This window comes from Aotus nancymaae, unplaced genomic scaffold (assembly GCF_030222135.1).
Source record: "Aotus nancymaae isolate 86718 unplaced genomic scaffold, 86718_ANA_hifiasm-v0.15.2.pri h1tg000014l, whole genome shotgun sequence".
NCBI classification, from domain to species: Eukaryota; Metazoa; Chordata; class Mammalia; order Primates; family Aotidae; genus Aotus; species Aotus nancymaae.
The window spans coordinates 94,657,375-94,801,553 of NW_026988425.1; the positions used below are offsets into that span (position 1 = coordinate 94,657,375).

The 144,179-nt window shown below is 36.1% G+C and overlaps 1 protein-coding gene across 1 annotated transcript; it reads right to left on the reverse strand.

The window, feature by feature from the left end:
- Positions 1 to 11,906: 11,906 nt before the first annotated feature.
- SLCO6A1 (solute carrier organic anion transporter family member 6A1) lies at positions 11,907 to 118,413 on the reverse strand. Its single transcript, XM_064375813.1, has 13 exons — positions 118,068 to 118,413; positions 107,394 to 107,651; positions 104,952 to 105,134; positions 102,961 to 103,057; positions 87,687 to 87,805; positions 86,090 to 86,199; positions 70,562 to 70,706; positions 51,235 to 51,430; positions 44,621 to 44,774; positions 42,390 to 42,577; positions 31,506 to 31,570; positions 28,697 to 28,834; positions 11,907 to 13,726 (listed from the first exon to the last, which is right to left on the reverse strand). Exons 1-13 carry the CDS (start codon positions 118,411 to 118,413, stop codon positions 13,587 to 13,589), a joined length of 2,139 nt encoding a protein of 712 aa, XP_064231883.1. The 3' UTR covers positions 11,907 to 13,586.
- Positions 118,414 to 144,179: the final 25,766 nt, after the last annotated feature.

Below are 144,179 nucleotides of genomic sequence, written 5' to 3' on the forward strand. Positions count from 1 at the left end.
GGCCTAGTTTACAGATGGCTCTGCACAACAGGCAGGCACCACCTGAAAGTGGACAGCTGCAGCACTACAACACCTTTCTAGGACTTCCTTGAAGGAGAGTAGCAAAGAGAAATCTTCCCCATGGGCAGAACTTTGAGCAGTGCTACTCGATTATATACTGATTCATGGGCTGTAGCCAATGGTTTGGCTGGGTGGTCAGGGACTTGGAGGAAGCATGATCAGAAAATTGGTGACAAGAAATTTGGGAAAGAGGTATGTGGATGGACCTCTCTGAGTGGTCAAAAACAGTGAAGATATTTGTATCTCATGTGAGTGCTCACCAAAAGGTGAGGATTTTAATAATCTTCACTTTGCTGAGTGTTCAGCAAAGGAGGATTTTAATAGTCAAGTGAATAGGATGATTCGTTCTGTGGACACCACTCAGCCTCTTTCCTCAGTCACCCCTGTCATCACCCAGTAGGCTTATGAACAAAAAGCCATGGGCTCTGCAACATGAGCTTTCAGTCACCAAGGCTAACCTGGCTACGGCCACCACTGAGTGACCAATTAGCCAGCAGCAGAGACTAACACTGAGCCCTTGATATGGCACTATTTCTCAGAGTGATCAACCAGCTACTTGTTGGAAGGTTGATTATATTGGACCTCTTCCATCATGAAAAGAGCAGTGATTTGTCCTCACTGGAATAGATACTTACTCTGAATATGGGTCTGTCTATTCTGCACAGAGTGCTTCTGCCAAGACTACCATCCATGGACTCACAGAATGCCTTAACCATCGTCATGGTATTCCACACAGCATCACCTCTGACCAGCACTCACTTTACAGCTAAAGAAGTGTGGCAGTGGGCTCATGCTCATGGAATTCACTGGTCTTACCATGTTGCTCATCATTCTGAAGCAGCTGGATTGATAGAACGGTGGAATAGCCTTTTGAAATCACAATTACAATGATACTAGGTGACAATACTTTGGAGCAAGGTATACACAGAAGGCTGTGTATACTCTGACTCAGTGCCCAATATATGTTACTGTTTCTCCCATAGCCAGGATTCATGGGTCCGGGAATTGTGGGATGGAAGTAGAAGTCACATCACTTGTCATCACCCCCAGTGACCCACTAGCAAAATGTTTGCTTCCTGTTCCTGTGACATTATGTTCCATTCTGCTGGCCTAGAGGTCTTAGTTGCAGATGGAGGAATGCTGCCACCATGGGGAGGAAAGCTGCCACCAGGAGACACAACAATTATTCCATTAAACCTGGCCACTTTGGAGTCCTCCTACCTCTAAGACAACAGGCTAAGAAGGGAGTTACACTGTTGGCTGGGGTAATCGGCCCAGACTATCAAGGTAAAATCAGTCTACTACTCCACAGTGGAGGTAAGGAATAGTATGCATGGAATACAGGGAATCCTTTAGGGTGTCTCTTGGTATTACTGAGCCCTGTGTAAAGGTAAATGGGAAACTAAAACAACCCAATCCAGCCAGGACTACAAATGGTCCAAATCCTTCAGGAATGAAGGTTTGGGTCACTCCCCCAGGTAATAAACCATGACCTGCTGAGGGGCTTTCTGAAAGCAAAGGGAATACAGAATGGGTAGTAGAAGGAGGTAGTTATCAATACCACCTACTACTATATAACCAGTTACAGAAATAAGGATGTAATTGTTGTGAATTTTTTTAAGAATATCTTTGTGCATGTATACACTTGTATTAAGAAAATGTATTTCACTTTATTTTCTTTCTCTTTTCTTTATCATGTGACATGAGATTTATTAACGTCATATTACCATCTGAAGTGTTGTTAGCTTTATGTAAAAGCATTTAGGTTCAGATTAGTGCACTTGCAATTGTACATGGGATAACTGTATTATGTTAGGCACAATTATGATATTATTATATTTATTTGGAGATTATGTATGATTTCAGGAGATGTGTATGGGTTCAAGTTGACAAGGAGTGGACTTGTGATGGTTAAAATTGTCAACTTGATTGGATTAAAGGATGCAAAGTATTGTTCCTGGCTCTGTCTGTGCAGGTGTTGCCAAAGGAGATTAACATTTGTCTGTGGCCTTGGGAGAGACAGACCCACCATCTCTGTGGGTGGGCACCAATGAACCAACTGCCAACATGAGGAGAATGATGCAGATTTTCTATGTCTTCCAACCATCATTTTTATCCATGCTGGATGCTTCTTGTCCTCAAACATTAGACTCCAAGTTCTTCAGTTTTTGAACTTCTGACTTATACCAGTGATTTGCTAAGGACTCTCTGGCCTTTGGCCACAGACTGACATCTAAACTGTGGGTGTCCCTGCTTTGAGGTTTTGGGACTAGGATTAGCTTCCTTGCTCCTCAGCTTGCAGAGGCCTATTGTGGGACTTCACCTTGTGATCATGCGAATCAATATTCCTTAATAAACTCCCCTTCACATACACATCTCTCCTCTTAGTTCTGTCCTTCTAGAGAACCCTGACTAATATACAAACTTTTAGTTAATTGCATCATTCTTCTAATTTAAAAATTTCACATTACACATGATACATGTAAATTATGTATTTGACATTTTTTGATATCTATAAAACAGGTAATAGTTCAAGCTCTGAAAGGGTGACAATTTTCACAATCTAAATCTCCAATCGTGAAAATGAGAGGAGTGTCTCAGGTACATAACAATCTGAGTGATGTAAACAAAGTGCAAAAAGCTCTGATGTAAATGACTGCAGCAGCCCCAGATAGGTTCATAAGTTTCTGTTTTTACTTCTTAGATACTGATGACCACAAAAGAATAATATAGCTTGTAGTACTCTGAGTGACTTATTTAATTTTGGAAATCCAGATTTTTTTAGAAGAATAGATAAGAAGCCGGGCACTGTGGCTCACACCTGTAATCCCAGCACTTTGGGAGGCCAAGGCAGGTGGATCATGAGGTTAAATGATCGAGACCATTGTGGCCAACATGGTGAAACCCTGTCTCTACTAAAACTACAAAAAATAGCTGGGCATGGTGGTTCATGCCTGTAATCCCAGCACTTTGGGAGGCCAAGGCAGGGAGATCACGAGGTTAGGATATTGAGACCATCCTGGCCAACATGATAAAACCCCATCTCTACTAAAAATACAAAAATTAGCTGGGCGTGATGGTGTGTGCCTGTAATCCCAGCCACTCGGGAGGCTGAGGCAGGAGAATTGCTTGAACTAGGGAGTCGGAGATTGCAGTGAGCCAAGATCTCGCCACTGCACTCCAGCCTGGCAACAGAGTGAGCTCCATCTCAAGAAAAAAAATAATAGTAGATAAGAACATTTAATTAGTGACCAAATTCTTAGGCTATATCAAAACAGTGTTTTTAGCCCTTAGTCAACCTGAATTTTAGAAAGACTAATAAAAACTGCATATTTGGCCCCAGCAAAATTATGTAATATTTTCTTTAACAAATGAAGTCTATTTTTTGAATAAAAAATCTTCCATAACAACAGATCACACAAGAAAAAATAAAAAATTATTGCCTAGCACTTGAATGTTCTAGGAAGAAGACTATTGAAAGCTCTGCTCATATAAACAATTATTAAATTCAGCCGGTGTCATCAAAGATACTGCTAATTCATAAATTACATATCTAGATGGGCTTGAGATGGATTTTTTATTATAATCTGGGAAAATATTATTTATTTCTTCTAAGAGTGAAAATCTTGTTTAAATTCTAATAGGTTGTTCATAAGCATACATATTTTGAATTTGCAGTCATTATTTATTTCAAGTGTGTTTCTAAATGTAAATAGAGTTACATCAATATTTTTAAATGATAACATGTGCCAAAGAACCATATTCAACAATTAACTAAATAAAAATTGTATAAAAGGGCTAGAGAATGCTGACAGATACACACTTGCAAGCAAAAAACATGATTGCAACCAATATCCTTGTAATAGATAAAATAGTTCTGTTGTCTTTTTGATGGCAAATGACAAATTTTAGACCACACAGACCTAAGGACGTAACACTTGCCTTTCCTCTTCTGCCCTACTCATCACCTCTCCATGAAAGAAAAAAAATTCTCTATGGTTTATGTGGGGAAGGAATGTACAGCCAGAAGTGACTACCAAAATCTGCAAATCTTGCACAAAGAATTAACTGCTGGCATTCTCTTTCTCTCTCTCTTGTACTCCTGAGCTAAGTAAACAAAAAAGCTATTTTCCTTAAACAACTGGAAATATTTGGGCCTGAACTTGCTTAGACAAGGCAAAATCACATGTTAAAAATAGTAATATATTCTTGAGCATAAGCAAAAAAAAGTAATATAAGAATAATCACTTTAGATAACTTATAATCATATAACAAATCTATCACATATAAAAAAGAAATTAACCTGTTGCAATATTTCATAGGAAATGAAATATGGAAACTATATCTCATATTTATTTTTTTACTTTCACTTGTCTTGGTTCATATTACATGATGAACTAAACAGTAGTGTCATCTATCAGATCATGACATAAAAATTAAATTTACATACACATTTTTGAAACACTTTTGCATAAATTGAGATAAATGTACCTATCACACTCTAATATAACACTGTATTTTTTTAACTCTAATATCATTCCAAATGTTTACTGCTAAAAAATGATTTAAATTTTCACTGACTTTAAGATGATAAAACATGTTTGAAGAAATACTTAGTTGTCTTTTTGCTATCTCCAGGTTCAACAAAGAGTAAAAAGAGTTATACCTGTATATTTTGAAAACAAACTCCCATGTGAGCTTATTTTTTCTATTTTTATATTTTATCAATTGTGATGCAGTTTTAGAACTGAAATATTTTAGTGTTTACTCTTTGATGATCTTCCAGAAATCATTTAGCATAAAGATTTTTCTCCTGTGAAATTCTTATTTGAAGTATTTAACTGGTGCCAAATCCGTCCTACCACCTACTTAGGTTTTGTTGTCTCCTAAGTATTATTCATGGAAACTTCAACAGATTAATGTCACTTAAGATCTTTCCTCTTAGTCGAACAATATTGAAGTTAAAAAGAAAAACTAAAAGTCACAGAGGAAATTTAAAAAAATACAAGAGTACGTGCATGTTTGTTCTAAAGATCATAAGATAAGGGCAAGATTACTGTATAAATTGCACATGATAATTGGAAAAAGTAATTTGCTGGATGAAAGAGTAAAAAACTTTGATAAAAAAGTGAGATTTGTCTAGTTGGAACTTTAATATAACATTCTTGAAATAAATCAAAGCAAGCAAAATCATAATAATAACTAATAATCATATACAATTTCCTAGGGCTGTTTTAACCAAGTAGCACAAACTATGTCATTTAAAACAACATGACTTTATTTTCTCACAGTTCTGGAGGCTAGAGGTACAAAATCAAGGTTTTGGCAGGGCTGTGGCTTCTCTGAATGCTACAGGGAAACCTTTCCTTTCCTCTTCCTAGCTTCAGGGGATTGCCTACAACTCTTGGTGTTCTCTGGTTGATGGACATATTGCTCCAATTTCTGCCTCCATCTTCACATGGTGTTCTTTCTGTTCTATGTATATATTTTTCTCTTCTGAAGGGATACTGGTCATTGAATTAAGGCCCACCCTGATCCAGTATGAACTCAACTTTATCACATCTTCAGAGATTATATTTACATATAAGATCATATTCACTGGAACTAGGGGTTCTAATTTGAATGATCTTTTTGGAAGACATATTTCAATTTACAATTGAACAAACTTTGCTGAAATAGGCCTTTAAAAAGGTGCTATGTAGGTAGGTTAGGGAGGCCAAGATGAGTTGGGAAATGACTTTGAAAAGAAGTCCCAAAGATCTTATTTGTGAATCCTCTAAGATCCACAGAAAAATTTATACCTATATCTAGCAAGCTAAGACTTTGATGCCAGTGGCATTAAAATAAACTCACTAGCCATTAATTTGTTCAATTGATTTTTTAACATTTTTTATGTAAAAAGCAGTGGGAATGGGGTGATGAACAGACTTTCTTTCAAAGTCTCATAACTTAGGAAAAAGCCAGGCAGTTACAACAACTTTCATAACCTGATCAGATAGAAATTTTAAAAAGATTTCTTTCACAGCAGGGAGGAGAGTGAGTTGGAAGAAGAAAAGGTCAGGAGACCAGTTAAAGAGGTATCGTGCTGATTTTATGACAGAAAATAGAGAAGGTTGCAAATATTAGGTCATGATAAAATGATTGTAAGGGCAGAGAGAAGAGACACATTCAGAATATCCTGTGGGTTGAGGAATTCACTCAGGTTCTAGCTACCAAACCTACAAAATCACCTTCAATTGTGCCCACCCTTTTCTTCATGCCCTCTGTGGCAATGAAGGAAATCCTTTCTCTTTACTACACTGACTTTTTCTTCCTGTGTTTTGGACTCCACTTTATCCTCTCTGTCTTTTGAGCAATCTAGTTCTATTAGTTATATTTTTTGTTCCTAAGTAGCAACCTCCTCTTTGATCCCTGACATGCTCAAGGAACCCTTGAACATGCTCAAGCTCATCACAACAGTAATAGCAACAGCCCTCATACCTACCACCCTCTACAGATAGCAGTACTCCAGTCAGTCTTGCATTTTCTTTTGACAGCCACATTTATAGAAGTTGTTTACATTTGATATGTCCAATTGCTCTTCTCAAATGCATTCCTTGATCCACTGCCATTTGGTTTCTGCCCCTACAATTCCTCTAAATTTGCTTTGAATCCTGTTTTCCAACAATCTTTTTGTTCATCATATATCTACTGGGTACTTAGATCACTTATTTCTCCCTGATACTCAGTGAAAAGTGACAATTTCAACTACTCTCACTCTCTTCATATACTGTTTTGCCTTGGCTTGTATTGTATCCATTTTAATCTTTCTTTCTTTCTCTCGCTCTTTCTTTCTTTCTTTCTTTCTTTCCTTTCTTTCTTTCTCTTTCTTTTCTCTTTCTTTCTTTGCCTTTTTCTTTTTTTCCCTTTTCTTTTTTCCTTCATCTTCTTAATATTTCCCTCTGACCATTTCTTATACACTATGTTCCTCAAATCACTAGGCCCTTTTATTTTCTTGGGCAAATGTGTATTTTTTCCATGTCTCAAATTATTATTTTCATACATATGATCCCCAATTATTGCTCCAATTGAGATCTCTCTTGAACTTCACCTATGTGTTTTTAACTGCCAAATGCTACTTGGTTACCTCGAGCTTTGTTCTTTCTGCTTAGGATTGTCTTGGCTATGTGGGCTCTTTCATGGTTACATATGAAATTTAAAGCAGTTTTTCCAATTCTGTGAAGAAAGTCAATGATAGCTTGATGGGAATTACATTGAATCTATAAACTACTTTGGGCAAAGTGGCCAGTTTCACAATACTGATTCTTCCTATCCATGTGTATGAAATGTTTTTCCATTTGTTTGTGTCATCTCTTATTTCCTTGAGCAATCGTTTGTAGTTCTTTTTGAAGAGGTTCTTCGTATCCCTTGCAGGTTGTATTCATAGGTATTTTATTCTCTTTGTAGCAATTGTGAATGGGAGTCCTCTCATGATTTGGCTCTCTGTTTGTCTGTTATTGGTGTACAGAAATGCTTGTAATTTTTGCTCATTGATTTTGTATCCTGAGAGTTTGCTGAAGTTGCTTATCAGCTTAAGGAGATTTTGGGCTGAGATGATGGGGTTTTCTAAATATACAATCATGTCATCTGCAAACAGAGAAAATTTGACTTCCTGTTTTCTTAATTGAACACCCTTTATTTCTTTCTTTTGCCTGATTGACCTGACCAGAATTTCCCATACTATGTTGACTAGGAATGATGAGAGAGGGCATCCTTGTCTTGTGCCAGTTTTCAAAGGGAATGCTTCCAGCTTTTGCCCATTCAGTATGATATTGGCTGTGGGTTTGTCATAAATAGATCTTATTTTGAGATATGTTCCTAGTTTATTGAGTGTTTTTAGCATGAAGGGCTGTTGAATTTTATCAAAGGACTTTTCTGCATCTGTTGAGACAATCATGTGGTTTTTGTCATTGGTTCTGTTTATGTGATTGATTACATTAATTGATTTCTGTATTTTGAACCAGCCTCACATCCCAGGGATGAAGCTGACTTGATCCTGTTGGATAAGCTTTTTGTTGTGCTGCTGAATTGAGTTTGCCAGTATTTTATTGAGGATTTTTGCATCAATGTTCATCAGGGATATTGGCCTGAAATTTTCTTTTGTGTGTGTGTCTCTGCTAGGTTTTGGTTTCAGAATAAATGTTGGTCTCATAAAATGAGTTACGGTGGGGTCCCTCTTTTTATATTGTTTGGAGTAGTTTCAGAATAAATGGTACCAGCTCCTCTTTGTACCTCTGATAGAATTTGACTGTGAATCTGTCTGGTCCTGGACTTTTTTTGGTTGGTAGGCTGTTAATTTCTGCCTCAATTTCAGAACTAGTTATTGGTCTATTCAGGGATTCGGCTTCTTCCTGGTTCAATCTTGGGAAGGTATATGTGTCCAGGAATGTATTCACTTTTTCTAGATATTCTAGTTTATTTACATAGTGGTGTTTATAGTATTCTCTGATGGTAGTTTGTATTTCTGAGGGATCAGTGATGATATCCCCTTTAGCATTTTTTATTGTGCTATTTGAGTCTTCTCTCTTTTCTTCTTTATTAGTCTGGCTAGCAGTCTATATATTTTGTTGATCTTTTCAAAAAACCACCTCCAGGATTTATTGATTTTTTGAAGGGTTGTGCCTCCATCTCCTTCAGTTCTGCTCTGATCTTAGCTATTTCTTGTCTTCTGCTAGTTTTTGAATTTGTTTGCCCTTGCTTCTCTAGTTCTTTTAATTTTGATATTAGGGTGTCAATTTTAGATCTTTCCTGCTTTCTCCTGTGGGCATTTAGTGCTATAAATTTCCCTCTACACACTGCTTTAAATGTGTCACAGATATTCTGGTACATTGTGTCTTTGTTCTCATTGGTTTCAAATAACATCTTTGTTTCTGCCTTAATTTTGTTATTTACCCAGTAGTCAGGGTTGTTGAGTTTGCATGTAGTTGTGCAATTTTGAGTGAGTTTCTTAATCCTGAGTTCTAATTTGATTGCACTGTGGTCTGAGAGACTGTTATAATTTTCATTCTTTGGCATTTGCTGCAGTGTTCTACTGCAAATTATGTGGTAAATTTTAGAAAAAGTGCACTGTGGTGCTGAGAACAATGTATATTCTGTTGATTTGGGTTGGAGAGTTATGTAGATGTCTGTTAGGTCTGTTTAGTCCAGAGCTGAGTTCAAATCCTAAGTATCCTTGTTAATCTTCTGTCTCATTGTTCTGTCTAATGTTGACAGTGGGGTACTAAAGTCTCTCACTATTATTGTGTGGGAGTCTAAGTTTCTTTGTAAGTCTCTAAGAACTTGCTTTTTGAATCTGGGTGCTCCTGTATTGGGTGCATATAGATTTAGGATAGATAGCTCTTGTTGCATTGATCCCTTGACCGTTATGTAATGCCCTTCTTTGTCTCTTTTGATCTTTGTTGGTTTAAAGTCTGTTTTATCAGACACTAGGTTTGCAACCCCTGCTTTTTTTTGCTTTCCATTTGCATGGTAAATATTACTCCATCCCTTTATTTTGATCCTATATGTGTCTTTGCACATGAGATAGATCTGAATTCAGCACACCAATGGGTCTTGAGTCTTTATTCAACTTGCCAGTCTGTGTCTTTCAATTGGGACATTTAGCCTCATTACATTTAAGGTTAATACTGTTATGTGTGAATTTGATCCTGCCATTTTGATGCTAGCTGGTTATTTTGTCCATTAGTTGATGCAGTTTCTTCATAGCAATGATGACCTTTACAATTTGGTATGTTTTTTCAGTGGCTGGCACCAGTTGCTCCTTTCCATGCTTAGTGCTTCCTTCAGAAGCTCTTGTAAGGCAGGCATGGTGGTGACAAAATCTCTCAGGATTTGTTTGTCTGTAAAGGATTTTATTTCTCCTTCTCTTATGATGCTTAGTTTGGCTGAATATGAAATTCTGGATTGGAAATTCTTTTCTTTAAGAATGTGGCCCACACCTTCTTCTGGCTTGTAGGGCTTCTGCAGAAAGATCCACTGTTAGTCTGATGGGCTTCCCTTGGTGGGTAACCCAACCTTTCTCTCTGGCTGCCTTTAATATTTTTTTCCTTCATTTCAGCCTTGGTGAATCTGACACTTATGTGTCTTGGGGTTGCTTTTCTCAAAGAGTATCTTTATGGTGTTCCTGTATTTTCCAAATTTGATTGTTGGCCTGCCTTGCTGGGTTGGAAAAGTTCTCCTGGATAATATCCTGAAGGGTTTTTCAGCTTGGTTTCATTCTCCTCATCATTTTCAGGTACATCAATCAAACGTAGATTTGGTCATTTCACATAGTGTTATATTTCTTGGTGGCTTTGTTCATTTCTTTTCACTCTTTTTTCTATAATCTTGTCTTCTCACTTTAATTGAGTTGATCTTCATTCTTTGATATTTTTTTCCCACTTAATCAATTTGGCTATTGATAGTTGTGAATGCTTCACAAAGTTCTCGTGCTGTGTTTTTCAGCTCCATCAGGTCATTCATGTTCTTCTCTAAACTGGTTATTCTAGTTAGCAATTCATCTAACTGTTTTTCAAGGTTCTTAGCTTCATTGCCTTGGGTTAGAACATGCTCCTTCAGTTCAAAGGAATTTGTTATTACTCACCTTCTGAAACCTACTTCTGTGAATTCATCAAGCTCATTCTTCATCCAGTTTTTTCCATTGCTAGTGAGGAATTGCAACCCTTTGGAGAAGAGGTGTTCTGGTGTTTGGAATTTTTAGCTTTTTAGTGCTAGTTTCTCCCCACATTCATGGATTAATCTAACTTTGGTCTTTGATATTGTTGACCTTTGAATGGGGTCTCTGAGTGGACATCCTTTTTGTTGATGTAGATATTTCGTTCTGTTTGTTAGTTTTCGTTTTTTAACAGTAAGACCCCACTGCTGCAGGTCTACTAGAGTTTGCTGAAGGTCCACTCCAGACCCTGTTTGCTTGGGTATTACCAGCATAGGCTGCAGAACAGCAAAGCCTGCTGCCTGTTCTTTCCTCTGGAAGACTTGTACCAGAGGGGCACCCACCAGATGCCAGCCAGAGCTATCCTGTATGAGGTGTCTGTTGGACCCTACTGGGAGGAGTCTCCTAGTCAGGTTATGTGGGGGTAAGGTACCCACTTGAAGGGGCAGTCTTTCCCTTATCAGAGCTCAAATGCTGTGCTGGGAGATACACTGCTCCATTCAGATCTGTCAGGCAGGGATGTTTAAGTCTGCTGAACCTGTGCCCACAGGTACCCCTCTCCTCAGGTGCTCTGTCCCAGGGAGATAGGGGTTTTATCTGTAAGTCCTTCACAGGGTCTGCTGCCCTTTTTTCAGGGATGCTTTGCCAAGAGAGGAAGAGTCTAGACAGGCAGTCTGGCCGCAGATACCTTGCTGAGCTCTGGTGGGCTCCACCCAGTTTGAACTTCCCCTTGGCTTTGTTTACACTGTAAGAGGAAAACCACCTACCCAGCCTCAGCAATGATGGACACCCCTCCCCCCACCAAGCTTGATTGTTCTCGGGCAACCTCGGATTGCTGTGCTGGTAGCTAGAATTTCAAGCCAGTGGATCTTAGCTTGCTGTGCTCTGTTGTGGTGGGACCCGCAGAGCCAGACCACTTGGCTCCCTGGCTTCACCACCCCTTACAAGGGATTGAGGGGTTTTGTCCGCTGGGATTCCAGGTACCACTGGGGTATAAAAACAAAAAACAAAAAAACTCCTGCCACTAGTTTGGTGTCTGCCCAAATGGCGGCCCAGTTTTGTGCTTGAAACCCAGAGCCCTGGTGGTATAGCCACCAGAGGGAATCTCCTGGTTTTCCAGTTGTGAAGACTGTGGGAAAAGCACAATATCTGGGCCAGAATGCACCATTTTTCCCAGTACAGTCTCTCGGGGATTCCCTTGGCTGGGGAGAGAAATCCCCCATTCCCTTGCACTTCCTGGGTGAGGCAATGCTCTCACCCTGCTTTGACTCACCCTCCATGGGCCGCACCCACTGTCCAATCAGTCCCAATGAGATAATTCAGGTACCTCAATTGGAAATGCAGAAATCACCTGCCTTTTGTGTCGATCTCACTGGGAGCTGCAGACCAAAGCTGTTCTTATTTAGCCATCTTGCCAGCAGCTGCTGAACAGATTATTACTAAAGGTAATGAGACCTAATTCTTCTGAAATTTGGGGCAGCATGCCCCACAGTTTTCTCATCTGAATGAAAACTATATTTTGTGTTTATTCTTCAAGTCCCCAAAACCGTATACTCATGGAGTCACATCATCTAATTTCCTGATATTTTTGGCCTACCTTCATTCACAGGCTGAAAGAAACCCCTTAGGTGGAGAATCACAGGAACTTGTGCTAGGATGCTTTCAACATGTAGTAGAACAGTGAACACTGAGAATATATTGGTAATACATAGACACGTGATAAAGTTTACCCCTTGCACAGCTGATATTCCCTTGTGCTCTATGTTAAGGTTATTTAAGTTAAATTTCATTATTTTATTTATTGTGTGGCTTCCCTATGTGGAAACAGGAACAATCAATTAGGGACGCTGACACTAAAAATAAGTAATTCCGTAAAAAGCAATTAAATGGGCTTGGGGGAAGACTTGGACAGTAAACTGCAGTTAATTTTGTTCAATTTCAATTCTTAGCACAGTAGCAGTAGCCCATCCCTCAATCCCAACCCAGGTCAGGCACCTGTGCGTGTGTTTCTGGAAAAACGTATACTCAGTTACCAGATACCAGGGTGAGAAAAAACACCCATGCCTATAAATATATGGGACCTGTGCTCTTATCCCTCATTGCTGCTTCTAATCACAGAGGTGTAGACAAAAAAGCAGATAATCATGGATATTACACTTCCTGCCATATTGTTTCAAGCTCCTCTTTTTCCAGCTGAAGTGTCTTTTATAAAATTTAAATTATTGGAACCCTTTTTCCTCTTCAGTTTTCTTATTCCCTTTTGGTAGCAAGGCATTCAAGAATAAGACATTCAAAATCAACTGCATAAAAAGAGAAAATTAGAAAGTGGCCACATATATCCAGGGAAAGACATTCCTCAGAAAAGACTTGAGGAGACCTTAAGTTTATACCCCAGTCAGGTTCTTTGCACAGAGAGCCTAAAACATTTTTTACAGCAATAAACAAAAATGACAATCAATAAAACAAAGCTTAGGGTAAGATGGTGAATCTGATCTCCAGTGTTACCACATTATTAAATTGTCCAGTTTTCAACTAAAAAATTACAAATCATACAAAAGAATAGGATATCAAAACCCATTCCAAGGAAAAAACTAGTTTAGTAGAAATTTTCCCTGAAAAAAATTACATGTGTATTGTGTATTTTTAAAAATTTTAAACATAAAGACCATATTATTATATTTGCACTCAAAATATAATAAAATATGTAAAATTATATGAAGCACATTTATTTGTCAAACATGTAATTATATTACTGTTATTTTAAATTTTATTAATATTAATATAATATTTCATTGGTAGATAAACAATATGTAATTCTTACAAAATGATGATCCAGTTACAAGTCAGTTTTTCTTTTCTTAACTTCTGGATTCTTCACAGTTATATCTGGGATGTCAGTGCTGTCCTTTACACGACGTTCGTATATGAAAAATGCAATAGCAGTGAAGATGAGAGTGCAGAGTTTGCAAAGAAAACCTAAATTTAAAAAAGTGCAATGATCAGATATGTCCATTTATTTAGAACAAAAATGTAGGAGAAAAATGCTATTTACCAAGAAAGATAAGTATATTTCACCTATAAAGATGTAAATTCCCCAAGTGTAGAATGTAATTAATGTCATAAAATTATATCAAGTTACTTAAAAAAGGTTTTTAAATGTTTATATTTTAGATTTCTTAGATATATTATGCCCCTCCCAAATGCAAGGTGTGTTATTACCTCATAGAATGTGTTAATTCTGAAGCTTAAAATATAAATTCTGACTTTCAAAACTTAACTATCAATAGGAACTAGAGCTAAGTCATTGCATGCAGCTTTACTCTTTTTGAAATATTCATCATTTTTCAAATACAGTAAATATTACAGAAAGTTAAATAATGTAGGGTTTTTTCATTTTATGTTTCAAGTTGCAGTAAGTTAATACATTACAACATTACAAGCTTTACATAAAAATACTTGAATATTTGATGCAAATGAATCTGTTAATTCTTTTTTTTTTTTTTTGAGACAGGGTATCACTCTGTCACCCAGGCTGGAGTGCAGTGGTGTGATTTTAGGTTACTGAAGGCTTGACCTTCCTGGCTCAAGCGATCCTCCCACTTTAGCCTCCTGAGTAGCTGGGACTACAGCTAATTTTTGTAGTTTTTGTAGAGACGTGGTTTTACCATGTTGTCCAGGCTGCTCTCTTGAACTCCTGGCCACAAGCAATCTGCCTGCTTTCATGTCCCAAAGTGCTGGGATTACAGACATTAGCCACCACTATGCCTGGCCTTTTTTTTTTTAATCCTGAAACAGGGTCTCCCTCTATTTCTCAGAGAGGGGTGCCGCTAGCATAGCTCACTGCAACTGAACTACTGGGCTCAAGTGATTCTCTGGCCTCAGCCTCCTGAGTAGCTGGGACTACAGGTGGTGACACCACACCTGACTAATCTTTTTTTAATGTTGGGAATTGTGCTAGAAATTTTTTCTTTTTTAAAATTATTATTATTATACTTTAAGTTCTGGGATGCATGTGCAGAATGTTCAGGTTTGCTACGCATGCCATGGTGGTTTGCTGCATCCATCCCCCATCATATACATTAGGTATTTCTCCTAATGCTATCCCTCCCCTAGCCTCCCACCCCCGACAGGCCCCAGTGTGTGGTCCCGGTGTATGTTCCCCTCCCTGTGTCCATGTGTTCTCATTATTCAGCATCCACTTATGTGTGAGAATATGCGGTATCTGGTTTTCTGTTCTTGTGTAAGTTTGCTGAGAATGACGGTTTCTAGCTTTATCCATGTCCCTGCAAAGGACATGAACTCATTCTTTTTTTATGGCTGCATAGTATTCCAGATGTATATGTGCCACATTTTCTTTATCCAGTCTATCATTCGTGGGCATTTGGGTTGGTTCCAAGTCTTTGCAATTGTGAACAGTGCAGCAATAAACATATGTGTGCATGTGTCTTTATAATAGAATGATTTGTAATCCTTTGGGTATATATCCAGTAGTGGGATTGCTGGGCCAAATGGTATTTCTAGTCCTAGATCCTTGAGAAATCACCACACTGTCTTCCACAAGGGTTGAACTAATTTACACTCCCACCAACAGTGTAAAAGTGTCCCTATTTCTCTACATCCTTTCCAGCATCTGTTGTCTTCTGATTTTTTTAATGATCACCATTCTAACTGGCCTGAGATGGTACCTCAATGGGGTTTTGATTCACATTTATCTAATGACCAGTGATGATGAGCTTTTTTTCATGTTTGTTGGCTGCATAAATGTCTTCTTTTGAGAAGCGTCTGTTTATATCTTTCACCCACTTTTTGATGACGTTGTTTTTTTCTTATAAATTTGTTTAAGTTCTTTGTAGATTCTGGATATTAGCCCTTTGTCAGATGGGTAGATTGCAAAAATTTTTTCTGTTGATTGCTGGTTCACTCTAATGACAGTTTCTTTGCTGTGCAGAAGCTCTTTCATTAGATCCCATTTGTCTATTTTGGCTTTTATTGCCATTGCTTTTGGTGTTTTAGTCATGAAGTTCTTGCCCAGGCCTATGTCCTGAATGGTATTGCCTAGAGATTTCTTCTAGAGATTTTATGGTGTTAGGTCTTATTTTAAAATCTCTAATCCATCTGGAGTTCATTTTTGTATAAAGTGTAAGGAAGGGATCCAGTTTCAGCTTTCAGCATATGGCTAGCTAGGTTTCCCAACACCATTTATTAAATAGGGAATCCTTTCCACTTTGCTTGTTTTTGTCAGGTTTGTCAAAGATCAGATGGTTGTAAACATGTGACATGATCTTTGAGGCCTCTGGCCTATATCTCTGTTTTGGTACCAGTATCATGCTGTTATTGTTATTGTAGCCTTGTAGTATACCTTGAAGTCAGGTAGCGTGATGCCTCCAGCTTTTTTTTTTTTTTTTTTTTTTTTTTTTTTGCTTAGGATTGTCTTGGCTATACAGGTTCTTTTTTGGTTTCATATGAAATTTAAGATGGTTTTTTCCAGTTCTGTGAAGTCAATGGTAGCTTGATGGGGATAGCATTGAATCTATAGATTACTTTGGGCAGTATGGCCATTTTCAGGATATTGATTTTTCCTAACCATGAGCATGGAATGTTTTTCCATCTGTTTGTGTCCTCTCTTACTTCCTTGAGCAGTGGTTTGTAGTTCTCCTTGAAGAGGTTCTTTACATCTCTGTTAGTTGTATTCCTGGGTATCTTATTCTCTTTGTAGCAATTGTGAATGGGAGTTCACTCATGATTTGGCTCTCTGTAGAAATGGGGTCTTGTTAGGTTGTTTGGGCTCGTCTTGAACTCCTGGCCTCAAATGATGATCTTGCTTTGGCCTCCCAAAGTGTAAAATATTTTACAGTCAGAATATCAACTATTTGTCATAATGGTTTCAAGATGAAAAGGAAGCATTAATGAATCTATGCCATTTATAATGATACAATAAAGTTTCAAACATTTTAAAGGGAAAGAATACTATTTTTAATGATGGTTGTATCTGACGTAGTTGTGACATTATACAGTTGTAACATATAAGTAACACAGTAAATAATGATAGCATATCATTCCTTTGAGGGTACAGCTTGCAAAGAAAAATTGAGCAATTTTGAAAAACAAGCCAGTAATTCTTCCAAGAAAAAGGGAATTGTTGCAGTAGGCAAATAATCTGAAAATGATGGGAAAAGGTAGATTAAAATCTTCTGTTGAAAGAATTGATGAGCAGATGAAGAAATGAGAAATAGATAGATTAATATCCAAGGCAGGGCAGAACTTAAGTGGAGGTGATCCGAATCCTGCAACAGCTTTTTCTTTGTGGTTATTTTCTATATTGGATGGGGGCAAGGGGTAAGATAAAAACCTTTACTCTGGCCGGGCACAGTGGCTCAATCCTGTAATCCCAGCACTTTGGGAGGCTGAGGCGGGTGGATCACCAGGTCAAGAGATCGAGACCATCCTGGCCAACATGGTGAAACCCTGTCTCTACTAAAAATAGAAAAATTAGCTGGATGTGATGGCGTGCGCCTGTAGTCCCAGCTACTCGGGAGGCTGAGGCAGGAGAATTGCTTGAACCCAGGAGGCGGAGGTTGCAGTGAGCCGAGATTGTGCCACTGCACTCCAGCCTGGTGCCTGGCAACAGAGCGAGACTCTGTCTCAAAAAAAAAAAAAAAAAAAAAAAAAAAAAAAAACCCTTTACTCTGGCAAAAGATGCTGCTGAAGAACAAAGTTTTATTTGCCCTAACTGGGCTAAAGTGACAAAGTTGAAGACAGCAAAGATTTGAAACAAATGGCAAGACATATGTTGGATATCAAAAGCCAGCAGAGTCAGAACACTCAAAGATATGTAGCCTCCTTGTGAAGCACAGGCAGGTCTACAAATTTTGCCATTGTCCACAACTAAAGCACTACTGAAAACAAAGGTCTAATCATTTAGCCCTTGAAATTTTGAAGCCAAACTGAAGCTGCAAACCAGTTGAGTTGGAAATTTAATTAACTTATCGTCCACTTAGGTAGACTAACAGAAGAAGGAAAATGTCCCTTTCTGAAGGTAAATGTTTATTATTCTATTATACAAAAGGCCTGAAATGCAATCAAATGTTGCAAGACATATGAAAAAGCAAGGAAATACTATTTCCCATTAAAAGTGGAAGCAGTCAATAAAAGCATACTCAGAGAGGCTCTAGCAGTTGGAATTAACAGGAAGGAACTTTAAAATAATTATGGTGAAACATAAATGTATCTACAGGAAAAGGCAGACAGTATGCATGAAGAAATGAGAAATTTTCAGTATAGAAACTGAAACTACAAATATGAACTTTGTAAAATAACTAGAAAAAAAAAAGAAGGAAAGAGAACAGAGCATCCAAGATACATGAAATAATATCAAGTGGTTGCACATATATTTAAATAGAGCCCCAGAAGGAGAGAGTAGGAAAAATGAGCAGATCAATGTTTTGAATGGTGATGTCCAAATGCTTTCCAAAAATGCAGAAGACATAAACCCATGGATCCAAGAAGCTCAGCATACACAAAAGAGGGAAAAAACAACAACGATACATAGAAAATCATACTTAGAGCACATTGTAGTCAATTTAACAAAAGTCAAACAAAATCAAAGAGAAAATCTTGAAAAAAAATCCAAATAAAAAAGACATATTACATGTTGGAAAGCAACATTACAAATGACAGCTGACTTCTCACCAGAAACAATGTAGACCAGAAAGTGATGTAATGTGTTTAAAGTTCTGAGTTATAGGATTCTATATTAAGCAAAAATATTGTTCAAAAAGTAAACACAGACAAAATACAGTCTCAATAAACAAAAAGGTAAAATAATTCATCTCCTGTATAAAAGGAATGCTTAAAAATATGTTTTTTAGGTACCTATATTATGTAGAGTATTACAGATCTGCAGAAAGGGCACATATTTAGATGAACCTAAAAGAATATATGTACACATACAGCATAGACTTTATGAAAAAGAGCACTAATGGAGGGGGCAAAATGGACATTAAGTAATAATAAAAATAACAACTCATCAAAAAGACATAAAAATCCTATGTGAGTGTGCCAAACAATAGGGCTCCAAAATATCTAAAGAACAAAATTAAAAAATTAAAAATAGAAATGGATTATTAACCTAGTTGCAAATTTTAGCATCCCTCAAGTCACTAATAGAACACAAATACAAAATATGTTAGTAAAGAGATAATCTGAACATGATCTGAATAATACAAAGTGAGCTAACTGATATTATCAAAAGATAATACCAACACTACAAAATATGCATTTCTAGGTGTACATGAACAATTCATGAGATAGAGCATCTGACAGGTCATAAGAGAGGTTTCAATGAATTTCAACTTCTGTGACCCACCAATTCCACTTTTGGGGATTTTTCCAAGAAAAACTAAACGTATGACTATGAAAACATTTGTATAAAAATGTGAGCTGGGCACAGTGGCTAGCACCTGTAATTCCAAAACATTGGGAGGCAGGAGGATCACTTGAGGCAAGGAGTTCAAGATGAGCCTGGGCAACACAGTGAGACTTCCTGTTTTAAAAGTAAACAAACTAACTGGGCATGGTGGCATGGGCCTGCAATTCTAGCTGCTCAGGAGGTTGAGATGGGAGGATTCCTTGAGCACATGAGTTCGAGGTTACAATGAGCCATGATCTCCCACTCCAGCCTGGGTGATAGAGCAAGACATTGTCTCAAAAAAAAAAAAAAAAATGCATAGAAGCTCCATTTGTACTAACCAAACACTGTAAACAATTCAAGTGTTGTTAATTAATAAGAGAACTAATAAACTGTAGCATATTCGTAAAATGAAAATCATACTCAGTAATTTCTTCTTTTTTTTTTTTTGAGACGGAGTTTTGCTCTCGTTACCCAGGCTGGAGTGCAATGGCGCGATCTCGGCTCACCGCAACCTCCGCCTCCTGGGTTCAGGCAATTCTCCTGCCTCAGCCTCCCGAGTAGCTGGGATTACAGGCATGCGCCACCATGCCTAGCTAATTTTTTGTATTTTTAGTAGAGACGGGGTTTCACCATTTTGACCAGGATGGTCTCGATCTCTTGATCTCGTGATCCACCCTCCTCGGCCTCCCAAAGTGCTGGGATTACAGGCGTGAGCCACCGCGCCCGGCAGTAATTTCTATAAAGCACAAACTTCTGCTCTGGAAAGAATATTCATGAATTTTCCTTGCATAAAATTAAGCAAGATAGACACGAAAAAGAGTACAGTCTTCTTCTTATGTAAATTTCTATACCCAATACAACAAATACTTTTTAAAAATCCATGCCGGGCACAGTGGCTCCTGCCTGTAATCCCAGCACTTTGGGAGTCCAAGGCGGGCGGATTGCCTGAGCTCAGGAGTTTGAAATCAGCCTGGGCAACACGGTGAGACCCTGTCTCTACTAAAATACAAAAAATAGCTGGACACGGTGGCGTGTGCCTGTAGTCCCAGATACTCAGGAGGCAGAGGCAGGAGAATTGCTTGAACCCGGGAGACGGAGGTTGCAGTTAGCCCAGACCGTTGCCACTGCACTCCAGTCTTGGCAACAGAGCGAGACACCAAAAAAAAAAAAAAAAAAAAAAAAAAAAATCTGAAAGGACTTCATCTGGAGAGGAGGGAAAGTGACTGAAAAGGTGGTCATGGGAGAAATTTCCATATTTTGTTTTGGGTGTTGTTTCCACAAGGGTACTCAATTATCAAAAGCCATCAAATTGAACTTCTAAAATCTATGTTAGTTGTACTAAATTACACCTCAGGGTTTTTTTTAAATAAAAAGAGTATTGTTTAATATATATATTTATGTAAACAGTCTCACTCTGTCACCCAGGCTGGAGTGCAGGGTCTCAATCTCAGCTCACTGCAACCTCCACCTCCCAGTATCAAGTGATTCTCCTACCTCAGCTTCTCAAGTAGTTGGGATTATAGTCAACAGCCACCACGCCCAGTTAATTTTTTTATATTTTTTTGTACAGACAGGATTTGGTCATGTTGCCCAGACAGATCTTAAACTCTTAAGCTCAAGCTATTCGCCTGCCTCAGGGCTTTAAAAGTGCTGGGATTACAGGCATGAGCCATTAAATCTGGCTAATTTTTGCATAATTTGTATACAGACATGGTTTTGCCATATTGCCCAGACTGGTCTTAAACTCTTGAGCTCAAACTATCTGCCCACATCGGCCCTCCCCAAGTGCTGGGATTACAGGCCTGAGCCACCATGCCTGGCTGTTTGATATATTTTTTACAAACCAAACACAGTGTGACCATCACTTGAATCATGAATGAAATATGGTTAGCACCCTAGCAACCCTACTCATGATTCCTCAAGGTCACTAACTGATAAAAGTTAGTTTTGTTTGCTCTTGAATATATTCATATAGCAAGCCAAAATTATGTAAGTGGATACTCATTTGTGTCTGGTTTTTTCAAGTCAACATAATGTTTGTGTGATTCATCTGTATTTTACGTAGTTGTGTTCTTTACATTTTCATTGTTGTATAGAATTCCATTGTTCAATTTACCACAATTTATTATCCATTCTATTGTTGGTTTTTTATTTGTTTGTGATTTTTTTTGAGATGGAGTTTCCTTCTTGTTACCCAGGCTGGAGTGCAGTGGCGTGACCTTGGCTCACTGCAAACTCTGCCTCCTGGGTTCAAGCGATTCTCCTGCCTCAGCCTGTGGAGTAGCTGGGATTACAGGTACCCACCACCATGCCCAGATAATTTTTGTATTTTTAGTAGAGACGGGGTTTCACCATTTTAGCCAGGTTGATCTCAAACTCATGACCTCAGGAAATCCCCCAGCCTCAACCTATCAAAGTGCTGGTATTACAGGTATGAGGCACTGTCCTGGCCCATTCTATTGTTTATTGGGTATTTGATATCTACTTTTGTGAATAATTTTTTCAAGTCTTCATCTACTTTCTTGTAAGGTTTTCTATCTTTTATTTATTGATTTGTGGGAGTGCTTTATTTATTCTTGTCATTAGTTGTTTTTCATTTTGGTTCCCTGTATTGCAAATTATTTTTTATCTTAATTTTTTTTGGTAATAATTTATCAATTTTACTATAGTCTGATTTATTTTCTAGGTAGTGCTTCATGTGTCCTGTTTATGCTCTTCCTATTCAAAGGTCATGAAAATATTTTCTTATTTTTCTCTAAAGGTTATATTGTTTTATCTTTCGTATTTAGATATGCAATGCATCTGGAACTGATGTTTGTATAAGATGTGAGGTAGGAATCAAAACACATTTTATTAGATATGCATAAATAAAATGACCAATAACTTTTTTTTTAACCACTGTAGTGTCTCCTTCATCATAAATTAGCTGAGTATGCATATGTGGGTTTGCTTCTGAATTTTCTATTCTGTTCCATTAATCAATGTGTTGATGCTTGCACCAATACCACATTGTATTAATTCTTGTAGCTTTATAATAGGTTTTTATATCTGTTTGAACATACTCCTCAATTTTGTTTCATCTTCAGTATTCTCATAGTAATTCTTACCCTTTAGCTTTCCACATGAATTTTAGCTATTTTGTCAATTTCAAAAAAAAAAAAAAAAAGTCTCTTGGGATTTAGTTTGTGATCACATGCTCTAGATTGATTTAGGACAAATAGCATTTATAATGTTCTTATCTGTGAACAGTTTTTCCATTTTTTTATTTTTTTTTTGAGATGGACTTTTGCTCTTGTTGCCCAAGCTGGAGTGCAATGGCATGATCTCAGCTCACTGTAACCTCCGCCTCCTGAGTTCAAGCAATTCTCCTGCTTCAGCCTCCTGCATAGCTGGAATTACAGGCACTATAGGTGCCACCATGCCCAGCTAATTTTTTGTAGTTTTAGTAGAAACGGGGTGTCACTATGTTAGCCAGGTTGGCCTTGAACTCTTGACCTCAGGTGATCCATCCACCTCAGCCTCCCAAAGTGCTGGGATTACAGGCGTGAGCCACCATGCCCAGACTATGTAGATTTTATTTAATTTCTCTCAAATTGATTTTGTAGTTGTCAGTGTAGAGGTTTTGTACAATGTAAATACAGTTTTTATTGGTATTTGATTTTTTGGTGTTATTGTATTTATTATATTGTATTTTAATTTGGTTGCATCTGGTCTTTAGAAACAGTTGATTTTGTACAATGATTATATATTTAGCAAATTTGCTAAATTCATTTATTAATTCTAATACATTGTGTTCCCTTATATGGGTGCTAATTACACGTCTTTTCCATTTTATTAAAAAATGTGTTGAGCCATACATTTATATGTGCTCTTTCTTGTATATGTATATATTATATTTCAATAAAAATTCTACCAAAAACACAAACCATGTGAAGATATAGAATGTTTGCAAAAGGCCTATCTACTCTACTGCAAATGAATTAGAGCTGATGGAATCCTTCATTTGAGGTAAAGGCACTGGATGAGTCATCCTAATTAAAACTTAAGATTTGAAAAAAAAAGATCAGACAGATTTCCTTGCCAACAAAAAGAACTCTTAAACTCCCAATGTATGAACATAGAATATTTCCATATATTTGTGTCTCTTTTTCTTTCACCAATCACTTACGGTTTTCAACATAAAGATCTTTTACCTCAGTTAAATTTATTTCTGTGTATCTTTTTTTGACACTACTGTAAATGTAGTTTTCTTGGTTTTTTTTTTAGATATTTTTTGTTAGTTGTAGAACTACTACTGGTTTTTAAATGCTGATTTTATCCTGAAACCTTGTTGAAATTACTTATAAGTTTTAACAGTGTTTTGGTGGAGTTTCACGTGTGTGTGTGTGTGCGTGTGTGTGTATGAGACATGTATATGTGTGTTTATATATATGAGATTATATACGTGTATATATGAAAAGTCTACTGTATATCTATATGGTGTACATGCATACACATATATGTATATATATGACACTACAGAAAACTATATATACATGTAGGTATATGTGTGTGCGTATATACATAAAGTGTTTTCTACACGTAAATCATGTCATTTGCAAAAAGAAACTATTTTACTTCCTCCTTCATAATTTTTTAGGATGCCATGTTTCCTTTTTCTAGCCTAATTGATCTGTTTAGAACTCCCCACACATAATGAATAGAAGTGGAGAGAGTAGATAGACTCTCTCTCTCTTTCCTGATCATAAAAAGGAAGCTTTCAGCTTTTCACAACCATGATATTAGCTCTGAACAAGTAATATATTTTCTATATTATGTAAAGATACATTCCTCTATATCTATTTTTAAGGATTTTTTTAAATCACAAAATGATGCTACATTTTGTCAAATACTTTTTCTTTACCTACTGAAATTATCATATTATTTTTATCCTTTATTTTGTTAATATGGCATATCACATTAACTGATTTGTATATGTTAAGCCATCCTTGCACCTCAGGAATAAATCCTTCTTGATCATAATATATGATCCTTTTAAATGTAATGTTGAATTCAGTTTGCTAGTATTTTCTAGAGGATTTTGGCATCTGTGTTCATCAGGGATATTGGCCCATAATTTTATTTTCTTGGAGTGTTTTCATCTAACTTTGGTATCAGGGTAATTCTGGTCTCATAAAATGCGTTTAGAAGTGTTTCTTCCTCTTCAATTTTTTTTTTAATTTTGAGAAAAGTTAGTATTTTTTTTTCTTTAAATATTTAGCAGAATTAACCAGTGAAGTAATCAGCTTCTGCAGTTATTTTTAATATTTTTATTGTTTGAGTTTTATGGTACAGTTAAAAAATCTTTTTAACTTTTTTATATTTTAAGCATGTACACCTTATTTTTTACAATGTCTGCTTACCATAGGGGCTTACATAAAATATCTTATAGATATAACTGTTTTATGCTGGTAACCACTTAACTTCCATTGCATATGAAAACTCTACTTCTTTTCATACCACATTTACTTAACATATTACTGTAGCTGCAGTCATTTTAAATATTTTTATTGTTTGAGTTTTATGGTACAATTAAAAATGATTTAATCACCACCATTATAGTATTAGAGTATTCTAAATTTGACTATATATTTGATCACGTATTTACATTTACTACTAAGTTTTATACTCTTACACGTTTTCATGTGGTCAGTTAGCAACCTTTCAATTCAACCTTAAGAACTCCATTTAGCATTTCTTTCTCTTTTTTATTAAACAAACAAACAAAAAAGCAGATATTTATTGAAAATGAAAATACACTCCATATAGGTGAGCAGGCCTGAGCATCAGGGGTAAAGATCCTCTCTAGCATTTCTTGTAAGTCAGGTCTAGTGGTGATGAAATCCCTCAGTTTTTATTGTTCTGGGGAATCCTTCTCCTTTATTTCTGATGTATGGACTTCTCAGGTGTAGTATTCCTGTCTGGCAGTTTCTTGCTTTCAGCACATTAAATATATCATTCTACTGTCTCTTGGCCTGCAAAATTTCTGCTTCTAGTCTTATAGAGTTTCCCTCATATGTGATGAATTGCTTTTCTCTTACTGCTTTCAAAATTCTCTTCTTGTCTTTGACTTTCAAGAATTTGATTATAATGTCTCATTGAAGAGTTCCTTACAGCTTATCTATTTGGTGTTCCTTGTGCTTCATGGATCTGGATATTCATTTCTCTCTCCAAACTTGGAAAGTTTTCTGTCATTTCTTTAAATAGATTTTCCACCACTTTCTCTGTTCCTTTTGGGACTCTCATAAGGCATAGATTGGTTTGCTTCATGGTGTTCCACAATTCCAATAGGCTTTCTTTCATGTTTACATCATTTACTCCTCTGACTTGGTAATTTTGAATGCCCTGCCTCCAAACTCATTGATTCTTTCTTCTGCTTGATCTACTTTGCTGTTGAAGTTCTCTATGAAATTTTTCAATTCAGTTATTGTGTTATTTAGCTCTAGAATTTATTTCTTTTTATGGCTTGTATCTACTATATTTCTTATTTTGTTTGTGTATTATTATTTTTCTGATTTTGTTTGCTTGTCTGTGAACTCTTGTAGCTTACTGAACTTCAAAACGACTGATATGAATTGTGTGTCAGGCAGTTTATAAGTCTCTATTTCTCTCCTGTATTTTTCTTTTATTTCTTTTTTTTCTTTTCTTTTTTTTTTTTTTTTTTTTTTTTTTTTTTGAATGGCATCTGACTATGTTGCCTAGGCTGGTCTTGAATTCCTGGGCTCAAATGATCCTCCTGCCTCAGCTTTTTGCCAAGCCTCTCAAGTAGCTGGAATTACAGATACACAACACCACACCTGGTGAGTCTCCATTCTTTAGAGTCAGTTGCTGGTGCTTTATTTTGTTCCTTTGGTGGTATCATGTTTTCCTGATTATTTGTAATCCTGTGCCCAATGCATTGGAGTCTGTACTTTTGAAGAAGTAGGCAGTTATTCCAGTCTTTACACGCTTGACTGACCCAGTGCCTGGGTCAGCAGACGGGCTGGGCTGATGCATGGGTCTATGGGAGCTGACCTAAAGCCTGGATCCACTGTGATGGGCCTGGCTCCACTGTGATGGGCCTGGATCCACTGTGATGGGCCTGGATCCTGTGTTCACCTTGGCTAGCCTGGTGCCAAGGTCCACCTAGATGAACATTTGACTGAGCCCATGAGGGCAGTCCTGGACCCTGAGTTTGTGAGGGCCAACCTCAAGCCTCATTGGGGTTGAGGTGGTGCTGGGGTAGGCCTTGAGTACCATTGGGGTGGGCCTTTTTTCTGCATCTGCAGAGGTGGTTCTAAAGCCTGGGACTCCAGAGGACAGTACAGCATCAAGGTCTACTGGAGTGAGCCTGGACCCTATATCCATTGGAACCTAGGGCTAGGGGGATCACTCTGAATCCTGGGAACACAGGGAACAGGCCTGGAATCTGTATCTGCTAGGGCTGGCCTGGAAGTTGGGTCTGTGAGTATCAGCCTGGTACCTCAGGCTGCAAGTACCCAGCCCAGTGCCTAGGGCTGCAGATACTGGCTTGAAGCTAAGGTTTTTGTGAGCCAGTCTGTGCAACACAGACTGGGGGCATAGTCTGCAGATGCCAGCCTGAAGTGCAGGGCTGTGGGAGTCAGCCTGTAGTTGAGGCAGGCCTGGAGACTCCTCCACAGGTCTCTGCCTAGAGCCTGGTGGTAAGGGGGTCAGCCTAGAGCTGTATTTTACTGAGGCAGACTTGGTTTCTAGTCAATGGCAAAGTCAGATTCTTATTTAGAGTTCATTCCTTCACATGGAGGGTATCGCTCTGCACTATTCTGCCAGATTTGGGGGAAGGGTGATGCAGGTCACGCATAACTATACCTCCTATCCTCCTCAATGTGTCTTTTCTTATTTCTTTGCTATATCCAGGTGCTGTATTCTCGCAACGTAATTTCTGTAGCTCTTCCAAAGGTATGTTCACACATGGATGGTAAAATAAATGTTTCTGTGAGGAAATACTTGCTGAAAATTCCTATTCCTTAGTCTTGCTAATGTCTTCTAATCCCCGGAATTCTAATTCAGGGCCTCAGAATGTATATTTTTCATAAGAACACCAAGTGATTCTGAGTCATAACCAATTCAATACATTTAAAAATATACTGGCTTACACTAAATTCCCACACATGCATAGTATTGCAGTTTTCTATCTTTGCATGGATTTTCTATCTGACCATAATTATTTATATTCTTTATTATTCATATCTCCTTTCAATAGCGCTTTACTGGAATCTCTTCTAGTTCACCAACTTTGTCAAATACCTACTGTGAAAACAGGTAACCATGTGACAATTATATCTAAAATAAAAATTCAAAGTCTCTGCAAAGTTTTAAGACTTCCTTAAGAACAATTCCTATTTTTGTTGAATTACCGCCGACAAGTTAATTTTGACTTCTCAAATGTCATGTTACTCTTTGATTTTTTAAAATTTTACTCAGTTTTCATTGTAGGTCAAGCTTGCTGAATAATTGACTTCAGAATTAGAAGGCATTGCTCTAATGAAATAGATATTTGTTACTCTTAAATATTAGAGTCTATCATTTTTTTTTTGAATTATTGAATCTACTCAGTGAAACCACAAAACATGTAAACACTTTAAAGTATTTATAACACAAAATGTATTTATACAATACAATCATTTAATGTTCACTCTGATTAAGACTGCAGAAATTATGCAGTACAATATCCTCACTTAACAGATGAATAAATTATGATTCAGGAAGATTTGATAAGTTTTCTCAAGTAATAAAAACATGTCTAGACTTTCCCAACACTTTGACCATGTCTCATACCACCATGGCATCTTGATTCCCTATATCTCTTATGTATTCAGCAAATATTGAATGATTACTGTGTTCTAGGCACTGCTATATTGTTGAACAAAAGAGAAAATACGAAGTGTAGATTTAACTGAAATAAGAGTAGCGTGATGTTCTCCAATGGTGCAAAAATTTTGTTCAAACTTATCCAATCTTTTACTGTGGAGGTAGAAAGGGTTACAATGTCAAGAGATCTGTTTGTATATGGGCGAAATTATTTCCCAAAACTAAAATTCTGCTAATTATCATTCTTTATTTGGGAACGATTATGTATTTAATGCACTGACTCAAACACTTAAATTCTATGGCACTTAGTTTCTAAAATGTTTACTATCTAACTAGATAATCCTCCTTTTTTTATTTTTTGTTTTTGAGAGAGTCTCAGTCTGTCATTCAGGTTGGCACAATAATGACTCACTGTAGCCTCGACTTCAGAAGCTCAAGAGAGCCTCTCACCTCTGAATAGCATGTGACAGTATGCTTGGATATTTTTTTCATTTTTTAAAATTTTATTTGTAGAGATGTGGTCTCACTCTGTTGTGCAGGCTAAGCCTCCTTCACTCATCAAAGTACTTATTTCATTCATAGTTTATTATAATTCTACCTTATTATAAACAACCATAAGTCTTAAAAATAATTTTATTTCTCTACATTTCCTTATACGTATCACTTACATATTCCTACCAATAGGTAAGCCATTTTTGTCTGGTTATATATCCAACATTGTCCTGTGTGTCCACATTTATTAGAGTCTCGAAAAATACAAGAACTTTCTCCTGATGTTTTAAAGAGTAATGGTCCAGGAATAGTCCCTATGAGAAATGCAATGATTAAAATTCTTTTTGAAAACACTATAGGTCAGGATTAAAATTATTTTCTCTTAAACATGTAATGCACACACATATAATATATATGAATGATGAATCATCATTCAAAACATATCACTTAAATTATCTAAAATTTATTTATAGATAGGATTGTTAATCACTGGAAACAATGTGAGTTTTCACAAAAAATCCATATCCCTGTAAGATATGAAACAATTAGTAGTCTTGAATCTATTTAGAATGTTGTACATGTTATTATTTAGATGACATTTCAATTTTTTTTGACTTTTGTGTGAAAAACTTAGGAGAAAGTATTTAAAACAGAGTTACCAAATACCAAATACTGATTTTGTGAAGTTAGTATGTAATCAAAGATCTCTAATTGTGACGTTTTCAACTACTGAAAAAATGAATTTGCAAATGTGTATCTGTTATTTATCAGGACACTGAGAAAAATAACTGAAAATGCAAATACGCTGGTGTGTTTATAGTAGCCCCAGATTCAGATGACCTCAAATCCAGAGGACCAGCTGTGCTGCCTGAGGGAAACCTCCACATAGTCTCAGACAAAATACCCACAGCAACAATGTTACTTTCAGCCAAAAGTGAGTTAAAAGTCACACACACACACACACACACACACACACACACACACACAGAGTTGCCCCAAAACACACCAGATTCAAATTCTCAGAGCTAAAATCTCTGATGATTGATCATCTTTCTCAAGCAAATATCAGAACCTTCTTGCCTAAACGACTCTTGATTCTTGCCAATCCCCATTATCTAGATTCACTCCTTTTGGTGAGTGATAGCACTCTCTTTTATATAATTGCTCAAGGTTAAAAAAATAGACTACTATTCATTTTTTCTATTTTTTACCATTTTTTCCCAATCCATCATACATCTTTGTAACACTAATTCCAAAGATATTTTGGATATACTGTTTTCACTCTATCTCTACTACAAACCCTAGAATCCACTTTAATTCTTTTTTTTTTTTCTTTTGAGACAAAGTCTTGCGCTGTCGCCCAGGCTGGGGTGTAGTGGTAGGATCTCCGCTCACTGCAACCTGTCTACCAGGTTCAAGATATTCTCGTGCCTCAGCCTCCCGAGTGGCTAAGATTACAGATGCCTGCCACCATGCCCATCTAATTTTTCTGTTTTAAGAGAGATGGGGTTTTACCATGTTGGCCAGGCTGGTCTCAAACTCCTGACCTCAGATGATCCACCAGCCTCAGCCTCCCAAAGTGCTGGGGTTACAAGAGTGAGCCACCACACCCGGCCTAATATAATTCTTAGACTTCAGCAAAAGCCTTCCTTTTCTTTTCCTCCACATTTATTTTCTGTAAGTATTTTTTCCTCTATCAGCAGAATTACCTTTTACTTTTTTATTTTTTTAATTATTATTATTATTTTTTTTATTGCATTTTAGGTTTTGGGGTACATGTGAAAAACATGCAAGGTTGTTGCATAGGTGCATACGTGGCATTGTGATTTGCTGCCTTCCTCCCCTTCACCTATATGTGGCATTTCTCCCCATGCTATCTCTCCCCAACTCCCCACCCCCCGCTGTCCCCCTATTATTATTATTATTATTATTATTAGAGACAGAGTCTTGTTATATTGCCAAAGCTGGTCTCCAACTCCTGGCCTCAAGGAATCCTCCCTCCTCAGCATCCCAAAGTGCTGGGATTACAAATGTAAGCACTGTGCCTAGCCAGTGTTATCTTTTAAATGTAAATCAAATAATATCTATCATCTGCTTAAAATTATCTGATAGAAAAACCCTGAAATATCTATAGACCATTTATGTCTACAATATTTAATATCATTTTAATCTACTCTCTCCCATTCAAAAATACATCAGCCTCACTGGCTCCCTTTCTGATGCAAGAAACTTCCTGTGTACTGACTGTTTCCTATGCTACCTCTTCCATTACAAATCTCCGATCTAGTGAATCATTGTCCAAAACAAAAATATTCCCTTTTTCCCAGTTAAAAAAGCTAATTTTAATCAAGCATGTAGATCTAGCTATAGAATGATGTCTTTGATCCCTATCAGAGCCACACTTAGACTTTTCTACATTTTTTTATTATATATCTTTCAGTCTTCAATCCATGAACTTAGTCAATCAGAGGTTCTAAAACTGTCATAATGTGCATTTGAAATCTAGTTTTTGCTATTTAAGAAAGTCAAAGAAAATAGCACATTACCCCCTAACAGTTATTTGTTCTTAGAAGCAAATAAGTCTTTGAAAACATTAGATTCAGTGTCGTCGGTGATGAAAATTTTAAAAAACCCTAGTCTAGGTTAGTGACTTCCCAAACATGCAAAGGATGTAAAGTATTACAAGAGTTTTCTATGAGCTTACCAAACCACACGTCTGAGACGATTAATACATTTCAAATTAAATTTGTTCTCTTCTGATCAAATATAATATGCATATTTTATTTGATAATTTGAGAATTAGGATGAGCTTTGCATTAGGTATTCCTTCTTTACATTGCCTCCTAAATTCTGCAAAGCAGCCTGCCCTTTCACTTGCTTTGTGTCATTTACCACTATTTACTTGTAATACTAAATATACATGTAGACACATATACAAATAAAAAAACCGATTTGATGTAATAAAAGATGGCCAAAAATACATACCAAATATTCTCAAAATCACATAGCTTACACCCAAGGCCAGAGAACGCAGTGTTTCAGGTACAACCCTAAAAGTAAATAGCAATGATATAGTCAGTACATCATTTTTATTAGCACTAAGAATGTATGCTTTATATTTTTTTTCTGGTGCATCAGTTGTACTAAGAATCTTGAGCCAGTTGACAGAGTTTAAACTGGCCTGTTAAAGGACTACAACTCCCCCTCTCTCCATATCCTGCCCCTTGCCAGCCAATTCCAAAGGTCCTTGATCTTCCCAAAGAGGAAGGTTTTTATGGCCCAAACCCTCTGCCCCTGCTCCCTTTCCTTTGCTGGAAAGAGTACTAGATTTTATACTTATCTTTTTTCACTCTGACATGTACACCCATTATTTTAGATTTTTTTTTTTTTTTTTTGTCCCTGTGAGATTCACTCTCTACATTTTTCTACCTTGCTCTCTGCCCTGGGAGGCTGAGGCAAATAGACTATATCAGTGGGCTATCCTGTCTTCTGGCTACTGATTGGGACACTTCTGAGTGAGGGAGGAAAGTGAGGTCAAGATCTGTATTCCAAGGCTCCATCGCAGCAATTACCCAGGCTGATTGTGTCCGATGGGCCAAAGAGTCCTCCCTACAGGACCCCTTTTTCCTTTCCAGCCTTCGTTTCCCTTTGGGCCTGGAGTGGAAGGATACCAGAGATAACGCACTATTTTTTGGAATTCCTTATACCTTACCTATATTTTAAATAGTCACTTTATTCAACCTTACTAAAATTGTTCTAATTTGAGGGTGCCACCTCTTTTGTGTTTGACCTGTGACTACTACACTATTTAAAAGCTAAAATAAATGAAAAATAACTTTTCCAAATATAAAGAATGAAGATTGAAGTATTTCCTACTGATCAAACCAAGTAGTTATTTAAAAAAGAAAAAGATGCACAACAGGACATATTAGGAGTTGGAAAATAAAAATACAATTAAAAATAATCCTTAAACATTTTAGGAAGTTAAAAAATATGGACTATATTATTAATGGGCATTTAAAATAAACTCAATGCTTACTCATTGTTTCTTTGCCTTTAAACTTGGACAATAAACTGTATTATGACCAATATTTCATCCAAAATAATCAATTTATAAAAATATAGCATATACACAGTATTTTGTAATATTTTGCAAAAAGTGAGACAATTCTACCCGTATCAACCGAGTAAAAGTAGATCTCTTCCCCATATATTTACTATTAGAAAAATAAAAACAAATTAACCAATTCTCAAATAACTTAATTTTTAAATAAAAAATAATTTACATTTTTATTATGAGCAGATTCACTATAAGAGAGTTAAAAAAGTGTCATGTTTTCGAATCACACTTTAGTATAGTTTTTGATATAAAGTGGAAATGTTGCCTAACTATAATTCAGTGTTCTCCTTTATTTAGCATAAGTAGTTTTCTTATATGTCATAGGATATTGGAGCTATCTGAAGCACATATATAGTTGACCATTATTCATAAGGAAGCAATATTTATGTATCTTCAATTTGACTGCAACCCTCTAACTAATATAGAAAACAAGATGAAAGATTAATAATTTCCAGGATTTTCCAAAATTAGTTAAGTGAATAGCACAAAAATAACTGAGATATGTACGCAAAATTAAGATTTTAATGAAAAACTATAGTGCTTTAATAAAAAAGTAGCATTAAAAAATTATAATCTATAAAAGAATCATTTAAGAATTTCTTGAAATAAACAAAAAAAAATTGTCAATACTCTCCCAAAATGTAAAAGGAAGCTTTCATCGTCTTTTATATGGCCTCTAATTTTATATTTTTAGGCCATATCTTTCTTATGAACATGGGTTCTAAATGTAGGCTGCTGTCTTGCACAAAAATCTGTTCTTCCCTTAGAACTCCCTGTTTAAAAAAACATAATAAAAATAAAATGGAATCTTCATTTACGCACTTCTCAAGCCCAAATCTTGTAAAAAGGCATTTTTGAAAAGATCTTTTTTCTCATATACCACAGCTAATTAGTAGATTTGATGCTGCCATTAAATTTTTTTTCATGTCTCCCTTTTGATTTTCATTATCTCTAATACCACTGCCGAATTTCAAGCCTATAGCTTCATGAAATAAATGAAACAATTTATCTTTCAACAACCATCCTTATCCCTTCCGTACATTCTCCATATAAGAACTAAAGTGCTTTTTTAAGATGAAATTCTGATTATTCTACTGTCTCACACTGGGATCCTTCAATGTCTTCCCATTGTTCTTAGAATTTAATTTAGAATTGCAAAGAAAATTTGAAATGGTCAGCCTGATCTAATCAGTGTTATTTCCTGCCACCTCCAAACTTTTGCCCCATCACCCTCCTTGCTTACTACATTCTATAATAGAACACTCTTATAAAGCTACTACTCCCACTAGACATTTTGCATCTGTTGTTCCCACTGTGTGAAGTACTTATCTCTCATCCTTCAGGGTTTGGTTCAAATGTAATTTCTTCAGGAATACCCTCCCTGAATCCCCAGAATAAGTTAGACTATCATGTAATTTCTCATTGTGTTTTTCTACATTTTGTTCAGGGTATATTTTAATATTACAATTAAATGTTTATTAGTGAAACTACTTTTCTTTTCTTCTGTCTACCTTGTTACATCCAACATTCATCAGAGAAGCAGAGACCTGGTCGTTTGTGTTCCTCTTTTATTCCACATTTTTCCTTAAAGTGCTCACCCACTCTCTTGTTTGAATCCACAGTGATTACCACAATTAAGGGACATAAATATGTTAAAATTATGAGTACAAAGGGAAAATGTTGAAGAACTAGTTTTTTTAACGAGCCTCTCAATGGAAAGATACAGATAAATCATGATTCTTTTCTGTTTATACTGAAGCCATTCACTGCTTCAGATTTTAGCAAATTTCTCGAGGAAAAATTATTTTGTCATTCTTAGTCCCACGTGATCGCTGTAAACTCTGCCTGTTTGCTTGTCTTCCGGTTGTGACCCCCAGCCTGGGCCTAGTCTAGATTGTCAGCATCTATCCTGCATCAAGAATTTGGCAAATACCTCACGGGCAGCTTTAGATGCCCAGTTCACCTCTGAAAGCTTCTGCTCTCTCTCGAAGTTTGATCCCTTTAGTCCTTGGCTTCGTTTTGACCTTAAATATATGACTTTTATCATTTAAACCAGCCTTTCCAGTTGTCCTCTATATGAGCAATAACCTGTTGCAAATCACTGAAAGGTATCCCATTTCCATGGCTTTAATGATCACTTATTTGACAATAATTTCATATTTAACATCTTTAGCTTTTACTTTTATTGAACTTTTAAAGATTGAACTTTGTTGAATTTGTAATATTATTACATGCTTTGGAAAGCAAAACAATGTAAAGAAGGCACACTGGAGAAATTTGCTTGCTTATACTCCCATCCTCTGTTTATCTGCAAATAGGTAAAATTCTTTCTGTAAGGTTATCTATATCATATTACACATAATATTATATGTAGTATAATATCATACAGATAATGTAATATAGATAATAAAAATCTGAGAAAAAGCTAAGTGCAAAGGAACAGGCTGGTTGAAAAAATGATTGCACTTCTGAGCAATGCAATATTATGCAACCGTAAAAAATAAATAGAGAGGGTCTCTATGTTTATATAAAGAGATATTAAGAATACATTGTTACATTAAAAAATCAAAATAGAGAATGGTGCATATAGTATGCTACCTCCTGTGTTGAAAGGACGAATATTGAGATGTATATTTATAGTTACTTGTATATGTATAAAGAAACACTGAAAGTATAAAAGAAAGTAATTTAAATTGTAACCTTTAGGAAATGGGTAGCAATGGAAATAATTTTGGGAAAAAAAATACATCATGTCACACCAGAGCCATTTTTCAACAGTCCATCTTTGCTGTACTTATTTAAGATTAAAATTCCCATATGAGTTGGGGTTTCCTTCTTTTTTTTTTTAATTATACTTTAAGTTCTGGGGTACATGTGCAGAACATGCAGGTTTGTTACCTAGGTATACACGTGCCATGGTGGTTGGCTGCATCCATCATCCTGTCATCTACATTAGGTATTTCTCCTGATGCTATTCCTCCTCCAGCCTCCCACCCCCTGCTATCCCTCCCCTGGCCCCCCCACCACCCCTCAACAGGCCCTGGTGTGTGATGTTCCCTTCCTGTGTCCATGTGTTCTCATTGCTCAACACCCACTTATGCGTGAGAACATGTGGTTTTGGTTTTCTGTTCTTATGTCAGTTTGCTAAGAATGATGGTCTCCAGTTTAATCTATGTCCCTGCAAATGATGTGAACTCATCCTTTTTTACAGCTGCTTAGTATTCCATGGTGTATATGTGCCACATTTTCTTTATCCAGTCTAACACTGATGGACATTTGGGTTGGTTCCAAGTCTTTGCTATTGTAAACAGTGCTGCAATGAACATATGTGTGCATGTGTCTTCATAATAGAATAATATAACCCTTTGGGTATATACCCAGTAATGGGATTGCTGGGTCAAATGGTATTTCTATTTCTAGATCCTTGTGGAATTGCCACACTGTCTTCCACAATGGTTGAACTAATTTACACTTCCACCAACAGTGTAAAAGTATTCCTATTTCTCTACATCCACTTCAGCATCTGTTGTCTCCTGACTTTTAATGATAGTCATTCTAACTGGAGTGAGATGGTATCTCAATGTGGTTTTAATTTGCATTTCTGTAATGACCAGTGATGATGAGCTTTTTTTCATGTCTGTTGGCTGCATAAATGTTTTCTTTCAAAAGTGTCTGTTCATATCCTTTGCCCACTTTTTGATGTAGTTTTGTTTGTTTGTTTGTAAAGTTGTTTAAGTTCTCTGTAGATTCTGGATAATAGTCTTTTGTCAGACGGGTAGATTGCAAAAAATTTTTTCCCTTTCTGTCAGTTGCTGGTTCACTCTAATGATAGTTTCTTTTGCTGTGCAGAAGCTCTTTAGTTTAGTTAGATCCTATGTGTCTATTTTAGCTTTTGTTGCCATTGCTTTTGGTGTTTTAGTCATGAAGTCCTTGCCTATGCCTATGTCCTGAATGGTATTGCCTAGGTTTTCTTCTAGAGTTTTAATGATGTTAGGTCTTCTATTTAAATAGTTAATCCATCTTATTGAACATCCTTAAAGAAAATAATTTTCAACCCAGAATTTTATATCCAGCAAACTAAGCTTCATAAATGAGGGAGAAATAAAATCCTTTATGGACAAGCAAATGCTGAGAGATTTTGTCACCACCAGGCCTGCCTTACAAGAGCTCCCAAAGGAAGCACTAAACATCGAAAGGAACAATTAGTACCAACCACTGCAAAAACAAACCAAATTGTAAAGATCATCAAACTATGAAGAAACTGCATCAACAAACGGACAAAACTACCAGCTAGCATCAAAATGGCAGGATCAAATTCACACATAACAATATTAACCTTAAATGTAAATGGGCTAAATGCCCCAATTAAAAGACACAGACTGGCAAATTGAATAAAGAGTCAAGACCCATCAGTGTGCTATATTCAGGAGACTTATCTCACATGAAAAAGACACACATAGGCTCAAAATAAAGGGATGGAGGGAGATTTACCAAGAAAATGGAGAGCAAAAAAAAAGGAGGGGTTTCAATCCTAGTCTCTGATAAAACAGACTTCAAGCCAACAAAGATCAAAAGAGACAAGGGCATTACATAATAGTAAAGGGATCAATGCAACAAGAAGAGCTAACTATATTAAATATATATGCACCCAATACAGGAAGACCCATATTCATAAAGTAAGTTCTTTATGACCTACAAAGAGACTTTGACTCCCACACAATCATAGTGGGAGACTTTAACACTCCACTGTCAATATTAGGCAGATCAACGAGAGAGAAAATTAACAATGATATCCAGGACTTCAACTCAGATCTGGACCAAGTGGACCTAATAAACATCTACAGAACCCTTCACCCCAAATCCACAGACTATACATTCTTCTCAGCACCACATCACACTTATTCCAAAATTGAGTACATAATTGGAAGTAAAACACTCCTCAGCAAATGCAAAAGAACGAAAATCATAATGGTCTCTCAGACCACAGTGCAATCAAATTAGAACTCAGGATTAAGAAACTCACTCAAAACTGCACAACTATATGGAAACTGAACAACCTGCTCCTGAGTGACTACTGGATAAACAATGAAATGAAGGCAAAAATAAAGATGTTCTTCAATACCAATGAGAACAAAGATACAGTGTACCAGAATCGCTCAGACACATTTAAAGCAGTGTCTAGAGGAAAATTTATAGCACTAAATCCCCACAAGAGAAACAAGGCAAGATCTAAAATTGACACCCTAACATCACAATTAAAATAACTAGAAGAGTAAGATAAAACAAATTCAAAAGCTAGCAGAAGACAAGAAATAACTAAGATTAGGATGGAACTGAAGGAAATAGAGATACACACACACACAAAAACCCTTCAAAAAAATCAATGAATCTAGGAGTTTATTCTTTGAAAAGATCAATAAAATAGATAGACTGCTAGCCAGACTAACAAAAAGTTGAGGTTTATTTCTATACTCCCTGTTTCTTTATAAGTCACTACTATTTTTTTTTTAATTATTGAGATTTTTTGGTGCCTTTTAGCTTATGATGGTAGGCATCAATTATTGTGTTTCTCTGTTTTAGATTCCCAAGCTACTCTTGCTTGTTATTTTTCCATAAGAACTTTAGAATCAGGTTATATAGTTCCACAATTCTACTGGCATTTTCATTATGTCAAAATTATAAATTAACTTAAGGAGAATTGATATACTTGTGTTGTTGGTTTTCCTATTCAATAACACAAGACACATCTTTTCTGTTTGGTCATGTCAGACTGCTTTTGTGTGATATTTGAGTGTGTGTATATATGTGTGTGTGTGTTTTGTTGTTCACTTTTTTTTTAAGTATTATCTCCACACAGGAAACTGTAAAAATAGTACAAAGCATGCTGTTTATCTTCTCCCAACTTCTCCCAATAGTGACATCTTGTATACATGTAACACAATACACATCTTCTGGCTGGTAGGGACTCTGCAGGATCCTGAGGCAGTACTGGGTAACCTGTGTTCAGGGGGGCTGGCTATACTAGCTCAGGTCTCTCCTTTTCCTCTTACAGAGCCATGAATGCTTCACTCTCATGACCTTATCTAATCCTAACTACCTCCCAAAAGTTCCACCTCTCAAATACAATAGTCAGATTGCCCATTCTCTTAATACTATTACAATGGGGATTGAGTTTCAGAGAGGATAAACACTTAAACCATACTAATCATTTAAGATAACATTTCTTGAGCTCTTCCATATCAAAACTCTTTATACTAGTAGGGCCTTTTGTTGATGTTGAAATAATTAGCTTAAATTTTATTTATTTCCTTGAAAATTGTTTCTCCAGTCTTCTAATGATGAATACTGCAATTCCAAAATCTGACTCCAAACTTTTTTGCTTTCCCTATTCTTAGATGACAACAAGTTTACTTTTTTTTTTACATTTAAATTAACTAATTTTTCTTTGACATATCACAGTACTGATTGTTCTGGATCAATTTCCCTAGACATTTAGTGTGCTATTTCAATATGGACATTCAAATATTATATTATTTTAGTATTTATTCATTATTTTTATTATTTCAGTATTTATTTATATATATCATTATTTCAGTAAAGTTTAAATAAATTCAAGATTTAAATATATATTGTTTGATTGTTTAGGTGTTCTTTTTTAGAAATTCCAATTATATGTATCCTCAATCTTTTTTTTCCTATTGTTTATATTTGTCACTTTAATATTTTATTTTTTTATTTTTATTTTTTTAGATGGAGTTTCGCTTCATGTTACCCAGGCTGGAGTGCAATGGCGCGATCTCGGCTCACCACAACCTCCGCCTCCTGGGTTCAAGCAATTCTCCTGCCTCAGCCTCCTGAGTAGCTGGGATTACAGGCACGTGCCACCATGCCCAGCTAATTTTTGTATTTTTAGTAGAGACGGGGTTTCACCATGTTGACCAGGATGGTCTCAATCTCTTGATCTCATGATCCACCCACCTCGGCCTCCCAAAGTGCTGTGATTACAGGCGTGAGCCACCGCGCTCAGCCATACTTTATTTCTTTATTTTTATTTTATATTCTCAAGATTTTTTTTTCTCTTTTTTTTAATGCCCCTTACTTGATTTCTAGGTTGTCTTTTCCTCATTTTGTGATTTATAATCTAGGTTTTATTTCTGAAATTTTTTCTCTTTTATTTAGTTTCTGAGTTCTGTCCATTCTTATTTCAAGCCTCCTCCATCTAGTTCTTTTCTTCTGTTCTGTGGCCATGATTATTTCATTTTTAAAGTTTAAACTCACATGTACTTACTTTTATATTTTTATCTGATTTGTGGTAACTTTTTTTGGTGAGTTTTGTCTATAGTAAAGTAATATTTGATCATTTTCATTTCATTCATAACAGTTATTTGTAATTTTGTACATAGGCAGAATCTTTTCCTTTTCTACTTACTCAGATTTGAATGAGATATATTTTCTTAAACTAAAGGAAGTTTCAAGGGATGGAGCATGGGCCAAGCTTTGAACCTCCAGGTTATCTCTTCTATTGATATAATAGAGTTAAATAAGACTCCCATGTGTAGTAACACTTCCTCTGCCTCTCCAAATTTGTCCCAGTTCAGAGTTTTTACTGACAGTCCAGGGTTTCTAAAATCGCTTCACATTTCTTACTTTCAGAGGTTGTATGCATTCCTTTGCAGAAAGTGTATTTCCTGGCTGTTTTGAGGTGTGCCATGTCTGGACCTCCTGGGAAATTTTCAAGCTTTTTTCTCATTCTTTCCTGAGAGATTCTTCCTTGACTTATCTACCTAAGTCTTACTCCCAGAAGATCCATATCAAGACCAAACACTCTCCTTCTGAAATACATGTTGGAGATATCTGTGATCTGTCAGCCCTGGGGTCCTGTCTGTATTTTCTGTTCCTCATAACATGTTTCTGAATCTGTAAGCTGGTTTCCAGTCCAGCTTACAGATTCTTAAATTTTGGCAACACTTATATGCAATTTCAACTTTGTCATTTTTTTGGTCTATGTCATAATTGTACTGAAACTATAATGTATGTGTGTGTATTTTATTCTCTTTGCCTAGTTATCAAGAGAAGTGACATTCAGAACTAAACTTCTAAAATATTACTTTTATCTCTCTCATCTCACTGCTGGAAACATTGTTTGGATGTTTCACATGAACATTAACTAATAAATGTTAATGTTTTTATTGATCATCTTCAGTCTGAGCTTTCTCTTCTCCTTGTATTTCCTATGTCAGTTAATGGACTTATCATTCATTCAGTTCCAAACTGCAAGTCTGGATATAATCCTAGATTTCTCCATATTTTATACCAGGTATATCAAATTAATAAGTTTTGCCCTCTTATTTATTTATTTATTTATTTATTTATTTATTTATTTATTCATTTATTTATTTATTGGAGTCTCACTCTATCACCCAGGCTGGAGTGCAATGGCGTGATCTTGGCTCATTGCAGCCTCTGCCCCAGGTTCAAGTGATTCTCCTGCCTCAGCCTTCAGGTAGCTGTGATTACAGGCCCTTGCCACCATACCTGGCTAATTTTTGTATTTTTAGTAGAGACGGGGTTTCACATGTTGGCCAGGCTGGTCTTGGAACCCCTGACCTCAAATGATCCATCCACAACTGCCTTCCAACGTGCTGGGATTACAGGCGTGTGCCACTGTGTCTGGCCACCACTACTAAATTCTAGGAGCGCCTTCCTTTTTTTCCAAGGTTTTCCCTCAGCTCCATCTTTCACAATATTTTCAAAACATTCTATCTAAAATGCCATCTGATCACTTTTGCTCTTAAGGTTTGGTGTTTTCAGTGGTTCCCAGGTGTGTACACAGAATAACATTCACATTAACATGGCAACAAAAGTCATGTTAACGTGAATTAGGCCCTTACCTAGCTCAAATCTCTTGGTCTCATTCATCATCATGTTATTCCTGTCCTAGAAAACTTCTGCCTGGGATATTTCAAACATTTTTTGGCCTCACTTTCACTTCTCACTTTCCCTGCTAAGGCCTTGTCCTGAGTTTGCTTGCATTATGAGAAATCATTTATCTTCATAACTCATTTCATGGAATAGATCCTATAGCACTTCCAAATCAACTCAGATAGAAGTTACCATTTTTCTCACTTTGTTTACTGGTCAGCCTATGCAGGTTTCTCATGTCTTAAAGTGTTTTGTTAGTGTCTTAAAAACAAAATTAAAAATAACAAAAAATTTTTCTATACTATGATACAAATGAATATTAAATTGATTTCATATATTTAGGAAGAACATATTAATAATAAATGTTGGTTTTCTTTAGAATAATAATAAAAATTATGTACTGAAATTCTAAAAGTTATTACACTCCTTTGTTGATGACACTCATGTTTTCTCACAGTCAAATTAACCAAAATTGATGTAAATAGTTAATAAATTCCTATAACCAATTATAATGAGTCAGCATTATAATCAAATTTGTAACATTAATGATTTTTCCCCCCTTTATGATGTTTCTATGTGTGTTAAATTAGGTAAATACATTGTTTTAAATTAAAGTTAAACAATGTGATTTTTACACACTTTATGCAAATAAATTAGCTAAAAGATAAATAATTATATACATGAATTGTGATAATTTAACAATTTTCCCTCTGCATTTGCTACCATGAAACACAGAGCAAATTATTTGCTACAACATTCTAAAATCTTTCTAAAATTACTTTTCTTATATATTCAATAAAAAATAATAATGACTGATATATACATACCGCATGATGGCCAAGGTGATTGGTATACTACAAAAAGAAGAAAATACAAGTGTAGAAAAAATAAAAGCAATGAACAAAGGTAATTTGTAGCACTTAGCATCACATTTCCCACGTCTGGCATCAATAAAATCACCTTCGCCATCTTCAGTTGTTAACCCCTCTTTAATGCAAGAACAATTGTAGTAAGTCTGTAAGTAATGAAAACAGGAAGCAATCTTTCAGAAAAATAGTCATAAACAAAATCTCTTATCATAAAATAAAAATTAAATCAATAACTGCAGGGAGACTCACTAGTTTTATTTCAAAATGTCTTTATATTAAGCCTGCTATGTACTTTTTAGAAATGAAACATTAATGATTTTCCAAGATATTTTACATGGCAGTGAATCTGTGTGTGTGTAATTATAGTTACCTAGGAAAAGTTCTGTTAATTTAAGAAATTTTCTTCAAAATATTTATATTCAAATTCACAAGTAATTATTAGATCTATAAATAAAGGGAAATTAAAAATAATATAACGAATAAAATGAAAATGGAATTTTAGCTGAGATTTATTGCCCAATTGTGAAAGGCTTTGAAATCATACTAAAAAGACTTTATTTTGCATATAATAATGACAGGGCTGTTATCCATTTGGGACAACAAACACAATGCCTAGAATCTCTAATATTACATTCAGGGATACATAAAATATTTTAATTTTAAAGCACTTTAAAATCAAAGAAAAATTAGTATAATAATAAATTATATAAAATGAATATATAATGGTGAATCTGCTTGGATTATATATTTTTTCATACCAATGCATTGTAGATAAAATAATTTATCATTATTAATTTTTTAATGAAGAAAGGGGATCACAAAGGCAAAATGATCAAGAGCCAATAAAATTCATACTGTAACTCTGAATGGAAAAACAATGAGAATTTGAAGTTGTGGTTGTAGGGTGGATAATTCAAAGAAGATGAATTCGTGACATTTTTGAAGGAGAACTAAACAGGGTCAAACATGCAGAGACCAACTCACAATTTATTAATTTATTGAAAATATTCTACACTACAAAATAATCATAAGAAAAAAAACCAATATAACATTTAGCAGAAATATTGAATTAGATTCTACTAGTGGAAAAAATAAGAAATTAAACATGACTTGAATATGAATGATTCAGAAAATTATAATTCAAACAAATTTGTCAGTTTGGTGGGTGAAGTTGCTGAGAGGTTAATAAATATGTTAAATAATATAAATATCTAAATATCAGTTCCTTCATTCCAACAAATTTTTTTTGAGTGCCTATATGCCAAACATCATTCTAGGTTTTGAGATAACACAGTAAACAATACAATAGAAACCACTGCTCCATGCAGAAAACTTTCTATTTGGGGAGATGGGACATTTTTTAATAAAAGGAACCTGAGTATTTAATGACAAGTGCTATGGAGAAAATAAAACAAGGAAAAGTACAGGGAATATTGGGGGACTATAAAAGAATACTTAGCATGATAAGAGAATGTCTCAATGATGAAGAGATATTTGAGCTGAGATCTGATTAGAAGGTATGTGAGTGGGCCACGTGGTTGCCTAAAAGAAATATGTTTCAGGTAGAAAAAAAGAACAGTAATTGAAAAGAATTTGACTCTTTTCACTCACATTTTAATATAGGAATATTTCTTTCACTCTCAGTTTCCATAAGCTCTTTGTATTGTGGCAATATAAAACAAATTTTTGGCCAGGCATGGTGACTCACACCTGTAATCCCAGCAGTGTTGGAGGTGAGGTCAAGATGGGTATATTACTTGAACTCAGGAATTCAAGACCAGCTTGGGCAACATGGCAAAACCCATCTCTATGAAAATTAACTAGGTGTGGTGGTGTGTGCCTGTAATTCCAGCTATTCTGGAGGCTGACGTGGGAGGATGGCTTGAGCTTAAGAGGTGGAGGTTGCAGTGAGCTGGGATCTCACCACTGCACTTCAGCCTGGGTGACAGAGCCAGACCTTGTCTCAAAAATAAACATACACACACAAAACCGAAATTTTATTTTCTTGTCTTTAACACTTAAAAAGGAAAAACAAGAAAAAACAGGTTTTATAGAATTAGAAGAAAAATGTGAATAGCTTCTACTAGTTGGACATTTCACTAAAGAAGAAAAAGCATAAAAAATAATTATTATAATATAGTGAAAATATAAATGTATAACAAAACATAATAATTATAAGAAATAATTACCTTTTTTTGGTTTAGTGTTTTAGAATACATACAGCCTGCAAAGCAGGGAGAAAAATATTCAATATCATCTCTTCCACATATAGAAGAATAAATTGAAGATGAGCATCTACATTTTTCGTTGCAAGGAGCCGTGAGGTTTCCCAACTGCCCTGTTCTATAAAAACAAGATTGAAAGTAATTATATGACCGTTGTTTGATAATTATTGATGTAAATGTCAAGATATCTTGAAATAATTTCTTTTTTTTAACAGCTTTACTGGGGTCTGATTACAATAAACTGCGCATACTTAGACTAAAATTTGAAATTTTTTGATATATGTATACACTTGTGAAATTATCACCAGAATCATGCCAACAAACATAATCACCCCCAAAAGTTTCCTTGTGTCCTTTTGTAATTTACCCACTCCCACTGATCTACTTTCTGTTACTATTCACTCATTTGAATTTCCAAAAGTTTATGAAATAGAATAGTACAATATGTAAGGTTTTCTTGGCTTGTTTCATGCAGCTGGTCTTTATTTGGTCTTTGGTTATATGCTTCCATGTCTCTTGGGTAAATATTAAGATATAGAATGTTAGCATCATGTGGTAGGTGTTCACTTAACTTTTTAAAAAAAAAAACTGTGAGTTTTGCAGAACTGTTGTAATATTTTACATTTCCATCAGCAGTATATAAGAGCGTCATTTGTTCTCCTCACCAATATTTGGCATGGTCTCTTTTTAAAAAAAGTTAGACATTTTAACATGGGTGTAGTAGTTTCATATTTTGGGTTTTAATATGCATTTTGCTAGTGACAAATGATGTTGATCATCTTTCCATATATTTGTTTTTAATCTGTATTTTTTGTTAAATATCTGTTCAAATCATTTGCCCATTTTTGTTGGATTGCTTATTTTTTAATATTTTGGGAGCAAGTTTTTTGTTAGATGTAGGATTTTATGATTTCCCAATATTTTTTCACATTCTATGGCTTGCTTTTTCATATGGTAAACAAGGTCTTTCAAACAATAGATTTTAAATTTTTTACATAGTTCAATTTATCAGTTCATTTCTTTCTGGATCATGTATTTAGTGTTACATCTAAAAGATATTTGTCTAATGCAAGATCAAAAATATTTTCTCTTATATCTTTGGAGTTTTATATTTTATATGTACATCTATAATCATTTTGAACTAATTATTTTATATGGTGTAAGATGTGAATTAAAGTTCATTCATTTGCATATAGCTATTTAATTATCCAGCGTAATTTGTTAAAATTATTAGAGCAAGACAAAATCACCCACTTTAAGCAATCCTATTCAAAAGAGTACTGGAAGTTCTAAACAGAGCAACCAGGCAAAAGAAAGAAAGAAACAGCTTCCAAATTGTAAAAGAGACAGTCAAACTATCCCTGATCATTGATGATACAATCTTAGATCTAGAAAAACCTAAATACTTCATTTAAAAATCTCTTAGATTTGATAAATAAATCTAGTAAAGTTTAAATAAGTCCAATTATCCCTGATAATTGATGATAAAATCTTAGATCTAGAAAAAACTAAAGACTCCATCAAAAATCTCTTAGATGTGATCAATGAATCCTGTAAAATTTCTGTGTAGAAAATTAACATACAAAAAATAGCAGAATTTGTATACACCAATAAAAATATAGCTGAGAACAAAATTAAAAAGGCAAGTGGCTTATGCCTATAATCCTAGAACTTTGGGAGGCTGAGACGGGAGAATTGTCTCAGCTCAGGAGTTTGAGACAGCCTGGGAAACACAGTGAAACCTCGTCTCTACTTAAAATACAAAAAATTAGCCAGGCATGGCAGCATGACCTGTAGTCCTAGCTACTTGGAAAGATGAAGCAGGAGAAGTGCTTGAACCAGGGATGTGGAAGTTGCAGTGAGCTGAGATAGTGCCACTGCACTCCAGCCCAGGAAAAAAGAGTGAAACTTTATCTCAAAATAAAATAAAATAAATAGGCAAGCCCATTTATTATAGGTCCAAAAAGTAAAATACCTAGGAATATATTAAACCAAGAGGTGAAAGATCTCTACAAGGAAATTAAACTATAAGAAAGCAATTGTAGATTATACAAACAAATGAAAAAACTTTCCATGCTCATAAATCAGAAGAATTAATCTTGTTAAAATGATTTTATGGCCCAAAGCACTCTACATATTCAATACAATCCCTGTCAAAATTATCAGCATCATTTTTATAGAGTTTTTAAAAATCCTAACATGCATATACAACCAAAAATAAAAGCCCAAATAGCAAATGTTATCCTAAGCAAAAGGAACAAAGTTGGAGGTGTCACATTATCCAATTTCAAATTACACTTTAAGGCTACAGTAACCAAAAGATCATGATACTGGTATAAAAATAGACACATATATCAATAAAATAGAACAGATAACCCAGAAGAAAAGCTACATATGTACAGCCAACTGATTTTTGACAAAGTCAACAAGGACATTTGGGGAAAGGACACCATTTTGAATATATGATGCTGGGAAAATTAGATTGCCATGCATAAGAGAATGAAAATGGATCCCTGTCTGTCACTATATACAAAATGCACTCAACATGGATTAAAGACTTAAATGCACATCTCCAAACTAAAAATATCAGAAGAAAACCTAGGAAAAATTCTTCCAGACGTTTGTTTAGGCAAAGAATTCATGATTGATACCTCAAAAGCACCGGCAACCAAACAAAAATAGACAAATGGAACTTAATTAAACTAAAAAGCTTTTGCACAGCAAAAGATATACTCAACAGAATGAACAAACAACCTGCAGTTTAGCAGAAAATAATTGCAAGCTATTCATCCAACAGAGACTAATATCCAGAATATATAAGGAACTCAAACAACTAAACAAAATCCCCCACAAATAATTCCACTGAAAAGGGCAAATGATATGAATAGACATTTTTTAAAAGAAATCATACAAATAGCCAACAGGTGAATGATAAATGCTCAACATCACTGACCATCAAGCAAATGAAAATTCAAACCACAATGAAGTATGATCTTACCCTAGTCAGAATGGCTATTTTTAAAAAGTTAAAAAATAACAGATGTTAGCAAAGATGTAGAAAAAAGGGAATATTTATACACTGTTGCTGGGAATGTAAATTAGTACAACTTCTACCAAAAACAGTAAGAAGTTTTCTCAAAAACTAAAAAGTAACTACCATTCAATCCAGTACCTCACTATTGGGTATCTAAATAAAGAAAAATAAAACAATATATCAAAAAGATTATTGCATTTATTAATAGCAGCAATATTCACAATAGAAAGGATACGGAATTATCCTAAATGTTCATCAACAGATGATTGGATTAAAAATGTTATACACACACACACACACACACACATACACACACACATAGAATACTATTTAGTCATTAAAAAAGAATAATGTCTTTTACAGCAACATGGATGAAACTAGGAAGTCATTATCTTAAGTGAAACAAGTCAGACACAGAAAGACAAATATCATATGTTCTCACTCATAAGTGGGAGCTAAAACATGTGTGCCCATAAGTGTAGAGAATGGAATGATGGACCATGGAGACTCAGAAGGGTAAGGAGGTGAGAGGGTGATAATGAGAACTTACTTAACGGGTAAGTTCTAAAAGTCCTGCCTTGACCACTTACATCATCTATGCATGTAACAAAATTGCACTTATACAAATTTATACAAATAAAAAATATATTAAAAATGTACTGAGACTTGTTTTACAACCCATAATGTGTTCTACCTTGGTAACCATTACATGTACACATGAAGAGAATGTATAATGTTATGTGGACCATTTCTAAAAATGTCAATTAGGATAGCTGGCAGTGTCGTTCAAACTGGATTTTTAAAATCTAGTTCTGATCACTGACTTTTTGGTCTGCTTTTTCTATTTATTGTTGAGTTTTCTTCTATTCATTATTGGACTATAGCTGTAAATGTCTTCATTTCTCCTTGCAGTTTACACATTTTTGCTCTACATGCAGTTAATACATATTTAAGATTGTTATGTATTCTTGATGAATGAGTCCTTTTATCATTATGTAATGATATTTATTCCTGCTAATATTCTTTGCTCTCTAAACTACTTGATCTTGTATTATACTCCAGGTTTCTTTTGGTTATTGTTAACAAGATGTATCTTCTTTCATTCTTTTCTGCCTAATATACTACTATCTATATTTGAAATGCATTTATAAAATGCAACATATATAGTTGGGGTTTCTTTTTTTTTTTTCAAAATAAAGATTATCTCCCTTTTAATTGAGATGTTTAATGATGTACATTTAATGCAATTACTAATATGGTTAGGTTTAAATCTACCCTCTTTGTGTTTCCCATTTGTCTTATCTCTCTTTGTTCCCTTTTCCTCTTTTTCTGCCTAATTTAGGATTAAATATCTATTTTTTATAATTTCATTTTAACTCCTATGTTAATTTATTTGTTGTGACTCTTTGTTACTTTGTGGTTTCTTCAGGATTTATAGTATACATTTTTAACTTAACACAGTCTACCAACATATGCTATGATAGCATTTCATGTAAACCCATATTACATGCTATTCTGTTTTAAATAATTATTTTCAATAAGACTTAAAGAATAATTTTTACAATGTATGTTAATCCAAATAGTTAACATTTTTATTGTTCTTCTTTCCTTTATGTAGATTCATATTTATATCTGGTATCATTTAATTTCTGACTGAAAGACTTCCTTTAACATTTTAGGTAGTGTGGGTAAGGAGTTCAAGACAATCCTGGCTAACATTGTGAAACCTCATCTCTACTAAAATAGAAAAGTTAGCTGGGCATGGTGGTGCACAGCTGTAATCCCAGCTACTAAGAGGTAGAGGTGGAGAATAGCTTGAACCCGGAAGGCACGAGTTGCAGTGAGTCGAGATTGTGCCAAGCACTCCAGCCTGGGTGACAAGAAAAAAAATTACTTACATTTTTTTGTCTAAAATTACTTCTCCTTCATTTCTTGACAGATATTCTGGCTTGATATAAAATTATAGGTTTTTTTTTTTAGGACTTTAAAAATATTATTCCACTGTCTTCTTACTTGCATTTGTTTCTAATACAAATAGGCCATTACCCTTATCTCTGGACCTTTATACACATTTTCCTGCCTTTGCTAATTTTAAGATTTTCTTTGTATCACTTATTTTGAATAATTTGATTACGATGTGGTATGGTATAATTTTTTTATGCTTCTCGTACCAAAGTTTTGCTGAGTTTTTGACTCTGTTTATAGTTTATTTTTACATGAAATTTGAAAAATTTTTGTTAATTTTTATTAACTCTATTTTCTGTTTTCTGTTGGATAATTATTGCTACTGATATGAAGTTTACTTATCAGTTATATTTTATAGCTTTGGATCAAATTATCTCTCTATGACACAGCATGTTGGCTGGCCAGACTAACCCAGTTAAACATCAAATTAACCCTTGGCCAGGCCATAGTACTTTAGAAAGGCACCTGCTCCTAGGTCTTAGCATTACACAGATGTTGAGAACCAGGATTTACCAAGATTCTTTTACCTAGCATATTCTATATTCTAGCTTCTATCTATAGAGCATCACAATATTGCTGGAGTTCTTTCCTGATTTTCATGAAATTTCTGCTTGATTTTGGCCTCCTAGCTTCATAATACAGCAAACGTATTGAGGGAAAATCTGGCAGAGTGTTGCATCATTTGTTTACCTCTCTCTTCCCTCTGATACTATGGCATTTCTATGTCCTAATTTTTTTTCTCTTTAGACTCATATGTCTATTGAAATTCTTGTAATCTTACTAGATGCTTTTGCCCAAACTTTTTGCCCAAATTCTCAGCTTCTTGCCAATGTCTAGAATCAGCAAATATCCTCAGGGGAAAAGTAGCTGCAAAACATTGGCCCTCCTCTCCACAGTCTCCCTTTTTCCAGGATTTTGGCCTTTAAATTCCTACTTGCCTAAATAACTCTTTGATTCCTTTAACCAAACCTTTTAAAACAGTATTCAGCTTTTCTAGTTGTTCTCAGTGGGAACATGGGTTTGCCATAAGTTAATCTATTGTTACTAGACATAGAAGTCTTATACTGTTATTTTACTTGTTCAGTCCTTTGGTTTTCAATTCCAGTTTTTTTCTTTAGTATTTAGTATCAAGCTGTGCCCAGTTCTTTGATTTTGGCATGTTTAGCTTTAAGGAGACATTACCCATGCATACCTTCAGGTGAACTTTAGTTCCATTCTTTGATGTCTATAAGAGGCAGACAAACCAATTCAGAAACACAAGGTAAGACTGGGCTTTGCTCAGACAGCTAGTGCTGTCTCCTAGTTGCTATGCACTCAAATATAAAACTTTATTTCTAGGTTCTGACCTCCTCAATGTGCTTTTTATTTATTACTTTATGAATGCATACACAGTCATATCAAAAGATATCATTATAATATTTGTGCCTTACTAAGAATGTCTAAACTATAGTTTATATTTCTTTTATTTGTTCAATAATTCCAATAATGATATGAACATATAAGTGTTAAATTATTAATTGCCTGAGAAATATGCTGTTAGATTTTGATGTAAAAGTCTAATGTATAAGATTACATTTACCCATCATAATCTTCATTGATCCCAGCAAACTGCACTGGATTACAGCGTACAAAAATAATAAACATAAGCAGTATAAGTGATATCACAGATGTAACCATTATAAATCTCATAAGGGCTTTATAAGACATTTCTAATGTGGAAACAATGACACCTCCCAGAAGATGGCCAAGTGCACCTCCTGGAAGTAAAACAAGTCCTAAAAAAAAAAAAAGGAGAAAAAGACAGTTAAAAATAATCAGCTGATCATACAGACAATATATCATTGATAAAATTCCTTTTGCTCTAAACATATAGCAAACATGTATTTAAACTAAAAGACAGAGAGAAATGTACAGTTGTGCTGAACATCTTAACAAACCTGAACCTTAAAAGAAACAAAAACCTGTGAGTAGGGCTGAAGCCATAGCCTACTGACTTTAGGGCAGTGATGGTGAAGTTTTGGTTCTTTATAGTAATGACATCAAGGACAAACCAGGAATTTAGTCCATGCAAATTGGAAGATGAGAGCTGTCTTATTGAGAGCTATTATTAACAGCCTTCCTGTTTTTATAGCTTATCACAAGAGACATGATTATACTGACAAGAGTTCACAGAGTTTTGTTAACAAGAATTGAACAAAGCCATCCATTAGTTCTATAAATGGATGTTCAATATTAACAATCTCACAACAAAGTCGGACTCTAGAAGAACCATTGTAAGATATTATTTTCTATTCAAGAATAAGGAATTAGAAACAGGTAAGCAAAAGAAAAAGAGAAAAAGGAGAAGGAGGCATGGAGAAGAAGAAATATAATCAGAAAGCAATCAGATGAGATAGCACGGTGAATTAATACATTGATGCAATTCCCTCTACTCCAAATATGTAACAATTGTGGATTTAAATATGAATTTAACAAGAAAAACATAAGATAATAACAACAAAAATTCCCATACACTAGATTAAATGTACATAAATGCCTGACAAAGACTTGAAAATTAATAATTTTAGAATGCTTCGAAAGATAAATGATGTAAAAAGCTCCGGTCTGCAGCTCCCAGAGCAACCAATGAAGAAGCTGGGTGATTTTGACATTTCCAACTGAAGTACCCAGTTTTTCTCATTGGGACTCATTAGACAGTGGGTGCAGCCAATGGAAGGTGAGCAGAAGCAGAGAGGGGTGCTGCCTCACCTGAGAAGCACAAGGGGTGGGGGAACTTTCTTCTGTAGCCAAGGGAAGCCATGAGGGAAGATGCTATCCAGCCCAGATACTTTCCTTTTCTCATGGTTTTGGCAACCCACAGACCAGGAGATTCCCTCAGGTGCCTACACCACCAGGGCACTGGGTTTCAAGCACCTAACTGGGTGGCTATGTGGACGGACACTGAGGTAGCTGCAGGAGTATTTTTTCTGTACCCCAGTGGCACCTGGAACCCCAGTGAGACAGAACCATTGATGAAACCAGGGAGCCAAGTGGTCTACCTCAGCGAGTTGCATCCCCATGGAACCCAACAAGCTGAGATCCACTGGCTTGAAATTCTCACTGCCAGCACATCAGTCTGAAGTGACCTAAGACACTCAAGCTTGGAGGGGAAAGGAGCACCCACCATTACTGAGGCTTGAGTAGGTGGTTTTCCCCTTGCAGTGTAAAGAAAGCCACTGGGTAGTTCAAACTGGGTAGAACCCACTGCAAAGCAGCAAAGCCACTGTAGCCAGACTGCCTGTCTAGATTCCTCCTCACTGGGCTCATCCCTGAAAGAAAGGCAGCAACTCCAGTTAGGAACTTATAGATAAAACTCCCATTCCCTGAGGCAGAGCACCTGGGGGAAGGGGTGGCTGTGGGCACAGCTTCAGCAGACTTAAATGTTCCTGCCTGACAGCTCTGAAGAGAGCAGTGGATCTCTCAGTACAGTGTTTAAGCTCTGCTAAGGGACAGACTGCCTCCTCAAGTTGGTGCCTGACTCCAGTGCCTTCTGAGTAGCAGATACCTCCTAGCATGGATTGACAGACCCCTCATACAGGAGAGCTCCAGCTGGAATCTGGTGGGCACCCCTCTGGAACAAAGCTTCCAGAAAAGGTACAGGCAGCAATCTATGCTGCTCTGCAGCCTCCACTGGTGATACCCAGGAAAACAGGGTCTGGAGTGGACAGACCTCCAGCAAACTCCAGCAGACCTGCAGCAGAGGGGACTGTTAGAAGGAAAACTAACAAACAGAAAGCAGTAACATCAACAACAACAAAAAGGATACCCATGCAAAAACCCCATCAAAAGGTCATCAGCATCAATATCAAAGGTAGATAAATCTGGAAGATGAAGAAAAACCAGTGCAAAAAGGCTGAAAATTCCAAAAACCAGAATGTCTCTTCTCCTCTAAAGAATCTCAACTCCTCACTAGCATGGGAACAAAAATGGACAAAGAATGAGTTTGACGAATTTACAAGTAGGCTTCAAAACATGGGCAATAACAAACTCCTCCAAGCTAAAGGAGCATGTTCTAACCCAAGGCAAGGAAGCTAAGAACCTTGATCAAAGGTTACAGGAACTGCTAAGTAGAATAACCAGTTTAGAAAAGAACATAAGTGACCTGATGGAGCTGAAAAACACAGCACGAGAACTTTGTGAAACATACACAAGTATCAGTAGCTGAACTGATCAAGCGTAAGAAAGAGTATCAAAGATTGAAGATCAACTTAATGAAATAAAGTATGAAGACAGGATTAGAGAAATAAGAATGAAAAGGAATGAACAGGGCCTCCAAGAAATATGGGACTGTGTGAAAAAATCAAACCTACAATTGATTGGTGTACCTAAAAGTGATAGGGAGAATGGACCCAAGTTGGAAAATATACTTCAGGATATTATCCAGAAGAAATTCCCCAACCTAGCAAGACAGGTCAACATTAAAATTCAGGAAATACAGAGACCACAAAGATACTCCTCAAGAAGAGCAATCCCAAGACACATAATCATCAGATTCACCAAGGTTGAAACAAAGGAAAAAATGTTAAGTGCAGCCAGAGAGAAAGGTTAAGTTACCTACAAAAAGAAGCCCATCAGACTAACAGCAGATTTCTCCACAGAAACCCTACAAGCCAGAAGAAAGTGGGGCCAATATTCAACATTTGTAAAGAAAAGAATTTTTAACCCAGAATTTCATATATGGTCAAACTAAATTTCATAAGTCAAGCAGAAATAAAATCCTTTACAGATAAGCAAATGCTGAGGGATTTTTATCACCACAAGTCCTTCCTTACAAAAGATCCTGAAAAAAAGCACTCAATATGGGATGGAAAAACTGGCACCAGACACTGCAAAATCATTAAAATATAAAGACCAACAACACTATGAAGACACTGAATCAACTAATGTGCAAAATAACCAGCTATGATCATGATGACAGGATCAAATTTACACATAACAATATTAACCTTAAATGTAAATGGGCTCAATGCCCCAATTAAAAGGCACAGACTGGCAAATTGGATAAAGGGTCAAGACCCATCAGTGTGCTGTATTTAAGAGACCCATCACATGTGCAAAGACACATAGGCTTATAATAAAGGGATGGAGGAATATTTACCAAGTAAATAGAAAGAAAAAAAAATTAGGGGTTGTAATCCTCGTGTCTGATAAAACAGACTTTAAACCAACAAAGATCAAAAAAGACAAAGAAGGGCATTACATATTGATATATAGGGATCAATGAGATAAGAGCTAACTATCATAAATATATATACACCCAATACAGGAGCACCCAGATTCACAGAGCAAGTTCTTAGAGAACTACAAAGAGACTTAGACTCCCACACAATAATAGTGGGATACTTTAACTCCCCACTGTCAATATGAGACAGATCAATGAGACAGAAAATTCACAAGGATATTCAGGACTGGAACTCCGCTCCATATCAAGTGGACCAAATAGACATCTACAGAAGTCTTCACCTCAAATCAACAGAATATAAATTATTCTCAGCACCACATAGCACTTATTCTAAAGTTGACCACATAACTGAAAGTAAAACACTCCTCAGCCAATGCAAAAGAATGAAAATTATAACAAACGGTCTCTCAGACCACAGTACAATCAAAGTAAAACTCAGGGTTAAGAAACTCACTCAAAACCACACAACTACTGAATGGAAACTGAATGACCTGCTCCTGAATTACTACTGGGTAAATTTAAAAATTAAGGCAGAAATAAATTCTTTAAAACCAATGAGAATAAAGATACAATGTACCAGAATTTTTGAGACACAGCAAAATCAGTGTTTAGATGGAAATTTGTAGCACTAAATGCCCACAGGAGAAAATGGGAAAGTTTTAAAATCAACACCCTAAAATCACAATTAAAAGAACTAGAGAAGCAAGAACAAAAAAATTCAAAAGCTAGCAGGAGGCAAGAAATACCTAAGATCAGAGCAGAACTGAAGGAGACAGAGATATAAAAAACCCTTAAAAAAAAATCAATGAGTCAAGGAGTTGGCTTTTTGAAAAGATTGATCAAATAGATAGACCACTAGCCAGAGTAGTAAAGATGAAAAGAGAGAATTAAAGAGACACAATAAAAAGTGATAAAGGAGATTACACCATTGATCCCACAGAAATACAACTACCATCACAGAATACTATAAACACTACTAAACAAATACACTAGAAAATCTAGAAGAAATGAATCAGTCCTGAATACATACACCCTCCCAAGACTAAACCAGGAAGAAGCTGAATCCCTGAACAGACCAATAAGAAGTTTTTAAATCGAGGCATTAATTAATAGCCTACCAACCAAAAAAAAGCCCAAGACCAGAAGGATTCACAGCCAAATTCTACCAGGGGTACAAAGAGGAACTGGTACTATTCCTTCTGAAATTATTCCAAATAAGATAAAAAGAGAGACTCCTCCTGAATTTATTTTATGAGGCCTGCATCATCCTGATGCCAAAACCTGGCAGAGACACACACACACACAATTTCAGGCCAATGTTCCTGATGAATATTGTGCAAAAATCTTCAACAAAATGCTGGCAAACTGAATCAAGCACCACATTAAAAGCTTATCCACCATGATCAAGTCAGCTTCATCCCTAGGATAAAAGAGGGGTTCAACATACATAAATCAATAAATGTAATCCATCACATAAACAGAACCAAAGACAAAAACCACATGATTATCTCAATAGATGCAGAAAAACTCTTCTATAAAATTTAACAACCTTCATGCTAAAAAACACTCAATAAACCAGGTATCAATGGAACATATCTCCAAATAATAAGAGCTCCTTGTGACAAACCCACAGTCAATATTATAGTGAATGATCAAAAGCTGGAAGCACTCTCTTCGAAAACTGGCACAGGACAAGGATGCCCTCTCTCACCATTCCTATTCAACATGGTATTGGAAGTTCTGGCCAAGGCAATCAAGCAAGAAAAGAAATAGAGGTTATTCAAACAGGAAGAAAGGAAATCAAATTGTCTCTGTTTGCAGATGACATGATTGTATGTTTAGAAAACCCCATCATCTCAGTCTAAAATCTCCTTAAGCTGATAAGTAACTTCAGCAAAGTCTCAGGACACAAAATTGATGTGCAAAAATCACAAGCATTCCTATACACCAATAATAGACAAACGGAGAGCCAAATTATGGTGAACTCCAGTTCATAGTTGCTACAAAGAGAATAAAATACCTAGGAATACAACTTAAAAGGAATGTGAAGAATCTATTCAAGGAGAAATACAAACCACTGCTCAAGGAAATAATAGAAGACACAAACAAATGGAAAAACATTCCATGCTCATGGATAGTAAGAATCAATATGAAAATGGCTATACTGCCCAAAGTAATTTATAAATTCAATGCTACTCCCATCAAGCTACAGTTGGCTTTCTTCAGAGAGTTAGAAAAAAACTACTTCAAATTTCATATTAAATCAGAAAGAACCCATATAGCCAAGACAATCCTAAGCAAAATGAACAAAGCTGGAAGCATGATGCTACTCAGCTATACTACAAGGCTATAGTAATAAAAATAGCATGGTACTGGTAACAAAACACATATATAGACAAATGGAACAGAACAGAGGCCTCAGAAACACCACCACACATCTACAGCCATCTGATTTTTGATAAACCTGACAAAAACAAGCAATGGGGAAATGATTCCTTATTTAATAAATGGTGCTGGGAAAACTCGCTAGGCATATGCAGAAAACTGAAACTGGACCTCTTCCTTACACCTTATACAAAACTTAACTCATGATGGATTAAAGACTTAAATGTAAAACCTAAAACCTTAAAAACCCTAGAAGAAAACCAAAGCAATATCATTTAGGAGACAGGCATAAGCAAAGACTTCCTGAATAAAACACCAAAAGCAAAGGCAACAAAAGCCAGAATTGACAAATTGAATCTAATTAAACTAAAGAACTTCTGCACAGCAAAATAACTATCATCAGAGTGAACAGGCAACCTACAGAATGGGAGAAAAATTTTGCTATCTATCCATCTGACAAAGGTCTAAGATCCAGAATCTAGTATTTTTGTCATGGCACTTTTTACAATAGCAAAGACTTGGAAGCAACCCAAATGCCCATCAATTTTCTAAGAAAATTTTGGAAATTTGAACTAAATCAGAAGACTTCAGAATGATGAACAGTGAACCTTCAGGCAATGCAATTAAGCAGAAAACCATATTTTATTACCCTAAAATTTCAAACATTGAGGACATTAGGTACCATTGAAGCAAGGGTGAGGTGGAGTTAAAAACAAAAAGATTTGACGGTACTATATATAAAATGTTTGATCCCCAATTTGTATCCCCACCTACATGCCACATAATTGTCTCTCTGCACCTGCATAGCATATCCTAGTTTATTCAAAGTTTGGATGAGACTATAGGCTCTAAGGCCATGAAGCTATTTCCCTATGCTTTCTTCTAAACCATTCATATCTGTGAGCAGAAAACTGAGAACTCTACCCAACTCAGCTAAGAAAATACTGGCTGTCAGGTTTACTACCCAGGCAGAAGATTGTAGGAATGGTGGCTGAGAAAACTCTGCCTCAAGAGAAAAGGTGCAGAAAATATGGGATAGTGGGGGTTTAACAAATTTGTAGCTTTGTTTCTGAAAGATCACACCAAAAAGAGACAAAAGTGTTCAAAATTCAACAATGCACAAGACTTCCAATTAGCTTTAACGTAATGATGTTAATGATGTACATAAAAGTACACAAATTATAATTGTACACATTGAATTTCCAAAGTGAACACATGTAAAGAACCACTGCTCAGGTAAAAATTGAACATGACCAGAAACCCAGGGGCTCTTTCATGCACTCAGGATTTCATTTAAAAAGGGATCATAAGATATGTGTGCATTGTCCAAATGATGTTTGGACAATACTCATCTTTTTATATAACAAAACATGCAATTGTGCCTTCTTATTGCTTAAAGTATTCCTATAATATATACACCCCACCTTATTTATTCAGTGTGATGTTCTGAATTGTGCTACTACTATAAAAATCTATGTATATGTCTTTTATAAACATTTGCATTTCTGTTGAGTATACTCTTAAGGGTAAAATTTATGTGGAGTAGATAGCTAGGAGTGTAATTTCTGGACCGGGAATATGTATATATTAAGATTTTGTGGTACTGCCCAATAGGTTTACAAAATGGTTAAACTAATTTACACTCTCACCAGCAGTGGATGAAATGCCAATTGCTCCACATCCAAGCCATCACGTTTCGCTCTTTCTCATTTTAGCCATTCTGGGGAATGGGTTGTAGGGTTACACTGTAGCTATAATATGCATTTACCTGAAAACTTATGAAGGTGAGCACATTTTCATATAAATGTTGGCCAATTTATGTCATCTTTGGTAAAGTACCTATTCAAGTCTTTTGTTCATAATAAAATATCTCCCATTTTATTATTGTCAGTGATCTTACATATTCTGGAAAAAAATACTTTGCAGAATAATTCTATTAAAAAGATTGTGTTGCTTCCTTTTTCACACTCATGCTGATGCTTGAAGTTCTTCATTTTAATTTAATACCACTTTTTGTATTTTTCCCTTTTTTTGGCTATGTGATTTGTGTCGTGTTTAAGAAATCTTTGTCTTTTCCAAGGCCATTAAGATGTTCTCCTATGCCTCACTCTAAAAGATATGGTATGTGGTAAGGTAGAAGTAAAACTACTTTTTCATAAGGATACCTAATGAATCCAATATCACTGTACTGCTATGTTACTTTCGTCTCAAATCAGATGACTCTGAATGTGGGACATCCTATTCTGTGCCATTGACCTATTTGTTTATACTTGCACCAATCACACTGTCTTAATTACTATATCTTTATAATACATCTTTTTGCAAATTGTATTTTCCAAAGACAGCTGAAACATTACCTCTTCTCACAGGCATTTGATCTAGGCACTCTTTCTATTGAGTGGTCTATTTCCTTCCCCCTCGAACCACAGTTTCACTTTGGCAGTGAAACTATGTAATAGCTAAGGTCAGGTCATAAAAATGGTACCTACTTTTTCTCTTTTTGGCTACTTAATCTTTTAATCAAGCCACCATGCCATGATGAATCTTAAGCAGCTATAGAGAGGTCCATGTGGAGAGAACTCAGGCCAATAGCCCTGCTTGTTTCCAACCAACATCCAGCATGATTTTCCAGAAATGAGTGTAAATCAACTTGAAAATAAACCCACCAAAATCTAGTTAAACTTTCCCTGCTTGTGCCACATAGAATGAAAAGAAGCTCGCTCTAGTGAGCTCTACCAAAATTTCAATTTAAATTAAATAAATAAGATATCTTTTTTTAAAAAAAAAAAAAACCTCTGTTTTACAGCAATACTTTATAGATACAGTAACTGGAATAGTCTCGATATCCAGTAGTATAAGTCCTGCAACTTTGGTCTTCTCCAAAATGGAGAACAATCATTTTGGGACTTGAATGTCCATATAAATAGTATCAATTATTTTTTTTTTTGAAAACTTTTATTTTAGGTTCAGTGGTACATATGCAGGTTTGTGATACAGGTAAATTCGTGTCACAAGCGTTTGTTATACAGATGATCTCATCATCCAGGTAAAAAGCTTAGTACCCAATAGTTATTTTTTCTGATCCTCTCTATCCCACCACCCACCCGCCTTAGGTAGGCTCCAGTGTTTATTGTTCCCCTCTTTGTGTCTATGGGTTCTTATCACTTAGCTCCCATTTATAAGTGAGAACATGTAGTATTTGGTTTTATGTTTCTGCATTAGTTTGCTAAGGATAATGACCCCCAGTTCCATCTGTGTTCCTGCAAAATACATTAATTCATTTTTTATGGCTGCATACAATTTCATGGTGTGTATGTGCCATTTTTTAAATCTAGTCTACCATTGAGGGGCATTTGGGTTGATTCCACATCTTTGCTATTGTGAATAGTACTGTGATGAATATATGCATGCATGTGTCTTTATGATAGAAAAATTTACATGCCTTTGGGTATATATCCAGTAATAGGATTACTGCATCAAATGCTAGTTCTGTCTTTAGGTCTCTGAAGAATCACCACACTGCTTTCCACAATGGTTGAACTAATTTACACTCCCACCAAAAGTGTATAAGCATTCCCTTTTCTCTGCAACCTCGCCAGCACTTATTTTTTGACTTTTTAGTAATAGCCATTCTGAATGCTGTGAGATAGTATCTCACTGTGGTTTTGATTTGCCTTTGTCTAATGATCAGTGATACTGAGCTTTTTTCATACTGTTGACCACATATATGTCTTCTTTTGAGAAGTATCTGTTTCTGTACTATGCCCATTTTATTATGGGGCTTTTTTTTAATTTATTTTTTTCTTGTAAGTTTAAGTTCCTCATAGATGCTGGATTTTAGACCTTTGCCAGATAGTTGCCTTGGAAATATTTTCTTCCATTCTGTAGACTGTCTGGTATACTCTGTCGATAGTTTCTTTTGCAGTGCAGAAGCTCTTTATTTTAATTAGATCCCATTTGTAAGTTTTTGCTTTTGTTGCAATGGCTTTTGAAGTCTTTGTCCTGAAATCTTTGCCAGTTCCTATGTGCAAAATGACATTGCCTAGGTTTTCTTCTAGGGTTTTTATAGTTTTGAGTTTTGCATTTAAGTCTTTAATCCATATTGAGTTGATTTTTGTATGTGGTATAAAGAGGCAGTCAAGTTTCAACCTTCTGCATATGGCTTGCCAGTTATACCAGCACCATTTATTAATAGGGAGTCCTTTCCTCACGGCTTGTTTTACTCAGGGTTGTTGAGGATCAGATGGTTGTAGGTGTGTGGCCTTATTTCTGGACTCTCTGTTCTGTTCTATTGGTCTATATGTTCATTTTTGTACCAGTATGATGCTGTTTTGGTTACTGTAGCCCTGTAGTATAGTTTGAAGTCTGGTAGTGTGGTGTCTCCAGCTTTGTTCTTTTGCTTAGGATTGTCTTGGCTATTTGAGCTCTTTTTTGGATCCATATAAATTTTAAAATAGTTTTATCTATTTAGTAGTACCTAAACTACTCTGCCACTTGCTACAAGAAGTTGCATAAGAATTTAGTGTGATTCCTATTGCCTTCTGATGCCTAAATCTTTCACTGATAGATGACATTCAGTTGGCTAGAGGATCTCAAGCCTCAGACTCAATGGCTCTAACTTTGGTATTATCACACCTTCACCAGCAAGGGTAACTGATAAATCCCAACAAAATCCAAAAGACTGCACATCAAGTATCTCGGGACTATATAAACAGATTCACAGTGCTCAATTATTCTGGAAGTCAAGGAAAAACACATCTCACTTCCCTCCAACCAAAAGGGAGCCTAATGTCACTTTGGACTCTGGGTATCAGAGATGGTAAATGTCTGTCTTGGGCCTTCTACTTGTCTTTTATATCAACTAACTTATAGTGAGTATAATTCACAAACCTAAATTGAAGTTGATCAGCAAGCTGTGCAATACTCTCTTCTTTGAGGTTCTAGAAATTTAATGATCCCCTTGAGCTACAAATCTCCATGACTAATAATTTTGTGGACTGGAGCCTCTGGATAAAAGAAACAGGTTCCACTCAGAAATCCCCATTGTTGCATAACACTCATTGACTCCTTAAAACGGCTACCATTTGGAAAGCAACTACTAGCTTACTGCTAGCATCTTGTCAAAACCAAAGTCCTAACTTACAGTGATCTTTTGATTTTGTGAGTTGATATTCTCATATTGAGATAAACCAAATCAGGCATACAACTATTTAACAAGCCTTACTTGTCAAATAGAAATGATATACTCAAGAACATAGGGGTGGTCATAAAAGATCATCAAGTGTTTACATCACCACCAGCAGATCATATAGCTCTTTGAATACTGGAAATTTCTCTAGAATGAAGTTACTCTGGGTTACTCATGGGAGCTTCCTGGCAGGATTAGTTGTGTACTATTCATACACAGCCTTAATACAGCTATCCTTATGATGAGAGTAATGCAATTATAAAATGCAGTGCAAAATTTGTCCTTGACTTTACTCGAAATAATCAATAACACCACCTCAGTCCTGGAAAGCACTCTTGGTCAGCCTCACTCACTGATCAATATTATTACAGATGATAAAATTGCCCAAAATTTCATTCTTACCAAGGTAGAATTTGCAATTGCTAATGTATTTTGTTATGTTTGGATTAATACCTCAGGCTAAGTAGAAAGGTCAGTAGAAAAACTTAAAAAGAAAGCCACCTGATTTTTTTAAGATAGACCTTGATGGCTGAAAGATTTGTTCAGCTGGCTAGATCCAGGACCTTGAGGGGATGGTTAAAGTAAATACTGCATGTGGCCTTATACTGATGCTTGGAATCCATTGATAATAACCTTAATTAAATATGATAGGAAACAAATGGAATGGATTTACTCCTCAACTTCTGTTGATTTGATTAATAAGAGTGCCCCAAACCTGGTGTGCTCACGAAAAAAATTGTCATTATGGTCCTTGAAAGCTGATCTGTTTTGGTTTTTTGGACAACTTGCAGTCAGACAAGACTGTGTCTTTTATATATATATATATATATATATATATATATATATATATATATACACACACACACACACACACACACACACACACACACACATACATGTATGTATATATATATAAATATATATATATACATACATATATGTATATATATAAAAATATATGTACTTCATAAAAGGTTTAGGTTTATAGTCAATATTTCTGTACATGTTAAGCTTTGTTTTTTATTTGTCCCACGTTTTTTTTTTGTTTTCTGTCTGTCCTTTCTTTTTTTTTTTTTCCCCTTTCCTTTTTTTTTAATTGTACTTTAGGTTCTGGGGTACATGTACAGATCATGCAGGATTGTTGCATAGGTACACACATGGAAATGTGGTTTGCTGCCTCCATACCCCTGTCACCTATATCTGGCATTTCTCCCCATGTTATCCCTCCCCAACTTCCCTCCCACCACTGTCCCTTGGCCTCCCCACAACAGATCCCAGTGTGTGATGCTCACTTCCCTGTGTCCCTGTGTTCTTATTGGTCAACACCCGACTATGAGTGAGAACATGTGGTGTTTGATTTTCTGTTCTTGTGTCAGTTTGCTAAGAATGATGGTTTCCAGATTCATCTATGTCTCTACAAAGGACACAAACTCATCATTTTTTGTGGCTGCATAGTATTCCATGGTGTATATGTGCCACATTTTCCCTGTCCAGTCTATCGTTGATGGGCATTTGGATTGGTTCCAGGTCTTTGCTATTGTAAACAGTGCCGCAATGAACATACGTGTGCATTTGTCTTTATAATAGAACTATTTATAATCCCTTGGGCATATACCCAGTAATGGGATTGCTGGGTCAAGTAGAATTTCTATTTCTAGGTCTTTGAGGAATGGCCACACTGCCTTCCACAATGGTTGAACTAGTTTACACTCCCACCAACAGTGTAAAAGTGTTCCTATTTCTCCACATCCTCTCCAGCATCTGTTGTATCCAGATTTTTTAATGATTGCCATTCTAACTGGCATGAGAGGGTATCTCAATGTGGATTTGATTGCATTTCTCTAATAATCCGTGATGATGAGGATTTTTTCATATGTTCATTGGCCTCATATATGTCTTCTTTTGAAAAGTGTCTGTTCATATCCTTCACCCACTTTTGGATGGGTTTGCTTGTTTTTTTTTCTGGTAAATCTGTTTTAGTCCTTTGTAGATTCTGGCTATTAGCCCTTTGTCAATGGGTAGATAGCAAAAATTTTTTCCCATTCTGTTGGTTGCCAGTTCACTCTAATGATTGTTTCTTTTGCTGTACAGCTCTGGAGTTTAATTAGGTCCCATTTGTTTATTTTGGCTTTTGTTGCCAATGCTTTTGGTGTTTTAGTCATGAAGTCCTTGCCTATGCCTATGTCCTGAATGGTTTTGCCTAGGTTTTCTTCTGGGGTTTTTATGGTGTTAGGTCTTATGTTTAAATTAAGTCTTTAATTCATCTGGAGTTAATTTTACTGTAAGGTGCCAGGAAAGGGTCCAGTCTCTGCTTTCTGCACACAGCTAGCCAGTTTTCCCAACACCATTTATTAAATGGGGAATCCTTTCCCCATTGCTTGTTTTTGTCAGGTTGTTCAAAGATCAGATGGTTGTAGATGTGTGGTGTTGCCTCCAAGGCCTCTGTTCTGTTCCATTAGTCTATCTCTCTCTTTTGGTACCAGCACTGTGCTGTTTTGATTACTGTAGCCTTGTAGTATAGTTTGAAATCAGGTAGTGTGATGCCTCCGGCTTTGTCCTTTTTGCTTAGGATTGTCTTGGCTATGTGGGCTCTCTTTTGGTTCCATATGAAGCTTAAGGTGGTTTTTTCTAGTTCTATGAAGAAGGTCATTGGTAGCTTGATGAAGATAGCATTGAATTTATAAATTACTTTGCGCAGTATGGCCATTTTCACGATATTGATTCTTCCTAACCATGAGCATGGAATGTTTCTCCATCTGTTTGTGTTCTCCCTTATTTCCTTGAGCAGTGGTTTTTAGTTCTCCTTGAAAAGGTTCTTTACATCCTTTGTTAGTTGTATTCCTAGGTATTTTAATCTCTTTGTAGCAATTGTGAACGGGAGTTCACTCATGATTTGGCTCTCTTTAAGTCTGTTATTTGTGTATAGAAATGCTTGTGATTTTTGCACATTGATTTTGTATCCTGAGACTTTGCTGAAGTTGCTTATTAGTTTAAGGAGATTTTGGACTGAGAGGATAGGGTCTTCTCAATATACAATCATGTCAACTGCAAATAGAAACAACTTGCCTTCCTCCTTTCCTAATTGAATACCCTTTATTTTTTATTTTCTTTCCTAATTGCTCTGGCTAGAACTTACGATACCATACTGAATAGGAGTGGTGAGAGAGGGCATCCTTGTCTAGTGCTGGATTTCAAAGGGAATGCTTCTAGTTTTTGCCCATTCAGTATGATATTGGCTGTAGGTTTGTCATAAATAGTTTTTATTATTTTGAGATATGTTCCTTCAATACCTAGTTGATTGAGAGTTTTTAGCATAAAGGGCTGCTGAATTTTGTCAAAGGCATTCTCTGCATCTATTGATATAATCATGTGGTTTTTGCCTTTGGTTCCATTTGTGTGGTGGATTACGTTTATAGACTTGCATATGTTGAACCAGCCTTGCCTCCCAGGGATGAAGCCTACTTGATCGTGATGGATAAGCTTCTTGATGTGCTGTTGCAAACATTTTGCCAGTATTTTACTGAAGATTTTTGCATTGATGTTCATCATGGATATTGGCTTGACGTTTTCTTTTTTTGTTGAGTCTCTGCTGTGTTTTGGTATCAGGATGATGTTGGTCTCACAAAATGATTTGGGAAGGATTCCCTCTTTTTGTAATGTTTAGAATAGTTTCAGAAGGAACGGTACCAGCTCCTCTTTGTATGTCTGGTAGAATTCAGCTGTGAACCCATCTGGACCTGGGCTTTTTTTGGTTGGTAGGCTATTAATTGCTGCCTCAACTTCAGCCCTTGTTATTGGTCTGTTCAAGGTTTCAACTTCTTCCTGGTTTAGGCTTGGGAGAGTGCAAGTGTCCAGGAATTTATCCATTTCTTCCAGGTTTACTGGTTTATGTGCATAGAGTTGTTTGTAGTAATCTCTGATGGCAGTTTGTATTTCTCTGGAATCGGTGGTAATATCTCCTTTTTCATTTTTCAGTGCATCTATTTGATTCTTCTCCCTTTTCTTTTTTTATTAATCTGGCTAGCATTCTGTCTATTTTGTTGATCTTTTCAAAAAAACAGCTCTAGGATTTATTGATTTTTTTGAAGGGTTATTTGTGTCTCTGTCTCCTTCAGTTCTGCTGTAATGTTAGTTATTTCTTGTCTTCTGCTAGCTTTTGAGTTTTTTGATGTTGGTCCTCTAGCTCTTTCAATTTTGACAATAGGGTGTTGATTTTAGATCTTTCCTTGCTTCTCTGGTGGACATTTATTGCTATAAATTTCCCTCCATACACTGCTTTGAATGTGTCCCAGAGATTCTGGTACATTGTGTCTTCATTCTCATTGGTTTCAAAGAACATCTTTATTTCCGTCTTCATTTCATTGTTTAGCCAGTCGACATTCAGGAGCAGGTTATTCAGTTTCCATGAAGTTGTGTGGTTCTGAGTTAGTTTCTGAATTCTGAGTTCTAATTTGATTGCCCTGTGGTCTGAGAGATTGTTTATTATGATTTGTTCTTTTGCATTTGCTGAGGAGTGATTTACTTCCAATTATGTGCTCAATTTTAGAGTAGGTGCAATGTGGTGCTGAGAAGAAGGTATATTCTGTTGATTTGGGGTGGAGATTTCTGTAGAGGTCCACTTGGTCCAAATCTGAGTTCAAGTCCTGGATATCCTTGTTAATTTTCTGTCTCGTTGATCTGTCTAATATTGACAGTGGAGTGTTAAAGTCTCCCACTATTACTGTGTGGGAATCTAAGTCTCTCTGTAGGTCATTAAGAACTTGCTTTATGTACCTGGGTGTTCCTGTATTGGGTGTGTATATATTTAGGATCATTAGCTCTTCTTGATGCATTGATCCTTTTACCATTATGTAATGTCCTTCTTTGTCTCTTTTGATCTTTGTTGGTTTAAAGTCCATTTTATCAGAGACTAGGATTGCAACTCCTGCTTTTTTTTTTTTTTTGCTCCCCATTTGCTTGATAAATCTTCCTCCATCCCTTTATTTTGAGCCTATGTGTATCCTTGAACATGAGATGGGTTTCCTGAATACAGCATACGGATGGGTCTTGACTTTTTATCTAATTTGCCAGCCTGTGTCTTTTGATTGGGGCATTTAGCCCATTTACATTTACGGTTAATATTGTTATGTGTGAGTTTGATCCTGCCATTTTGATGCTAGCTGATGTTTTGCCCATTAGTTGATGCATTTTCTTCATTGTTTCGATGGTCTTTACCATTTGGTCCATTTTTGGCATGGCTGGTACTGGTTGTTCCTTTCTTTGTTTAGTACTTCTTTCAGGATCTCTTGTAAGGCAGGCCTGGTGGTGATGAAATCTCTCAGCAATTGCTTGTCTGTAAAGGATTTTATTTCTCCTTCACTTATGAAGCTTAGTTTGGCTGGATATGAAATTCTAGGTTGAAAGTTCTTTTCTTTAAGGATGCTGAATATTGGCCGCCACTCTCTTCTGGGTTGTAGGGTTTCTGCTGAGAGATTTGCTGTGAGTCTGATGGGTTTCCCTTTGTGGGTAACCTGATCTTTCTCTCTGGCTGCCCTTAGCATTTTTTCCTTCATTTCAACCCTGATGAATCTGACAATTATGTGCCTTGGGGTTGCTCTCCTTGAGGAATATCTTTGTGGTGTTCTCTGTATTTCCTAGACTTGAATGTTGGCCTACCTTGCTAGGTTGGGGAAGTTTTCCTGGATAATATCCTGAAGAATGTTTTCCATCTTGGATTCATTCTCTCCGTCACATTCAGGTACACCTATCAAACATAGATTAGGTCTTTTCACATAATCCCATATTTCTTGGAGGCTTTGTTCATTTCTTTTCACTCTTTTTTCTCTGTTCTTGGCTTCTTATTTTATTTCATTGCATTGATCTTCAATCTCTGATATCCTTTCTTCTGCTTGGTCGATTCGGCTATTCAAACTTGTGTATACTTCGTGAAGTTCTCGTGCTGTGTTTTTCAGCTCCATCAAGTTGTTTACATTCTTCTCTAAGCTGTTTATTCTAGTTAGCATCTCATCTAATCTTTTTTCTAGGTTCTTAGTTTCTTTGTATTGGGTTAGCATATGTTCTTTTAGCTCTGAGAAGTTTGTTATTACCCACCTTCTGAAGCCTGCTTCTGTCAGTTCATCAGATTCATTCTCCATCCATCTTTGATCCCTAGCTAGTGAGAGTTGTGATCCTTTGGAGGAGGAGAGGCATTCTGGTTTTTGGTGTTTTCATCCTTTTTGCACTGGTTTCTCCCCATCTTCGTGGCTTTATCTACCTGTGGTCTTTGTAGTTGGTTTCTTTCAGATGGGGTCTCTGAGTGGATGTCCTTTTTGTTGATGTTGAAGCTATTTCTTTCTGTTTGTTAGTTTTCCTTCTAACAGTCAGGTCCCTCTGCCGCAGGACTGCTGGAGGTCCACTCCAGACCCTGTTTGCCTGGGGATCACCCATAGGGGCTGCAGAACAGTAAGCGTTGCTACCAGTTTCTTCATCTGTTATCTTCATCCCAGAAGCATATCCACCAGATGTCAGCCTGACTTCTTTATGAGGTGTCTCTTTGGGTATATGGTGGTCAGGGAGCTGCTTGAGGAGACAGTCTGTCCCTTATAGGAGCTCAAGTGCTGTGCTGGGAGCTCCATTGTTCCATGTAGAGTTGCTTGGTAGGTACCTTTAAGTCTTTTTCAGTGGAACTCATAACCGCCTCTTTTCCCAGGTGCTCTGACCTAGGAAGGTCAGTTTTATTTTTAAGTTCCTGATGTGCTGTTGCCTTTTTTCAGAGATGCCCTGCCCTGCACAGAGTAGTCTAGTCACAGTCTGCCAGCAGAGGCATTGCTGAGCTGCCACAGCCTCTGCCCAGCTTCTGTGTGATCTGCCTCGGTAGTGGTGGACTGCTTCATTAGTGGAGGATGGCCTTCCCCCATTGAGCTGGACCATCCTGGGTCCAGCTGCACTTGCTGTGAAACTCTCAATCTAGAGAGTTTCAGATTGCTTGTTTTTGTGAGGGTGGTACCCACCAAGCCAGATCGCCTGGATCCCTCTCTTAGCCCCTCCCTTTCAGTTGAATGGGTGGCTCTGTCTCCCATGTGTTCCAGGCACCAGTTGAAATGGCTGCCCAGATTTGTGTGAGTTTCTGCGCAACAACTCACAGGTCCAGCCATGTTGTGCTTTTCAGCCCAGGAATCTCCTGGTCTGTGGGCAGTGAAAATTTGTTTGGAAATGTGTTGAGCACTCACCCTCTGCATTGTTCTTGCTGGGAACTGTACTCTGGAACTGTTCCTATTCAGCCATCTTGTATCCTCTACTCTGTCCTTTCTTTTTTAATTAATTTTTTTCATATTAATATACTCTCTTACTACTATTTTATTGATTACCCTAAAAGTTACTGTATGCATCCTTGACCTTTTATACCTTAAAATAAATTATTACATTTACAACTCTCCCACTAAACCTTTAAAACATTTAATTCAATTTGCAACCTCTTTTGGAAAGCCAATTCTCAATATCTCATAAAATAGAAAATGTACACAATAGCAATTTCCCTTCAATGTCTAAACTTAGATCAACTCTTACAAATGTACACAAAGAGATATCAACAAGCCAATTCATTACTGCATTAGACAAGTGAAAAAGTGGGAGTCAACAACATATCCATTAATTGGATGATAAATAAACAATGGTATATTCATAAAATAGAATCATAAAATAAAAGCAAACTAAAATGCATTAAATATATATAGACAAACACAAATCTAAAGGACACAATTTTTGATGAAAAAGTAAGTGGTAGAAGAGTATGTATAAAATGATACATAAATTTTAGAAATAGATATGTATAGACAAGCACATAAGCAGTAAAGATATACAAACATGCATGGGAATGATTCACTCTGACTTCAGAAAAGTGATTATCTGTGAAAAAGAATGAAGAGAAATGAGATAAAGGAGAGTACAGAAGTTTTTACAAGGATTTATGTGTTAAAAATATTGATAGAATGATGGCAAAGTGCTGATATTTGTAAAATTTGCACAAAGCATATCTAGATATATAATTCCTTATATTATTTCAAGTATATCATAAGTACATACAATAAGACTGTGCAAAATTTTTGAAATGGTACAATATAAAAGTAAATCTACCTGCAAGTGTAGTTGCCATAGTGGGTGTTAATATAAACTGATTTTCTAAATATATAGGCAAAAATTCAGAAGCTCCAATCATAACCAAAGATTCTGCAGTTTTCGATAGAGCTAGGCATAGGAGCACTGGATTCTTCATCAGAATCTGAAATAAAAATTTTATATATCAATTATTTTATTAGATAAAGAGGAATAGATAAAATAAAATGCTAATGATCTGTCTATAAAAAATACCATTCCCAGTCTAAACTGAAAAGATGATTGATAAGATTGATAGATAGATAGGTAGATAGATAGATAGATAGATGATATGTAGAGATCCAAACAGCAATATATGATGAAACAATATACAAATTCTATAAAAGACAAATAGGTTTTGACGATTTCAATTTTGATTTGCTCTTCATACCACTTATAATTTTTATTTATGAGCTTGGAAGTTTGTTGGACAGATTAGAGAAAAATTGATGTCATTAACCAGCTATCTAGAATTTCTCTTTACTTTGGCTTACCTACTTATTTTTTTAAGCAAGTGTTTCTTATTCAACTAAACCACAGAAAAAAGAAAATTTAAGCAATATTCAAGAAAAAAGAGTAGCACTGCAGAAAATATTTATATTTTACTCCTCAAAACCCATCCATAAAAAGAATGAAGTTATTTAAATTTTGCATTTTAGCAAACTTGTCAAACTTATTTAGAAGGCTTATTAAGATGTGATGGCTCATCATTATCTATTATACCATACAGAGTAATTAACAACATAGTAAAATATTAACTTCCAAATTAGTTCCTGTATTTCCTTGGTTATCCATATCTCATTGAAAATATATTTAGTGCTATTTTATGTTTGCATATTTTTAATTACTTTAAATTTTTTTCTGGCCCTAAACTTCCCCTGTTAGGTGTAATCATATTCTGCAAATTTCAACTAGTTCAGCTTCTGAGTGCTATCTAATTTTACGAAGTGTGATTCTGACATATTTATTCATTCCCATAGGATTTAATACTTGTGTTGCCTTCAAATGCCTATTATCACAAACTAGGCTACATTAAATATCCCTGTGTATGTACCTTAAGGTCCAATGATAGGGTGTCTCTAAGAAGTATATATCCTAGAAAGGAATTCCTAGGGGATAGGGATTTAGCATACTTTATTCCACTATTGCTCTAGATTGTTCATCAGAATGTATCACGTTACTCTACAATGACTACACCAGAACAATGATGGTAGTGTTCCATTTTCTTCATTTAGCTTGTACTTTCTAAAATTTATCAAAGAAATATTTCTGGTTTAGCATGCCCATGCAGACCTATGTCATTTTCCCATAAAAAGTCATTAAACTTGGAAAGGCCTTCTAACTGTCTCAATGAAATGAATAATGCTATATGACTTCTGAGGATGGATCGTAAAATGAAAATACTGCTTCTGCTGGAATTTTTCACACTCTGAGAACTCTTGCCTTGGGACTCAGTTACCATCTTGTAAAAAAGCCCAGGACAGATGCAAAGGATATGTGTAGGTATTCTAGCAAACAGACAGTATCAAAAACGAATATTTGAGCAAACAAGGCTTCAGATGGTTCCATTCTCCAGACTATGATCACTCTAGCTCAAGGATCCCCCAGCCTCCATAGAAACAACAGAGCCCAGTTCATGGCCTGTTAGAAACCAAGCCATACAGCTGGAGGTGAGTGGCAGGTGAGGGGGCCAAACTGTGCTCTGCCTCCTGTTAGATCAGCAGTAGCATTAAATTCTCATAGGAGCACAAGCCCTATTGTGAACTGCACATGTGAGGGATCTAGGTTGCGCAATCCCTACGAGAATTTAACACCTGTTGATCTGTCACTGTCTCCCATCACCCCCAGATGGGATAGTCTAGTTGCAGGAAAACAAGCTCAGGGCTCCTACTGATTCTACATTACGGTGAGTATGTAATAATAATAGAAATAAAGTGCACAATAAATGCCATGTGCTTGAATCATCTTAAAACCAGTGTCCCCACCCAGGAAAATATTTCTTCCATGAAACTGACCCCTAGTGCCAAAAACGTTGATTACCACTGCTCTAGTTGACCCCAAGTATAGTTGAGAAGGACAAGCCCTGTCCAAACTGCATTTTCATGAGCAAAATATATTTTATATTGTTTTAAGTCATAAGTTATGGGATAGTTTATTATGTAGCAGTAGATAACTACAATACCTCACATAATCACAAACACTTGATATTATTAGCTGGCTTTCAAAATGTTGCCATGGTGACCAGTATAAAACAGTACCACAATGCTTTATTTCCTATTTCTCTAATTTCCAATCTAACTGAGGCTTTCTTTCCATCATTCTTAGCTATTTGGGATTCTTTTTGAGTGCATGAACTGGCTCGTTCTATCTCTATTAGGCTTTCTGAAATTTGGGGGTAGATTTTCTAAAAATTCATTGTTTATTCTAAATATTAATCACTTGGATTTAGATATCTGTCACCCATCTATTAATAGGGTCTACAGTTTCTTTCATAGAACACAAATCCTTGATAATACATCTAATCCATAAAGTTTGAATTCATATTTAATACTATTGCAATCTTGTTTAACATTTTCCCACCTCTATGTCACAAAGCTATTTATTTCATTTTTAACATTAACTGTGTTGTTTTATCTAATCACATTTTATTAACCTGGAAATCACCTTTGTACATAATATGAGGTAGAAATCCATCATCATTTTTCACAAATAGCCAAATTGGCTATCACATCTACTGAACTTTACAGTGCCTCTTTTATCACATAACAAGTTCCCATGTATAATATTTAGTCTGTTGCTGAATTCTCAGTTATGTTACATTGATCTATTAACCTATATCATGGAAGTGCTACACTGTTTTTACTACTGTGGTTTTTGTAGTGAGTCTTAATATGAAATAGGTCTGGTGGTCTTTGTTTTAGCTATCCATGCCCTTTTTCTGGCATACAAATTTTATAATCGGTTTGTCATTGACTAAAAAAAAAATATTTGCCACAGTATTGATTATACTTGCATTGGATTCATAGATTATTTAAGAAAAAATTCACCTTGATGAAGATTGTCATTTCAAACATTAACATGGCATATCTTTTAATCTATCCCAGTCATTTTTAATAATGTTGCATAAAATTTTAATTTTTTCATGAAGTTTTATAGCAACTGTTAAGTAAATTTCTGAATTACAGTTTTGTGATTACTTTATACTTTACTTTTACTTTATTATCTAATTTTGATCAATTAGAGAATTACAGCTTTCTTCATAGGTTTTTCTAGTTCACAAATGTTATATATTCATTTATTTTAAAATAATTATTGAGAACTGAATATTAAGCACACAACCCTAATAAGAGTTTATATTCTATGATTTTATATGAAAATATCGGTCTGCATGATTTTGGAGCATCAATAAGCAAATCACAGTTTCTCTGTATCTCATTTTTAGAAAGTATTACATTACAGTAGGCAGATTTCTGGATTTAGAGTCAAATACAACACTCATTCTTATGCTCTTATCCTCAAGCCACCGGTATGGGTGTGTGTATGTGTGTATGTGTGTGTCTGTGTGTGTGTGTGGTGTGTGTGTATATAACATATGCTTTTGTTTTTTGGAAAAAATACTCATTCTTTTTAAATTACTGGTTTGCTATCTGTAAAACAGAAACAATAATGTCTATTTTTCCAAGTGGTTATGAGATTTGAATATATGTAATGGTTTAATACTATTGGCACATAGCAAGTGTCCAGTAAAAATACACATTAATTTCTTAATTTATAAAATTAAAGGATTGCACTTGATTATGAGAATTGTTGTCTGCAAATTTTAGTGTGCCTTGAATTATCTGCATGGTATAAAACACAGATCGAAGCTCCCACTCAGATTTCTGAATCTGGAGTCTGGAGTGGTGCCTGAGAATTTGCATTTCTAATAAATTCACACATGATGCTGATGTTGCTGGTCTGGAAATCACACAGAATCACTGCACTAGATAATTTTCGTGTTTAAGCTCTTTCAGATTAAAAGGAACATACACTCTTAATTCCACTGATGCAATTTATCATAAGGTTACACATGAAAGTAAGAAAACTAATACACTTTCTCAATAGCTAAACAATTCAGCATGCATAAAGAAATGAGACATCATTCACAGTACATCTTAATTGCTTCAAAGACCCAGATATTTAAATTACTTCTGTCTCACTGTATATTCATCTAGGTCTATTTTAGCTAATGACTATTTTTTTCACACTTACTTCTCCTTCTCAATGGCCTTTGTACTTTTATTTTTGCTATGTTAATTTATCAAAGTTGTAGTGCTTGAGTTTCCCCCTCTTCCTATTATTTATGCTTTCCTCCCCAAAAGGAATTGACTAGATTCGTCACTCTTCAACAAGGTGTCCTTACTGGACATTTTTCTCAAATTAGGACATTTTCCAAGTTTAGGGGAAATCTAAAAATTGCTTCCTTGAGCTCAAGTGCTGATGCCAAAAACTGTAATAGTTTTGGCTAAAACATTTGGACTACATTATGCAGAGCATGGTAACCAATGCACAAGGAAATATTTCTGGCCACTGTATTTTGAAAGGTATTGTGAGAATAGTAAATATTAAGAATACCATAGATTCCCTTCCAATAAAATGCCCAGGTTTTCCTGCATTTTAAAAGGTCTATATCTTTCCTTAACTATAAATATGGGAGACAAAAGTGAAAGCCAGATAGATATACAAATAAATATACAAAGAGTTTTATGCAGTAAACTCAGGCTCAGTTCTGACAGATGTTGATATACAAAAGGAGAAGTCAAAATAGTGCTATTCAGTAGCAGATAGTTCTTTTCTACCATCCATATCTCACAGTACTGTGGCTATTAGGTAGCCCTTGTTAATCACAGGATTTGTCTACAACCAAGGTTTTTTCCACACAGGAAGGGATTCATTCTCTTCTAGGATTGCTTTCCAATTAGGCTAGGTACTCCTGCATGTTCTTACTTAGTAAGAGTCTGAAATAAGAGTAGGATCAGCAAATACATAAAGTATAAGGTATAAGGACTGCAGAAAAGTATTTTTAAGTTCAGGATAGTCCTCTAATAGAAGTCGGAAACAAATGATGAGGAGGAAATAAAGGCAGAGGAATGTGCAGAGAGGAAAGTGTTTGTAGAGTCTCAACCAGGGTTCATTGAAGGTGGGACATATAGTGTCCCAACTTTTTCTAGAATTTTATCTTTCAAGCACTGATTTACTCCCTACCCTGTCAAGTTTGCATGGCAGAAGACACTGATCCTGCCAGTAGAAGACATTTCCCTAGAGACAAAAAGGAGGAAAACATAAGTTAAAGAGACCAATAAACCGCTTTGCACTCTTTAAGTGTTTTACATTTTAATTTAGCTTATTTGCCCTGATCTTGATTCTTTATGTTAAATAGCCATAATTTGCCATAGAAAGTAAGTAATGGCTCTCTTCATCAAATATGTCCATCAGAATAAAATATCTCCTCTAGGAAATGCTGCTAATTGCAAATTAAAAAAATTTTTTTTTTGCTGGCTCTGTTGGCATTTCACCTCCTCTGGTTTCAGAAAAATCAGTTTATTTAGAATCATGCCTAGGAGATGATTCAGAGACTAAAACTACTATAAAATGTTCTGACTTAAATACAAGTGATAACTATAATTTTGTTTTCTTTGACTTTATCTTTCAACTTTTATTTAAACTTTGTTACATGGGTAAATTGCATGTTGTGAGGGTGTGGTTTCAGAAAATTTTTTCATCCAGATAATCAGAATAATATTCAATAGGTAGTTTTTCAATGCTCACCCACCTCTCACCCCCTACCTTCAAATATACCCCAGTGGCTATTGTTCACTTCTTTGTGTCCATGTGTACTCAATGTTTAGCTCCCAGTTATAAGTGACAATATAAGGTATTTGATTTTCTGTTTTTGCATCAATTTGCTTACGATAATGGACTCCAGCTCCCTCCATGTTACTGTGAAGACTAAAATCTCATTTTTGCATAGCAGCATAGTATTCCATGATGTATATATACTACATTTTCCTTATCCATTCCACCATTAATGAGCATCTACGTGGATTCCATGTTTTTGCTATTGGGAATAGTGCTGTTATGAACATATGCATGCATGTGTCTTTATGATAGAACAATTTATATTCCTTTGGGTTTATATCCAGATATGGGATTTTAAGATCAAATCGTAGTTCTGTTTTAACTTCTTTGAGGAATTGCCACACCGCTTTCCATAATAAACTAATTTATATTCCCACCAGCCATGCTTTAAGAGTTCCTTTTCTCTGTAACCACACCAGCAACTACTATTTTTTCACTTTTTAAAATAGCCATTATTGCTAGTGTGCAATGGTATCTCATTGTGGTTCTGATTTGATTTTCCCTAATAATGTAATATCAAGCATTTTTCATATGCCTGTTGGCCACATGTATGTTTTATTTTGAAAATTGTCTGTTTATGTCCTTTGCCCATTTTATAGTGGGGTTGTTTTGCTTCCTGATTTGAATTCTTTACAGATTGTGGATATTAGATCATTGTCATATGTATATTGCGAATATTTTATCCTATTCTGTAGGTTTTCTGTATACTCTGCTGATAGTTTCTTTGGCTGTGCAGAATGCTTTAGTTTAATTAAGTCCCACTTGTCAATTTCTGTTTTTGTCGTGATTGCTTTCAGAGTCTCCATCGTGTCTTTGCCTGGGCCAACATCCACAATGCTATTTCCTGATTTTCTTCTATGGTTTTTATACTTTAGATTTTACATTTAAATCTTTGATCTATCTTGGGTTGTATATCGTGAAAGGTAGGGGTCTAGTCTCAATTCTACCTATGGCTACTCAGTAATTTCAGCATCATTTATTGAATAGGGAGCTGTTTTCCTATTGCTTGTTTTTGTTGGCTTTTTTTTGAAGATCAGGTTCTTGTAGGTGTGCATCTTTATTTCTGTGTTCTATATTCTGTTCCATTGGTCTATGTGTTTTTATGTACCAGTACCATGCTGTTTTAAGGAGCCTTGTAGTATAGTCTGAAGTTGGGTAGTGTCATACCTCCAGCTTTGCTCTTTTTGCTTTGGCTCTTCAGGGTTTTTGTTGTTGATAACATTCCAAATGAATTCTAGAATGCTTTTTTTTTCTTTTTTACTAATCCTGTGAAAAATCTCATTGGTAGTTCATTAGGAATAGTATTAAATCTGTAAATAGCTTTGGGCCGAATGGCTATTTTTAACTATATTGAATCTTCCTATTCATGATTATGGAATATTTTTCCATTTGTTCATGTTGTCTTTGATTTCTTTCAGCAGTGTTTTGTAGTTCTCCTTGTACAGATCTTTAAACATTCTTGTTAGTTGTATTCCTGGGTATTTTAGTCTTTTTGTGGCTATTGTGAATGGGACTGCATTCTTGATTTGGCTCTCAGCTTTGATATTATTGGTGTAGAGAAATGCTACTGATTTCTGTACATTGATTTTGTAACCTGAAACTTTGCTGAAGTTGTTTTTGAAATCTAGGAGCCACTGGAAAGATACTATGGGGCTTTCTAGGTATAGTATTATATTGTCTATAAAGAAAAATAGTTTGCAAACTCCACATGTTCTCACTCATAAGTGGGTGTTGAACAATGAGAACACACAAACACAGTGAGGGGAACATCACACACTGGGGCCTGGGAGTTGGGGAGCTAGGGGAGGAATAGCAGGGGGTGGAGAAATTGGGGAGGAATAGCATTAGGAGAAACACCTAATGTAGATGATGGAGCGATGAATGCAGCAAAGCACCACCATGGCACGTGTATACCTACGTAACAAATCTGCACTATCTGCACATGTACCCCAGAACTTAAAGTATAATTTTAAGAAAAGAAAAACAGTTTAACTTCCTCTCTTCCTATTTATATGCCTGTTATTTCTTTCTCTTGTCTGATTGCTCTGGCCAGGACTTTCAATACTATGTTGAAGAGGAATGGTGAGAGAGGGCATCCTTGTCTTGATCCAGTTTTCCAGGGGGAATATTTTCAGATTTTGTTCATTCAGTACGATGTTGGTTATGGGTTTATGACTCTTACTATTTTGAGGTATGGACCTTTGTTGCCTAGTTTGCTGAAAGTTTTGTTTTCTTTTCTGTTCTGTTCTTTTTTTTTTTTTTTTTTTTTTTTTTTTGAGACAGAATCTCAATCTGTTCCCTGGGCTAGAGTGCAGTGGCATGATCTAGGCTCACTGCAACCTCCACCTCTTGAGTTCAAGCTATTCTCCTGCCTCAGCCTCCCAAGTAGCTGGGATTACAGGCACCCACCACAATACCCAGCTAATTTTTTGTATTTTTAGTAGAGATGGGGTTTCATCATATTGGCCAGGTTGGTCTCGAACTCCTGACCTCATGATTTGCCCACATCAACCTCCCAAAGTGCTTGCTTCATTATCCATCTTGACAGTCTGTGCCTTTTAAGTGGGAGCTATAATACATTTCTGTTCAAGGTTAACATTCACATGTGTGGATTTGAACCTATCATTGTGTAGTTAGCTGTTTGTTATGTAGACTGGATTGTGTATTTGCTTTATAGTGTCAATAGTCTATGTACTTGAGGGTGTTTTTGTGGTGGTCAGTAATGGTGTTTCATTTCCATGTTTAGCACCCCCTTAGGAACTTCTTATAAGGCAGGCCTAGTGGTAAGAAATTTCTTTAGCATTTGCTTATCTAAAAGGGATTTTATTTCTCTTTGGCTTAAGAAGCTTAGTTTGGTTGGATATAAAATTCTTGGTTCTAATTTCTTTTCTTTAAAAATGCTGAATATAGGCCCTCAGTCTCTTCTGGTTGTAGAGTTTCTGCTGACAGGTCTACTGTTAGCCTGATGGGGTTCTCTTTCTAGGTGACCTTTTCTGTCACTCTAGCTGCTTTAAGTATTTTTTATTTTGCATTGACCTTGGAGGATCTGATGACTATATCTCTTGGGGATTGTCATCTTGTATAATATCTCACAAGGGTACTCTGAATTCATAATTTGTATATTGACCTCTCTAGTGAGACTGGGAAAAATTTTGTGGACAATATCCTCAAATATGTTTTCCAAATTGCTTACTCTCTCTCCCTGTCTTTCAGGGATGTCAGTGAGTCACAGATTTGGTCTATTAACACAATCTCATGTTTCTTGGAGGTTTTGTTTATTTTGTAAAATTATTTTCTATTTTTGTCTGAGTTAATTCAAACTACTGATCTTCAAGATCTGAGATTCTTCCCTTGACGGTTAATACTCCTAATTATGTTATGAAATTCTCGTAGTGAGTTTTTCAGCTATATCAGCTAGATTTGATTCTTTCTTAAAATGGCTACTTCATCTTTCATCTCTTCCATAATTTTACTGGATTCCTTATACTCTTTGGGATACGTTTCAGCTTCTGAATATCTAAGATCTTCATTTCCATCCAGATTCTGAATTCTGTCATTTCAGCCTTTTCATTCTGGTGAATAAGCATTGCTGGGGAGCTACTGAGGTTGTTTGGAAGTAAAAAGACATTCTGGCTTTTACAGTTACCAGACATTTTGTGCTGGTTCTTACTTATGTGTGTGAGCTGATGTTCCTTTAACCATGGTATAATTTGACTAGAGTCAGTTGATTTCATTTCTGGATGTTTTCAGAGAGCCGAGGCTTTGTGCAGCATCTTTATTTGTGACAGAACTTCTGTGCTTGGTTTCATAGCGAGATACATTAGCCAACTATTTTTGGTGTTGAAGTTTGGGCTGCAATCCAGTAAATGGCACTTAAGCATCATGGCCAGTAGGTGGGCTCTCGCTCAGCCATGCAGCTCCTCTGTATTTCCTTGCATTTGCAGCCATGCTCCCTCTCAGTGACCTGAGAGTGTGAGCTCCTTTCCCACTAGTGTTGGCTGCAGATCTCAGCTTGGCATTTCCAGGCTGTGCACCATAGTCCCAGGGCAAGCTCATGATTTTTCTTCCCTACCTGGCTTGGGGGTGCTAGGGGCAAGGACTTTGGCAGTGGCAATGGCAGAGGGCCTTTCACTTATCTCTTGGGGCTCCACTCCAGAGAAACACAGAGCAGCTGCCAATTGGTATGATTAGCCAGGGTGAAGCAGCTGTGTTGCTGGTCCAATCCAAGGTACCCTGCCTGGTAGTGAGCAGGGGGCACACAGGCAAGAAAGACTTGCCTGTTCCTCCACAGGGTGGCCACGGCATGCTGGAGGTGTGAGTAAAGCCCTCAGACCCTTTGTCTCTTCCTAGCCCAAGAGTAGTAACTGTGGTACTGCTGTAGCAGCAAGGGCAGAGGGGCTGAGGTGTCTCTGATTTTCCTCCCCAGAGAAGTGCAGAGCCATCATCAACTGAAGGCTTCAGGTTGGGGCACGGTGACTGTCCTGGTGACCCAGGTAGAGAGGCCCTGCCCAATGAGGAGTCACAAGGGCAGGATTCCATGTGGAGAACAGTGTGGTGGCTTTTATGTAAGGAAGCTGCACTGTGCAGGAGGCCCGCAATAGTCTTTAAGCTCATTGCTCCCTATCGAGCCTGACAGTAGTAGAGTGGCAAAAATGGCAGGCTGTCTGTTACCTCCGGGAGTCACATTCCAGGGATATACAGAGCTGCTACCAGCCTGAGAGCTCAGGCAGGGATGGGCTGGCTGTACTAGCATCCCACCTCAGCGGGCTTTGTCCGGTGAGGTATAGTGGAGGCAAGGCCCTCAGTCCATCTGCTCAACAGCACTGTGGATATGGCCCCCATCCTGGGGGCATGTGAGAGAGCCTGGCCTCCTTTGTTGGCAGAAACACGGCTGCTGGCGTAGGGTGTTCAAGAGTCCAATACCCCTGGGATTTGGCATGTACCTGAACAGCAGCTCTGCTCAGGCTCCGTGCAGCTCTTCATGTCAGTCTAGAGGCCCTGGATGGAGCAGGTTGGGGAATCTCCTGTGCCCAGGGTTGCAAAGAATTGTGACAAAAATGTGAGACCTTGGGGGGCTCTCACTTACTTGCTGTTTCCCCTCAACGGGGAGCCTACTATGGCTCTACGCCAATCCCAGGTGGGCGGCTGTCCTGTCTCACTCTTCCCTCTTTTCCATGGGCCGTGCTGCTTCCTTGATGAATCCCAACGCGTCCTCCTGGACAAGTCAGTTGATAAGGTAGGTGTTTACTCGCCACTCAATCTCCTCTCCACGAGAGCAGCACACACTAGCTGCTTCTTGTCAGACAACTTGGAACTCTCTAATACAGTTTTGAAAATCATGTTATTTAAATAAGATTTACATTGATTCTTCTAGAATAGCAATTTACTTGCTTTCAAAGGAAATTCATTATTTTAACTACCAATGGGAAGATGACTAAATAATTTGGACACCAGCTTCCTTTATTTTTTTGTCAACAATTAACAGTCACATGGCAATAATACCTCATATTCATTTTGTTTTTCACAGTTCACAAGATTTTTTATATCATAATATTCATTGACACTTCCTTGTTCATCTGAGTCCTAGTATGCAAATATGTAGCTCCTCTGATAAGGCAGAAAACTTACAGGTGAGATGAAGAAAAATGATAAAAGGGTTGAGCTCTCTATTCCATACATTTAGAGGGAGCTTTTTCTCTGTAAAATCTTATTCCTTACCAAATTCATCCCAGATTTTTTTGCTTTTTTCTTTTCCATGTTCTTCCCTAACCTCCAAATTTTATGTTTTTATTCTTTTCTAAATGTTTCTGTTTTATTCTTACATCTATAGAGAGATAGTTTTTGTTTTTATCCTCTGTTCTACTTTCTGATCTTAAAGTCTAATTCCAACTACTTTTATATTTATAACTTGTAACCTTGTGGATACTATAACTTCATTAAAATGTTGAATGTTTTGTCTTTGTTTTAGCCTTTTAAATTTTATTTTACTTGCATGTATTTTATTTACTTTAAAACTATTAAAATTACTGATATTTTCATAAACTCTTTCCTTTTTTAAAAAAGTTTCAAAAAAATATAACAATCAGCGAAACATGGTAATCCATTCTAAAAATAGCTACTTCTCTGTCTCACTTTAATAAAAATTCATTACAAGAAAAGACTATTTTTTAAGATCTGTGCCTAGACACTCAGGAGAAGTATATTTAAACAAGTTCCTAGTCAATAAGTCTTATAATGATGGTGATATATGATTTCTTTGTTGAAATGATTTTCTAGTAGTCCTTGTATCAGAAGTTTCTAAAAGGCCATTGGATTTCAAGAAAATGATCCAAAACAAGTGTCATATGAGGAGCGGTAGAACCATAGAATTAATAAAGACAATTGGCCTTTAGCAAATTAAGCTTCTCTTACTACACTTTTTTAGTTTTCTTATTTTCTAGTCAACTTTCCACTCTTTTTTCAAGGTAAAAGAAAACTTTGGTTACATAGTTTCCCCTAATTTTTTGTACAATTCTTTCCCTAATCTAAAATCAGAGCTATCTCACATAAGCCAAGTTCAAGACCATCCTGGGCAACAATAGTGAGATTTGTCTACATAATATTTAAAAATTAGCTGGGTATGGTGATTTGCACCTACAGTCCCAGCTACTCAGGAGGCTGAGGAAGACTGAGGCTGCAGTGAGCCATGATCATGCTGCTGCATTCCAGCCTGGGTGACAGAGTAAGACCCTGTCTCAAAAAAAAAAAGAAAAAGAAAAAAACAAACATTTTTAAAATTCTTTTGAACATTTATAATAGTTTACATGAAGTTTTTGTTTACTATATCCAACATCTGAGCCACCTCAGAGACAGTTTGTACTGACTTTTTCATTGTATGGGTCACATTTTCTTCTTTCTTTGCATTTTTCCTGAGGTTTTATTGAAAACTGGACACTTTAAATAATACGTTGTAGGTTTTCTGGATTCTGATTTCCCCACCCTCAGGAGTTGTGTTGTTGCTGTTTTCTGTCTTTTGCTTACTGCTTTTCAGGACTAATTAAATAAATTAGTGTGCAGCCATTGAAGTCTATGCTCTACTTTCAATTATTTTCTTCATTTTTAAGCCTGGCTTCCCAGGAGTCACCCTAGGGTCAGTACACCTTGATGTCTACCCAATAATTGGGCTGGGGTGTTACTTAAGTATCTTGGGTCAGTAGGGCTTCCACTTTTTGCTGAGGGTACCTGTACATGGATTTGGATCACATATTCAAACTTCATGCAGTTTACAATCTGCTTTGACTTCCACTTTCTGTTTATGTAGGGACTTGTGGTCAGCCAAGAACCAGCAGATAACTGGGGCCATCTCTGACTTCTCCTGAGCATGTGAACAGATACCCAAGAATGTATTAGAGCTTTCAAAGCCCAGTATCACTGGTCATATATATCTTTTATATTTTCAGCTGGTTTACTGTTTACCCTAACCAGTATTGCTGCCTTTGGTAGCTGTGATGTTGGCCTTTTCCAAAGATTTGCCACCAATATTGTAATTGCTGTCCCAGGACTTTTCTATGGAGCTCCAAATTAGAGCAATCACCTCAAGTGGCAGGAAGACAATTGTCCTTTAGCAAATTAAATTTCTCATACTACTGTTTTTTAGTTTTCTTATTTTCTAGATCAAAGAAAATAGTCTTCTCTGTTACCAAGACTTAGAGGACAGGAAGGGAAGAAAAGACCGTGGATACAGTCCCAAATTTAAATGTCACAGAGTCTACTCTTCTAACCAATGTTCAATAACTCTTGAATAAATGCTTTCAATTTATTGTACGCCTTTGCTTAATTTCTAGACTTTCAAAATAGTTGTTGACAATTCTGCCAGTTTACCACCACCTCTTGGAGGTAAGGATTTTCCATGTTTCTTGCTCTGCAATTCTAAAAGTTCCACCTTCTGATAAACTTTAAGAAGAAATAAGATATCTTCTAGGTATCTACACAAATAGATGTTAGTCAGAAGTCTAAGGTTGTTGCTAGGCATTATATTATTTTATATCCTGTCTAGCAATAATAATAAAATGCTCCATTTCCAAGAGACAAGTATTGGAATTGGCCTTTTTTTTTTCCTTTTCTGGCATTAAACTTAAAAAAAAAACCTTTAAAACATTCATGTTTAAATTTTCTGAAGTGTTTTTAATAATTGTGTGTTAATTTTTATCAATACGAAAGAGATTATAACTAACCGGCTTCTGCATTGTTACAATATATGTACATGTAATCTTTTGATTAAAAAAAATAAAAATCTGAATTAAATGTAACCAATTGGGATGATTGGTTTATGATCTGATTGAAAGATAAACACAGAATAGAAACAAGTAAATATATTTCAGATTTTATACAACATATACATTTGTTTTAGGATTAAACCAGTATAACAAAAGTGTGCGTGTGTGTGTGTGTGTGTATAAAAAATTATACTATAACAAAGATCTATCAAAATATTAAGTCGAGACCATCCTGGTCAACATGGTGAAACCCCGTCTCTACTAATACAAAAAATTAGCTGGGCACGGTGGCGCGTGCCTGTAATCCCAGCTACTCAGGAGGCTGAGGCAGGAGAATTGCCTGAACCCAGGAGGCGGAGATTGCGGTGAGCCGAGATCGCGCCATTGCGCTCCAGCCTGGGTATCAAGAGTGAAACTCCGTCTCAAAAAAAAAAAAAAAAAAAAAAAAAAAAAAAAAAAAAAAAAAATATTAAGGAGGGAGAAACTCATTTTTCCTGGGAATATAAGGTAAGATTTGACAAATAGTATTTTTTATAATAGAGAAGAGAGAGAACGACATTTTAAATAGAGGGATTAGCATTCTACTAAATTACAGGACTATAAAAATTACCTAATGTGTCAGGAAAGACCAAGTGGCTGGAATGTGGGGGAGAGAGGAATAAAATTTTAAGGAAATGGGATAGGAAAATGTAATCAATGCTACTGTGAAGGATCTTGAAAGTCCTATTAAAAAGTATGAAATTCATCTACCAAGTAATCTGAGAAATGACTTGATACAATCTATATATGAGAAATACAATTCTGCAAACAACAGAAAAGATGAAGTTATGAATACAGAAGAGAAAACAAATGGAAAGTCAAATCATTATTTAAAAGTTGGTGTTTTTAAACTCCACAATATCTGTATTATAGACCTTGTTTCAGTTAGAAACACAAAGATTTTCTTCATTTAATATTGAAATCTTTTCCACAAAATATTATGTTTGTGGGACTAGTTTTCAACTTCTAGAGTTCTCTTCTGAGTCACTTAAACATAATAAAAAGATAATGTTGATCCATACATGTCATCCCATTAAATGCTTGATTTATTTCTGCAGAGAAAAAGTAAACATAAAATAATATAAAACTAACAGAAATAGAAGGGAAGTACCTGATGCCAATCTCTGACACCAGTCAAGTTATTAGCAAGGTCAGTCCTGTTTTTTATTATCTGTAAAGTGAATAAGTTAGTTCAAAGACCTCAAAAGTTTCACCCAGATTTAGATTAAACCCTTTACGGGTATTTCTGTAACTTCACTATTAGAAAATTACACAGGTCAACTTAGTTGGTTTGTTCAAGTAAAATATTTTACTTTACCCAAAGACCGGCAAATAAATCCTTGATACTAATTCCAAGTTCCAGATCTTTATGTTTTCTGTCAAACAAATGAAGCAGTTTACGTTTCCCAGCTTTTATCTGTGTTGAACCTATATATTAACAAGTAAAAATACCTTATGACATATTCAAGTAACTAAAACCCATACATAAAACATACCTATATACCCTAATAAATTCAGTTAATCTTGAAATGACAAATGAGTTATTTTTGAACAAGCTAAAGTCAATCTCATTAATTAAAAGACACAGTCTTCTAAAACAGTATTTTCCTGAAGAACATTCTGTGATAATGAAAACTTTCCATATGTGCACAGTCCATTACTGTAGCCACTGGCTACATATGGCTATTACATACTTAAAGTGCAGCTCCTATGACTGAGTAAATAAAATTTTAATTTATTTTAAAATTTAAATAGCCACACTTGGCAAATGGCTACCAATTTGCTCTAAAATATAAGGGAATAATCTTTGATACTATTAAAACTATTTTGTGCCAATGAAGAGTACTATAATCAGAAGAGTATTTGATTTATTTGACTTTACATGTACTTTTCAGTGTTTTCAAGAAAATTTTAACAGTTATTATTGGATCTTACAACAATTCTGAGGTAGTCCATACAGTAAATGCTGCATAAGTAGATTTAAATATACTTCGGTTTACAAGACAATTTATGAACTCTAAATATAAAGCATTTTTAAAGGAAATAATGAGAACCAAAAATATGCACTAATTCTAATGAAATTCTGGGCCAGTTGTAGTAGCTTAGACTTGTAATCTCAACACGTTGTGAGGTTAAGGTGGAAGGATAGCTTGAGGCCAGGAGTTCAAGACTAGCCTGGGCAACATAGCAAGACTCCATCTCTTAAAAAAAAGAAAAAATTTTTAAAACTTGCTGAGCATGGTAGCACGCACCTGTAGTCCAAGTTATTCTGGAGGCCGAGGCAGGAGGATGACTTGAACCCAGAAGTTTGAGGCTGCAGTGATCTGTGATCATACCACTGCATTCAGCCTGAGTGACAAAGAAATAAGCTGGGTGTAGTGGCTCACACCTGTAATCTTGGCACTTTGGGAGGCCGAGGTGGGTGGATCACGAGGTCAAGAGATCGAGACCATCCTGGTCAACATGGTGAAACCCCGTCTCTACTAAAAATACAAAAATTAGCCGGGCATGGTGGCGCATGCCTGTAGTCCCAGCTACTCGGGAGGCTGAGGCAGGAGAATCGCTTGAACCCAGGAGGCGGAGGTTGCGGTGAGCTGAGATCATGCCACTGCACTCCAGCCTGGGTAACAAGAGTGAAACTCCGTCTCAAAAAATAAATATAAACGATAAAAATCAAAATAAAAAAAACTAAAGAAATAGAAATTCTGGCACATAAATCAAATAATATTTGGCTGTAATGCTGCTTTATTTGCTTAAATAACACTAGCACTTGACACTCTATCTCTATGACAAATGACTACAGCAAGAGGCATACTCATTTTTTAAAAAATGTAGTATAGTTATTCTCTGAGAAGAAGAACCATGGAGGAAGAAACTACTATCCTCTAATTTAGTAAATGACATTTTATATTCACCTGGCATAATGTTTGGAAAGCATGACAATGGTATTAATATACACCATGCAACAAGAGCGGTATAAAGAAAACTAATCCACCAAGTCCATATCCATTCTGGACCATCATTGTTTGTAGTGCTTTAATAGAGAAAATGAAAAAAAAATCAACTTTAGGTATTTTATTACAACAAAAACATAATCAGAGTGGAGAACGTGAGAGTGAGAGAGGGAGGGCTGGAGAGTGAGACAGAAATGAAACTTTTTGTTAATTTGTCACTATTGTTTGTTCTGTTGAAAGGGAGTAATTGTGAGTCCCCAATTATATGCTTCTGTTTTGTCTTATAGGATTCTAATTTTTCCGCTTTTCCTTCTTTTCCTTGGTATCACTTGGTACGCACAAAAGTACTCACTCAAATACTCACAAAAGGTACTTGTTTGTTCCTATTAAACTTTTCTTTCTTCACCAGAAGCTATATATTTGGAACACTATCTTTTTAAATCTTATCTCTCCTTTAAAATCATTCTCAAAAATCAAGCACTTAGACCTTTATGGCAAGCCTGGCCCTTTATGTTGCACAACTGAAACTTTTTATGGCATTTAACCCTTTCAATTATAAATACATTGAAATCCCTTTCTTCTAGTCCCTTCTCTGAACTCTCAGATTTAGTGTGAATGTATCCTTCTAGTTATTATTCCAAATTCACCCATAGGACCCTTTGTTAACCTCTCTGTCTTCTGTCTTCTCTGCAATTTTTCTTCATCTGCCTTTGCTCACCATAAAGCCTTGCAGTGGGGAAGGTGATATGGGAAAGTAAAGGATCCTATGCTAGGATTTGTTATTATTCTCTTTTTAGTCATAATTATTTTGCAGTTTAAGCATACTTTGTCTTCAGTTAATACTGAAGCCATGGATTTGTGAGAATTTTCACAATTGTAAAGCTATTCTGTCATTTAGGGAGGATATTAGGGGAAGTTGATTAATACATAGACACCATTGTCTTCCACTCTACACACATTTAAGACCCCCTCCAAACATCCATTGTGGGAAAATGCCTACATCAACAGGAAACATAGTTTTGGAAGTGCTGGGTTTTCATGAGTGTTTCTATTGCCAGCCAAGACCTGGTGAGTAACTTGCTTATAGGCCTTGTTTTTTATAGAATGTACACAGTCTTATTCACTGATGGGACAACTCATTACCCACTGCAAGCATTATTAAGGAATAGAAGTTCCACTTTTCCTAGGGTTGCAGTCTTGATTTCCATTACCCACTTGTCATACATATCTGCATATGCCACACTCAGGGAGTTTCAATTCCAGATTGTCACTAGGGCTGCATGTTTCCTCACTCATTATTATATTCAGTAGTTTTTTTTTCACTTTTGAACCCAGCTATGCATTCTAACTATATACATTATATTACATGTGATCATTACACATGTATATATAATTGTGTACCCAGAAGAGCTAGGGAAATCAACTAAAAAAAACCTATCGATTAGGGAAAACAATATAAAGGTTACATACAAAATATGGAGATTCCACACACAATATTTTAAAAAGTATGAAATGCCTAAGAATAGGTTTAATGAAATATGTTCAGTAAAGGAAATTATAAATCTTTATTGAAAGGTATAAAAGAAGAACAGAAAAAATAGAGTAGCATACCATATGTATGAAAAGATAACAGTCCTAATGTGGTCCATAAATTCAAGTAATTTAAATCAAAATGCTTTGATTAAAACCTGAGATTATAGAATTTAGATGGAAGAGTCATTTTGCAAACAGAGCCCCAATGTTGGATGAAAAACAATAATAAATGGGTACTTCTCCAACTAAATAGCAAACTATACAATAAAGTTTAAATAACTAAAACATTGTAATATTGGCATGGGAATAGAAATGTATATCAAGAAACAGATTACATGAAACAAGAAGAAAATCTATGGATACAGGTAAATTTAATTTATGATGAAGATGGTATTTAATATCAATAAAAAGCACATAATGATACATAAATGTCATCAGTGCAATTAGATATCCTTTTGAAGAAAAAAAGAAGCTTGGCCCATGTGTCTTATATGCAAAAATTAACTGAAATTGAATGTTGAATATAAACATACAAACACATTTACAAAAGTACTGAAGAAAGTATGGTCAAATATTTTGATAATGTTATAGAGCATAAGAACTTCTTTTCCTAGCCAGAGTGATGAAACAAGAAATAAAGGGCATCCAAATCAGTAAACAGGAAGTCATACTGTTACTGTTCACTGATAATATGATTATATACCTAGAAACTGTAAAGACCCATCCAAAAACCTATGAGAATTGATGAATGAATTCAGTAAAGTTTCAGGATAATATATCAATGTACACAAATCAGTAGCACTTCTATACGCTAACACTGACCAACCTGAGAAACAAATCAAGAACTCAATCTCTTTTACAACAGCTGCAAAAAGTAAAATAAAATACTTAGGAACATACCTAACTAAGGAGATGAAAGACCTCTACAAGGAAAACTACAAAACACTGCTGAAAGAAATCATAGATGACACAAACGGAAGCACATTCCATGCTCATGGATGGGTAGAATCAATGTTGTGAAAATGATCATACCAAAAGCAATCTATAGATTCAATGCAATTTCCATCAAAGTGCCAATGTAATTAGTCACAGAACTAGAAAAAACATTCCTAAAATTCATATGGAACCAAAAAAGAGCCTATATAGCCAAAGCAAGACTAAGCAAAAATAACAAATCTAGAGGCATCACATTACCTGATTTCAAACTATACTACAAGGCTATAGTCAGCAAAACATCATGCTACTGATACAAAAATAGATACATAGACCAGTGGGACAGAATACAGGACTCATAAATAAAGCCAAATATTTGCAACCAACTGATCTTTGACAAAGCAAATGAAAACATTAATTGGGGAAAAGACACCCTATTCAACAAATGGTGCTGGGATAATTGGCAAGCAACATGTAGAAGAATGAAACTGGATCCTCATTTCTCACCTTATACAAAAATCAACTCAAGATGGATCAAAGACTTAAATTTAAGACCTGATGTTATAAAAATTCTAGAAGGTAACATTATAAAAACTTTTCTAGATGTTAGCTTAGGCAAAGAGTTCATGAATAAGAATCCCAAAGCAAATCTCAAAAGCAAAATAAAGTAGATGAAATCTAATTAAACAAAATGCTTCTGCACAGCAAAATAAATAATTAGCAAACAAACAACCCGCAGAGTGGGAAAAAATATTTGCAAACCATGCACATGACAAAGGACTATATCTAGAATCAACTAGGAGCTCAAACAAATCAGCAAGCAAAAAAATCCCATCAAAAAGTGGGCAAAGACATCAATAGACCATTCTCAAAAGAAGATATACAAATGGCCAAGAAACATATGAAAAATGCTTAGTATCACTAATTATTAGGCAAATGCAAATTAAAACCACAATGAGATACCACCTTATTCCTGCAAGAATGGCCATAATTAAAAAATAAAAATTAGTAGATGTTGGTGTGGATATGGTGAGAAGGGAACACTTTTACACTGCTGGTGGAAATGTAAATGAGTATGACCACTATTGAAAACAGTATAGAGATTCCTTAAAGAACTAAAAGTAGAACTACCATTTGATCCCACAATCCCACTACTGGGTATCTACCCAGAGAAAAATAAGTCTTTATATGAAAAAGATACCTGCACATGCATGTTTATAGCAGCACAACTTGCAGTTGCAAAAATATGGAACCAGCCTAAATGTCCATCAACCAATGAGTAGATAAAAAAAAATATGGTATATATATACCATGGAATAGTAATCCCCTGTAAAAAGGAACAAAATAATGGCATTTGCAGCAACCTGGATGGAACCGTAGATTATTATTCTAATGAAGTAACTTAGGAATGGAAAACCAAACATCATATGTTCTCAATCCTAAGTGGCAGCTAAGCTATGAGGATGCAAAGGCATAAGAAAAGTGTACTGGACTTTGGGGACTAGCAGAAAAGGGTAGGGTGGGGGTCAGGGACAAAAGACTACACACTGGGTAGAGTGTACACTTCTTAGGTGATGGATGCACCAAAATCTCAGAAATTACCACTAAATAACTTCTTCACATAATAAAAAAAAACCCACCTGTTCCTCAAAAACTATTGAAATTAAAAAAAAAGAACATCTTAAGCAAGAAAGAACATTAAAAGTTTATGAAAAGAAGAATATTGACATATTTGATTATATAAAAACTATTAAAATTTGTATAATAAAAGATACCATATGCAAAGTTTAAGGACAGATTCAGAGAAATTGTTTGTCATAGATCTAGCAAATAATTAACATCCGTAATAAGTGAAGAACTTTTATAAATCTATAAGAAATAATGAACCAATATAAAAATAAGAAAGGAAATAAGCAGCATTCAAACTTAAAAAATACAGAAAGCTAATATACATACTGAGTCCTAACAATACATTCTCTTTGAGTAATTTAATAAAAGGAACTATAAAGTGTAAAGAAATCTGTATAGGAAAAGATGGTATTCTGGGTCTTGCAACAGAAGAGAGCCATTACCACCTGAAAAGATGCCTGAAGAGGCAAGAGGAAACAGAAGTTAAGTGAACTATACAGGTGGTTGTATCTGAGAGTCATAAGACAAATGTAGCCTTTATTAAAGAGACACCACCAAACCATTGAGATCATCAGGAAAGGAGAGGAAAGAATAAATATCCAGATTTAAGTTTCCTCATGCTCTCAGATCTCTTGCCAGTGCTCTTCACAAGCCAAACCTAAAATTAAGCTAGATGATAAAGGAGCCCATTAATATTGTCTATAGTAGGTCAACCTCCTTAGGTACAGAGCAGAGTGGAGAAAAGTAGAGAGTGGAACAATCACAGCAAACTGATGCTATCCAACACAATCTATCACTTTTGTACCTCAAAATCTATTACTGTTCTTTGCTGGAAAAAAAAAATCTTGGGTGAGTAAAGTTCTTGAGATAGATACACCAAATCCTGTTAGCCACTATACAATAATGGGATTATAACAATTCGAAAATACTTACAACTGAAAACTAAAACTTTGTTGTAGAAGATGTTGTTAGTGTCCCATTTGTATTACCTCAGCTAGGCATTCATCACTCCCATGTATAGCAAATGAATAACTTTGAATAGCAGGAACTCTATGCTTGGCCCAGGTCTCAAAGAGCAGATCAGAAATACCTAGGGGTTAATATTAACCCCAGGGGCATCATTTGACCAACAATTTCCAGGAGTTAGTAGATATATATCCAATCTCCTTTAAATGGCTGCTGGGATAACTCGTATCTTACACTGTCCGCCAGAGTCTCCAGTAGGATTGAGTACTAATTGCTTCAAGCAGTAAACTGCTCCATATAACGAACACTTTATTGTCTTCTTTACCTTCCCTTGCTTATTTCCCCACTACCCTATCATGCTTCCTAGTATCATCTCTCAAATTAATAGTGTGTACTCATGTATTTATCTCAAATTCTTTGTCCCAAGTATCTTGAGACAAAGGTATTACATCTAAAATAGTTACCACTACCAGGGCTCATCATATAACCTAGAAGAATAAAAATTAGAAGGAAATTAACACAAACCCTAGTTGCCACTGTTCCTGCATCATCATTAGTGACAAGGTCTAAGTTTACCATCACATCTGCCTTCTTTTACCACCTATTGTATGAATGCCTTACCCTCAGCTAGCACCTTGGTTGGAAGGGATACTTCACCTGGTGAGGTGACCCAACTATTATCCTATTCCTATAGGATCTGAACCTTAGTGATATTTTCTTTAATAAGTTGAGGCAGTTATTTAAAGAGAATTACTGGGCAATGTGAATACTAAGAATCAGGTAAATCCCCTGGATTTCAAACAAAGTTATGACTGTCTCTGTGATATAGCAGAAACCCATTCCTCCCCAACTGGTAACTCAAAATATTCACATTAGTATTGTGATTCTCTTTTTTTAACTTTTATTTTAAGTTCATGGCTACATCTGCAGGATGTGGAGGTTTGTTAAATAAGTAAATGTGTGTCAAAGGGGTTTGTTTTACAGATTATCTCATAAAGCAGGTATTAAGCCTAGTATCAATTGGATACTTTTTTCTCATCCTCTTCCTCCTCCCACCCTCTGCCCTTCAGTAGGCTCCAGTGTCTGTTGTTCCCCTCTATGTATGTTCATCATTTAGCTCCCACTTATAAGTGAGAACATATGGTATTTGGTTTTCTATTTCTACATTAGTTTACTAAGGATGATGGCTTCCAGCTCCATTCATATCCCTGCAAAGGACACTATCTCATTCATTTTTATGGCTGTATAGTATTCCATGGTGTATATGTACCACACTTTCTTTGTCCAGGCTATCATTGATAAGAATTTAGGTTAATTCTATGTCTTTGCTGTTGTGAATAGTGCTGCAATGAACATACATATGCATGTGTCTTTTAAATAGAATGATGTCTATCTTTGGGTATATTCCCAGTAATAGGATTCCTAGGTTGAATGGTATTTCAGTCCCTAGGTCTTTGAGAAATTACCACATTATCTTCCACAATGGGTGAACTAATTTACACTCTCACCAACAGTGTAAAAGAGTTCCTTTTTCATTACAACCTCACCAGCATGTGTTATATTTTGACTTCTTAATAGTCATTGTGACTGATGTGAGATAGGACTTCATTGCGGTTTAGATTTGCATTTCTCTAATTATTAGTAATAATGAGCTTTTTTACATATGTTTGTAGACCACATCTATGTCTTCTTTTGAGAAGTGTCTGTTCCTGTCCTTTGCCCACTTTTTAAGGGGTTGTTTGTTTTTTTCTTGTAAATTTATATTCCTTACAGATGCTGGATATTACACCTTGGTCAGATGCATAGTTTGCCAAAATTTTCTCCTATTCTGTAGGGTGTCTGTTTACTCTGTTAATAGTTTCCTTGGCTGTGCAGAAGCTCTTTCGTTTAATTAGATCTCATTTGTCAATTTTTGCTTATTTTGCAATTGTGTTTGGTGTCTTCATCATGAAATCTTTGCCTGTGCCTATTCTTCAATGATATTGCCTAGGTTTTCTTCTAGGGTTTTTATAGCTTTAGGCTTTACATTTAAGTCTTTAATCCATCTTGAGTTGATTTTTGTATATGGTATATATGAAGTTATAATTTCTTCTTAAATCCCATCTTTACCAAAAATACAAAAACATTGTCCTGGTGTGATGATGCATACCTGTAGTCCCAGCTACTTTAGAGGTGAGAGGATCACCTAAGTCCAGGAATTGAGGCTGCAGTGAGTTGTGATCATACCACTGCACTCCAGTCTGGATGACAGAGTGAGACTCTCTTAAAAAAAAGTAACAAAGCTGGAGGCATCATGATATCCAACTTCAAACTATACTACAGGGCTACATGGAACCAAAAGAGCCCAAATAGCCAAAGCAATCCTAAGGAAAAAGAATGGAGCTGGATGCATCACACTGCCTGACTTCAAACTATACTACAAGGCTATAGTAACCAAAATAACATGATACTGGTACAGAAAGAGACACATAGACCACTGGAACAGAATGATCCCAGAAATAAGGCTGCATACCCACAACTATCTTGAGTTAATTTTTGTCTATGGCATAAGGAAAGGGTCCAGTTTCTGCATATGGCTAGCCAGTTCTCCAAGCACCATTTATTAAATAGGGAATCCTTTCTCCATTGCTTGTTTTTGTCAGGAGTGTCAAAAGTCAGATGGTTGTAGGTATGTGGTCTTATTTCTAGGTTCCCTATTCTGTTCCATTGGTTCATGTGTCTGTTTTTGTATTAATAACATATTTTGGTTACTGTAGCCCTGTAGTATAGTTTGAAGTCAGATTGTGTGATACCTCCAGCTTTGTTCTTTTTGCTTAGGATTGCCTTAGCTATTTGGGCTCTTTTTTGGTTCCATGTGAATTTTAAAATAGTTTTTTTCTAGTTTCATGAAGAACATCACTGGTAGTCCAATGGGAATTGCATTGAATCTGAACATTGCTTTTGTCAGTATGGTCATTTTCTCAATACTGATTCTTCTTCTCTGTGAGCATGAGATGTTTTCCATTTGTTTGTGTCCTCTCTGATTTCTCTGAGCAGTGGTTTGTAGTTCTCCTTGAAGAGATCCTTCACTTCCCTTGTTAGCTGTATTCCTAAGTGTTTTATTCTTCTTGTGGCAATTGTGAATGAGGATCCATTCATGATTTGGCTCTTGGCTTGCCTGTTGGTGACGTATAGGGATCCTAGCAATTTTTGCATGTTGATTTTCTATCCTGAGGCTTTGCTGAAATTGCTTATCTGCTTAAGAAGCTTTGGAGTTGAGACAATAGAGTTGTCTAGCTATAGGATCATGTCATCTGCAAACAAAGATAGTTTGACTTTTTCTCTTTCTATTTGAATATGCTTTGTTTCTTTTCCTTGCCTGATCACCCTGGTCAGAACTTTCAATACTATATTGAATAGAAGTGGTGAGAGAAGGTATCCTTGTATTGTGCTGGTTTTCAAGGGAAATGCATCCAGCTTTTGCCCGTTCAGCAGGATATTGACTGTGGGTTTGTCATATATGGCTCTTATTATTTTGAATTATGTTTCTTTAATATGTAATTTATTGATAATTTTTAATGAAGGGATGGTGAATTTTATGAAAAACGTTTTCTGCATCTATTGAGATAATCATGTCGTTTTTGTCTCTAGTTATGTTTATGTGATGAATCACATTTATCGAGTTGTATATGTTGAACCAACCTTGCATCCCAAAGATGAAGCCTACTTGATTATGGTGGATAAGTTTTTGATGTGTTGCTAGATTTGTTTTGCCAGTATTTGTTGACGATTTTTGCATTGATGTTCATCAAGTATATTGATCTGATGTTTTCTTTTTTGTTGTATCTCTGCCAAGTTTTTGTATCAGGATGATGCTGGCCACATAGAGTGAGTAAGGGAGGAGGCTCTCCTTTTCCATTATTTGGAATAGTTTCAGTAGGAATGGTTCTAGCTCTTCTGTGTACAACTGGGAGAATTTTGCTGTGAATTCACCTGGCCCTGGGCTTCTTTTGATTGATAGGCTACTTATTACTGCCTTTATTTCAGAACTTGTTATTGGTCTGTTCAGGGATTAATTTCTTTCTGAATCAGTGTTGGGAGGACATATGTGTCTAGGAATTAATCCATTTCTTCTAGATTTTCTAGTTCACGTGCATCAAGATGTTTGTAGCAGTCTCTGATTGCTATTTGTACTTCTGTGGGGTCACTGGTAATATCCCCCTTATCATTTCTGATTGTGTTTACTTGAATCTTCTCTCTTTTCTTCATTATCAGTCCAGCTAGCTGTCTGTTTTATTAATTCTTTCAAAAGACCAGCTACAGGATTTTTTAATATTTTTAAGGGTTTTTCATGTCTCTGTCTCCTTTAGTTCAGCTCTGATATTGGTTATTTCTTATCTTCTGCTAGCTTGGGGGTTTGTTTGCTCTTAGTTCTCTAGTTTCTTTAGTTTGATTATTAGGTTGTTAACTTGAGATCTTTCCAGCTTTTTGATGTGGGCTATAAAGTTCCCTCTTAACACTTCCTTAGCTGTGTACCAGAGATTCTGCTTTGCTGTATCTTTGTTCTCATTAGTTTCAAAGAACTTCTTGATTTCTGCCTTTATTCCGTTTTTTACCTAAAAGTTCTTCAGGAGCAGGTTGTTCAATTTCCATGTATTTGTATGGTTTTTAGTGAATTTTGTAGTCTTGAGTTCTATAAATAATTTGATTGTGCTGTGGTCCAATAACCTGTTATGATTTCAGTTCTTTTGCATTTACTGTGAAGTGTTTTATTTCAGATTATGTAATCAATTTTAGTGAAAGTTCCATGTGGCAATGAGAAGAATGTTTATTCTATTGTTTTGGTGTGGAGAGTTATGTAGATATCTATCAAGTCCATTTGATCCAGAGCTGAGTTCATATCCTAAATATCTTTGTTAATTTTCTGTCTCAACGATCTGTATAATATTGTTAGTGGGGTGTTAAAGTCTTCCACTATTATTGTGTCAAAGTCTAAGTCTCTTCAGAGGTTTCTAAGAACTTGCTTTATAAATCTGGGTGCTCCTGTATTGAGTGCATATATATTTAGGATAGTTAAGTCTTCTTGTTGAATTGAATGCTTTATCATTATGCAATGTCCTTCTTTGTCTTTTTTGATCTTGGTTGGCTTAAAGTCTTTTTTGTTAGAAACTAAGATTACAACCCCTGCTTTTTTCTGTTTTCCATTTGCGGGATAGGTTTTTCTCCATCTCTTTATTTTGATCCTTTGTGTGTCTTTGCGTATGAGAAGGGTCTCTTAAAGACAGCATAGCAATAGGTCTTGGTTTTTTACTCAGCCTACCATTCTGTGTCTTTTAATTAGGGCATTTAGCCCATCTATATTTAAGGTTAATATTTTTATTATTACACGTGGTTTTGATTCTGTCATCATGATGATAGCTGGTTATTTTGCAGGCTTATGTAATTGCTTCATAGTGTCACTGGTCTCTGTACTTCAGTGTGTTTTTGTAGTGTCTGTTAATTCCTTTTCCTTTCCATATTGAGTGCTTCCTTTAAAAGCTCTTATAAGGCTGGTTTAGTGTGAACAAATTCTCTCAGCATTTTCTTGTCTGAAAAGGGTCTTACTTCTCTTTCACGTATGAAACTTAGTTGGGCAAGATATGAAATTCTGGGTTAGAATTTATTCTCTTTAAGAATGTTGAATATTGTCCCCCCATAATCTATTTGGGCTTGCAGGGTTTCCACTGAGATGTCCACTGTTAGTCTGATGGGCTTCCCTTTGTAGGTGACCTGGCCTTTCTCTCCGACTGCCCTTAACATTTTTTTTCATCTTGACCTCAGGGAATCCTGTTATTATGTGTCTTGGGGATGATCTTCTGTGGTGTATCTTATTGGGGTTCTCTGCATTGCCTGAATTTGAGTGTTGGCCTCTCTAGCTAAGTTGAGGAAGTTCTCCTGGATGATATCCTGAAACATGTTTTCCAAATTGTTTCAATTCTCCTCATCTCTTTAATGTACCCCAATCAGTCACAGAATCAGTCTCTATATAATCCATATTTCTCAGTGGTTTTGTTCATTTTTTTATTATTTTTTCTCTATTATTGTGCGCCTGACTTATTTCATAAAGATAGTCTTCAAGTTCTAAGATTCTTTCCTCTGCTAGCTCTATTCTGCTATTAATACTTGTGATTGCACTGTGAAGCTTTTGTAGTGTGCTTCTCAGCTCTATCTGATTGGTTATGTTCTTCTCTATGCTGACTACTTTGGTGGTTAGCTCCTGCATTGTTTAATCACGATTTTTAGCTGTTGGTTATGTTCTTCTCTATGCTGGTTACTTTGGCAGTCAGCTCCTGCATTGTTTAATCACGATTTTCAGGTTTCTTGCATTAGGTTACAATGTGCTCCTTTAGCTCAATGAATTTCATTTTTGTCCACATTCTAAAGCCTACTTTTTTTATTTCAGCCATCTCAGCCTCAGCCCAGTTCCAATATCTTGCTGGAGAGGTGTTGCGGTCATTTGAAGAAAAGAAGCACTCTGGCTTTCTAAGTTTTCAGCATTTTTGTGCTAATTTTTTCTCATCTTTGTGAGCTTATCTACCTTCAATCTTTGAGGCTGCTGACCTTTGGATGGGTATTTTGTGTTATGAGTTTTGTGGTTTCTTTTTTTCTTTTAACATTCTGGCAACTTTTCCGTAGGGCTGCTGCCATTTTCTGGGGGTCAATTCACCTTATATTTTCCAGTACCTGGAGGTATCACCAGTAAAAGCTGTTCACAGCAAGGATGGTAGCCTGCTTTTTTCGCTGAGAGCTTTGTCTTAGGTGGGCACAAACCTATTGCTGGCCTGAACACACCTATAGGAGGTGGCTGGAGACCCCAGTTGGGAGGTCTCACCCAGTCAGGAGGAACAGGTACAGGGACCCACTTAAAGAAGCAGTCTGGCTGCATGTTGGTAAAGCAGCTGTGCTAATGTTGGGGAATCCCTTCAGCCCCTGACTGGTTTAAGGTCTCCAAGGCGTACAGGCTGGAATGGCAGAGTGCCCAAACAGCATAGGTAGTGACCTACCACTTCCTCCAGCACTCAATCCCAGGGAGAAATCGGAACTCTACCCGTTGAATGCAGGCAGGGGTGGCTGGAAGCCTCACTGTTAGGTCTCACCCAATGAGGAGGAGTGGATCTAGGTTTCATTTAAAGAAGCTGTCTGGCCACACCTTGGCAAAGCAGTTGTGTTGTACTGGGATAACATCTCCAACCTGCTCAGCTTGGACTCTGCAAAGCCCTCAGCTTGGAATAGCTGAGTTGTCTGAACAACCAAGATGATGGCCTACCCCCTCACCCAGGAGCTCCTTCCCATCTCAGCCAGGTACTACCCTGTTTCCAGTGGCTGGCTGGAATTCCAGCCCAGTGGGTCTTGTCTTGTGAGGTGCTGTGAAAGTGGGGACTGCAGAATAACCCTGTTCAGCCCCTGGATTTGACCCCCTTCCTAGGGGTATGTACTGACCTCCCTTTTTGCCTGAGTTGCAGTCATCTTTGCTGGGGATCCTGGAGCCAGAGTAGGTAAATCTCCCAGGTTTCTGTGCATGCCTAAGCAGTTGCTCTGCCAAGACTCCACACAACTTTGTATGTCAGACCCAAAGCTCTGGTGGAGTGGGTACAGGAGGAAATCACCTGATCCAATGGTTGCAAAGATCCATAGGAAAAGCATCGTTTTCCAGGGTCACATGTTTACTCACCACTTCCCTAGGCTGAGGGTGGGAGTTCCCTTGGCTCCATGTTACTCCCAGGTGGATAATTGCCTTGCCTTGCTTTTCTTCATTCTCTGTAGGTCAAGCTGTTTCCTTGATCAGTCCCAATGTGAGCGCCTGGATATTTCTATTGAAAGTGCTATATTCACTTCTTTTGCTCCTCTCTGTGAATGCCACACTGTAGCTGCTTCTAATCAGCAATTTTGGCTCCACCCCCTAGACTCTCTTTCACTACTTGTTAATTCAGGATCATTAGAATTTGCAACTGACTGAGAACATTATATTTCTTAATGTATCAAAATCATGTCCCATTGGGAGTAAGGATCTCCAAACCCATTAAGCTCAAGAGTACAGAAAATGAAAGCAAAAATTCACCCAGTAGAATATTTCATGTAAAAATGAGATGATCTGCTTCCACCCTTTGGTTTCCAGAACCATGCAACCATATGGGGGAGATAGCACCTCATAGAAATGTTTGGATAATGCATAAAATGAATCTTGCAGACAGTAATCTAGCTTCAAATATTAATATCTTCATAACAGTTGAGGGTATGGAATCATTACACCATTCTATCAAGCCAGTTGTTTCTGGACAATGGAGTACAGAGTAAGACCAATGAATTCTGTAGATATCATACAGTCAAACTTCCTTTGTCTTATCATATATTTTCTTAGAAGCAATATATATATATATATATATATATATATTTGGCTTGTCTGCTTATTCTGCTGATCATTACATTTGCTGTGCAGAAGATTTTTAGTATAGGTTCCATCTATTTATCTGTGTTTTTGTTGCATTTGCTTTTGGGTTCTTACTCATGAAGTCTTTGCCTAAATCAATGTCTAGAAGAGTTTTTCCAATGTTTTCTTCTAAAATTTTTATGACATCAGGTCTTACATTTAAGTCTTTGATCCATCTTGAGTTGATTTTTGTATAAGGTGAGAGATGAGGATCCAGTTTCATTTTTCTACATGTTGCCTGCCAATTATCTCAGAACCATTTGTTGAATAAGGTGCCCTTTCCTCAGTTAATGTTTTCATTTGCTTTGTCAAAGATCAGTTGGTTGCAAGTGTTTGGTTTTATTTATGTGTTCTCTATTCTTTCCCATTGGTCTATGTGCCTACTATTATGCCAGTATCATGCTATTTGGTAACTATAGCTTTGTAGTCGTTTGAAGTCCAGTAATGTGATGCCTCTAGATTTGTTATTTTTGCTTAGTCTTGCTTTGGCTATGTAGGATCTTTTTTGGTTTCACATGAATTTTAGGAAAGCATAGAGAGAATGATTCATGACATTGGATTTGACAATTATTTTTTGGATATTACATCCAAAGCCCAGACAGCAAAGCAAAAACATACAAATGCACTACATAGAACTTAAAATCTTTTTTTACAGTAAAGAAAAGAATTGGTGAAGTGAAAAGTAGCCTGCAGAATGGGAGAAAGCATTTACAAACCATGTCTTGAAAGAGGCTAATATTCAGAATATCTAAAGAACTTCAACCCAATAGCAACAAAAGAAATCTGATTTAAAAATGGCCAAAGGACTTGGATTGATACTTTTCAAAAGAAGATAAACAAATGGCCAAGGAGCATATGAAAATATATTTAACATTACTAATAATCAGGGAAATGCAAATCAAAACCATAATAAGGTATCACCTCGCATCCATTAGGATGGCCACCATCAGAAAAAGAAACAAATAGGAAAAACAAGTATTGATGAGGATGTGGAGGAATTGGAACTCTGTGCACTGCAGGAATGTAAAATGGTGCAGTCACTATAAAAAAAGCATAAAAGTTTTAAAAAAATAAAATTAAAAAATAGAATTACAATATGATTCAGCAATCCAATTTCTGAGTATATATACAAAAGAATTAACAACAGGATCTCTGTGGGATATGTGTACACCTATATTCATTGCAGCATTATTCACAATGGTGAAGAGCTGGAAGCAACTTAAATGTCCATTGAAAAATCAATGAATAAAGCCAATGTGGTATGTACATTAATACAGTGGAGCATACTTCAGCCTTAAATGAATAAGGATATCCTGTTATATGCTACAACAAGCATGAAACTTCAGGATAGTATTCAAAGTGAAATAAGCCAATCACAAAAAGACAAATACCGCGTGATTCCAGTTTCATAAGGTACCTAAAATAGTCAAACTCTCAGAAACAGAAAGTAGAACAATGATTGTATTTTTTCAAGATGCAAAAGTTCTAGATATATATTGCAAAACAATGTGCATATAGTTAACAGTATAGTTCTACACACTTCAAAATATTTAAGATGTATACTTTAGATGTATTTATATGTACATATATGTGCATATGTCACACTTGTATATATTTTTCTAAAACCATGGTTATTACAAATTAAATATATATGTTTATTTATAAGCTATGGTATCTATTTAGTAAATATTTTATACAATGTAAACAAAAGAAAAAAATAATGCTTACTTTTTTGCAGCAGTACTATGCTCATGGACCTTAACTAGTGGTGCTCCTATCACATAACCCATAGCATATCCAATGATTTCTGTACATTCTGCAATACCTATAAAATAAACACTGAACATCAAGCAATTTTATAAGCCAGCTTCATTATGATAAAAATTGACTAAAATTGATTACTTCTGAAAGCTTTTCACAGCATTCTGTATTAGTCAGAGTTCTCCAGAGAAACAAAACCAATAAAAGAGAGAAAAACAGGAATGGAAAACCGAACATCATATGTTCTCACAAGTGGGAGCTAATCTATGAGGATGCAAAAGCATAAGAATTATATAATGGACTTTGGAGACTCAGGAGTAAGGGTGGGAGGGAAGTGGGTGAGGGATAAAAGATTGCACATTGGGTATAGTGTACACTGCTTGGGTGATGGCTGCACCAAAATAAATCACCACTAAAGAACTTATCTATGTAACCAAATACCACCTGTTCCCCCCAAAATTATTGAATTTAAACAAAAAATAAAAATAACTTTCAAAAAACACAGAGAGAGGAAAAACAGAGAGATTTATTTTAAGGAATTGATTAATACAAAATACAATTATGAGGCCTAGCAAGTCCCAAATTTGTAGAGAAGGCCAGCAGGCTGGAAATTCAAGTGAGAGTTGATGTTACAGTCCAGATAGAATTGTTTCTTCAGAAAACCTCAGTCTTTCCTCTTAGAACCTTCAACTGATTGAATGAGGCCCACCCACATTATAAAATCAGTATTACTCAAAATCTACTGATCGTAAATATTCATCACATCTAAAAGTGACCATCATCAAAACATCTAGACTAGTGTTTGTCTATACAACTAGGTGTCATAATTTAGCCAAGCAAACACATAAAACTAATCATAATACATATTATCCAATACATATATTAGAGAAACTCAGTATATAATTCATTATACCTTATTTAATCTATATATTTCATGTAATATATGTAATATATTTATATTTAATATATCATACATAAAGTATATTTATATTTAATATAATTATAAATTCAAAATACCTTATTTTATTTCAATTTGGGTGCTCTAGCAAGATGATACTTTAACGTTATCATTACCTCTTCACCCTTCACCTTAGCTACCAGGGTGTCAGGATGTCTCAATACACCTTTGCGATAAGTGTATAAAAACAACTTAAATGTTCAGAAGTGATAGTTAGATAACCCTGTACAAATAGATGATCTACCAGGACCAGAATCTATTGCAATATAAGAGAGTACAGATTACCCTGAGATATAGCCAGGATTACTTATGTAGGATACAGTAGCATAAGAGATTGTAAATAGGGATAGTATGCTATTATTCATTAAATATATATACACATATATAAATATACATATTTATAAATGTACATACACATATCCATAAAGAGTATGATTTTTATTACTTAAGAAAGTATTTTTTGTTTGTTTGTTTGTTTGAGACAGTCTTGCTCTGTCACCCAGGCTGGAGTACAGTGGCAGCATCTCGGCTTGCTGTAACCTCTACCTCCTGGGTTTAAGTGATTTTCCTGCCTCAGCCTCCAGAGTAGCTGGGATCACAGGTGCTCATCACCATGCCTGGCTAATTTTTTTGTATTTTTAATAGAGACACAGTTTCACCGTGGCTTCTCACTCCTGACCTCAAGTGATCCACATGCCTTGGCCTCCCAAAGTGCTAGGATTACAGGCATGAACCACCATGGCCTGATGAAAGTATAGATTTTTTCAATTGCTCTATATATTTTCAGTGACATTCAGGTGACTTGTCTAGAATCTCAAATCTCAAACAGCTCTTCAGAATTAGGTGAATCAATGTGATTTAAAGTGTAGTATACCAGTTATCATTTATTACAATGTCATCATAAGGGCCAATAGTACTTCTATATCAGTTTAGACATGCATACCAAAATTCAAGGAAAATTCAAAATGGGTCAATCATATTAGAGGGGGTAAAAACTTGCCTAAATAGGTACCAGCTGAGTGTGTAGCAACACTTTCTTCAATAAAGGTTATTCCAAGGATATAAAGAGGCATTGCTGCTATTCCTTGCACAGTCTGCCCAAGGGTGAAGAATGACAAGTATTTTGATTGGAACGATGCATGCCTCTGGCAACCACTGACAATCTTTGTTTCTTTGCAAATATCTTTTGAAAAGACAATAATTATAGTTTTGTTAATCGAACTCAAAAGTTAAACATACATACAACAAATGTGCAGTATTCTTTATCAAATATTTTACAAGCTATTTCTGAAATTATACTTTTTTCTTTTAGTTAACTTGTCATTTACACTGAATGTAGTAATACTGCAATCAATCATCATGTTGTCAGAAAAATGCCATCATAAAATTTGGGCTAGACACAGCACACAGCTGTAGTACCAGATACTCAGAAAGCTGAAGTGAGAGGATTGCGACAAGCCTGGGCAACATACTGTGACCCCCATCTCCAAAATAAAAAAAGAAAAGAAATTGTGTGGGAATCCTGCAAAAGATGCATATATTATAAGCCAAAATATAAATGTGCATGCTACACATAGCACATATTCCTCTTAAATTTGGCATCCTGTTTCCCTGACTTTTGACCCTAGGCTAAAAGTATTTATAATGTTCTAGATTATCTGTGTTACCAAAGAGGAGTACCTTCTGAGTTTAGTTTTATGTCCACCTCTTTAACAATCTTTATGTTAACTTTGTCTCACTCTGATTAAATAACCTCCCATTTTAGACCCACTAACTTTCAGAACGTAGGTTCATAAGGACAAGGCATTACACAATATACATTTCTTTCCATTAGAGTTAGTCATTATGTGGTCATCCACTAGATTTTAATTTCCTTCAGGTCACAGTACATTTCTTATACATTTTTTATTCAGATGGTTATAAAACAGTATTAAGTAAATGCTTGTGTAATTATTATTTGTTTGTAGATTGGTAGATCCAGGCAATACTCTTAGATTATATTGTACAGGTCGTTTTGCATGACATTTAACACATGCTCTTAAATAATATTGTGGAAACCCTATTAAAGTGCAGATTGCAAAACAGTACACAAATGAACATTTTCAGCTGGCTTAGTATCCATGTGAAATGATTTTGACTCCATATCAAGTGGGAGGTAGTCTCTAGGACTGTCATTCAAATGCTCAAAGTTCAGTTTTATACAGACCTATTAACTTGTGATATCAGTGTCAATGTGATACTTCCAACACCCTGGCGTCTTAGTTCCTTGAACTTTTTTGCTGTTATGCTCTGTACTTCACCTGCCTTGGCTAGTGATATAGTTTGGCTCTGCATCACCACCCTCATCTCATGTGGAATTGTAATTCCCAATGTTGTGGGAGGGAGGTGGTGGGAGGTGACTGAATCATGGGGGCGGATTTTCCCCTTGCTGTTCTCATGATAGTGAGTTCTCACAAGATCTGGTTGTTTGAAGGTGTGTAACACTCCCCACTTTGCTCATCTCCTGCCACAATGTGAAGATGTGCTTGCTTCCCCTTCACCTTCTACCATGATTGTAAGTTTCCTGAGGCCTCTCCAGGCCTCCTATACAGTCTGTAGAACTGTGAGTCAATTAAATCATCTTTCTTTATAAATTGCCCAGTCTCAGATAGTTCTTTATAGCAGCCTGAGAACAAACTAATATAGCTAGTCATTTTAAATGTCAAAAATAATAACTACAAACCTTTTCTAATGATAATTTCAAGCATCTACATTCTAACCACCCCAATCTTTCCAGCTGACTCTTTCTAGCAATGCACTGCCAACAATCCTTAAAATTCATCAGGGTATATAATCCATTGATTTTCCTCCTTTTCATTATCCCAATGTCCCTTTTATGTCCTTACATCTTTCACTATCATCTAAACACTTTTAATTCCCTTGCTGTCTTTCAGATCATGCAACCCCATGGTAAAACTGCAATCCTACTCAAAATAACTCTTTTTCCCACTCCATACATGTACTTTTAAAGCTTGACATGACTGTACGACCATGCATATCCTACTTTGAATTCATGATTAATAAACTCAAGGAAGTCCTTTATGCTCCTGATAATCATAAAGTGTGTCCCTAATCTATTTACTCTTCCCTTCTCAAAGAAAATTCAAGTTGTTTCTTTCTCTTCTCCTAGGGATCACAGTCCTGAGCTTCCTACTGACAAACATCTGAAAATAAATGTTTTCTATCAATAGACTAAAACTAATCATTAACTTCCTCTGTTATGACATATGTGTACACTAGGATGCTTCAATTAGTTAATTAGCAAACTTGGTCATATAAACCAATATGGATGAATGGATGGATGGATATACAGACAAACAATTATCACAGTCTATTTTAAGTTCCTTAAGCCAAGGTTTGAATAAATATTGATTTGATGCATGATAGTATATTTAAAACTTACCCTCAATTGCTACCTTACTTTGATAATTTTCTTCACTAAATGATGGAAAAGCACATAAAAGTGATCCAAGTCCTATTAAAAACGAGGAAACTACAAAGCATATTACTTTTTTTCTGTCTCCATAGAATGCTATAAATATTGCTACCAGGGCAGATGAAATATCATAACTCAATTCCAATGCCAAATTTTCAATGGTTTTCACATAATATTGCCTCTGAAAATCACCAATGCTGACATCTATAAGACCAAAAATCACACCTAAAATGTAAAAAGAAAAAGAGAAAGCAATGATATGCATTTTAAGAGGTTGTGATTATGATTATTACAAAGCAAAATTTAAATTACATAATGTAAGTTTATTTTACATTATTCTGAATGTTTAAAAGCTATAAGAATGCAATAATTGCTTTTCTAAAACACAAATAGGCCTTAACCTCTATAAAATATTTGCTAATTGAATTTTCGAAGCTATTTTTTAACTACCTCTATGAGTAATTTCCTAAATAAAAGTGACTGTTGTATCATCTCATTTAGTACTGATCTTTATTTTAATGTATTGCATTTCAAATTATAAAAAATTAAAACTATTACTAATATAATACTTATTTATCTACCATTCAGAATAGGAAATAAAACATTATCAAAATAGTTAAAGCCAGATGCATACTTCCCAAGCTCATTTTTCTCCCTCCCTTCCATAATCAGTATCCTGTGTTTAAATTTTACCATGTTTTAACCTTTTTGACAATGTATCTGTCCTTAGACAATATCAAGTATTGTTTTTCATGTTCTTGAATATGAAATAAATGGTACCATATTATGTGTATTTCTATCACTCAACATCCAACTAGGAAAAAATTAGTCATAAACACACTAAGAATTTGAAACAAAATTAATTGAGTAGGGATTGATTACAAAAGTAGTACATTAGTTGGAGTCCAAATGGTCACTAATAAAAATTCATGACATCTATGCAACCAAAGTAACTGGAGCATGGGCTGCTTCTACGATTGCTGTTGCTGCTGCTGTTACAACTACAATCACTACCTTCTTTTGCAGGAAGCCAGGAGCTCACAGTCTTCCTAATGCTATGACAAGGAGCTCACCTGCTGATTCTGATGCTCTTGCAGGTGCCAGAGCCAGAGTCCATGAGCTCTGTGCTGCTGATAGCACCATATTTATTCTTGAGCATAAATCTGGGAGCTTTTAATCACCCAGAATTGCTCCTGCTGCCAAAAACACCACCAGAAACAGAAAGGAAAAAAGTCTTCCCTTTGCCCTTTTTCAAATCTACTGCCACAGATTCACTGGCAACACATAAGTGGAAATCAGCTGGCCCCCAGCAACTCTGGGAAGTGTAGTTTCAGGCTTCCCATTCCCTTGCAAATAAAGAGTGAGTAATGGAGTTCGTGGCCAACAGACAAATGCCTTTCAGAGTTTATCTTTCAGACTCTTTGATATACAGTTCCATCCTTCTTCCCATATTTAAATTTTCATATCAAATAAGTAGCAATACCATCACACTTCTGCCTAATTGTATCACAATTATCATTTTACAGAGATGCTCTTACTGTTTCCCCAAAAATGAGAGATACATAGTCTAATCAATCTGCATGTCTACCTCAATGTAATGCTAATCCTTCAGTTTAATCATAAACCTGAATGGATTTTCTTTAACCTAAAAACCAAATTGCAAAAATAACCACCAATAATTAAGCAAATATATCACAGGCCTAACTAAATTTTTGAGGGAAATGTATTGCCAAAGAAACCACAACCCATATTTGGAGCCACATCTTGTTTTAGCAGACCAATACCAGTAGGAAACAAGATATAAAAACTTTGCTGCACCCAGAATAAGAATTTTCTTTAACTCTTACATTAGATGTGGCCAAGGAAGATAATGGCCAATGTAGAAAATAAGTCCTGTCAGTAACTGAGTTTATCTCTAAGTTGGGGATATCTATTCCCCTTCTAATTGAGGCATATTTTATAACCTAGAGATTAATTTACATGGTTCTCTACTTTACATAAATTATTAATAGAAAAATTATATAGGAATGGAGAGGAAGAGAGAAAATAACCAGGACATATAGATAAACATATATACAGACAAATGTGCCTATGACGTATTTGTGTGTAAACACATAAGACAAACAAGTAAGAGGAAATTCAGAGCTGCTACAAGTTTTGTTACTCTAAGTGGTTATGAGGCTACAGTTGATATTTATAACTTCCTTCTTCTACTATTCACTCCCTCTTTTACCCCTTGATCCCAGATAACATACATAGGTTGCTCTCTCAAAGTGCATATCCCATCCTATAGGACAGCACTACAAACTTGTTGTCTACTACTGGGAGTGGTTGATTGTTGTCTGCTACTAGGAGACTTATCTGAGTCTTCAAAAGACTCATCATTATCTATAAGACCAAGAGTTTCTGGTTATTGAGATATGTAGTAAAATCAGTAAATTCCGTGAACATGAACCTTCTGCTATAATTCTTTACTGTAAAATGAGTTCCTTGATTAGAAGCAATGTGTTGGTAAACATGATTATAATGCTTTATTTGGTATTCATTATGTCTGGTTATGGTAGTGTTAGCACAACCACGATGACAATAGAAGAACCCATATCCAAAATCAATGTCTAATTTAGTGAGGAAAAATTATTGCCCACTTCATAACAGAACCAGAACTATATAATCAACCTGCCTCCAGGTAGCTGGTTGGTTTCACTAAGGAATGCAGCCAGTACCTAGACTATCTCGACTTTGGTAGCAAGGCAGGCATTGAGCAGTCCAATAGCCAGACCAGCACTGGTGAAGATAAGGCCACGTATTCACCTCTTATATAACCTCCATCCTTGATGTAATTGTTACTATAAATAAGACCCTATTGAACAAGAGGTAGAATGGCTAGGGAAAGAGACTGACTAATATTCATATCCATCTACCTACTTCATTATTGACAGCCTCTTGTGCAATGGCTTTCTTTTGGTGAACATTTATTCACATAGGATAACTCTGCTCATGTGGAGAGACGCATCACTTACACAGCCTTCCTAATTACCAAATAGTCAAATCATTAGGCAATGTTCAGCTATAGCTGACAATCAGATATACTGCTCAATGTTCTGTCCACTGGGATGATTTTCTTTTTCCTCTACTTTTTAGGGCCTACTCTGACTAGGTCTATAATGCTACCATAGTATACTACTACCATTGAAAAGCCATGGAGGCTCACCAAAAATTGTGCCGTTTCTTAATAGTGGGTGGTACAATAGCACACATTTTTCCTTCATTTTGGAAGAGAGAGTGTCCAATATACTCCAAACCATTTGGTGTCTAGAAACATTACTGAAGTGGCACACTAATTTTTGGTATATAGGATATTTTCTCATAGGGTAGTGTAAATGATTCTTGGAAGGCTGGGTCTGATTTGAGTTATGAATCTGGTGGCAATGGGGTATGAGATGAGTTATAAGATGAGGCCAGGTGAGGCTCAGGTGAGGCCAATGCAGTGTCTGCAAGCAAGGAATTGTTTTCTCTTTAGATATAGGAGAAATAAGTGTTCCTACCAGCAAAGAAGGTCCAGGATTTGGGGTTTCATGGTTTTCAGATTCACCAGATTTCACCCAAATGCCTTTATCCTAATTCTCAGAAGTTTTATTTTTCTCAAATCAATGTCCCAACTCTCACAGAAGTGATCTGGTGAATTTGTGACAACTTATGCTTCACTTCTGCTGCCTGTGAATAAGTTAGTATTGACCAAAATAAACAGTATGTGGCTAAAAATAAGAGTTTCTTATGAAACTGAGAGAAGCTCACACATTTCCTAACCATATCCTAAACTTTTCATTTTCCTTCTATAAATTTTTCAATGCAGTCAAAGATTCCACCACAGAAGTCAACTGCAGCAGCTATTTTGTCTTTCAAAGTCTTGCCTTCAATAAGAACTTCATCCAAGGCAATAATTTAAATGACTCTTTTGTTGCTACATGCCATGGATTTCTAGTGAACCACAATTCACAGTCACAAATATCACTACTTTCATTGGTTTCAAGCCCAGTCACATCAAACAACCAATTCCAGATTTCCATCTTTGAGGGTTTGTTAGTTTGTTTTGTTTTGTTTTTCCTGGTTCAATGACTGGTACAGAATATTATATCAAAAGTCATTATTGGCCAGGTGTGGTGGCTCACACCTGTAATCCCAGCAGTTTGGGAGGCCAAGGAGGGTGGATAAACTTAGGTTATCCCAGGTAGCTAGGACTACAGGTACACAACATCATAAGCAGCCAATTTTTGTAGAGACTAGGTCTCACTATGTTGAGCAGACTGGTCTCGATCTCCTGGACAAGCAATCCTCTTGCCTCTAGACTGTGTTTAATGTTTTCTGCTGCAAACATTAAATTATTTCTAAATTATGGGTCACAACTGTATCTTTTCTTTGCATGCTGGTATTGTATGCCAGACACTGTATACAGTATACTGAAAAAAGTTTGCATTACGTTGTCTTCCTTTAAAAACTGCTGAGTGTTGTTCTGAAGACAGTTAATTTACTTGTAACTTTCCTTGGTCCTGTTACTGCTTTGTTTTAGGTTTTCTTTTTGGATGGAGGTGGGGATCTAGAGTAGTCCTTTTAAAGGGCAAGATTCTTAATTCTAAAATGTGTCTTTTTTTAATCCCCAAGTGCTAGGATTACAAGTGTGAGCCACCACACCTGGCCAGTCTCAATAAATGTAAAAAGATTGGAATCATACAAAGTATCACCTCTGACCAAAATAAAATAAAACTAGAAATGACAGACATGAATTAGAAAAGTCCACAAATATGTGAAAATTAAACAATACATTTCTAAATAATCAATGGGTCAAATAAGAAATCAAAAATGAATTAGGGCTGAGTGTGGTGGCTTACACCCATAATCCCGAAACTTTGGGAGGCTGAGGCAGGCAGATCACTTGAGATCAGGAGTTCAAGACCAGCCCAGGCAACATGGTGAAACCCTATCTACAAAAAATACAAAAATTAGCTGAGCACAGTGGCATGTGCTTGTAGTCCCAGCTACTCAGGATGCTGAAACAGGAGAATCACTTGAGCCCAGGGAGTAGAGGGTGCAATGAGCTGAGGTCATGCCATTGCACTCCAGCCCAGGCAATGGGAGTGAAAATCTGGTTCAAAAAACAAAAAACAAACAAACAAAGAGCAAAAAAGTGAAATCAGAAAATATAGTGAGATGATCAAAAATAAAAATACAAAATGTTAAAATTTAATGGGATGCAGCCAAAGCTGTACAGCAAAGAAAGCCTATATAATAGAAGAGCCTGACATGGTGGCATACACCTGTAGTCACAGTTGCTTGTGAGGCTGAGGTGAAAGGATCACTTAAGCCCAGGATTTTGAGGCTACAGTGAGCTATGACTGTACTACTGTACTTCAGCCTGGGTGACAGAGCAAGATCCTGACTCAAGAAAAATAGGATGAAGAGTTAAAATCAGTTACCTAATCTTACACCGTAAGAGAAAAAAAAAAAAACAACTAAATTCAAATCAAGAAGAAAAAAGAATGATTAGAATGTGAATAAACAGAATATAAAATAGAAACAACAGAGAAAAATCAATGAAATAGAAAGTAGATTTTCGGTAAACATCAACAAAGTTGACAAACTTTTAGCTACATTGGCCAAGAGAAAAGTGAGAAAGACTCCAGATTCATAAAGAGAGGAATGAAATAAGGAACATTACTACTGATTTTAAAGAAAACGAAAAGATTATAATACTATTAAACAATTGTAGAGCAACAGTTAGAAACCTAGATGCAAAGGAAATATTCCTATCAAGACACAGCTGTAAACATTGGCTCAGGAAAAACAAAATAGAAAAATTGAATAGATCTACAACAAATATACAGCTTGATTAGTAATTAAAACACACACACACACACACACACACACACGCACACACACACAACTTCCCATAAGGAAAAGTAAAGGCCACAAGGCTCCACCATTTTACCAAATGTTCTTTCCCAAATTTTCCCAGAAAATAAGAGGATATAATACTTGTATAATCATTTTTTTCTCTCTTTTTTACAATACCCACTCCAATTCCCCATTTATTCTACTAGACCAGCATTACTCTGACATCAAAACCTGACCAAAAGAAAAACAACAACAACAAAAGAAAACTACAAAACAATATCCCTTTGACTAAAGATGTAAAGATTTTCAACAAAACACTAGTAAACTGAATCCAGCATATTAGAAAAATGATGGTAAAGCTAATAAAGTGGGATTTTCCCATTAATGCAAAGTTAGTTCAATATATGAAATTAGGGTTAATGACTATATTAATAAAATAAAGGATAAAAACCACATTATCATCAAAATGCCAAAAAAAGCACCTGACAAAATCCAACACACTATTGTAATAAAAACACTCAAAGCTAGGAATAGAAAGCAACTTCCTCACACTGATAACTTTATATATGAAAAACCCTCAGTATACTTAATGGTGAGAGTCTGAAAGCTTTCCCAAGATAAGGAACAAGACAAAGATGTCCACTTGTACTACTTCTATTCAACATTGTATTGGAGGTGCTTGCCAGGTAAGTCAGACAAGAATAGGAAATAAAAGTCATCCACATTGGAAATGAAGAAGTAAAACTATTCACAAGTGACTTGATCTGGTATACATAAAAGTGTAAGGAATCCACACATGTACAAAAAAAATGCTACAGCTATAAAACAATTCATCAAGATTCAGTATACAAGACTGATATGCAAATTGTATTTCCATATACTAGATATAAACATGCTTAAAATAAAAGAAAATCCAAAAGAAGTGAGCAAAAGAATTGCAAGACATGAACATGGAAATGGCAAAATATCACTGAAAGAAAACAAAGGCCCAAATAAATGGTAACGAATTACATGTCATGGATTCAGAGATTTAATATTGCTAACGTGGCAATCATCTCCTAATTGACCTACAGATTCCTCACAATCTCTATAAAATCCCAGCTGACATTTGCATAAATTGACGAGCTTATTCTAAAATTGAGATGGAAATGCAAGGAACCCACAATAGCTCAAACAATCTTGAGAAAGCAAAAGTTTCAAGATTTATACTTCCTTTCTAAATCTAAAACCTACTACAAAGCTATGTGTGATACTGGAATAAGGATAGATATATAAATCGATGGAGTATAATTGAGAGTCCATAATTAAATTCATACATGTAGAGTCAATTAGGGTGGAGTTTCTATCTTAGAAGAGGAAAATACTTTGAAATTAGTAATAACAGTTGCACAATTTTATGGATTTTTTAAAGTGTACTAAATTGTTCACTTCAAAAGGAAAATTTTATGGTATGTAAATTATATTGGTTTTCATTTCATAAAAGTTGCATGTAAAGAAGCCAACTTTAATCCCACAATGACAAAAACAAAACAACTCTTTTTTTTGTTGTTGGGGATCTCAAAGACCATCACAGGTTCAATGATTCACTAGAAGGATTCAAAAGTCTCAGGATGCAGTCTCATTTATAGCTGTGACCTACAAAGCAAAAGCAGTAAAGCAAAAGGTTATATGGGCCAAAGTCAGAATGAAACCAGGTGCAGGTCAAGAATCTCCCCCACTGGAGTCAAACAGTACACATTTAATTCCTTCAACTTTAAACTGTGACAACCTATGTGAAGTGTTTTCTAACCAGTTAGGGAATGGTGAGAACATTGCGAAAATCCAACTGCCAAGATGGCAGTCAAGAGCCAACCATGCAGATAGACCTTTTTCAGGCCTGGTATGTTAACACCCTTCTGCACACTGGTCCTTTACAAATCATAAAAATTGGTTGTATTAGTCTGTTCTCATGCTGTTAATAAAGACATACTCAAGACTGGGTAATTTATAAAGGAAAGAGGCTTAATTAACTCATGGTTACACATAACTGGGGAGGCCTCAAAATCATGGTGGAAGGTGAATGAGGAGCAAAGTCACATCTTACATGGCATCAGGCAAGAGAGAATGTGCAGGGGAACTTCCCTTTATAAAACCATCAGGTCTCATGAGACTTATTCACTATCATGTGAATAGTACAGGAAAGACCCATCCCCATGATTCAATTACGTCACACCGAGTCCCTTCTACAACACATGGGAATTATGGGAGTTACAGTTCAAGATGAGGTTTGGGTGTGGACACAGCCAAACCATATCATTGGTTAAGCCAAACTGATCAAGAATAAAGGAGAGAAGATCAAGAATGAATGACACAGTGGACATCACAACAGCTCCTATAGACATTAAAATAATAATAAAGACCTTTATAAACAATTATATGCTAAAAATTTAACAACTTAGATGAAATAAATCCTTGAAAGATACAATTACTAAAATGACTCAAAGAAGAACTTTTAAAATCTGAATTTCTGGATATCTATACATGGAACTGAATTAGTAATTTTTAAAACTTGCCAAAAGGAAAAGTACAGGCTCAGATAGTTTACTGATGAATTACACCAAACACTTAAAGAAGAAGTAACACCAATATATATCAGTTTGGGTTAAATTAAATACAGACAACACAAGTAACTTAAACAGGGTAAGTTTAATATAGATAATTATTAACTAGAGTATTGAGTAACAAGGTATTATTTAGTAAAATGTAAAGCGAATTATAAAGAATATAGGAATAGCAGCTATAAAGAACAGCTGCTTCCCTTAGGACTGAAATATAGCACCCAGGGAATCCCTCACTGCTCCCCCAACTCAAACTGAGATCCAGATCTTGTTGATGAAAGTACAGCCCTGGTGTGGTGACTGCCTGCACGTACCCGCCACCCTTAATGGTATTGGTGCCCACCTTGCCTAAGACAATAATTGCTGCCACTTGACCCCTATGACTCCTTTGAATTTCAGAACTTATTTCAATGGCAGCATTCCTTACAATCCTATCTAGCCTAAAAAGAAAGCAGGCACAGAGCTTTTTATTATGCCAATTCTTCTCTAATTGATGTATCCCTTAATACCGTAGTGACAAGAGTGTCTTCTAGGCCCTTTTGTGGAACATAACTGGGTAAGTTGGAGAGGAGATGGTGCAAGTCACACATGATAAATCTAGTCGACATCCCCACCTCCCTAAGTACTTGAATTCCTTCCTACACATCACGCCAGGGCATTTTGAGATCTCAACCTCATTAACTTTAAGCTACTGTTAAGTCCAAGTTTCAATAAACCAATCATGTAAACTGTTAGAGCCATCTCCAGGGGCATGTGCTCACACATTAAAACTGTTATCTCTAGCAGGTGAGACTATATCAATGAATTCAGAAGAATCCAATGTTTTATTTTGCCCATCTGGATCTAATAACTCACAGAATCCATTCTCACACACTTCTCCAGGGTTCTGCCAATACATTAGTAAAGCCTTAATATTATTTCAGTGTGTAAGTTCTTTGCTCCTGGGTCTCAGTGTGTATCTCTTGCCCTGGAGCATACTGAGAATTTACTCTAATTATGGATCTAGTGGCAACAGGAGTGGCTGTAGTATATCTTAAGAAGAATAGGCATTCCTTTTCAAGACCTCCGGGTGAGCTTCTCACAGATGTTTCAAGGAAGGAAAGACTAGCCTCCTCTACCAGAGGGCAAGCTCTTCTACCAACAAAGGAGGCTCAGAATAACTTGGGGAATCAAAAATGTCAGTTTCATCTGCTCCTAGTCAGATGTCCTTGTTCCAAGTTTCAGGACCTATTTTTTTTTTTTTTTTTTTTTTTTTTTTTTTTTTTACAAATCAACACCCTATCATTCACGTGGGTAATTTGGTGAGACTGTGAATTCAACTGTCATTATAACTCATCAACCCATATTGTGTTTAATTTCCAGAAATATCACCTCTGTGATATATAAAAAAAGTGCCAATTCATTTTACGGCTTCGATGGGAGCCCTCAAGTTCTCAGGCCATGACCTGAGCTGACAGTTAACAGACCTTGTCATTTGCTTTGTGTGAGTACGAAGGGCACTCAAAATTATTCATCAACAGTGGAGTCCTTATAGTTATCATCACTACCGTAAGGTCAAGTTCTGTAGCCACCTGGGCTCCCAACATACATGTTTCATTGGCACTGCATCCCAGTCAAGCACAGGTGACAGCTTTATTAAATATGGTACCACTACTTGCCAAGAATTACTATGATCCATCTTCTGTTGGCAAAAGGATCAGCACCTCACTCAAGACTACAGGTGTGATAAAACCAATCCCCAAACTCCATCTTTATGGGTATATTTATTGGGATTACTACTGCCAATTCCATACCAGTCTAATACCAATTTCCCACCTCCCGAGCCCCTACCCGCCAAATTATCTTTAAAAACTCTGATTCCATCCCAGAATACTGGAGAGACTGATTTGAGTAATATTAAAACTCTGGGCTCCCGCACAGCCGGCTCTGCCTGCCTTACTCTTTCTCCATTGCAATTCCCTTGTTTTGATAAATCTGCTGTCTAGGCAGCGAGCAAGGTAAACACATTGGGCAGCTAAACTTTGATCGGACAGCGCCTTGAGAAGTCAGAAAGCAGCCTCAGGCTGGGCCATCCCAGGGCGTCCTCCGCCATCCTCCCTCTCCCACCTCCTGGGGGGCGGCCCTCGCCACAACACACCACGTCCTTCAGGCTCACCTTGACAGATGACCAGGATGCAGTAGAAAACCATGAAGCAGCGAATGTTACTACAACACTTACAGCAGGGGCTGGCTACACAGCCCACACCACAGGGCTGCTCCAAACTGTCATCCACTTCTCCGGAATCGGAGGGCCGGACTTTTTTCCTTTTTCGGAAACCGCCGAATCCTATCAAGGCCCTTGGAAGTAGTTTCAGATACGGGGGTGTTTTCCGGGTCTTCGGGGACTTCAAGGATTCCCTGGCCCTCGAGTCCTCAGCAGGCCGGGCCCGCGCAACCCCCGACTCCGCTCTCCCTAGGGCCCCATCTCGGCCCCCAGAGCGCCGGGGGACGCCTTCGTGCATGGCTCACCCTGCGCGGCTCCCGGCGACAGCGCAAGCGCCCTCAGCAGCCCGCCCAGCCTCGGCCAACCCAAAGGCCGGCCTGGCGTGGGCGTCGGAGCACTCGGTGGCCACAAGGGGCGCCTGCAGCCCAAGCCTCCAGAGGGAACGTTTCTCTTAGGGCAGGAGGCAAACGTCCTCACAGAAGGTCGACAGTTGAGAACTTCCAAGGTTGTTTTCCTTCTTTTCTTCCACGTGCAGAAGAGTGGGGGAGGGGAGGAGCGGAAAAAAAGCGAAAACCAGATTTTTTAACTGCTAACACAGACAAGGAGCACCAGAGTAATTTTAATAGAAGTCAAAGAATGCTAGCACTTATTTATTAAATAATATTCATTAGGAAGCATGGGGAAAAAAAAAAAGCAGAACTGTCTGTTCCCCAGTTTCTCCAGACTTACTTTTTTGTGGTGGCTTTCCAAATGGGCGATCTCACTAGAAACAACCTGAAAATTGTTGACAGCAGAAGACCACAGTGAAAGATCTGGAGGCACAAAGATCAGAAATCAATGTCCCAATGAGTGTCCTTAAGTGAAGTGTTTTACACATAGAAATTATTGTTCTAGAAACTCTATCCCAGCTCAAGAACTGAAAGATTATTATTTTCCACCTTAATGGGGGCATGAGAACCAGATGATTATTTTTCAGGTTTAAAAACTTTATTGGAGAGAACGAATGTAAGCGTAGTAGGATATGAAGCATAGCTTTTTTTTTTTAATGAAAATGCAACTTCTTACTGGTTTTCTTTTCTCAGGCTGATATATAACCTCTTTAGGCCAAGTATACGTGGAGGGTGACTTTCCAGGAGAGACAGCACTAGACAATTTAGGTCTTCAACAAGATTTTATGCTGCTCCCTCCAATAGTCCTGGCCTGGGAAGAAAAAACTAAGAATCACTGACCTGAAGCCTGAGTTTGACTCTGCATTGCTTCATGATAAGTGAAAAAAAAAAAACAAAAAAGGAATCCTAGGAGTTAGGAAAGACAGCAGGGAGTTGGGGGACTTATTGTTGTGCTTCAATACCAGAATAGGTACTGCTTGGGTGCAGAGAGGAATAGGTAACAATTCTTATTATTGTGCTTCAATACCAGAATACATACTGCTTGGGTGCAGAGAGGAAAAGACAACTCCATTAATAATGAAGAGTACTGGGAATTTTGCTTCTACCCAGAATATGAAAAGCCAAATAAAATGTAGTCTATTGTTGGAGTGGGGACTCCAATAACAACAACAACAAAGCTGGATAATATGAAAAAATACTTCTTTTTCATCAGAGAACTGCATTTCTATAACTGTGGTTGCTATAAAGCAACTAGGCAAATTGATTCTAAAGAGCCACAAGTCCCTCAGAAAAAGGATGGGACACACTAATCATTTTACTTTTCAAAGGGCACAGAAGGAGAAAAGAGCAGTCATAAAAGAAGATAGAAACACCTGAAATTTTAATGAATTCTTAAAAGCCAAGGGAAGACTAGCTTAACAGTTTCGAAACCCTGGAAGCCTAAGAAACAAGGGGAGTCTACACCCATTTACCAAATTTTTGCTTAACAGAAAAAAGCATTTGGTGGTGGTAGACTGTCACTGAGAAAGAAGAAGGAATGCTTACCCTTCCACCTCCACTGACCCTTCTGCTATACAAAGCAAAAGCAGTTTGCCTCTGGGATTGAGGCAGGAGACTCTCTTGCCCTCCAGTCTGTGACGAAGGTTATCTGTTAGAGAAGAAAAAATCCTTGGAGGAGCAGCAAACTGTCCTCTCCCATGGCCTACCTTAAGATGACTGACTGCCACCAGAGGGAGGGATAGAAATAAAAATAATCTGCCAAAAAGAGAGGAGTAAGAACTTATTTCTTCCCAAGAACCCCATTAAAACAAGGCAAAGCCCAAACCTTCAGGTTCAGGCATTCAGGGCCTATCCAAAATTGAGGCTGGACCAGGAACAACCTAGCCTCTGCCTTGATGAGGAGTTTTGCATGAGTGAGAAAACAATAGCACTCCACCATTATAGGTGAGTCGAGAGAGCAGAGGGAAACTCTACCCGTGGAGAAAGCATACAGGACGTGCTGAAAGCTAAGGGTGGAGTGGAAACACTGACAAACATACCTTCAACATTCTTTAATTAGGATATTTTTATTACATAATATAGGACACTGTCATCCAGCTACAAAAATTGTAGTTGAAGTATTTACGTAGAAATTGTGGATATTTGTTTGCCTTGCTCATTTAACCTTAGTAAACATCACACTTAATTTCATGTTGGCTACATTTATGATAGTACCATGTATGATAGAATTTCGTGGTGTGGATTTACTAAAATCTATTTAACCTCTTTCTTTTATTTTCATGGCCATTGGATTGGCACAGTGGCTCACACCTGTAATCCCAGCACTTTGGGAGACCAAGGTGGGCGGATCATGAGGTGAGGAGTTTGAGACCAGCCTGGCCAACATGGTGAAATCCTGTCTCTACTAAAAATACAAAAATTAGCCAGGAGTGATGGCACAAGCCTGTCATCCCAGCTACTCGGAAGGCTGAGGCAGGAGAATTGCTTGAACCCAGGAGGTGGAGATTGCACTGAGCCAAGATCACGCTATTGTACTCCAGCCTGGGCAACAGAGTGAAACTCCCTCTCAAAAAACAAACAAACAGAAAAAAACTTCTAAAGCTTCATGAGGAAGCTTCAGAGACAACAAATTACCCTGATGGGGAGAGAGCTAGAATCAAAAATAAAATAATATTTAGATGCCCAGAAGTGGCTCCCTACGTGACACCTTTATAGAAATAAAGGGCATTCAGAAGAAACTGGGAGACCTGGGATCTTACAATTAAGAAATGTGTGAATGTTGAAATAAACATGATATGGTTTGGCTGTGTCCCTACCCAAATCTCATCTTGAATTCCCATGTGCCATGGGAGGGATTGGATGGGAGACAATTCAATCATGGGGGTAGTTTCCATTGTACTATTCTCATGGTAGTGAATAAGTCTCATGAGATCTATTGGTTTTATAAGAGGTTTCTGCTTTCACTTCTCTCTCTTGCTTCTCTCTCTTACTTGCTGCCACCATGTAAGAAGTGACTTTTGCCTTCCACCATGATTGTGAGGCGTCCCTAGCCACATAGAACTATAAGTCCATTCAACCTCTTTTGTAAATTACCCATTCTCAGGTATGTCTTTATCAGCAGTGTAAAAACAGACTAATACAGTAAATTAGTACCAGTAGAGTGGGGTACTACTGAAAAGATACCCCAAAATGTGGAAACAACTTTGGAACTGGGTAACAGGCAGAAGTTGGAACAATTTGGAGGGTTCAGAAGAAGACAGAAAAACATAGGAAAGTTTGAAACTCCCTAGAGACTTGTTGAATGGCTTTGACCAAAATGCTGATAATGATATGGACAATGAAATCCGGGCTGAGGTGCTCTCAGTTGGAGATGAGAAAATTGTTGGCAACTGGAGCAAAGGTGATGCTTCTTATGTTTTAGCAAAGAGACTGGTGACATTTTGCCCCTGCCCTAGAGATTTGAACTTGAAAGAGATGATTTAGGGTGTCTGGCAGAAATTTCTAAGCAGCAAACCATTCAAGATGTGGGTGCTATTAAAGGCATTCAGTTTTAAAAGGGAAACAGAGCATAATAGTTTGGAAAATTTGCAGCCCGATAATGTGATAGAAAAGAAAATCTCATTTTCTGAGGAGAAATTCAAGCCAGCTGCAGAAATTTGCAAAAGTAGTGAGAAGCCAAATGTTAATCACCAAGACAATGTAGAAAATATCTCCAAGGCCTGTCAGAGACCTTTGTGGCAGCCCCTTCCATCACAGGCCCAAAGGTTTAGGAGGAAGAAATGGTTTTGTGGGCTGGACCTAGGGTCCCCATGCTGTCAACAGTCTAGGGACTTGGTGCCCTGTGTCCCAGCTGCTCCGGCCATGATTAAAAGTGGCCAAGATACAGCTCAGGCTGCTGCTTCAGAGGGTGGGAGCCCCAAGTCTTGGAAGCTTCCATGTAGTGTTAAGCCTATGGATGCACAGAAGTCAACAATTGAGGTTTGGGAACCTCTGCCTAGATTTCAGAGGATGTATGGAAAGGCCTGGATGCCCAGGCAGAAGTTTGCTCTAGGGGGAGGGCCCTCATGGAGAACCTTTGCTAGGGCGGCGCGGAAGGAAAATGTGGGGTTGGAGCTCCCACACAGGGTCCCTACTGGGGCACTGCCTATTGGACCCATAAGAAGAGGGCTACCAGCTTTCAGACCCCAGAATTGTAGATCTACCAAGAGTATGCACCATGTGCCTGGAAAAGCCACAGCCACTCAATGCCAACCCATGAAAGTAGCCAGGAGGGGAGCTATGCTCTGCAAAGCTATAGGAGCAGAGTTGCCCAAAGCTGTGGGAGCCCACCTCTTCTATCAGCGTGACCTGGATGTGAGACATGGAATCAACAGAGATCATTTTGGAGCTTTAAGATTTGACTGCCCCACTGGATTTCAGACTTGCATGGGGCCTGTAGCCCCTTTGTTTTGGCCAATTTCTCCCATTTGGATTGACTGTATTTACCCAATGCCTGTACCTCCGTTGTATCTAGGAAATAACTAACTTGCTTTTGATTTTACAGATGCATAGGTGAAAGGTACTTGCCTTGTCGCAGATGAGACTTTGAACTGTGGGCTTTTGAGTTAATGCTGAAATGAGTTAAGATGTTGGGATACTGTTGGGAAGGCATGACTGGTTTTGAAACATGAGGACCTGAAATTTGGGAGGGGCCAAGGGTGGAATGATATGATTTGGCTATGTCCCCACCCAAATCTCATCTTGAATTCCCATGCATTGTGGGAGGGACCTAGTGGAAGATAATTGAATCACGAGGGCGGTTTTCCCCATACTGTTCTTGTGGTAGTGAATAAGTCTCACGAGAGCTGATGTTTTTATAAGGGGTTTCCATTTTCACTTCTCTCTCATTCTCTCTTGCTGCTGCTATGTAAAAAGTGCCTTTTGCCTTTCACCATGATTGTGAGGCCTGTCCAGCCACGTGGAACTGTGAGTCCATTAAACCTACTTTTCTTCCTAGTCTCAGGTATGTCTTTATCAGCAGCATGAAAATGAACGAATACAAAATATGAAACTATTTTTACTCATTAGGTAGTGAAGCCTAGAAATTCAGTGTGTAAAATTGTAGAGTGGATTGAAGTTGAAGATATTAGATCATTTAAGAAGTTAATAAATGAAGTAATAAACACATGAATGAGAAGACTAATGATGAAGAGAACCTTTAGAAGTATATTTCTGTTAATTTTTTTTTAAATGTGATTTAAAGCCATTTATAATGATTGCTAAGTGGCATGCTAAACTTTTTAAATTAAGTAAAGCATTAAAAAATAAGTGTTTTTGAAGAGAAATTCTTCTGACACTTGTTAAAATAGTAACGAAGACTTTACTGAAGACTATGGTAATTTAGGAGAGAAACTGTGCTCAAATTGTGAATATGACAAAAATGAGCAAGGATTTATAAGCTAAAGAGCGATTGAGGGTGTCAGTGGATGGAAAATTATCAACAGGAGATATCAAAAGTAGAGGGATTCTTGCTAAATGGACTTAACAGGATTCTTGCTAAAGACAGGCCAAGGACTTAGATATCAAAGGAGTGGGATGAGGAACTTGATCAGATACGAAGGCTGATCAGACAGTGAGGGTCTGATGACTTAGCAGGATTCTTTGCTAAGTCTGATTTAAACAGGCTGAAGACAGAGCACAAGGATGAGGCCTACACAGGAAGAGGGCTCAATAGAGTCTGCTTAAAGTTTGATTAAAACATCTTTCTTGGTATGTATATTTAATGGTTTGCTTTGTGCACTGTTAACATTTGGCTTATGGTACCTGAAATAAATCTATTTTGATATACAAGCAATTTTGAAGATAATACCTTGACAAACTTTGAAAATAACATATCTCACTGATGTGTTGAAAAGCTTATAAGCCAAATATGAAATTTACTAAATAATTTATTAAATAAAGCTCATCAGCAATACCACTGTTAACACCTGCATAGCAGTAAGGAAGAATGGACAGCAAAGGGAGTCAGCGAAGTGTACTTAAGGGGTTTGGGGTGCTAGAGTTAGTCACAGGGTGGTCATGTTAAGGACTGGTCAGAAGTTGTGAACTATGCAGACCTTTGTCACAGTGCATTTTCAAAACATATTAAGAGCATGGGGAGTTACTGTTGGATCAGTTTGCATGTATCAGGGTACAAGACCTACAGATATATGGGTCCTAAGGAATAGATGTTAAAAGAGATTGACTTTAAGAGATCAATGTGGTCTGTAGTCGTGGTTTTTTTGGGTAAGTTTATCTGATTTGCCAGTGCATTTTGCAAGTTGTGGTTTCTCTCAATATCCTTAGCTCTCCCTTATAAATTAGCTGCCAGTAGCATTTCCCTTTTCCTCTATTTTAGCAGAGGTACTAATGTTTTAAAAGATTTAATTTGCTGCCATCTAGAGGGCATATACTTTTATTCTTAGACTAAGTCTAAAAGAAATGGATTTCAACATTTAAAATAGATTTCATCTTCTGTTACTTTTCTTACTTATGTTTTCTTTCTGGAAAAATATTTTCAATTGCTTTTTAATCACAAAGTTATTTAACATTCCAATTTTTATTTCCAGTACTCTATCTATGAGAGTTGAATTAGTGGTATTGATTATGAACAGTATACAACAATATATCTTTGTTTATATTGTGGTAACTTTTTTTTTTTTTTTTTGAGATGGAGTCTCACTCTGTCACCCAGGCTGGAGTGCAGTGGCACAATCTCGGCTCTCTGCAACCTTTGCCTCCCGGGCTCAAGCGATTCTCCTGCCTCAGCCTCCCGAGTAGCAGGGATTACAGGTGTGCAACACCATGCCGGGTTAATTTTTGTATTTTTAGTAGAGATAGGGTTTCACCACATTGGTCAGGCTGGTCTCGAACTCCTCACCTTGTGATCCACTCATCTCGGCCTCCCAAAGTGCTGGGATTGCAGGCATGAGCCACCACACCCGGCCTGTGGTAACTTTTATAACTGTACACAGTATATTTGTAAAATGAGTTCTAAAGCAAAATGAAATGAATTCGTGGGAAAATGTCTCCTTTTTGCAGAATTTAGGGATGAGTCATGAATAAAAAAAACATCTTTGGAAGGTCAAGGAAAAGAGAGAAATACTGAAAAAGTATTGACACAAATGCAGGAACTGAGTGGAAATATATATATAACAAGCAGTGAGAAAATCCAAAGATTATTTAATTGCAGCTATAAATTTTCTAAATAAAGAGAAGTACAGAATGCAATGAGAATATACAAGATCTGCCCTAAGCTAGAGGATTAAAAAGGATTCCCTCAGAAATCATTTAAGTAAGATCCAAAGAATGATTAGGAATTTTCTAAGCCAAAGACTAGGTATAAGAAGAACAGAGGGAACCATTTATATGGCAGAAAAGAACATTGCACCTTCAAGGAATTGAGAAAAGGCCAATGTAGTTAAAGTTCAAATGTGCTTGACCGTTGGTCATGTAAGCATTAGAGGCTTTAATCTGCAGAGCAATGGAAATTCATCAGTGACTGCTGACACAATCACACAACATATGTATTTCTCTTGCATTATTCTACTATAGTGAGCAATCAGTAAGAGGATTGACATGGGTCAAGAAAACATAGAGGATGATATAGACATCATACTAAGATTTCACACATATTCTATGAAGAAAACTATATTGTATAGTCAGGTCTCCCTCAGGAATATCCAAATCTCTTCACATTCATTATCCCTTCTTCCAACCCTAGGAGGGAGAGAACATGTATCATTCTCTAAATGTTCTCCTCAGAGAAACTCTTAATGTTTATGCAGCACCTTGCATAATTGTGAGACTTTTAGACCTTTTGAAACTAAAACCAGGAAAACTCAATTTATTCTGTCAATGAATGAACCTCTTCACAACTTTCCTCTGAGGTAATGAGCAAAGAGCAAGCTTTTTCCTTTTATGGGAAGAAGAAAGGAATAAGAAAGGAAGGAAAATATACCAATATTTATTAGCTATTGCAAAAATGTCATTCAAGTATAGATAATTCTATATACTCAACAAACATCAAACGTAAATAGTATGGCTGTGATAATGAATTCCAATTTTTTTCTTATTTAAATAATTGAAATCTTAAGATAAATGTATACAACTGAATGATATAAAATTGCTGTTATACAATTTTTGTGATCTAAAGAATAGTATACAGCTTGACCCATAGTTTAGAATTTCCATGTTCTCTACCTATAATTTTTTATGAATTCACATTTTAAGAGCCAAGTCATTATCAAGTGTATTTCAGTACCTCTAGCCCTGTACACATACCTGTCTCAAACCTTTGAAAAACTAGATATTATGAAAGTCATCTTCTTCTAGGTATACTTTGCAAAGTGTTCTCTCATTGCAGTGGAAGAGTTTTCTAGCCATGTTTCTTAGGACTACACCTTTTTATTGGATATGATCTGAAAAACCTCCTCCAATGTGCAGAAATCATTGATTCTAGATGCTTCTTTTACCACAAAGTTTAATATGCCTTCCTTACTCCCTGCTGTGTAGCGATCCATTATATAAAGGCTACATACATCGCTAGCCTTCAGTATAAGTAATCCAAGTCTTCATCCTGCTTGGATGTAGGAAACCCAGACCTTTACCAGTTTCACTTTCTCCATGAATTTCTTGGATGTTTCTGAAGGATATTAATGCATTTCATAAATCCCTAATGTGAACCTATTATTTTTTTTAAAATAATGCAATCATAACTCACACAAAAAATCAGTAGGGTCAAATATTTATTTATCACATTAATGAGAGTATCAGCAAGATGATGAGGTTGGTTCAAAAATTATTTGGGAAAACAAAGTATTTCTAGGGGGCTTAAAGACAGAAGGGTTGAATAAGAATTCTAATTTAAATTGGTTAATGCTAATATTAATTGTTTAATGTCTTACTGGGCAATAAAACTGTAACTTTCAGGAGTCATGTTTTTTTTATAGGAAATCACTTGCATCTCTTGAGTAAAACTCATTTGTGTTACTGTCAGAAAAGAATCATTTGTGTCAGTTTTTATAAGTTAGTATCTACATTTACAGAGACAAAAAATATCCTGTTCATTTCTAAATAGTCAAAGAAAAGTACTAACCCCTAGAGAATCAGATAATACCATGTAGCCTCTGCTAGACAGTACCCAGCATGAAACTGAAAGAATACCCAATAATCTTATTTGCCTGTTTCCAAGGTTTTGATACTTTGTCTTAACATTTGCTTAATATCTGAGTTGCTATTCTAGTAAGACACAGCAGACATCTTTGAAGGTTGCCCCTAACTGACCTGAAACTAGCCTGTCCAGGCTGTTACCCCTCTCTCTCGACAAGTTAATCCTAAATGTAGACTACAGCCAGAGTAGCCTACTATTTTGATTTGTCCAGGTCTGAGTGATTTCCTGAAATATGAGATTTTTCAGTACAAAAGTGGGAAATCCCAGGCAAACTGGGACAAGTTGGTCATCCTAATATAAGCCTCTTCCTTAATTCCACAAAGAACAAGGAACCCCAAAGCGTGATGTAATATTAAGCTAAATATTACCTAAACCTTTGGGATATTACAATATAGAATTACAGTATCAATAAAAAGAAAAATGCAAAATCAGACATGACATATTCCCAGACCCTCTCAGTCAAAGCATTCCAATGGAACTCCTTGATAACATCTCCACTGCCATTCTCCAAACTCTCGCCATATTAGATTTAGCTTCTACCAACAGGAGTATTTTTTAGCATAATTGTTTGGACTAGGATTCAGAACCAGGACTCCCCAAGGACTCTAAAAGGAGATAAAAAGGGGAGGTTTTATTTTGAAAGAAAACAAATTGCAGAGAGGTGGCTTCATTGCTAAGTAGGAAAAAGTTTATTTATAATGTGGAATAATTCCACTTTTTATTATGGTATATTTCTGTTCCAGAATGGGATATTAGCTTACCTTAGGAAAAGCCCTATTAAAATGTTTATATTTCTCCCCTAAAACAAAGAATATAACTGATCTCAAAGATAACTTTAAGTTTCTCTGCTTATAGAGACAAAAAATACCTTGCAATTTTGAAGTTGCAGAATTTCTCCCATTTAATATGTGGTAATTTATATTTTTCAAAGATGGCTGCAGTAATATAACCTGCCCCTCATGTTCTCTCATGATGTGATATTGATAACTCCCCATCAATAGGTGGCATCTGTGTATCTTCCCCTTGAGTGTGGGCTGGCTTGTGACTACAGCCAGAGTGATGCTTTCTGCATTCTGAGGCTAGGCCATAAAGCAATTTGAGACCCAACACCCTCAACTAAAAATATATACACGTAAGTTCAAAAATAATTTTTAAAAAATTGTGACAAGGACATGACAAGCTAAGAATTGTGTTCACATACAGAAGTAGATGGAAATAAAAGATTTCTCGGTTCTAATCATCCCTAATTATTCTTAATACTTTCACCTGAAAATTCAGTTAGGTCCTCCTTCAATTTTATTGAAAGCAAAACATTGGAAATCGCCAAACCCGAAAAAATATTTTTAATTATTGCTACCATTCATTATTTCAACACTAACAACACCATTTAATACAGTTCCTTTGTTTGGCATAGGAACATTTATGCATTTAGTGAAAATTGCACAGTAAGATCCTGGGTGAGTAAGAGGTGTACCTTATATTGGAGTGTGGAAAAGAAAGTTCATGAAAAGAGAGGAAAACAAGCATGACACTCTGGCATGACCCCTCCTCCAGCCACAAGTTCTCAGCCACAGTACACATGGAGTTCAGGTTCAGAAAACTGATTTCCTTCAAATAGTCCATAACTTCAAAAACGTTCATGTCCCAAGTTTATGCCACTGTATTAGCTTATTTTATTCTTAAAACAATGCCATGAAGTAGCTGCTTTTAATCTGATTTACAAATGAGAACATTTAGACAAAAATAATGTTACATTATTTGCCAAAGTTTGCAAACTTACTAACTGGCAGAGCCAGCATATACATCCAAGTAATTTCTAAAGCCCACATTCTTCAGCATTAGTCAGTGTGCCCCTCAAACATACTAAAAATACAAACCACACATATTAGTCTTCTCAAGACAGTAAAACAAAGTACCACAGACTAGGTGGCTTAAACAACAGATATTTATTTCTCTTGTTCTGGAGACTGGCAAGTCCAAGATTCAGGTGCCCGCATACTCTGTTTCTGGTGAGGCCTCTCTTCCTGGCTTGCAGATGTCCATCTTCTCACTGTGTCCTCACATGGCCTTTTGTGAACATGAAGGATAAAGAGATCAGTACATGCACATGAAGAATAAAGAGATCTATTTCTCTTCCTCTTCTTATAAATCCAAAAGTCCCGGTGAATTAGGACACCCCCTTCCCTCTGCTTATGACCTTATTTAACCTTAATTACCTCTTAAAAGTCCTGTCCCCAAATATCATCACACTGTAGGTAAAGGCTTAAACATTTTAATTGGAGGTTGGGGATACACAAACATTCAGTCCATAAAACTACATGTCAGAATAAAAGAAAAGTTAGGAAGAAAATAATGGATGTTAAGTGAAATACAGGAAATTATAACTGTCAGGAAAGAAGACACAGCCACAAATCAGCATCTTTCTTTCCCAGTTCTTGCTCTGAGCTCTCATCTGTCCTGTTGTCCCAAGAGCAGAACTAAAAAAAGGTACAATTAGAGCCTTTCAGGAGATACAAACCCTGAATCGATGTAATTGCAAATCATGGATGATGTTTTCCTTTACTCACAAGGAAAGAAGTGGATTGGCTCCTGGCCATATTTTTTCCCTCAAATAGGAAATGGTCATCTCACTTACATTTGTCTGAGTTCTAATTTACATTTCTCTGAGTTCTTAGCAATCTGTTCTTTTTAAAAAAAAAAACAAAAAACTTCAAAAAGTTTATTTTAAAGTGCCAATAATCTTTAAAATTTAATATTTCAGTAGCAAATTAAACTAAGCTCTCACTTGGAGCAATATTTTTTTTCTGCACCACAGTAAAAGATAATTTGGCTTTGGAATGAGAATCTTCGGATTCATGCTTCCGTGAATTTCTGAATCTGTGTTTTGATTCATGCATTTATTTGATGGCATTGGTATAACAAGCCCAGAACCTTGGCTGGAACTGTACTACGAATCTAGGGTATTCCACAGTAATATAGCATCTCTAGGGAAATCATCGTACTGTAAATAATACTAACCTTACGAGCATAAACAAACTCCATTATCCATAGTATCAAAGACAATAGATTTAGCCACAATCTAGTGCATCTCAATACCAATTCAACAGACTATTGCAATTATTTGTTGCAAAGCAGCTCTCACTGAGAGCTCAGGTAAAGACTCAATCATCTGAAATAATGAAAAAAACAATTGGTCAATAATGATAGGAGCCACAGAATGGTAAGTATTACTTATATACTGTGCCTGATTTTATCTTCACAATTACTGCCCACACCCATGCTTCTCTATGGCGAAAGAAAAAGAGAAGGAGAGAAAGAAAGAGAACAGGACATCTTGGGCCTAAAGCGAGGGGACAGTCTGGTTAAAAGGCTGGCGCATTGCCTGTAGTGACAATCACACTCATTATTCTATTACTTTCAGATTTAGGATGCTATTGTTTACTAGCATGTCCAACAGGGTAATAAATCTTTTTTACCTATAAACAAAGTAGAGATATGTATTGCTTTTTTAATTTTTATTTTTTTGTCTCATTATGTTTGTAATTTTGTCCTAGGATGTCAGAGCATTAGTGTTGTTAGTCGAAATTCCTGTTCTGCTGCTATTTATTTTTAACATCTCAGAATCTGTTTTCTTATCTCTACAATATGAAGAATAATGCCTAACTATGACTTTGTACTGCGTATTAATTAAAATTAAGTGTATGAAACATCTACTACAGCACAGAGGACTCGTAAATGATGATAATAATGGTCATAATTAGGATCAACTGGAAGTCTGTAGGTCAAATTTCTCCTGCAGTACATGGCACAGAGTTGGAGCTCACTATAGGCATATGTACACGTGTTGTTATTCAAGAGGCGGGACATTTCCTGGTCAAGTTTTAATTTGGACACAAAGGATACACTAATGTGAACCCATGTATTAGCAATCATGGTTCTGTTATGAAGGGAAAAAAGTGACTCTCCCACCTTGTCAATTCTCTACTATGTGCTGTCCAGTGTCTTATTCACGTACGGATCATAGAACAGGGCCACAGATCTCACTGTGAAGATGGGCATAATGATATCGACTAAGAAAAACTTTAGAACAGTCCAGTAGATTGAAGCCAGGAAAGAAATGTAATGGGCAGAGTTGTGACAGACTGAGGCCTACAGGAGCTGACAACAAAGGAAGCTTGGTCTGGAGTTCAACAAAAGCATAAGCAATGGTATTAATAGTTCAGATCTAAAGAATTGTTTCAGAAGTAAATCCCAGCATTAAAAATCCCATTCAAGATTAGTGATATTCTTTCTTGCTCTTGGGTTCTAGGTGCAGGGTTTGCTGGGTTGGGGTGATCCACCAAATGATAAGACTTCAGTCAGAGGGTATTGACATAAGCTCAGGTTGGAGAACGGCTTTAGGAAAACCTATCAGATGTCAATACACATTAGAAATCAAGTCTTCCAAAAGAGAGTGGGAGTCCTTTGGATCATCACCTGTTGCTATGGTCCTCTACACAAACCCATGAAGTTATAGAGAAGAAGTGTGAGTGTGCTAGAACAGGAATGTGTGTGTGAGTATATTGTAGGCAACCAGTACTAGTATATCTTTTAAATAGGAGTGAATTAGCCTAAATGATCAGGGGATTTATTTATTGGAGATCTTAGTATATAAAAGGCCCTGAATGTTGGGAGAAAAATCTCCATGGGTCTCTTTCATTTCTGAATATCTTATATGAAATGAACACATTGAATAGAGTGTAAATGTTGAAGGGTTTAAACAAGTTAGGGGTATAGAAGAGGCATGATTCTAAACACCTGATGTTAAGTATTTGATGAAGATAATGAAAAAAAGCACTTAATTTTAAGATAAAATAATGTTTTCTGTGACTACTTATTTGCAATTCATCTCAAAATATATAATATGAAGAATCCAAAATAGCAGTTTAATCTAAAGAATAAAGGAAAGGCAAGGAAGTTCCTGGTAGTGAATAATATATTCTAAAGGACAGTGAAAGATTTATCAGGTAATTGGCAGAGTTCAGATAAAAATAGGAACATTTAGCTCCAGCTAGGGAGAAGCCAACAAATTAAGATGAATAATGATCTTTTAAATGAGATTAAATTTGGATTTCATATAGTTGTTAAATGAGCATGGGGAAAGTTCCCTTGGATATGGAACATGCTGTGTATTCTGTTACTTGAGGTCTAAAGCTTATTAATCTTTGGATAGAATTCTGCTTCTGCAGAGGCTACATACTGATTTTAAAGATTTTTGCTTGTCATTTATTTGCATTCCCTAGTATCTTTTTGTAATGTAATCTAATTGAAGTGTTTGCTTTGGAAGCCAGTGCTAATCAGGCAAAAGAAACTTCATACTGACAGTTTTCAGATACCTGTGTGTCATACCTCACTAAACCCAGGTGAATTTCAAACCAAAGTAGACACTGTTTCAGCAGCACTGTCAGAAGCTTTCACTCCTGAAATGTCAAAGGACAAATATTAGTAACATATTGTGAAAGGAAAAATAAGTGTATGTGGGTTACCATAAGTTTAACTCTTGACAAAAGGAAAGCAATAAATATAAAATGTATATATTGAATTAACAGGTCACACTGGAAAGGTAGGGGTGTGTGTGTGTGAGAGAGAGTGTGTGTGTGTGTATTAAATGCTATGATTCTAATAGATGAAAAATTCCCTTCAGAAACATGTTATTTGTTCTGCAAAAACATCCTCACATTTTTATAAAGGCTCTAGCCAATCAACATTACACTCACGAAATGTGAAAGTCTTGACTTCTCTGTCTTGTTTTTAAGTAAACTGATATCGGTTTTGGTTTCTTTTTAATTTTAACTGTTGTTTTTACCCATTAGTTATGACACAGTATTAGGGTTTGTTCTTAATAATCACTTATCTATTTATTTAATAAGCATCCTTTACATAAAAGCCAATATATTATAATGATTAAGAACACGGGTTTGAAAATCCACCTGCCTGGCTTTGTATCTTGACTCCATTATTTACCAGTTCTATGCAGTGTTTTAGTACCTTGGTTTCCTCAAATGTAATTAAAGGATAACAATACCATCTGTCTTGCAGAGGGCTTGCTGTATTAATTGAGGCATGCATCATTCCTAGCCTAAAATGCTATAAGAGAAAAGGATAGGAAGATTTCCTTAGAACCAAGAGTATGGGGCAGACAAGTACTTGCATTGCAGGAAACGGCGAGGCATTGAAAGGCATACTACCATGTAAAAAGACAGCACATTTGGGGAGTTTCCAATACTTGACTATAGCTGGAATAAAAACGAGTTTAAAGGAATAGTGGAAGATAAGACTGGAGAAGAAAGGATGAACTTACATGTTATCAGGTATGTTTTATTATATAGTATTACATTCACAACAAAGATCTTATATTATAATCATTTCATTTCATTTCATTTATTTATTTATTTATTTGAGACAGGGCCTCACTGTGTCCCCCAGGCTGGAGTGCAGTGGCACAATCATGGCTCACTACAGCCTCGAACTCTCTAAGCTCAGGTAATCCTCCCACCTCACCTTCCCAGGCAGTTGGGTCTACAGGTGTGCCCCACCACACCCAGCTAATCTTTTGTATTTGTTGTAGAGATGGGATTTCACCATGTTGCCCAGGCTGATTTCTAACTCCTAAGCTCAAGCTATCCTCCCACCTCAGCCTCCCAAATTGCTAAGATTACAGGCACTGCACCCAGCCAATATTTTCATTTTAAGTTAAATAAACTTTATTAATCACAAGAAGCAAATTATGGCTCATCATAAATTTAAAAAATGTCTTTTTTCCTTTAAGTGAGATGAAAAATAATAGACAGAGTCTTTATGATTAATCTTCATTGTCTTGCTCTCTGGGGAAATGGGAAAACAGGGCCCAGTAATGTCTGTTACCACCATTCTCATCATGAAGTGTCTCAAAGAGACCTGAACACTTTAGAACCCAAAGAAACAATAATTTATCAGTGACATAGATTGCTTTTTCTCTTCTTCTAATTGAATCCTCTTTTTCTCTTGGTAATTGCTCCTAACCTATTTGATATGATTCTAATAATGTGTTGATCCCAGGTTGACCAATCAAGTACCAGATGTTTCTAGAATTGATGATTACTCCAGGACCAGACACATGACCCAAGCAGAGCCAAGCAGTCCTTTTCTGGAATTAATCTACATGCTGCATGGAAGAAGCTCTCCTTCAGAGACTGAAGGGCCTAATGATTATGTAATTTTGTCATTTTTAGAGTCAACATTGATGTGACATGTAGAGAGCCAACTGAATCCAATAAAGAGGAAAGCAAAGACAAAAGATGGAGAGAGATTTTTTTTTAAAAGATGCCTTGGATAGGTAAACTCCCAAACTGCCACTAACATTTAGGATGATCAGTGATATCTACCAATAAATTTTATTTTTTGTTAAACTAACTTAGACTTCTGACTTTAACAACTAAAGATAGCACAGATAATATGGGATATGAAAACTTGTATCAGGACAATGAGTAGACAAAGTAGAATAAACACCGACATCTCTGCACATTTTATATATGGTAGTCCATTTCATATATCTTGTTGAATTCTTCAAGAGGTAGTTTTACTATATATGTTTACTTTAAACGGTCTTAGGAGAATTCAAAAAACAAAAATCCTGGCTCTAATAAAACTCATCTGTGTTGTCTAAAATCACTAGGATCTATTTTTTTTTTTTTTTTAGGAACAGGAAATAGGTAAGGTGATTTAAGGGTACAGATGTGAGAGCCCTTCACAAGGGTTTGCAACTAGGTTTTGACACTCGCTAGTGACGTGACCTTGAGCAAGTGATTTAACCTCTGTGTGCTTCAGTTTCCTCCTCTATAAAATGGACATAATAATTGTTCCCATCTCATTAGGCTACTATGAGGATTAAATGGGTTAGCATATGTAAAAGGTTTAGAGAAATGCTAAGCACAAAATAAATATTAAATAAATATTTAAAAGAGAACATGTGATAGGTTTTAAGCTGTTGTGTAAAACTGCAATGTACTTTTTATTAAATAAATAAATGACAATAATAACCTTTGTTAAATTATTGTCACTAACAACATTTCTGTTAAATGATGAATTTTGGATTGATATAGTTTATATAACTTTGGTTCTGACTCTTTGAATTATAAACCCCTTTGTATGCTTTTTAAGAGTTACTTAGGTTCTCTTTTAAAAATAACATCCAGAAGTGCATGCTTAATTGGAATTATTGGACAAGCAAATTGCTTCCTAAGAACTTTAAGAAAGACAACAGAAATCACTAATTTAATTAAGAGCTAGAAGTCAGTGGAGATAATTACACTGGCCCTTCTATAGTGAACTCTGACATGGGAAAATGACTTGGCAAGTCCTTGCCCAATTTTCAACAGTAAAATCAATGATAGCGAATGAGCTACTCACCAAGTTCAGTAAGTAAATGGGTATTAGTCCACTGTAATTAGGCCTGGGATCCGTTACTTGTATTTGTGGGTAAATATGTGCAAATTGCAGACCAAGTTAGTTTAATATTTGCAGAAAATGAAGGAACGAGATTAAGCATTGAGAAAAGGAGGCAGAAAACTGGCACTGCCCCTTACCAGGTAAGATATATATATATATTTAATTTATTTATTATACTTTAAGTTCTGGGGTACATGTGCAGAACATGCAGGATTGTTATGTAAGTATACACGTGCCATGGTGGTTTAGAGATTTTTATTAAAACACAATCTCTCTGTGTCTCAAGGTACTTACTTGTAAATAAATATAATTGTTGCCCTAATTAACTCAAGGATTGATACATAGTTCAACAGAAATATTTTTTATCAAAGTCTTTTTAAAGTTATGCGATGAGATTGCAAGCCTCGTCTTCTATATTGCTTAGTATCTTCCAGGTAAATGCACCAAACACTTTTCTATAATAGCACTAATTATTAAATTCTTGCCATGAAGCACATATCATTTCCATTTTATAATGAACAATGGAGAAATAAAACATAAGACACAGGGAAATGAAAAAATTGAGAAACTGGTCAAAAATAACCCATACAGCAAGTGATGGAGTCGATTCAAACACAGGCAGTTCTATTATAAATATATTTCAATTATGCCTAACCCAAAATGGCTTCTATGTTTCATCAGCTACCCAACCTCCTTTTCCCTTGGTTTCATCTCTGATTTCAGCCATGGCTCTGGTGATCAGTTAAGTGTTTGATTTAACTCTCTTGGTATTGACAGTATCTCGCCCCAAGCAACGGGTTGGGCCTTTTCTCTGTGCCCTAAGTCCTGCAGGGTCCCATTCGGCATACACACAATGGTGGCTGGGGGTGATAACCCTGGATAACCCTCAATGAGTGGGGAATGAGAGCCCAAGGCCAAATGCCTCTTCCTGTCCATCCTCAAGTGGACTATTCTGAAAGGTATTTAGTGCCCTCCTCAGATGGATGAAGCCCCTATTACTGACAGAAGTGACCAGCTCAGTAACTTACCTTGGTCTTGGCTTCTCCTGCCTTCCCGTTTGACTTTACCCTCACTGCTCCTAACTGTAAGTGCCTCCCAAGTAACTACTGACACACAAGTTCTTTTTCCAGGCTTTGCTTTCTGGAGGACCTCAATTAAATAAACCCGAAGAATTACAGGTAACCAAGTTTCAACTAAATTAAAAACTCTTTATATCAAATTTTCAGCCAGCAGAAATTTTCTTCCATGTCATCGGAAAAGAGCCTATCTCCAGAATGAAGCCAACATACAGAAAGAAGGAATACAGATAGAATAACAGAATTCTGATGAGATTATTTAAATCTCTTACAACTAAAGAATCTCTCTTCAATTCCAGTACTCTGTGCCAATGAATCCCTTTGTTTTTTTCTTAGCTGGTTTAATCTGTGCTTTTATTTCTTACAACTTACTGATTCATAACCAATGCAACTTTGTACCCTTAAATGTGATATAAATACCCAATTCATGAAGTCACTAATTCTATTTGAGTTTCACCAGCAAATTCCACTTTTGAGTATGTTTAGAATTAATGTGCTGTAATTACACTGTAGTATAATTATCTTGGAAATTTTTAGGAAAACATTTTATCTATAAATTATATACACATATATGTATGTGTGTGGATGTATGTGTGTTTGTGTGTGTACATTATCCTCAATGTTTAACTACTGTGTTATGCGTACTAATTTTGTCCCTATTGTGCTAGTTTTATTTTGTTTAAAGTAACCAGTTGTTATCTTACCATTTGTTTTCATTGTACTAAATCCTCTGCTACAATTTCTTAGTCACTAGATTTTATCCAGTTTCCTCTACCCACACCTTCATGATATGGGGTGATAAATACTGGATTCTTGAAAACTTTCTTTTTCTGTTTGACTCCTTTCAGGTATAACCTCCAGACTTTTATCTGGGTCTTCTCTTTTCCATGGAATCTGTAAACCAGATTAAACTGAACTATAATATACTGAGGGAAGAAGGGGAAGAGCAAGCCAGTGGGTCTTGGTCATTGACAGGAGAGTATTTTAAGCTCCATTGTACTTGGTGTGCCTTACTGCATTGGGAAGCACTGTACAGAGATGGGATGCGAATGATCTCCCAGAAGAAGGGACAAAGCGCTGAGCAAACTCTTTATTAAACTGCACTGAGCTGGCCAAGGTGTATCTCCTGGGCAAGGAAAACAGCAAGCCAACAGAGACTGCCCAACTTTTATTTTCAAAACAAGATAATTAAGAATGTTTACTAAATGGCTGCTGCTGTGTTGTTTTAGGTAGCCTATGTATTATGCCCTGAACCAAGTAATTTTGTGCCTTATAACAAATCATTTTGGCAAACTGTGATTCCTGGAGATTAGCATAGTTTCTCTGTAAATTTCCACAGTGATACTGATGTTGGCCTCTTGTTTCGTGGAAAAAGGGAGCAAACTAAATTTATGGAATGGTTACTATTACTTGCTAGAACTTAGAAGATAATTTGAATTTTACCAAGTTCTCTTGCATTTTATAATTCTTATTATCCAGTAAATTATGCCTCAGGGAACAAGTTTTGATGCGGCTCTTTTTGTTTATGTTTTTTGGTTTTGTTTTTTGCAAGGCAAAAGTCTGTAGCTACTAAAGCTAAGAAGATTTCTAGGAAATTACAGTGACATACACAGACTAAAACTTAGGAATTGAAGGACATATTCAATTTGGTCTGACTTGGAGTGAAAAGGAAAGATAAAGCTGAAATAGGTATCATGGAACATGAACTAAAAGAGAGAGAAGGGAAAAATGACTTCCCCGAATGTCACACAAGAAGACAAAAATGAAACCACAACAAATGTATGCTTTTAATAGCCCTTAAATTCAAATGTATCTCAGGGAATTTCACTTGGATCTTTCTAAAATCATAATATAACTTCCATGTCTTACATTTGTCACTGTATTTTTGCTACAGCACTTACCAGCTGGAACCTGAGCTCTGCATAAGACGCACAGCCATCTGTAAACTCAGGCATAATTACTAGGCTGCTGTAAAGCTAAAATTCACTTTTCAAGTAGGAAAGAAAAGTAACAACTAATAGAAGAAAACAACATAAAGGAACAAAATTATTGTCTATGTCCCTACACAATCTGATTCAACTGAGTTAATCAGAAGTAAAGTTCTGACAATTGAAGATGTGCTTATACACAAAACCCAGTTTAACTACTTTCCTAAAAATACCCTATCAGTTCAGTCAACTAGTTAATTCATTTAAAAATAAGAGAGAGAGCGAGAGAGAGAATGAGAGAGAGGGAGAGAGAGAGAGGCCCTGATTGTAAAGTTGAACTAACTTGTGTTTGACTGAACTTTGACAATGTAGGTCAAAAATAATCAACCAGAATTGCACGTATCTGGATACAGTTATTCAAATATCTTAATAATCTTAGCACTTCACTCAAGCTCCTAGGAGAATGGCTTAAAGATATTTTAGGTTCTGGAATGCAATAGACCAAATTTAATCACACGGACACATTTATAATGTTTAGATAGTTTCAAAACAGTAATCACTCAGTTATTCATTATTATCAAATCTTTTAAAACAAGAAAGACATTACTAAAAGACACTTTTAGTAACTATATTAGAGCCCCCTATAAAATGGGTACACATGCGTTTAATCAGAATTGCTAATGAAATGATTCCTTTCATGACGGTTTTTTTTATGCCAAGCTAGTGCTTGTGAAAGTGCTGTGTAATCTTAATATCTGGTCCACCTGATTTTGACTATTAATAAATAGATAAAGTTCTTTAATTAGGGCTTTTGGAGGCAATAACGAAAGGCTGACATTTACAACAAGACCTCTTAATATCTTAAATTTCACAACAGATAAACCTGAAGTAAATTATAGCTGTATAATCTGTAATTGATAAGCCTGAAGTTATAGCTGTATAGTCTGTAATTGAAACGCCTGAAGTAAGTTATAGCTGTATAGTCTGTAATTGATAAACCTGAAGTAAATTATAGCTGTATAATCTGTAATTTGGTACTAATTTCCAATCTTTCCTTTCTTGAAGAAAGCCTCAGTTATGAAAGGCTAGAGAACTGGTCCTGGTCTTGGCATAGATTTGCTTCTTTTGTCTCTTCTATTTATATCTTTGAAACATGGTGCCCTTTTCTGGAGAAACAGAAATGGATCATGTCAGTTGAGCCATTTTCTTCCTATCAGTACAGAGCAGCTCCAGTCTCTGTTAAATACCAGTCAGAGTTTAGATTTGCTTCAACCACAAATGGTTACCAATTGTCCATGAACTACTTTATCTGTCCCTATTGCTATTTGCACAAATCTGTGCAATTAAGAACTTTTCTTTAAGGCTGGGTGCAGTGGCTTATGCCTGTAATCCCAGTGCTTTGAAAGGCAGAGGTGGAGGGATCACTTTTGCCCAGGAGTTCCAATTTGCAATGAGCTATGGTCATGCCACTGTACTCAGCATGGGTGACAAGAGTGAGACCTCATCTCTAAACAAAATAAAAAATGATTAGTTTTTCTTTACATAAGAGTTATCCTATTCAACCCATTTAATATGATGTCCTTTCCCAGTCATTGGCAGAAAAAAATCAAATAATTATTTTGATGATCAAGCAGACACGATTTTTTTAAACTCATGTTTAGCAAGAGTAATTTAAACAGAAAGCTTTAGAAAAATGCTGATCACCTCTGAGACATGGCATATCAAACATGTGCAGAAAACTCAATGTCTTCAGCAGCAGTATCTGTATTGCATACGGACTTGACGAATTTATTATACTCTGGGACTATAACTATAATTGTGTGAAAAACACAGTCTGAGTGAGTTTTTTAAAAATGGAGATAAGGGAGTCTATTCTGTACCTCCAAATGACTTCTGTTAAACTGCTTAACTTCAATAAACACTGGTTTCCTCATTACTAAGTTGTAGAAACAACATTTGCCTCTTACATCACCAAAATGTTGTAAGGATGTTGCAATAAAATGGACATTGACTTCCTTTGAGGGAAGAAATTTGTAAAACATAAATTCACTAAACAAACTCCTTTCCATTAGAAGAGTTGAAATGAGATACAATCCTGAATAAGCCACAGTTCCAAAAAGCAGAAATCACAGGTGCAGCCACACAGGAAGCATGGCTGTGTAGCCCATGAGAAGCCATTTATTGTTTTTATATAGATTGTTTACCACAAAGCAGACAAATTATTACATATAATAGGTTAAAGGTTTATGGTTAAACTCTCTTATAGTTTATAGCTAACCAAGCTTAATGTACATGGAAAATTTCTTCTATTAATAGGTTACAGAAATTATTCTCTAGAGAACTTAGAATTGCATCTTTTAGCTATCTTAAGAGTTGAATCAAATTGCAGTGAATAGTTTATCATATAAATTGTCATACTTTAGAAAAGAAATATTCTGTATATTTCTAAACAAGGTGAATTTTCTTAATTTTTTGTAAATACTGGTATAGCTCTGTAACATTAAACATGGACAATATATTCAATAGTATAAACAGTAGGTATTTATGCAAGATGAGAAACAATTTAGCCCTTGAATACTCATGGCCACAGTGGGAATGACATCATGATCTTGGCCAGTTCCACTCTTCAGGGACTGATGCTGCTAGGAAACATGAGAAACGTGAGGCTTTCCAGCCATTTGGGATGACCATTCTAAATTGAGAGTAAGAACGGTTCCTAGTTGCAGCATGTCTTAAAAAACAATGGAACAGCTGACCATTCTTAAGAGTCTGCCCAGACTAAGAATGGCTTTCCAAAATCTCACATTAATGACTTCCTGAAGTCCACTATTTACATGAGATAATTTTGTGTCCTTGTCCTCTCAGAAAGTGGTTAGTCCAAGTTACAAAACCCATTGAATATTTTTTTAATGTTCTGGTGCTGAATATAAAATTTAAAATATCTTGATTCTTTCAAAGATGGATATCCTAGAAATGTATTTTTTATATAGTACAAATATGGGAGAAAATAATGACATGGTCCTGAATAAATCAATTTCCCAATATTTTCTACTTCCCAGATGTTTCTGTTGTATAGATGTAATTCAGTGTATCTAAATCATTTAAGAAAATATTCTCTACTTAGTGGGTAGAAGAGGTTTTTATCAAAGAAGTACAATGAGATAAACCATATTCCTAATTCTTAACATTGCTAGTTTAGAATAACTTAAATTCACAAAGTCTTAATAAAGAATTTTTTAAAATACAGTTTTATTCCTTTCAAATTGCATTTAACATGGTATGGTAAGTACTAATAGCACTTAGGGCCTTTCATTCTAGTAAATACTTATCTTGAAAGAGGTTCTACTAAATTACTTGAAAACAATGGATTCTCAAGGCAATTTAAAAATCCTTCTTATAATTTTGCAAAGGAAAACTTTATCCCTATATAAATTAATGTAGGCTTTCCTATAATTGCACGAATCTGAAAACAGACACAAATTTTGTGTAAAATAAGTGAAATTTTATCAGGAAATCAGCGTTGAAAATTAATGTATCTACTGCGACACCACTGTGTATAGAATGAGATTTCACCTTTTGTGCTTTTAAAAATTTGCCACTTTTACTTTTATATACTGTTACTATCAGTCCCAGGATATATGTGAACTCCTAGAAGATAGAAACCATTCTTTATTTCTCTTTGCATCTACTGGACCTAGTTCAATATAGACATTTTTTAAATAAATATCCACTAAGTAGAGAATATTTTCTTAAATGGTTTAGATACACTGAATTATATTTATACAACAGAAACATTTGGGTCATAGAAAATATTGGGAAATTGGTTCATTCAGGACCATGTCATTATTTTCTCCCATATTTGTACTATAAAAAATACATTTCTAGGATATCCATCTTTGAAAGAATCAAGACATTTTAAATTTTATATTCTACACCAGAACATTAAAAAAATTGCCATATATTCCATACTGAATTAAAGTTGAAGGATAAATAAATAGATGTAGTGAATGATCTAAAGTCAAAAAGCTACATAATCATCTCTTTATATATTCATTTTATATACTAATTCTACTAACATACATAATGAAAGAAAATTAATTTGAAATTATAGGGGTTTCTTGCTTTCTCAGTACTCTATTTCAACGTAACATGTTACCTTTAAGAAAACAGGTTTTTCATTATTTAATGTCTGAGCTTTGCCTAAGATTATATAGCACCTGATCAAACTTCAGACAGAAACTGGATCAGTGGTTGCCATGGACTGGGAGTGAGAAGAAGGAACAAAATGCAAAGGGGCATACATAAACCTTTTGAGATAAAGTATTCCATAGCTCTTTGTTGCCATGATTACACTTTATGTACATTTGTCAAAACTCATTGATTGTACACCTAAAAAGGCTGACTTACACTGTTCAAACATTTGTCTAATTAGTTTTGGATTTTTGGTTTCTTAATATTGAATATTCTAATGTTTGATTAACCGGACATGCCAAAAATTGCCTGAGAGAAAGGCAATTTTCTCCTACTATTTTTCTCCTACTCTGGCTTCATGTTATTTTCTATTTTTGTTTTATACATTTCATTAGATCTTGTATTATACATTTGATTATTCTTTGAGATTTTCTTACCTTGAGAGCATAAACTACTATTCAGAAATAAGATTCAAAATAAAATTAAAATGTTCAAACAAAAAGTAGGGTAAAATTGAAATATAATTCCTCCAATTCAAATGCAAATTTTATAAACATTTCTCTTCATATCTACACTAGGTGGAGCCATTTGCTTAGGCTAGTCATAGGAAAACCGACAGAGTGTATGTTTAACGTTTTAAGAACCTTCCAAACTCATTTTCCAAAGTAGCTGTCCCATTTTGCATTCTCAGCAGCAACATATAAAAGTTGAAGTTGCTTCGTATCCTTATTGTCACTTGGCCACTCTTTTATTTTAGTCACTCTAATAGCTTTATAGTAGTGTCTCATTATAAATTTAATTTGCATTTCCTTAATGACTAATAA

What these genes read in the sequence shown, in the direction of transcription:
- SLCO6A1 (XM_064375813.1), bottom strand. Translation starts at nt 118,413, where the DNA reads ATGCACGAAGGCGTCCCCCGGCGCTCTGGGGGCCGAGATGGGGCCCTA. An exon ending in CTCAGCTGGTACCTATTTAG is followed by an intron (nt 103,058 to 104,951) that starts GCAAGTTTTTAC and finishes TTTATTTTATAG; the next exon opens with GTATTGCAGAATGTACAGAA. An exon ending in ATTTATTTGCCGGTCTTTGG is followed by an intron (nt 70,707 to 86,089) that starts GTAAAGTAAAAT and finishes TTTTTATTTCAG; the next exon opens with ATTCTGATGAAGAATCCAGT.